Raw genomic sequence first — 121,896 nt, 5'->3', positions numbered from 1 at the left:
CAGCAATGATGTGAGAACACATGCAGTTAAAGAACGCTCATTCTTTTAATGTGGAGGTTCATTAATTACAGAACCTTGGACAATCAGGTACAGGGCTGTGTCATTTGAAAATGAGTCATTTCAGAGCTGATATAACGACTGAGTTTCAGTCCTGATGATATAATACTGAAGAGCTGGAGCGAGTATGCTAACAGTTAATTAGTCTACAATCAGAATAAAAGAACTGATCGTTTATGGTCACTCTGTAAGCAAAATAGCCAAATGGTCATTTGATCTTTAAACTAATACATTATTTTCACCATTCTTGGACTACATGGATTAAATGATGGCCCTGCTGATAAAAAACAGTTCATGATAAACATCATCGTCATCTGCAGCATACAAGCTTTTGTTACGTTCAGAGCAGTAGGAACATATTTATTCCACAAAGCCCTTTGTTTCCTTTCATAAACCCAGATTAAATTTAAAATTCTGTCAAAAGCCACAATATGGGTCTGTCAAGGAATTTATGTCAACTTTATTGACATGAGCAGTCTGTATCTGGTCCTACACAGGTTGGTATCACAAAAAAACAGGGGGTCATCACATTTAGACATGTCCATGACCAATGACTGAACATCACCCACTCCAGTGTTTGGAGACACCTTTAAATTGCCTCCCTTACTTGATAGACTCAAATCGTCCTCATTCATGGAATTACAGGGGAAAGGATCTAATGCTACATAAGCAAAGAAGCATCAAGAGGAGAGTCCCCTCTCCTGTCCCAAAGCATGCAGGCACTCTCAGGCCTGTGTCTCAGGAAACCTGGCTTCAGTGAAGGGAAGAAGGAGGTCTGAAATTGCTTAACCTCTCCCACAACCTCCAGCGCTACTTGAAAATCCTGCCCTCTGGTCAGAGATGCTCCCTGCTCAACATGAACAGCTTTAACCCAACATCAATTCAGCTGCTCAGCCTGAAGAAGCTCCGGGGATCAGACCCCCAACCCCACCCTCTCCCCCTGTTTCTCCTTCACTCTTTTACATAGGTCACTCTCTTCTACAACTTAAATAAAAAGCCCTCCACAAGTGCATACTTGTCTAGGCCCAATTCAAGTAGAGTAAAAAACGTTGCATCGCTGCCTAAATAGGCAAAGATTAAATTACAACACTGTTTTGTGGTTCTCTTAACCCTATTGTTCACATGCAATACTATTTTCATTCATAAATCTAAAAATATTCGTGGTTGGAAACATAGATGTGCGAACAAAAGTGAAAGACAGATGTATGGCAGCAGTGTCATTTCTCAACTTGGAGGTGACAGTTTATTTTAAGAAGTGTGTGCCTCTCTCTCATTCTATCACTCACACTATAACTCTCTTTCTTCCCCCTCTCTCACACAAACATTGATCTGAAAGGGCGCACCAGACAGAGACTTGGTTCCTCTCCTAAGCGTGCTGTGTGCCCACCTGATGGTCAACATAAGCGCACATCTCCCATCTGTGTTTCTGCGCACATGCCCAGTGATGCTTACAGTGAACATATTCGGATAAATGACTTACACTGCTGTTATGGCCGGACCAGTGCACCATAGCCTGGTTGTGAGATGAATCTCCGGTCAAGGCGAACATTGTGCTGTTGAGTTTTAGTTCCTCCTGTCTCGCACCGGCTGCTCTCCGTTCCTCTCCGCTCCAGCGTAAATCAGCGCGTGTCACTCTGCGTCCGGCCGTCGAGCTCGTGCCCTCTCCCGGGTCTTCACTCTGGGCTGAATCGGTTGTTCTGGCTCTGATAGCATCGCTGTTTCTCCTGGTGCGCTTTTTGTACAGGGTCACAGAAGCAAAACCTGCATCACTGCTCTTCTTCTGACCGCTTATTTTGACATTGGAAACTTTTAAATTTGCAAACTCGCCCTCAACATTTTCGCCTTTTGCGCTCGGTTTGTCTGTATTCCCTTCCAGTGTTGGCTTTGTGTATTTCGCCTGATCCGGAGCGCAGTCAGCGGACCCAGATGCGCAACGGAGCCGCCGACTTTCGGCACTTGCAGCCCCGGTGCTCTCTGCCACGTCTCCGTGCACCAAAACTTCTCCCTTTAATCCTGTTGCAGATTCAGTTGTGTCGAATCTCAGCAGTAATTCCTGAGAACGCCACTTATTTCCACGCTGACATGACTTACAAGTTATCTCAGCTTCGGTGGCTTGAAAGAAGCAGAGCATCACCAACAGCAGAAACCAAAGCGCCAAACTGTGCCACTTTGCGAGAAATCTGACCTTCCTCTCCATCGCTGGTGGCAGAGAAGGATTCTGTGAATGCAAGAAGTCCTTTTCCCTCCACTCTTCACCGGGACTGATTTCGCGCTCGGTGGTGGAAGCGGCGGAACTGCTGTGCAAGTTGTGGCGCTGCCCAAATGCAGTGTTGTAAAAAGTGCGGCTGAGTCTAAGTGGTCCAAGTTGAGGGATTTGATCAAATGAAGCCCCGCGCGCATGGGGGAGGAGCTGAGAGTGAGAGATGGAGGATAATGTTCGACTGTCTTTCTCCATATTTGTTATTTTCCACCATATGGTCTGTTATAATTAAAGCAGTCATTTTTGCTCTGCTGCTCTTTTATTTCTCCTCACAGCCACGTTTTTCTAAGATTCTCTTCATGGTAGTTTTTCCCTTTCTGTCTCTCTCCTGATGCAGATTTGATCACCAGTCTACCTTCAGGGAAAGTAAATTGCTTAATTTATCAGATAAAACTGAATTATTTTACTGATGATGAACCTGCTCCCATTCAGTCCTGTCGGGTCTCAACAGGGGTTTTGCGATAATTAGTACATATTAATATGTTTCCAATTAAGTGCAGTGTCAGGGATGGTAGCTTCCATGACTTATTAAACAGCTATAAAGAATTCAAGAGCCCACACTGAACACGAGTTCTCTACAAAACATGCTTCTTTCTGGATGTATTTTGAAACTGATCCTGCATTCCTTCAGGATGCTGTATCACCAGAGCAGCTGAAGGAGTGCAGGGAAATCACCTGTGAGCTGAAACATGCAGACTGGACTTGATCCTGATCATTTAAATGCATTGAAAAAAAAAGAAATCATGAAAAACTGTCATATCTTGTCCCTGCAAGCAGTAGAGTATCTGAGGCGACAAGGATGTAACCACTCCAAACAACAAGACAGGAAGTTCATCTCTTTGATAGCGGCCCTGCAGCTCTCCGTGTCTAATGACTGGAGGTTATGGTGATTGCTGATGAACACTTAGTAGCACAAAGGGACACACAAATGGTCACAGACTACTCCAACAGCTGGCTGCTTTCTAGTTCAGAGCAGAGGAGGCTGCCATGAGGGAGGGACTGAAACAGGCAGATTGGTGTCTGGAGAGGTGAATCATTCCACCGCGAGGAAGAATATCCAAAGGCCACAACAAATTAAGATTAAAGAGTGAAGGATTAGAGAATTAGGACTGTCACACACACTGTTCAAACCCATTTGGCCATCACAACACATGTTGCTCTAAGTGTTCTGGTGTACAAATGTTGCTTGTAACACAGCCATGTGTTGATAATGACCTAACAGTGATGATTATAGCTGAGTGCTCTCTCTCTGCCCCTTCTTCTAATTAATTTAGATCACACATTGATCCTCTGTCACGAGGGCATGTAACCATTTCAAGAGCTTTAATGTAATCTCACTTTTGTGTCTTAATTAAGAGTCATATAACCAAACAGAAACAATATGTTTTAAGAATCATGTTTGTGTATAGTAGAAACGACAGACTAAGAAAAACAGCAACTGTGGGAAGAAGAGTGTGGGGTAAATATGCATCAAAGAGTGTTGAACCTGCAGCGGATGGGTTGAGGATTGTACACTCCGTGGGGTGCCGTCTCTACTAACAGATCTGAACCAGCGCACCATAAACAGAGGCTTAGTAAAGGCTGAAGGCTAAAGTGAAGAGCTAAAAATGGTCTAAATGGAGCATACATTTACATGGTATGAGTGTTTGGGTTCAAGTTGGTTGGAGAATTGCTAAATTGCATTTTAGAGCTGACCCTGTCTGTAGTGGTTGGTCGCCTAGCCCTGGTAACAGTTCTTCTGAGTTTTGCATTTTGTCTGTTCCCATCTGGGGATGTTGAAGCTAAAAAATACCAGTGTAGGAGGGTGGATCATAGACATGAAAATGCACATCATAGAGGTAGTGAATAAACTGAAGAGTAGGTCATTTTCTGTTAGACTTCATTACATCATTCTACCTTGTTTTTGCAACTAGTGAAGCTGTCCCCTGCTGCTCATAAGTAAGAATTTAGGCTTCAAACAACTCCTGCATTGACTCAAATATTGCACAGTCTACTACATGTTCAGCACTGCACATCACGGCGCTATCCAGGGTCCTGAATCTGTTGTTTTACTGGCTAAGGAGCGTGTGGTGAAAGTAACTGTTATAATAAAGCAACATTTGAAAAGAGCCTAAAGTGAGTCACCTCAAATCCATTAGGGAACTTATTTCTAAGACAAAGATCTGATACTTAAAGCAGTACCCAGGGACTTTATGATTGGATCCCAGTTAATTATACATTATAAGGTCAGTGGATATCTCACCTGCTTCTAACTGCACTGTTACAGCTACAAACATCAACCCCAGAAGTACAGTCATGGCCAAAAGTTTTGAGAATGACACAACTATTAATTTTCACAAAGTCTGCTGTTTCAGTTTTTATAATGGCAATTTGCATATACTCCAGAATGTTATGAGGAGTGATCAGCTCAACTGCAATTAATTGCAAAGTCCCTCTTTGCCTTGAAAATGAACTTTATCACCAAAAACACATTTCCACTGCATTTCAGCCCTGCCACAAAAGGACCAGCTAACATAATTTCAATGACACACAGGTGTCACACACATTAACACAGGTGTGGGTGTTGATGAGGACAAGGCTGGCGATCAATCTGTCATGATTGAGTGACTGGACACTTTAAAAGGAAGATGGTGCATGACACCATTGTTCCTCATCTGTTAGCCATGGTTACCTGCAAGGAAACACGTGCAGCCATCATTGCATTGCACAAAAAGGGCCTAACAGGGAAGTTTATAGCAGCGAGTAAGATTGCACCTCAGTCAACCGACTATCGAATTATCAAGAACTTCAAGGAGAGAGGTTCAATTGTTGCCAAACAGGCTCCAGGGCGCCCAAGAAAGTCCAGCAAGCGCCAGGACCGTCTCCTGAAGGTGTTACAGCTGCGGGATCGGGCCACCACCAGTGCAGAGCTTGCTCAGGAATGGCAGCAGGCAGGTGTGAGTGCATCTGCACGCACAGTGAGGCGAAGACTTTTGGAGGAAGGCCTGGTGTCAAGGAGGGCAGCAAAGAAGCCACTTCTCTCCAGTAAAAACATCAGGGACAGCCTGATATTCTGCAGAAGGTACAGGGACTGGACTGCTGAGGACTGGGGTAAAGTCATTTTCTCTGATGAATCCCCTTTCCGATTGTTTGGGGCATCTGGAGGAAGGCTTGTTCGGAGAAGACGAGGTGAGCGCTACCATCAGTCCTGTCTCTTGCCAACAGTGAAGCATCCTGAGACCATTCATGTGTGGGGTTGCTTTTCGGTCAAGGGAGTGGGCTCTCTCACAATCTTGCCTAAAAACACAGCCATGAATAAAGAATGGTACCAGAACGTACTCCAAGAGCAACTTCTCCCAACCATCCAAGGGCAGTTTGGTGATGAAGAATGCCTTTTCCAGCATGATGGAGCACCTTGCCATAAAGCAAAAGTCATAACAAAATGGCTCGGGGAACAAAACATTAAGATTTTGGGCCCTTGGTCAGGAAACTCCCCAGATCTTAATCCCATTGAGAACTTGTGGTCAATCCTCAAGAGGCTGGTGGACAATCAGAAACCCACAAATTCTGACAAACTCCAAGCATTGATTATGCAAGAATGGACTGCCATCAGTCAGGATTTGGTCCAGAAGTTGATTGACAGCATGCCAGGGAGAATTGCAGAGGTCTTGAAAAAGAAGGGTCAACACTGCAAATATGGACTTATTGCATGAATTCTGTGTAATTCTCAATAAAAGCTTTTGATACTTATGAAATGCTTCTAATTGTATTTCATTATACCATAGAAACATCTGACAAAAATACCTAAAAACCCTGAAGCAGCAGACTTTGTGAAAATGTAATATTTGTGTCATTCTCAAAACTTTTGGCCATGACTGTATATGCTAGGATGGGTTAGATAGCATAGCGGTAGTAGAAACAATATGTATTTTTCTCACAGTGTGAGTGAAACAGCCCTTTATATTGTGCTCTTAAAATGCAGTCTGATTACAACCTCCTCTTTTTGAGGGTGAGCTATCCTCCCCAGCTATGTTCTACCAGAGACATTAAAGATGATAAGTGTCGCCTCTCCTCATGGCACACGGCATTAAGCAGACATATTGTGTCGGATTAATGGTGCTGCAATGGACAGGGCCACATGTCTCGCAGACACTTATCAACCCCGGTGTGTGTGTGAGTGTGTATTTGTGTGTGTGCGTCTTTCTCTGTAACACACCGCATCATCTCCTGTCCCCGCCTGGACTTACCATCCATTCACAGAGAATCAATGTCCTGCCAATAGCAGAAATGGATTTTTGAGGATGTTGCAGAGAGCAATATGCAGGCCTGAGTTGTCTGATTTGTATGTAAGTCCTCAGACTGTGAATCCACAACAAGGTGGTAAGCTTCAGAAATCAGAGGAGGACGTTTATGTATGCAAAGAGAATATGCCCCGCGGCTTTCCTGAAAGGTAACATGGTAAAGGGTGAGTTTTTTCAGAGGCAGGCGGTGCTTCACAGCTGGTCTTTATTTCTTATACATATTCATACTCCCAACGTGAGGTCTTCATGGATCCAAAATCAGGGAACCTTACTCCATTTGGATCCATTTTCCAAGACCTCGTTCTCTGACTGGGAAACTCATTTAATACAAAACTACACTGCTGTGATGCTGGTTAAAAAACTGTGGTAATGAATCTGACAGATCATCTTTGTCATTGTCATTTTAATGCTTTCTAATAGATTAAGGGACTGGATAATGAAACTAAAACCATATTTCATGATAAAACAACATAAGTAACATCATGTTAGCTTCTGTTGAAGAATAGCTGAAGTTAATGTTAAAGCATCACTGATCAATGATAAGGAAAGAAAAGTACTTATTAAAAGTATGTGTGTGTAAATATTATTTAGACCCACTATGTTGGTGTGTGTTATGGACCTGACAAACAAAGTGATTAGAAATGCTCCAAAAAATGCTTTAATACTGAACATTATGTCAAACTGGCCTGCCAAAAGTCAAGTTGACTCATACATCATAGAAGTGATTAGCTGATCAGTGCAAGGCAGGAGAAGGAACATGTGTTGTTTGTGAAAAGTACACAGAGTTTTTCTGACTGCAAAGTAAAGCACTCAATATTTCTGAATAATGCATTAACTGAGGAACTGTCCTCAAATTAACTAAATTATATGTTAGTGCTGACCCAATCTGCAGGGGTTGATTGACAACTTCTACTCAGTTTCTAAGTAAAGCGAACAAGCTGACCGTTATCACCTGTGGGTGATAACCCACAGGTGATAACGATCCCTTCAATATGTCAATCCGGCCTCACTCTCAGGCCTTCTTGTAGTAGGTGTGTAGGAGCACACACCATGTTTTTTTGAGAAACATGCACACATACAGAGACAGGCTCAGGTTTGTCCAAACTAAATTCATGCCTGAGGTGCTGCCTTTCTGTGTTCAGTAAATGTACTGTTGAAAAGCTTAACAGTTTCACAATTCTTTATTTTCCTGCTTGCGTACTTATCAATCTTTTATCTTAAGTTATTATCACCTATTATTGGCTTGTTTCTTTATTCATTTACTTAATGTGTTTCTTATGCAAAAACATCACTTCCTTGAATTGTTTGCATTGATCTTTTTTTGCAATGTGTCAAAATCTAAATAAAAGGATCTCTGAAAAAAGAAAGAAAGAAAAGCTTAACAATTGTAATTTTCATTGAGAGTCATGATCTTTGTAATAGTTTTCATATGACAAAACAATCCTGCTCCAAATGTGGCTCACATGCTGTGAAAGTTGACAAGTAAACAAGTAGAACAACTCAGCTTTTGAAACATTTAAAACTCACAGCTGATAATGAGAGACAGAGACAACAGAAAGAGGGAAAGGCAGAGCTGTATTCAGAAAGCAGAGGGGGGTTGCTGGAGGTTGGCAGGACCATCAGATCAAAGTTGTTTGTGAATTAATATTTGAAAAGCTGAAGAAAAGAGCACAATTAAATTTAAATTACTAATATCTAGCAAGAAGCAGGGTTGGGCAGACACCTATGATGCAGTGCCTCTTCCATTACTGATGTATGAACAGCACTACGTCTTATGCATGATTTGTCACTTACTTTGTTGATTTTATCATGATATGAGCTGCTGCTGTGCCTCAATTTTTCCTGACTAAGAGATCAATAACGGTCCACTACACCTAATAAACGTGTCAGGGATTACTCTCATGTTGTTTTGTAGATATCTGCTTGAAGGATGCTCAGATAAAAGAGATGCAGCAAGGCTTGACCTCCCTATACATCCATTTTCTTTTAGTTTCTTTTCCCCTCCCTTGTCACTTCTCAATGGTGTTTTTACCTCAAGTTGGCCCTTGTTACCTGATCCAAAGTCAGGCTAACCAGTTAGACCCACAAGGACCTTCTTGAGCAATACATTTAATAACATTTTGAAAAGTGTTATTCCAGCCTTAAGCTTATCTGGATTTTCAGATGAGCTCTTTATGTAAAAATTACCCTCCAGACCCTCACTCCATGACCTTCCTTTAAAGCCAGGGCTTCATATTATCTCAGTCTTTCAATCGAACCATCTGACTGACTCATAAAGTCTCTTTTCACAACTTTTTTACAACATTGTTCTCCGGCCTCGCTGAGCTCCCAAGGCTATGCTCAGCCCTGTAAAAGCTTTGGAGCACAAACAAGAGTTGTACTCAGTGGAACAAGCGGCGATGTGCTTTCTTTTTCCCGAGCCAAAACATTCCTGTTTCTAACAAGAGAGACGGACACAAAGGAAGCCTGATAAATGTAGGAGCAAAAGCCTACGTTTTAGGGTTCCTAGGTGGACAAGTAAGATTTGAAAGGAGAGGAAGTAAAAAAAAAAGAAGTCAAAGCATGAAAGAAAGAGAGAAGGGAGGGGGGATTAAGTAAATGGCTCTTTTATATTCCTTGTGTTTGACTAGAATGGAAAGTTACTCCGGATAAATAAGTTTCCTAGTAACATATACTTTATTTGTATTCATTCCTTGCAGAGAGCAGACATGAGGTCAGGAGCAATCAGTTTGCCGTAGGCTCATAGAAGAAGGTTCAACATCCGAGTTCAGCATCTTTCAATGTCCCACACTTTTTGGCATGTTTGTGTCTCAGACTGCCATTAATTGTAAACCATCCACCCACAACAATATGAGTTTGTGTGATACAGACTGAAGCTGAAATCTAGGCCAATCCTTCATGAGAAAAAAAGCAGACAGAAATAGACCATCAGATTTTAGGTTTACATTTTCAGTACATGGATTGAATTTTAAATAGTGTCCTAAACTGACTCATTTGGTCCACCACACTCCTGTATCATCATGACATTTGAACTTCAGTAATTAGATAACACGTTTTGAGGTGGAATAAAAGGAGTGTGGATGGTGCGGAATAATACTTGACACGGTCAATCTACTGTAGTCAAGAAATATCAATGCAACAGTTTCACATTTAAAATCAGTCTCTGTGGTGATCTGCTGAGGTTACAGAATATGTGCTTTTTCAGTTGCTTCCAATGAGATATGGTGGTCAAACAACAAAGATGATTTGTTATCAAACTAACTTCATGGTAAGCTTCAGGTTTTTAGCAATATAAAGGTGGTTCACATAGATCGCCATTATAACTTAAAAGCTTGTCCTGCTCCAGGACAAGCAATGTTCAGGATTAGAGATCATTTTGAAGAAAACTCCACCTACTGACCATTCATCAAACATATTAATGGAAGTTATTGATTGTGCCTTCCTGCCATCATACCCTATAGAAACTGTTAAGCTAACATCAGATATATTATACATATGTCAAAGTATATGTGCTTGTCTCTTTGAACTATGTTTTCATATTCATTTTTATTTTATCCATATCTCTGACAGGACGTCTTAACTAGTTTTATTATTAGAGTACAGGAGTTATTATAGTCAGATTTATCATGCACAAGGGATGGGAAAGTGACATATGTCTTAATTTGATCATTCACTCTGGGTGTTTTTTTTTCTTGCTCACCAATTCTTCTTTCATTTTGCAACTCCAGCTGTGTTGATTTTAGTCTGTCAGATTGTTCTACATTTTATTGGCTGGCATTAACAGTCTTTAGTATTTTTGTAACTTACATACATTAATACTTTCTTAAACTTGAACAATTCTTCCTAACCGTACAGTTGTGACTAAATCTAACCAATCTGAACTCTTTCATAACTTTATCTACGTAAGTATTTTGTTTGTAGGTGGAACCAAGCATTTACTTGCCAATATTACGATTTTAAGTCTTTAAGTTTTTTTTATCATTATTTTACCACCATAACTGGAAACTTTTTGCCAGATTTCTAACATTTTTGGCAAGACTGCAGAGCCCTTCACATGGCAAAGTGACACCAATGAGGTGTCAACATCTTCATATTTTGGGGATTTGGGACTGCTCACCAAGCTGCTGTATTTATCAAATTACATGGGAGTGAGAAAATGACAACATTCACACAGTGATAGAGAGATTTAGAGAGCTCTTCTTTCTCTGTAGAGATAACTTGCTAGCAAAGAGTGGCTCTCATTTTTCCCCCTCCCATCGGTCCTTATGTTTCAGCAGTTAATGCCCTACTGCTCAATTTCCAATGGCACTCTTGGGGCCATGTCTTAATCTTTACTGCACTCTCCTTAATTTGCTTAATGCAAATATAAAAGCCACAAATTGATGTTTTCTGGTTATAAACCTAATAGGCTAATAAAGAAACTATTGAGGCTTTTAGGAACTTTAAATGCCGGTGAACAACAGAGTCAGGAGGAGGGATCTCTCTCTCTATTGATTGCACTACACAGTGACTTCATTCATACGGTGTAGGAAATGAGCATATTTCACACACAAAGGCAGCTCTCACCAGCATCATTAGTTTCTTCTTAGATGTTTCTTCTGCCTTCCTAGAAATCCCCCTCCTCCTTTTTTTCAACATCCTGCTGGGGTAAAATTACTCTTCCATGAAGGGCTTGTGATTGGACACAATCTGATGTGCTGCTAATATTTAGAGCAGAAATGGAATACAGCTGCTTTTCATGCAGTATTCAGCCATAATTACATCATTAACTTACATTCATCAGGCTGGCCTTTTCATTCATTTTCTTAAGAAGAATAGAAGCTGAGTGGTGGGGGCACAGCTTTTTGGAGCTGTCACTGTGGTTCACTACTGACATCTTGAGCTCTTGTACCAACATGAGCCATGAGAGGGAGAAAAGTTTGGGAAAGTCAGGTAAAGAACCAGATCCACATTTGAAAAACTGAAAGAGTGACTGCTTTAAAAGCCTTCCTACCAGGGCTAAAATATTAATATATGCTGCTCAGGAACATTACCAGTATCCTCGATGTAGGGCCGTAATAATTATTAATGAACCTCTTTTTCAGACCACTGGGCTGGATGTTCGAAGTGCCTGTGACCTTCAGAGGGAGAGCAAATCTCAGTGTTGCCTTCTATCAGGAGTCTGGAAACCAGAAATGAACAATCTGTTACAATTGTCTCAATATTTGGAGCTCATCTTGATGATTTGTTTACAGCATCAGTTGTGCTCTAAATGACTTATTCATGAAAATATAGAAGCTGCGTCACTCCGGATGATACCACACCTTTATTTGAATAGTGTTCATACTTGTTTTTCTTAAATGACACTCCAGGAAAGGACTTATTTTGACGTAGCTAGTATCGCTGTCAGATGGAGTCATTGTTTGAGTCAGCATAGGGTCCTTAAAAATAAGACATAATGTTCTACAATCCATAAACTTTGGTAATGACATCAGAAAACTTTTGCTTTCTGTTTTAGATGAGTGCGCACTACATTTTAGAACAAGTACATTACATCCTGCAGTGAGACTGTGAAACTTTTGCTGAACAACAGCCACTGTGGCAAAAAGTCCTAATTAAAAGATAATGAGACACTAAAAAACGTACGATTTTCTCGAGCCAGATGCTTTATAACTTCTCAAAGTAATTTAAATCAAAGATATAAAAAAAATGGCAATGGCAGACGTGTGATTTGTCACTCATGGCAAAAAAAAAAGTATTACCCAACTCTGCAGTCCAATCCAACTCTTCAGAAACATCAGCTATCTTTCAGGTTACTGCTTTTCTCTTCTGGCAAAGTATAATTTTGTTCACTCTCAGCAATCTCATCAAGCTGCGTTTGAGCAATAGCTTGTAGGTGATTTTAGCCAAGAGCCTACTATTAGGCCATAGTTCCGGTAATGCACCAGAACTATTCACAATTTTTTTTTAAACAAACCAGAATATGTTTTATATTTTAGATTCTGTAAAGTAGCCCCCTTTTTCCTTCATGACAGCTTTGCACACTCTTGATATTCTCTCAATCTGCTTCATGAAGTGGTCTCTTGGAATGGTTTTGATTGAACATGTGTGCCTTGTCAAAAGTTCATTTGTAGAATTACTTGCCTTCTGAATGTGTTTGAGATCATCAGTTGTGTTGTTCAGATGTAGGGTTAGTACACAATGGACAGCCCTATTTGACTACTGCTGTAATCCATATTATAGCAAAAATCATATTATTGCATAGTTTTGATGTCTTCAGTATTAATATACAATGTTGAAAACAACAACAATAACAATAACAATAATAATAATAATAATAATAATAATAATAATAATAATAATAATAATAATAATAATAATATTAAAAACAATTGCACGAGAAGGTGTGTCTAAACTTTTGACTGGTATTGTATGTATGTCTGTTATTGTTGAAAAATCCAAAACCATGACAAAGGCTGTCCAGAAAATTTGCCATGATACCCTCAAAAGTCCTGCACCCTCAACTATTATGATGAAATCTTAACAAGTCCAACAAGCAACAACATATTGGCATATTTACCTGAATTTAACATTACTTCCCCATAGGATCTAAGATGAAATCATTTGTTCATACCACCAACAAATCCCATGGAGACAACCAAACCATACTTCCAGGACTAATTGATTTCCAAGCATCATATAAAGGTTGTTAGAATTAAGTTACATAAGCCATCATAATATCAGACCAATTTCAAGAGTAGCTAAGAAAGCCTTGAAGAGGATTTATTATGCTCAAAGTATGTTTTATCCTTAGGTTCCACTTGACGTTGAGAAGATTCAATGGTAAAAAAAATGAAAATTAAAAAAACCCTTGAAATGTTTATTATACCAGCCGTCAATGCAGCCTCTTAGTCAAAACTTGTTGAAAACAAGCTGTTATAGCCACTCTTCAAGCCTCCCCACTTTCCTCTGGTCTTCTACTTTCCCAACAGGGAAACAGGAGCAAAATTCAGCAAAGGTTGCTGGGGGCCAGGCATAATTCAATTTGACATAGTGTCCAAACTGACCCTTTTGAATGAAACCTGTAGTTTTTTTCCTGGGTTGAAGATAATAATTGATAATGTTATAATAATTTTCCATCTGCACTATCACCTGCTTTGATAAAGAAAGTGGGCATTTGTTGTGAAGCAAACAAATGGAGTACAGATACTTTTTTTAAAACTACTCTTCTTTGTTCAGATAACTTTTGCAGGCTGCAGAGTGATAAGGTCATGTGTTCATTTGTATCTTCGTAAAATGATTAACCAGAACATAACGACTAAAATGTGTAAACTGATTTATTATTGCTAGTTAGCTTAGTTAGCTTATAAAGGAGATCAGACGTACTGGTTTAACGTTACCCATCACAGCCCAAGTGTCTTGGTGTGTGATCTAGTGTCCCTATGAATAATGTAAATATGCACACGGTGTAACTCTTTAGCCCTCAAAGAGCAGTGTAGCATTCACATGCTGGACCCAAAATGAAATCCTGTTCATACCTATTTATCTCTTTTAAAAGTTTCTCCTTAAAACTATACTGCAACAGAACACATACGTATTTTTCCTAATCCCACTCCAGTATCAGCCATTAGTACAAAATATTATGTGAAGAGATGAAAGATAAAAAGATAAAAAACCTCCTCCAGCTTGCTAACTTACTTGTCACTGCCAAACTTTACCAGCAGACCTCTGAACATTGACATCTGGGATGAGTGCCGAATAGTGACTCAGCTTTTTTTTTCTTTTTTTTTTTTTTTTACAGAAAATCCAAACCAAAAACAGGCACTAAAATTCAGGATACAGAAATCACCGGTCTTGTGGCTAATAATCTCATTTTCCTCTGTAGGTCATGAAGATGCATCAGTGTAAGAGACTGTTTCAAAAATCAGTTAAAAACTCCTCAAAGTGCCTTAACTTTCCAGTAATACACTTGCATGGCTTTTATTAAACTAAATCAGGTCCTGACATTGTACATTCAAAGTGGCCACAGGAGGTGGGAGTCAGGGTTGAAGCACAGGTGCATTTTGGGAGATATCTGGAATATCTTGCTAATTTAGTTTAAACTTTTTTGTCTGTGTGTGCCTCTGAGTTGCTTTGTTAGGAATGAAAAAGGCCTTCCCTCAATTCTCTTCAAACATCCAAGACCATGAAGTGCTTGCAGCCTCTGGGAAGAGTGGTCTTGGGCAGGGGTGATGGGTAATATAGGCTAGGGGAGATCAAGCCTTCCCAAATCCTCTGCTGGTGAATCTGCTTAAATTTACAATTGCCTGGATCGTTATAGTAGTGGGTGTGTGTGTGTATGCATTTGTGTCATCTTTAACTCTCGTCATTTTCTTCAGCCTGTCACATCCTGACCCAGACTCAAAGCATCATATGAGTGAACAACCCACCAATCCCACCAGACTATCAAACCCTAATTAGGAAGTTACAGCAACCTAGTATTTATTGGAGCCAACTATATGGACATATGAACAATTTTCAAAGCAAAATAAATCAGCAATGGTTGAAACGTTGCATATTGCTGCATTATGGTAAGCTACTGCTTAATCATTTATTTGTATGCCTTGGGCCTTGATTTGAGCTCTTAATTTATACTTTCATCATGTGTCTTTCTTGGATTCATTTGAAAATGATTAGAATAGAGAAGAGGAGAAAGCTGTAAGATCATTCAGTGATGCCTGAGGTGTGCAAATTTCTTGTACGCCACATGAGCCATGCTGGCCTGTGGCTTTAAACTTTCTGTTGTCGTACCGTTGTCACGTATGGTTACAATAAATCCCACAGCTAAGAAAGTGGACATTTGTGCTGTGAATTGTGAAAGGAGTATGAATAATTTGGTTGTGTGGGTGTGTGTGTGTTTGTAGGTGCAGCGTGTCCGTAGTACTGAATCTGAGTGGGGAAAATGGATTTGTAAACAGCCTGATAAGCATACATCAGATGGTTCAGTTTCTCAGCCTGCTTGCTTTAAGTTGTTTATAACCTTGGGTATAGTAGTTCTATCTTAACAGAGAGAAAACGTTAAGAAAGTGAAGAGACACTCAGAGAAAGACACTCAGAGAGAGAGAGAGATTTAAAGCAATAAGTAAAACAAGTATGATCATCAAGCCTCAATCGCTGCCTCTAGTTCTGAGCAGCCAGAGACTTTTTAAAAGGACAGGAAAACGGATGGTGGAATCCCTGCACTTCAGCTTTTGTGCCTGGAGCAGATAACTGTACTGTAAGAAATCTGTGAAGATGTCAGCTCGCTGCAAAATTCAAAAAGAACCATTGGAAACCCAGTTTCCCAGAAGCCTGAGCCCTTGACCCTGAGGTGTACTTTAACACATGTGTGCATCATTATTTCAAACTAAAGATAGCATAATATCATTATTTAGATAAAAGCGGAAAAGACAGGAATTAAAGGCCCCCTCTAGGGGTAGCTTTTGACCTGAACAAGGGTGCTTATTCTCACATTCTCACTCATAAATTCAAGTTTTCCTTTTTATGCAGAAATTGTGATTCCACACTGTTTAAACTGTACATAGTTTTGCTGAACCACTGAACTCTCTTCTCTCTTTCTGCAGAAAAATGATAAAGATTTTTAAATTTTTTCATTGGAAGCCATTATTCCAGCATAGCCCACTACACCTGCCTAATAATTGATTCATTTGTTCTCGAGGTTGAGATTGCACACCACCAGCTAACATGCACCTCCATGCAAATAAGTATATTTGTAATTGACCTCACATCTGAGCAGAGCCACCAGCCTAAGAGGATAATTATGAGAGGAGCTGTGCTAATGATGTCTTTAAGTTTCAGTGCCCTTCGCCAGACAGTCAACTTTGACCCGGGGAATAGTTTGCAATGGTATGATTGTGAAAAGTTCAATTAAGCTGTAATTTGAGGCAGAGACTGCAGAATAATTGCAAGACAGTGGGTGGTCTTTCAGTTGAGTTTGAGCATGCCTAATAAGCAGTTTGTCTCACTTCTCACCAGCTATTAGCATCTGTTCCCTGATGTGAGACGAAGGGGGAGAGGAGACAGAATCTTACTGTGTTAAAGATTTATGTTTGGAGAATTCAGAGACTAGAGAAAAATAACGAAGACATGTTGTTTGTCTGTATTTTTGGTTAAAACACTTTAAAACGGGCAGTCAGATCAGAAATTTAAAACATCCGGAAAGCACAAATAACAAGGAAGGCAGAAAGCTGGAAGTTGAACATATCAAATTTTACTTTGCTTTACTTAGTTTCTTCAGGCTAAAGAGCTTCAATAAAAATGCCTGACCCTCATTCAGAGACGTGTTCTTGGAAAAGCTGCTTTTTTTCAGCTATGATATATTAGCCATAATTACTTGAAATATGCTGGACTGGATAGTAGGACACATCTGTTTTACCAAGGGGCATGTGCTCCTGGGGATTTCTATACCAATGCTTTCCTCAGTGAGCTCACTTGGAGGACTGTTAGAAAAATGAGATGAAATGACTGCAGTATATTGTTGGTGGGTAAAGCCTTTTTTGTCCCATGTTGTCCTAAAATGTAGAGCTTTTTTCCATCAACGAATTGACACAATCATTGCTTAACCAAAACTTTGTAAAAAAAAAAAAAAAAAACTCCAAAACTGTCTGTGACAGGGGCCTTTGCACCTCAGTTTCCTTCACCTGAGTCAAATAAATCATATGCTTGTTTCTGAAAGGGTGCGCCGTAATCTATGGCCACGATGGCTGTGCTTATAATACAGTGAGTAATTGAGTCTACTACGCATATTTATGACCAAATAGACAGACTGTCGGGCCCTGGATTTATAAGGGAGAGTTGTGGTTTTGGTGATGGCTCCTCTCTGCAATCTATGGCTTCATTAAAAGTCTTTAGCAAGCTAAACAGTCAATCTGTCATTCCTATTAGGATGGGATATATCAGCAGGCTGCTGCACGGTCAACAGATCATGATTCTATAGGCATAAGTTCTAAAAATTCAAAGGGGATATGGTAATCTCCATTAGTCACATACCACAGTATGACTAGAGCAGAGCAGGGGGCATCAGTGAGGGAGTTTATAATTCATGTCTTGATACATCAAATGCAGAAATGTGAGTCAATCTTTTATGAGCTTTAATATTTGTACCTTCTACAAGTAAAGCTACACTCCCTGTTTGGATGTGTGAACAGGATAAAGGTAAAGAGGGAATTTGTGATTACTTTGGTTACCAATGGCACAATACCTACTGTATGCCGATGGTATATTCCCATATACTGTAGAAAGAGTACCACTGCTTTACCCCAAACTATTCACTGTTTGAACCTTGACCTTTAATGTAGGACCTTTTGGATGTGTTGAAAACACATTTAATTTATTAACATCAGATCTGGACTGATCCTGTGGTAGTTTGTAGAGATTTAACTGATCAATAAGTGTGTCATGAGTCATTGCAAACTAATTTTCTTAATGGGAGACACATTCATCCTACTAAAACAAGAACACTTCAACCCACCCACTTTTACTCAGAATTTTAACTCATCTTGAACATCTTGAACTCAGTTGTCAAGTAACTTCAACATTACTATTAGCTCGCCAACAGCAACATAATCAACAGTGCCAGTAGAATAACGTTAGCATCTCACTCACTTTTCTTGCTTTGTCCTGGAGAGATGTCTGTTGATTATGTTGCACTTCTCTTGTCACCCCTAGCATCGTGTCAGGAACTGTTGCTGAACGCACATGCAGTGGAACACACAGCCCTTGTGCTAAACTGCTTCAAACGAGACAAACAAAAAACAATTAAAAAGTGTTTGCAAATAAATAAGTTTTCAAGTCCAAATTATGTCTGCAGTTGTCTGCTGCTGCCTGAGTCAAAGTCTGAGTCATCAGTGCTAAAATCTGTTTTGAGTCCAGATTTTCAAGACCTGTGACACGAGTCTGAGCCCTGGACTTATGTACTACAACACAATCTGCTTGTTTGTGTGCAATTTGAAAAAAAAATATAAACACTTATATACAGAACAATGTCCTTTAGCAATCTGGACACTTAATCTATCCAGGGATGGGCATCAAACAATATTGGACTTTCACAATGAACAGGCTTTAAGAGAAAAAGTCAAATTTCATTTTTATCATAACCCACACTGTGAAAGTTATACAAGAAGTTTTAGTGCTTAGCTAAGCAGACTGTTATACTGAGCAGAAGACAGAAGTCTGGTCCATAGGGGCACTGCAAACAGACATCAAATAGTTTGGTGCTTTCTATGGAGGGGATCACGAGGAAGTGTTTGTATTTGACCACTTAGTTGGAGAGTGTATTGGAAATGTGAAGAATTGCATAACTGTAACACATCATACGAACTGTAGTGTGAGGATTTGTTTGTTTTTTTGCTGGATTTTTAATCACAATTTCCAAGAAGAGATGAGAAAGGTGGAAAAAAAGACAGAGGGGATGAACTGCAGCAAAGACAAGTTGTGGAGAGGGCTAGGCCTTGGCACATAACAAACACACTCCACCAGGTGGGCTTAATCCAATCCAACTCTAGTGTTTGTTCTGGTTCTTTTTGTCTCTAGAGAAAAACATGATAATTGGTATCACGAGGCAACCTTATGCCCTTTAGAGTAAAGTGCCTATATGCATGCTGTAAGGTTACACGGCTACTCTTATTTAAAACATCAAGCTGGCTGAGAGGCCTGAGTTGAAGTTAGCATAGCATGTTACCTCTGGGTGTGAAACCCTCTTTAAAAATACAAATGTTTTACTTTTCCTGAATGTAGAAAGAGTGTAAAGGCCATAGCTCAAAGAAAATGAAACACACTGCTTAAAGGTAGCTTTTGTTTCACCTTTCATCCACTGCATGATTTAATTCCACTTCTGAACCTGGAACTGCCAAACAGATACTGCAGCTGGCCATTGGCTTATGAGCAGGTGTGTCAAGTGGAAGGCACCATGTATGAATGAGGTAAAGGGGGGTTTGATGGATTAAATAAAAAAAAAAATGCTCTTTTAAGTGCAATTTGAGAAGTAACTCAATGCAAATGCATCTGGATAGTGACTTTGAAACCCCATTGCAAATGTATGGATCATGCAGACCAGTTAGGCATTTGAGGATAGTTAATTGATTACAAATCATTAAACCCTCACTCTTGGAGCCAGCTGCTATATAAAAGGAAGCTGGATGTTCTTGGGGTTGTTGTTGGTAAAAGTTGAAGTTGAATCACTTGTTGCAGAGTGCTGCAGTTGCACAAAGAGCATACTGAGCTGCAATGGCCTGTGGTGACATTTTGTAGAGCTCTGTCCCTAACTTTGGTCAACACTTTGATCTTGCATTCTGCCTTTTTCTGGTCTCTCTCTCTAAACTAACAATGAATACATTTGGATTGGAGCTTGGATTTTTGCCTTTTAAGCCAAATCAACAAAGGCCATCCTTACATGTGGTATGAAAAGAAAAGACAGTATGCTGCCCAAACACTAGCAGTCAAGGCAGCAGCCACAGCAGCAAGCAGAGTCTCCAGGCAAACATGGCGCCACAAGGGGAGCTCCCGAGCAGGGCTATCACTCCATGGCAGATACAACCACTTCCCATGAAGCAAGTTTTTCCAACCTGGCTAGGATATTTGAAACTTTCATGTGGTTTCAGATAGGAAGGTGAAAGGTCAACAAGATTAAGATGTCAACAGAGTCCACCACCAGCGCTTCCGGGCTCTAGACGCACCTGTGGATGAGTCTCCCCAGGACCTGTAGGTTCAACTTAAAGACCTGTTTTGCAAATGGGTAAAATTTGATGCTGTCAGCAAGGAAGACATCTGGGAAAGATGTGATCTTCTAGCATTGCCTTAGAGTCCTCTATCCGGAGGTGAAGACTTAGGTGAGAGAACACAACCCTGAGTCAGCAGCAGAGGGGACTGAGCTGGTTGACACTTGTGTCTTGGCACACAAAGGCCTGGGGATTTACTCTACGCTGGGCTGCATCATGCCAGAGGTAAGTCTGAGGGTATGGTCAAGGGTGGTGGTCCAGTAATTAGCTCTGCTAGCCATTCCATTTTAGATTCCTCTACTCTAACAGTTGGTCATACCTCTCTGTATTAATGGCTTCTGTATACGTAGGCAAGTTTATCCTCAAGAAAATAAATAACAGATTTTTTTAAAACCTCCAATTCATAGGGATGGAATGAAATATCTAATTGGATCATTAAGCCAAACTTTTCAGAAGATCTTAACTATTAAATCTATTAAAAGAACAAAAGAAGAAACATAAAATAACAAGTCTTCAGAAACCCAGAGTAAGGTCAAATTGATCAGAAGTTGCATGGACTCCAAACATGAGCTTTCACAATTCAGAGAACCATTCGAGCCCCTGATAGCATGAAAGCCTACATTAAAGCAGCTTTGAAAGTGTATTTGAGTGAGCGTAAACTTATGTGACCCCATTTAAAAGTTACTCTATGTTCTGTAAGATAGTTTTCCAGAGATGCAAGCACGCATCCAAAATAGTTTAAGACCATGTTCTGTTGTCTTTTGCAACTTCTCCTCTATTTATTTTTATAACACAGAGAAGCATTCCCTGAATTATTATTACACCATACACACGCTAAAAATGTTCTTTTTTAGCTACTGTATGATGATGAATGTGTGTGAGCTGGGGGGCAAATGGAAAAGAAAGATCAAACACAACAGTTATTATTTTGAGACTTCAGGGAAAAAATAATGACCTTGGGTAAAATGAATGGGGAAAGAAAAACAGAAAAGCTTTCTTGACTTTATTTGCATTCACATACGGAGAAGATTTCCAGCAGGTGTCTCATATTGATGTTTTGAGGATAATGAGATGTGAATGTTGAGATTTTGTTGCTTTGAATATTGCATATAAGCAACTCATCCCATTTTATACGTATTACTCTTCCATTTCAGGATGTTAGCACTGACTTTGAATGAGTCTGAGGTGAAAATGATGATAGGACTACTGCATGCAACACGCATAAACACTCTTTATATTTAATAGGAAATGGTTCTATCATAAAGTTTTACGATTAGATATGCATCACATAAGAAACCTTGTTTACATTGAATGGGTCATACAAAATAATGCAGGTGTTTCTTGGCAATAAAAGCCAACTAATCTTAGTGTGCAGACGATATTTGCTTCTGAACTGTGTGGAAAATCCACTGTCTAAGCAGGTTTACTTCAGTGGTAAATTGATAAAGAGGATTCACTGCAGTTTATAGCAAAGTAATTAAAGTGATACTGTGCCTGATGCATGGTTAAACAGCTGCGATATGACACTAGAGCAGTCCGAAGCACAGGCACCAGAGATGTGACCGAGCAGTGTTTAACAAACACGCTGCATAGAGATGCTGGGGACCATCTAAACCCTGGAGGCATTGTTAATGTGATGGCATTTACAACTCCTGGCCCAGTGTGTGGATCAGAGCGAGAAGTGCAGTGTCTGCTAAGTTTTCTCACTAAACCTCTCAGTGACACGGCGATGTGAAAAACACAACATAGCTGCAGGCATGAAAAGGTCACCGTCTAATTAGATAACTCGCAATTGATATTAACCACTTGTTATACTGATTAAAGATGGTGTGGATATAATGACATGCTGTGGAGAAAGTCCTCCCTGCAGGCAGACTTTAACACTTTCAGGTGTGTTTCTTCAACCCTGCAACGGGCTTTGCTGACTGTGTGCTCTTTTTGTAAGCAGTGCTGTGCTTCACATTCAATTCTGCATAGTTACACATTTTTACATCTGCCTGCCAAGTGCCAAGTATCTCCAACTTCTGGCCACGGGGCAGTTTCACTGGAGCAATAAGTTTGCTGAGAGAAAACCTCAGCTGAACTTTGTAGCCATTTTCATTCATTCTCATTGTGGTGGTGATATAACCTTATTTTATCCCTCTTCAAAAATCAGAGGGAAAATATCCTAGTATGTGGATGTATGAGTAGAGCAAAGTCGCCCCATAAAGTCAACTCCAGAACTCATAACGTAGTTAAGTCTGTTTCATGAAGGAAATATCTTATTCTCAAAATGATAGACTTGAGAGGCAAATCTAGTGAACTTGAGCAGTAAAAGAAGAACAATGATTGAAGGTAAATGTATATGAGACAATGCTAACATACATTTTAATCCTTATAGGGATTGGGATGATAACATAATTTCAGTTGTAGTTCATCATAATTAATCTCATCCTTAATGGCATGTATACAATTTCAAAACAGTTTATTTATTGACCCACCAGCTTTCAGATTACCAGTAAGAGTCTTTATCTATCCCAGACACAAAGTCATATTTATTTAATACATGCTACCTTTCATGTAGGGCTGGTTTTGGACAGACGTGTGTGGGTTGGGATTTCATGATTGTGGTTAATCAAATAAAAGTCTAGTCTCCCAAGTGGTTCAACAGTTTAGTTCAATCTTCTGTTCTTTGCTAGGGGTTTGTATAACATGCAAGAACAACTATCTAACCCCATGCTGCTGTTTGTTGTGCTTTGACTCAGTCATGCAACATGCTGCATTTCATTTCTGGTGCAAAACGTGCTCAAATTCGCCGGAGATTAAAATCTATAATGCCATAGGTACAGTATGTTTCACTCCTCTGCCTCAAACAGAAGCTCACTCCTCATCTCGATTTAAGCATGCCCTCCAGTAACAATAAAGGAATATTGGAAACAGAGGAATATGTAATGTGAGCACTATAAATGAGCGACAAAGAAAAATGTTGCACTCGGATTTCTTTTTATCTACTTCACTATCTTCCTCCCTTCGTCTGGACCACCATCGTTATGACACTGTGCAACACATACTTCTTAACACAGCCACTTTAAATTATTCACTACCTTTGCAATTTTCATGAGCTAGGTGATTACATAGTGAAATGGTACTGCAGGCAAAACAAAAAGTATTTCTTCACAGCATTAGCAGCTCTGTGGCAAAGGCATAGGAGGTCTTCCTAACATGCTAAAAGGAAAAAAAAAAAGGTTTCTGATATTTATTTCAATTCAAGGGATCTAAAAACGTCTTCACAACAATCCTTCAGTTGCATCTTTTATTGAGGGTCTTGACCTCTGGCTGGACACATACAGCTGGACATATTTTTGTGTTGGGGCAGTGTGGGAGGAATGCATGAATAATGGAACCTCCTACTTGAAGTCATTTTTAAACAGTGCACAGAGGGTCCTCAGTTTGATGGTTCGGTCAGTGACTTCAGCTGTGCCAGCGAAGCGTTTCCTTTTGTGGATCAACGACTCCGTTGTTTTAGATTAGGAGTGACGAAATATGCTGCAGCAAAATGTGAAAAATACACACCCGCTTTGTTCCAACTTATTGATGCAGGTAAAGCTGTAACTTTGTATTTTCTGAGGATGTTTAAACTGGTCAAAGTTAGGCAGGTTAGCACCTTATTGGCTAATGTTATGTTAGCATAGTAGTTATTTTATGTAGAATGCTGAAAAAGCTGATTGGAACTTTATCTCCGCAATTTTTCTTTAACATTTTCATCATTATATGTTTTAGAGAAAACTACCCCTCTGGCAACCTCCAGTGTCTTAAGATGAAGCCAATGAACACGTGCAAAAATAAAAAAGCTGTTCCGTGTTTTCATGCTGGCTGCAAGATGCAAGGAAACTCTGTTAACATACATATTAAAAATGGCAATTTTTACTGCAAAATTAAACATGTGAACCAAAATGTTGTCTTATCCCAATACACCGTACAGAGCTTATTAATTTTAAAGTTTTTATAATATTTTTTTTATCGTTCAAACATGTGAACAGTTGAGAAACAAAAAAGGAAATACCTGAATATTTAAATTTGCAAATCTTTTCTTTCTTTTCTTGTTCAAACTTCATTTCTCCACTTCATGTGTAAACTCTGACATTAAGTTTGTTGTACCGTTTTTGAATAACCTTCTTGCATGACTCATGGCTTTCTTTTTTATGATGGCCATTTCCAGATGTCTTCCACACCCACACACTATTTTTTTGTGTGTCTGGTGTTAAGTGCTTTTATTCATACATTAGGATGAAAAACACATATGAAAACATAATAATCATAATAATCAGCACATTTCTCATTTCAGATGCCTCACTTACTGAAGAAGGTTTTACTTTTTTTTAACAGTTAAGTGTTCTGGTAAATGTGTGCCTTCTAGCACCTCTGAAACATTTGTACCATACCGTAGCCCAAAGTAAATGATTCAAATGAGTTATATATGTGATGTGCCTTGACCTTGTTGAAGTGACGGAATGAAGTGCCCTGCATTTGAACTTAAAATCCCAGGGTCAGCCATTAAAGCCTTGCTTTGCTCTCAGCAGCCAAGCATCCTTAAAATGAACTTGAGTCTACAAATGACAAATTACATCAAAGCCAACTCTGGGTGCCATTTTATTGTGGCCTTAATTTGGGAACTGAAGATGGAGCTTCATGTCCCGTCCCACACCTGCAATTACATTTGGCACTTTACGAATGACAACCAAAGACTTCTCCTAACCTGTTGGCTAAGAAAACATGTGGGCTAGGCCAGAAGTTGACTTTTTCTGATGAGTGAAAAGTCTGGAAAATTATATGGAAAATGTTCTCCCTACTCTAATGTGAAAATGTATCAGTAATTCTGTTGCTCAACCTTACCATTATCACAGCAATGACGTAGTATTTGATTTGCTAAGTGAGAAACATAGGTTAAGATGTGCTGGTTGAACTGGTTTGGATAAAGCCTGGCTTAATGGCTTTCTGTCACCTATCCGTGTGCAGAGCCAGGCTGACTGTTTTATTGTTTGTAACCTCTCCAGAACCATATAATATATCTTTATATTATACATGTCCTCAACTCAGTCTGGTGTCGCTTCCACCATGTAGGATAAGGGAGCAATTGGTGAAGATACACTGCTATGACTGGTGGGACAATGGGTGCTTTCTTCCATCTTAACTTACAATTATTTTATTCATTTCATTACCAGGAGACAAAACTTGGTTTCTTCATTGCTCCAGAAGTAAAACATCTTGTTGCTGCTACAATGTTCGTTTTGCTCCAGGGTAAGATGTATACATGCCACTGTATCCCATTTTCTTTTATAGTTCTGCAGGTATCGAGTTTCCTACAAGCTAGAGGAAGGACTTATCCTAGATTCTGAGACTGGAAAATTATATTTGCATACACAAACACAAAAAAGTTAAACAACTGGGATGCCAAATTCAAGGTATACACAGTGGTAATGGTGCCTTCAGGGCCATGGGAATCTAGAATCCAGTGGCTGTTATCTGCCAACTGATGATCAAGGCCTTTTTAACACACTAAATCGTAAACGCACTCAAGTGCAATTTTCTAGTGTTCTTTACCTCTCAAAGAGCTTTTACTCGACGCGTCACTTTCATCCATTCACATGTACAGTATGTACTCACCAGTGGCAGAGGATGCTTTGAAAGTGCCCATCAGCATTCAGTGATCCATCCATGCATTCATATAACAATGGCTAGATCACAGGAATAGTCAGTGGTTTGGTGTCATATGCATGGCATTTCATCATGCTCTGCAGGAGTTAGGATCAAACCGCCAACCTTACCATTGAGAGACGCCACCAAGGTGAAACCATATGTGCTGTAAATTATATGAAAACTTGAGTGTCCTATCAAAATTGTACCTACAACTTTTAAACACCCAGCAGTGGTAGCCAGTTTGAATGCATGGTCTTGTGAGTCGACATCCCCAAAAGTGTGCCTGTGATGTAGCAGTGGTTGGAATTTCAAAGAATTAAAGACTGTCAGTCATGCTCTGTTGGGCTTAGGAGGTCTTTAAGGCTTGCGGTTGAGGCTATCTGTCTCTGTCCACAGCCTCAACGAGAGAAAGATAGATGCATTCAATAAACGTGGTCTTGAGAAATCTGCAGGAAATGATTAAGAGTGATTAATGGGGACAGGACTTTTGCAGGACAGGATTTCATGTGACATCCATTATATCAATGACAAAAAAAAGAAAACGCCCACCACGTTACTGCAAATATCTTTAAGGGGGTGATGATACTTTCCTTTGAAGCCATGATCTATTAAAACCTTGACTGACAATAGAGAAAGAAAGACCTTTCTGATTAATGTTTAATTGTGAGCAAGAAAGTCTTTGCCAATTAGGTAACCATTTGTCACATTTTTAAAAGAAGGAAAACTCTGAAAATATTGTATCACACCCCAGACAATAAGTGAGCAAACTAGTTCAGCTTCTGCTTGATAAAAAATGCATGCGACTGTGGAAATGGACTGCCATTTTTTTTTTACCTCTGCCAGCATTTTACACATTCTCAGGTGCTAAAAAAGCAGGGGCTAGCTCTAAATGCAGCAGGGAAACCAGCAGAGTCCTCTCTGTTGTTCAAAAGCAGTCTTTGTTACTGAGGATGGATGCCTTTAGGGGCCGTGTTTGTCACATAGTCAGAGTGTTGCCTTACAGGAGATTAGACTCACTCTGAAGAGATGTAGAGGGACCAAGCCAAGCTGTCAAACCTCCAGAGAAAGTACAGAACCTGTGCAGCAGAGAAAATATGTCAAAGCAAGTGCTCTGCTTATGAAGATACAAGTTTTCTTTTAATGTACTTTCCTGCTGACATGTGAGAGGATAAAAGATAATACGCTCAAACACTGTTAAGAGTTAAAAGTAAGAACATTTATGGAGTGTCATGACATAAAGTCTGTGATAAGGTTAAGAATATCTCACATTCCTGAGGATTCTTAAAAACATTAAACCATTACAAACTGTTACTTGTTGCAGGCTGGTTAAAATGCTACTAAAAGGTGTTTGCTTTCCTGTTGTTAGATGGATTTTTTATTAATTTAAACTGCAGTAGAGTTGATCAGTGATCTGCAATGTGGTTTTAATCTGTTACTCTGAGATCAGTTGTTTATGTTTTTTCCCTGGGGAAATTGAGTTATTCTCCTCACTTCAACCAATAGAGCTCATGATTAGTTCTCTGTTTTTTAGAGTAAGTTGTTGATTTGAAATAGAGTTACATGGCTGTAATAATTAGCCAACATGTCAAGAGTGCTGAGATCATTCAGTTACACCTTTGAGAAAGTTAAAATAGCATTTAGCAGGGAATAAAGGGCACAGGGGGTAACCTGAACTGGGTTGGATACATTTCTGTATTTTCTTTCGAGAGTTTACTGTTGATGTGCACATTTTCATGTGTTAGTATAAATAGATTGAATACTGTTGGAAAAATCCACTAAACTTTGGTTTTCCTGCTTGGCCCCTTTGTAGAGGAAACAGCTACAGAACCGAAATGGGAGCAAAGCTAGAACCTGCTGTACATGGGGCCAACAGGCATAAGAGGACAAATAATGTGCGTTCCTCTGCCTGCAGAGAACCAATCAGCTGTACAGATCTGCATGCTTTGAAGGAAACAAATATGTATCCAAATTGTAAAAAAAAAAAGTGATTGAGACCGTAACGATGAAGTGTTTACCAAAGACACAAAGGACACTTTTTATGAGCCTGAGTTTACAAAGGAAGAACAAGACTCATTGTACCGAAGGAGAGAGAGACTTCTGGAGAGCAGGAGAGATACAAGTGGCTCACATATAGCTGCAGCAGTCTGCTTCACTCAACATGCGGAGTTCCCTGCCTCACTGAGTACTGCTGTTTTACTTGCTTTCTCCAATTTTCGGAGGTTAAATCAGAAACCAGAAAAGCCGAATGGAAGTGTCTTCAAAGTGAATTTCTAGCTCTCATTAGTTGTTTATTGCATAATGATAACCTATGGCTGCAGGGTATGTTTACCTTATTAAAATACAGTGTGTTAGCTGTCAAAAGGGTAGACTGAGCTGAAATAACAAACTCATCAGACATTAGTGTCAGTCATTTTCACTTAAAACAATGTGAAGTTGAGATGCACAAATAAAAAAATTCACAATATCAGTGCACAGGGTAAAAGCAAGTTGACTCAAATATTCACAAACACATTAGCTGATCAGTGCACTGATGACAAATATGTTCTCTCAGTGCAAAGTAAAGCACTGAAAAGTTTCTGAGAGGAGAGTACACCCAAGCCAACTTCCTTATTGTTTTGGTTGTAATTTCTTGAAATTAGCTAAATTAAGTGCTAGACCTGACCACATCTGTGGTAGTTGATAGCCCAGCTTCAGTTCCATTTCTCCAGCTGCTTTCTCTAAAAGGGGGCTGATCTGAGTGGCATCCCCTGTGGGTAATACATGTACTATTGACAAGTACCTCCTACAACCCCACTTCAAAAACACTGAACCCTCTCCATAAATCTCTTTCTTATCTAAAATTGTTAAAATACATTCATCTTGTTAGCCTGAGAGTAATTGTCTTCAAAAGCATGAGGTTTCAAAAAAACATATGCCCTCCTTCAGCCTTTAGGGGAAAGGCAATGCTTTCTAGGGGCCATATTAATTCCCCAGCTAGATAGCTTGGCTTGATTGATTCAAAGTCTATTCTTAGTTGGCATTTAGCTTAGTGCTAAATGATTTTCATCTGCCTCAGCCTCCCTGGCTTCTCTGGCCACTCTGTCCTCCTCTATTACCCCCCGTTGGTGTTTTTGTCATTCTCCTTTTGTGGCTTTTTTCCCTCCATCTCACCATTCTCCCCTAACTTCATCCTCTCTGTCTTGCTCACTAATTACAACGCCTCTGCTTCTCTTCCCTCTCCTCCTTGCATCACTCCTAAATCTTTGGTGCAAAAAAAACCATGGACTGACTTGGCTGAGAACAGCTGCCTCTCCAGTTTATCAGGCATGGACATATCTTGTTACATCGCTATACAAAATACTTCTTAGCCACCCTGTCATGTCCACACAACTCTTTCACTTGTCCCTCTTAGAAGTTAGCTCTCCAATTCAGCTTCACTTGATTTATCTTTTTGTGGATGAGGTGAGTATACAAGTCAAAGCTTTATGAATTCAAGAGGGCCATAGGGTTATGGCACATCTGTAAAGTTTTTCTTTAAACCTCTTCAGGAAATGAGTTGTGCTGCCAAAAACCAATGCTAGTGTAAGATGTATTGGTAGAGGCGGTGGCAGGGCGGTGCTTGGCTTGGCTATCGAAATAAGCCAACTTGTTCCATTTTCATTTACTTTTCAGTTCTACCGCTGACCTGGTCCAGCAGCACTTCCACATCCCTGCATGATGAATTGTAATGATGCAGTCTACATCTTACAATGATCCGAGCTCAATAGCAGCTCTGTAATGCAGCATCTACTTTGGCGTTCCACACATTGGTGACGCTTTATGCTCTCTCTTGCTCTGTGGCAGGAGTGAGTCTTGTGATGTACAAGGCACAAGGCGGTTGTATGCATTTACCATACATTGAAATTCTGACACTGATTTGAGCCCCACCTCTGTATAGATTAGCCCCACCAAAGTCCAACCAAAAAAGACCCTGTCGCCACCGTGTTTTGGCTACTGTGAGAGATGATGGCACTGAATCAGCAACCATATTTAGCTTAAACTACATAAAGTTGGCTTCTTACTTGTGACTGGGAGTTGTAAGACATCATCCTCTGGAGACCATGAATGTCCTCACCATGTTTCATGCATTATTGTAAAGTAAGCCAAACAAACAAACAAAATCCCCTGGCTGCTTTAAAAAGAAAAAATATATAATTTACAAGCTAAGTCCATCACACTTATAACTACATGTGTTGAATAGTAATTGGATTAAACTGTTAAGCCTTCCTAAGGGAATGACATATTTATCCACTGCTAGTTTACAAAAATGGTTTAATGATATAGGCTACTGTGTGTGTTTATACGTGGATAAGATGAGGTATTTCATGACTTTCAATGTGAGTTTGAAAAGATTTGGGGACAGATTTGGTGATTATATCAGAACGGGAGTGCCTGACGTCTATTTTTGCGTGCTCTGGATATAACTATCGGCCTCTCTGTGTATCTTTTTAATTATTTTCAGGCCAGTGGTTCCTTTGGCTCCTGAATTTCCTGCTGTGAATTTTCACAGTTGCAATTGGTGTTTCCTTTACAGTCCATTGTGTATGCTATGTTCTAAAATAATTATTCAAAACTTGATATTTACGCCAAATACTCCCTCTTGCAAGGTGAGGACCAGTCCTGACCTGATAAGACTTGGATTCAACTAGAACTGTAAAGATGTGCTGTGGTCTCTGGCACTGAACTGTTGGCAGCAGATCCTCTAAGTCCTGGAATTTGCAAAGTGGGGCGTCAGACTCGGTTGTATGGCACATCCTTGTCTGGAGTGGAGATTTGGGACCAAGTTAACGCCTTGAACTCGTCTCGTTTCTCAAGGCCTTACATCACTCTGTGGTCCAGTTCAGAGGCTCACATGTTCACTGTAGACACTTTCAATAGTGGACAGCAGCATGGGCACCCAGACCAGACTTTAATAAGCCTTGGTTTCCCTGTTGCTAGTTCACCAATTTTCCTTCCTTTGATCACGTTTGGTAGGTGCTGATCCATGCAGAGTGCATTACTCACAAGTAGGGAGTAATGCAGTTTAGACACTCTCTGACCGAGTCGTCTAAGCATCACAGTTTGGTCCATGCTGAAGTCGCTTACATTTTTACTTACACCCATCTTTCCTTCCTCCCACACATCAACTTCAGGGAAAACCTGTTTCACCTGCTGTCTAATACATACCACCCACTGCAGAGGTTATTCACTTTGCCTGACACTGGTCATAACATTATAGCTGATAGCTGTAAGTTTTTATCCTTATATTTTGTGTTTGGATTTTTGTGTGTGTGTGAGAGAGAGAGAGAGAGTAGTTAACATTTTGTAAACACTTTGAAATAAGTATTGAAAAAGTTAAGCCTTCCTGACACACTAATAACAATGAAAGCAGCAGGTCAGCAGATTACTTTCATTATTTTAATGATTCATGCAACAGACTGACAGCTCTCTCACAACATGCCAAATAAGTAAGCTTGGCCAGACTCCCCAGGTTAGAAACATGATGACCTAAGCACTCCTCTCATTTTTTCAAAGCTATCATCTCTTTCAGGATTTACATCTGCTATGAAAGTCAGATGACTCAGTATGAGGAGCACAAAGTGATGGTTGATTTGATTTTGTCTCTAACAATACTGTGAGTAACATTTCTAAGTAACACTTTACTGTAACTCCAATACTATTTGCAGTAACTAGTAGTCTACTTTGTTAGTTTTCAGGTTCAATAAAGCTGTTCAAATCAAATAACTTTAAAAAGGACTTTTTACTTTGACTACACAACCACACACGATTTATCATTCGACTTAGCAGGCAAGGTTAGTTCAACATTGGCACAATAGCATCCTGGGAGAAAGAATATCGCACACAGAAAACACACAGTGACTGAAGGTCATTTAAACGTAAGCTTTCTGTATTCTGAAAAACCAACATCATTTTTCCCTTTTGGAGGTAAGGACAATAATATAGTGGTGAGATGTAGTCTATGTGCAGAAAGAATATTTGTTCACCGTATGTTCCAATGTCCTTCATTTGTGCTTAACACCCCCCTCAAATGCCATTCATCCCATTTTGTTTTTTCGATTGATTATATTAACTTGTGACATCATACTCAGGATGGGAAGGTCAAATTTTTGACAGTAACCAGTAATCATAACTTACGGTTTTTCAGTATCTTGCCCAACACTGGTCAGTAGCAGATCTTTAGGGCAGCATCAACTGAGGTATCACCATTTCTTTATCTTTGGACACTCCAGCCAATGGGGAAGGGATTTAAAGATGCCGTGGGTCCAGCAGGGTTGCATTTCTGAATAAAAAACAAAAAACCACTAACAGCAAAAGGTTGATCTATTGGTTTTGGCCAATTGAAAGTACTGCATATCACATAGGAGAAGATTAAGGAAGGCCTTGGAGTTACTAAAAAGGATGCTTCAACCATTCTAAGCTACCCACAGTGTGCATTACTAGAGATCTATTGGTTTAAAAACTGCAGCACAGCATTTGATGGTCCCTCTTTATTTTCAGACTTGCAGTTCTAGAACACTTCAAGAAAACATACTTTAAAAAGAGCAGCCGGTGCTTAAATTAAGTAGGGTGCAGACCTTGAAGAATACAGTGTTATCTATACTGATAGCTAACTGAGCACCTCCTGTAACCGTACAATAGTTTGTTGATAAAAAGCTTCAACTGTGCAGAAATCAAAGGGTCATGGCATTTATTATAAGTAAAGAGGATATGATCTTTGATTGACTGTTAAAGAAGAGATGGTCTGAGGCACTGCTTTAGCCCAGTGGTTAAATCGTGCGCCAAATGTACAGTGGCTATAGTCATCGAAATGGGTGGCCAAGGTTCAATTTCCAACCTGCCTCACTGTACTGTATGTCATTCTTCACTTTCTCTCCTATAGTTCCCTTCTCCCCTGTTCTATTCCCTCAATGAAGACATTACAAATCCCAGAATAATGTAACAGAAAAAATGGTTGTGAAATAATTTAGAACCAAAGTACATCCCAACATTAAGCAGAAACCTAAACTGGAAAATATGTTAGCTTCTCTCATGATGAAGGGCAAGGGTATGCATTGATGCATATTAACATCTTGCTAATCCCCATGTGGGACAGAGCTGCAGGGGGCAATGCAGACAAGCATGATGCAGTATGGCTTGCTATGCACACCATAGCTCAACCACAGGGTTCCCACGCGTCCTGGAAAACCTGGAAACCTGGAAAACAGTTGACCAGTCTTCCAGTACTGGAAAACACCTGGAAAATGGGAGAAAAAGTCAAATGTCCTGGAAAATCACATATAGTCCTGGAAAATTATTACAACATGGCTGCGTTTGACCTGACTGTTACGGCTTGAGCAAAGGACCAGGACCCAAATGCAGAGTACAGAGAAAAAAATATTTATGAAGCAAAAAACCAAGGTTCAACTAAAGCGCCTTGCGGGTAAAAACAACTGAGAAAAAGTACAAAACTAGGAGTAACACAAAATCACCCAAAAAGGAGGAAAAGGTTCTATCAAAAAACTCACAAACAAAAAACTAGGAATCAATCCTCTTGAAAACACTCGAGATAAGTTCACAGAAAACGTGGCTTGAATCTCCTCAGGAGCAAGGCTACAATGGGACATGGAGCATGCGGCTAGAGGAATAATCTGGCACTGGAGGAGTGTTTGGTGGCAGCTTAAGAAGCCAGTGCTGATGAGAAAATCAGGGACAGGTGTGCCTGATGAGCCTCACTCCTGAGGAGACCGGCCCCGCCCCTACCCATGCAACCTGCAGGCAGAGAGAGAGAGGGTTAGGGCAAATAACAAAAATCAGGACCATAACACTGACCCTATTAAAAAAACACATCCCCATTCATTGAAAGTTGAGTGCACGCTGTGCTGGAAAAGACAGCGACACTGCGCAACTTTTTTCACATCTTTTCTCCTTCACTTCATAATCATGCACTCACAGAAAACGGGGGTATATTGTTTATGTTTTATGGTACACTTGGCTCAATTACCGTACTCTAGCTCAGTTGTTCTCAAAGTGGGGTCCTGGGACCCCTGGGGGTCTGCGAACCATAGCGTGGGGGTCCGTGAAATAATTTGAGTACATTACTAGTAAATCATAAAATTGTGCTGTCATTACAAAACAGCATATACACCATTGTTATGATACCATTTGGTGGCTCGAAGGGATATGTGAGTCTTGCTGCTGTTAATTTTCTGAAAGCGTTGAAATTCAATTACTTGAAAAGTATAAATGCTGTCATGTTGAGTCCACAAGGAATGAAATGACCCTCTGTTTTAAAGTATACAAGTGGTATTTACTTCATTCAAATTGAAGTGTTATCTGTTTATCACTATGGTACAGGTCTGAAGTATTTACATTGATACGCTTTACAATACAAATAGTTCCAAGGGCAACTAGGAGTGCAAATGGTAGTAAGCATGTGCTTTAGTGATGGGAAGTTGGGCTCTTTTCAGAGAGCCGGCTCTTTTGAATTGGCCCCAAAAGAAGAGCCGGCTCTTTCAACTCCCGAACGGCTCCTAATTTAGGCTTTTATGTAGCCATATATTTTACCTTAATTTTGCAAAAACTAATGGTTTGTGTGTTGAACCCTTTTACGTACGGTGATTTTATGAGAAGCCTTATAATTGCCCAATTGTGTGCATTTCTTCTGTTACAAAATCATTCTCACCCTGATCCTAGGGTTATGATTAGGGTTAGGGTTGTGATTAGGGTTAGGGTTGTGATTAGGGTTGGGGTTAGGGTTAGGGATAGGGTTAGGTTTAGGGTTACGATTAGGATTAGGGTTATGGTTAGGGTTGTGATTAGGGTTAGGGTTAGGGTTAGGGTTAGGTTTAGAACCAGAACTAAACTTAAGCCTACAGAACCAGAACCAAACTCATGCAAACAGAACCAGAATCAAACTCAACCAGAACCGAACCAGAACAGAACCAAACCAGAACCAAACCAGAACCAAACCAGTACCGAACCAGAACCGAACCAGAACCGAACCAGAACTGAACCAGAACCGAACCAGAACCGAACCGGAACCGAACCAGGACCGAACCGAACCAGAACCGTACCAGCACCAAACCAGACTTGAACCAGAACCGAACCAGAACAACACCAGAACCTAACCAGACCCGAACCAGAACCGAACCAGAACCGTACCAGAACTGAACCAGAACCGAACTCGAACCGAACCAGAACCATACCAGAACACAACCAGAACCGAACCAGAACCGTACCAGAACCGTACCAGAACCGAACCAGAACCGAACCAGGCGTGAACCAAACCAGAACCATACCAGAACAGAATCAGAACCGAACCAGAACCGAACTCAAGCAAACTGAACCAGAACCAACTCAGGTAAACAGAAACAGAACCAACTCAAGTAAACAGAACCAGAACCAAACTCAAGCAAACAGAAACAGAACCAAACTCAAGCAAACATTATTAATGTCCTCAGGTTGGAATTGAGACAAATCTGATGCCTCAGCTTGGATGGGCTGATCCGACTTCTCCTCTCAGTGAGTATTTGCCCGGTCTTTAAGAAGACTCTCTCTGAAGGAACAGATGAAGCCAGGATACACAACCTCCCCTCCATCACCTGTATCCTATATCCTCACATATGATTGGCTGCATGGCCGCCATGCTGACCAATCAAAACAAAGTTCTGCTGTGAGCAGAGCTGGGGCTGAGCACTGTGAGAGCTAAGCAGTGAAAGGAAAAAACTGGGAGCCGGCTCTCTCTCGATGCAAGCCGGCTCTTCTGATTCACTATAAAGCATCGGCTTTCAGAGCCGCAGCTTTTGATCATGACACATCACTAATGTGCTTAATCTGTGTTACAATTATGAGGGGGCCTTGGACAATTTTCTCACCTGTAAGGGGTCCCTGGCTCCAAAAAGTTTGAGAACCCTTGCTCTAGCTAGTAGGAGTGCAAACTCCCGATAATGAAAACAAACGGAACAAAAAGAGCGACACAGCTGCACAGAAACTCCACGTTGTAGACATCGCTGATCATAATAGACATCACCATGCAGGAAGACAGTTTACATTTTTTTAAATCTCTGAGAGATCTTCAAATACAGAGTGCGTCTTTACACCGGTGTGATTTTTTCAGAGTTTACGGTAACTCAAATAAAAAAATGTGACATTTGCTTTGTTTTATATCGACCACTTAGCAGGATGAATATCATGATTAAGCAGGTATATTTTGAGTCTGAGTTGAGTTGAGAAACATTTGTGGCCATTTTTGTCATTCAGTTCTATTTAGGTCATTCATGCACTGATCCTCTGATCATTATCATTATTTAATTATTTCAGTAAGGCAGCTTCCTGATTCCTTTGCTGGCTCTTTTGTTTTTTTCTTAATATTTTATATTTTTTGAGAAAAGAGAAAGCTGAGATGAGAGTTGCCCATCATTGTTACTTGGTTGCACTAATAAAGTGAAGTGCTGTACATCTGTGGTTGCATTATTCTATTATCAATTTGCCATCATTTTTAAGTATGTAAGAGATGATTTCATTGATAGCCATAGACTACTTTCAATGTAGACTTCCACTGAGAGGAACATATTAGACTATTCAGGAACTAAATTAGGAACTAAATTTAGACTGTCATACCAGCTTGATCATCACTGAAAATGTCCTGGAAATGTCCTGGAAAATGATCTCTGGAAAAGAGTGGGAACCCTGCAACCATGATATCCCAAGCAAGTTGAAATGGGCCTTAGTAGAGTCTTGTTATGATCATAGAGGACACGTGACAATGACTTGCTGGAGGTTGCATGGCCTGGACGTAGAAGCTTGATTAAACTGCTGTTAATACTCATAGCTGAAGGGGACTAGTTTCAGTCAGCTGTTCCCTTTTAATGCTGCATTTAAGGAGAAAAGTTGTTCCAAGGCTAAAAGAGGACTCTTGTAAACCGTAAAGTGCATTTTTAATGTTAATAAGAGTTGTTGGATTACTCACAACAAATGTCAAATATACATCACTGCAAATTATGGATGCTGTTCCACTGATCTTCTGTTTGATTTTGCCTATATATTGTCTCTGTGTTAAAAACTACATTAAATTGTGATGTGATCAGGATTAGGCAGCTAAATACCTTGATTAAATAAGTCTAGCATAGGCTTGTTTGATAAAAATGAATCCGTTGTCATCCACTTTTCCAAGGCAGGATTTTAATGGTAGAACGCTGAGCAAGTAAGTCCCAACGTCCCCCTCACCAGTTGTTTTTTTTTTTTTAGCTCTACCTGGATCCCCAAGTGTTCCTTCCTACAAGATGAGTTATAATATCTCTCCAGTGCAAGATCTGGGCCTATCTTTGGATATCCTTTTGCTTGTAACACTATAAATACGCAAATATCCCGCCAAAGATGGATCCTTATCAGATCTTCAAACTACCTGAGCTGGCTTCTTTCCAAGCAAAGGAGCAGGGGCTCACCTCCAGCTCCCTCTAGGTGTCTGAGCTCCTCTCCCTGTGTCCAAGACTGGGTCCAGAAACCATGTAAAGACAAGTGATTTCAATCACTTCTATCCACAATTACATTTCTCTATCTTTTGGTCACTACCTAAGGCTAATATCATTTTAGGGTTTGGAAGTAGTGCTGCTGGTAAATCAAAAGCTTTGCCTTTTAACTCAACTTCATTGTGGAAAGACGGAGATATTCTTGAACTTGAAAATAACAAGACAAAACAATTCCTTTTCTCAGAAGGTTGGTTGAATGCATTAATGTTAAATATACCAAAGTGCATTAGTCAATGTCTGTAAATAAAGAAGAGCAATACATTTCCATCTCCCTCAATGTATGAAAATGAAGAAAACATACCCTTACATGAGCGTTAGCTGTGCTGGTAACGTGCTCGGTGCAGTGTAGAGCTTTGTTAGTGGAGCCATGATATTGATGTCTCATTTTTTCACCTAATAAAAACACACATGGCAATTATATCCCTCAGGTTGTTAAAGTCTAAACTGCATAACAGCTTCTTCATTACGTTTGAAGCAGACTCTCACAGTCATGGGAAGTTAAACAACTCTTGTGTAAGTGTTTGTTGCCTTTCCTTTCGCCATTGTGCCCTGTTGTGCTAATCAGGAACTCACAACACTGCAGGATGCACATTTATCAACGGAGCTGTTGATCAAGGCTTTTATAGCATCACTAATTAATTAAAAGGGAAATTTGACCTTTAGAAGCTGATTAAAACTACCTTTTAATGACAGAAAACATGTCTAAGAAACATTAATTTGATGTGTAATTTGAGTTTAAAGTGTGACCCATGTCTCATCTGTTATGATCAGATTATTATTATTATTATATCATGATGGATTAAGGTGGGGTCAGACTGAGTCTTACCCTGTCTTGAAGTTGGGTCTCTGTTCATAATTTGACATAGAGTGGTCTAGACCTCCTATGTTTGTAAAAGCGTCCTGAGATAACGTTTGTTGTGATTTGGCGCTATACAAATAAAGATTGATAAAAGATTGATTGATTGTTAACATGGAGGTGGCAGGCTTTCAGACTTGTAATGCAGCCAGTCAGAATGGTGGCTTCAAATGCTTTGGCTTCAGTTTTGGGGAGCTGTCATGATGTCATTATTTTTATACACTCTACAGTACCAGCCAAAGAGGTCTGTCAGCTAACCAAGTGATAATTGTGTTGTTATATAAAGTCACTTATACGAGGAATTATTGAAAGCTGTAATTAAAAACCACTGATGTCAACCGTTTGCACTGAAATGGCTGCAACTAACTTGTCTAATATTGTCTTAAATGGCTTTATTTGTAAACAAACAGCCAAAATAAGTATACAGCATGCTTAAAAAAGGCTTAATTCCCACTTACCTAGTGTGACTATGTGGCCATTTCAATTTGGAATATTGCATGAATGCCCCAAAGGCAGAAAACCAGGAGGTTTCTCTGTTTTTCCTCTCTGCCTGTGTTGCATAAGTGCCACATAAGTGGTGACTTGAGGCAATTGGCAACATACAATATGAAAGCAGGGTCCACATTTATGCAATCCATCATCAACTCCTTGTTTCTGGTTGGAAACATGAGGGGCTTTGAAAGGTCATTTCCCACTTAGATTGAGGAGGTTGCTACTAATATGGCTCTCCCTGGTAAATGGCAGCAGGTTCCCAAATGGAACAGACTCTGCTGATATTTAGCTCAGATGAGGAGTCATTACCAGGTCGAGGTCGGACTCCAATGAGAGCACAAACACCCACCCACACCCCCGGACACACACAGCGTTGACTTAGTCGGAAAATAACAGCACACAGTATGAGTAATGTGTGTGATTTACTGTCTAATGGTCTACTGTTTGATGAGCATCTAAGAATTTAATTTCACTGAAAACAATTGGTTATAACAGGAGATGAAGCTCTTCATTTTAAGAGCTGATTGCCTGTGAGGTCCATGTTACTGAAATATGGAGAGGCATCAGTGAGACCATAAATCATGTATGAATTACATCTTTGTGTATGAAAACCACACGCATTTTACCAGAATATTTAAAACATGTGCTAAGGGTATGCAAGCGCTTCATGATAATTGCAATAACAGTAATACTTCCCACAGTGTCCATTTGTAATTTATGCAGCCTGTCAGTGCTGTTCACTTTTATATAGGTCATCTTGAGTGGCTGATTTATGAAAGCTCCAAGCGAAACTTCTTATCTGTCTGGTTTTATACCTCCATTAGGCCCTCTTTGGTGTTATTGATGGGTCTGCAGAGATACATCATTTATGTCACTGCTTCTGACACGAGTCCTCTAGATCAAAATCTGGGGCCAAGGCGTGGCAACTTCACTTCCCTCCAACAGCAATCTCTGTTTGTCTCCCTCCCTCTCTTTCTCTCTACCTCCTTACCCCCCCCCCCCACACCGCCACCGATCCCCCCCACTCTTTTTCCACTCCACTAGTTTATGAAGATGCAGGGAGATTAAGCGTCTAGGATAATAACAGTTTTAATGTCTGAAGGTAATGTGCAGCACTGATGTGGCTTGCCAACACGGAAACCGCTGGTGGACAAACTTAAAATCCCAAATGTGCTCTTTCACATTTGACACACCCTGTTCGGTTGTCCTACCACTTGAATGATCCACTTCAATTAGGTTAACTTAACTAGGGTTACTTAATATCACCCTGTCATAGTTGCATAATCCGATTATCAGCTGTCTAATTTTTGCTCTCAATTGTATTTAATTATTCAAAGGTACTGTGAGGAGCATTTGGTCCGTGTTTATTTCAGTGGCCCTGTGGACAAAGTGGTACATCTTGTCTCTTTGCTGATCTTGTCCTATACATGTGTGAGTTTTCTTTTCTGCTACAAAAAAATCTCACAGTGCTATCTTTTCTGGGGTTAAACTGTGTTTGAAGTGTGGTTGTTTGAGGTGCATGTAAATAGTAAGTGGGGATACTGGTCAGCTTGGCCCCTTTGTTGAGAAACCGTCAAAAAATTGACAGGGTAAGCTATCAACGGCTAGTCAGGTCAGCTTTACCACCTAATTCAGCTAACTGAACAAAAGGCCTTGCTGAATCACACAACTCTGAGTGTTGATGTCTTGGTGGACAGTTTTATTTAGCCTACAGTGTATGTTATAAGTTTTTCTATGTCTCTGAAAATGCAGGAAGGTGCTGTGGAAAATAATTTCCCCAAGGGGACAATGAAGGCTAAAATCTAAACTTAAACAAACTCTGACTCAAAGACAAACTTCAGTGTAAGTGTACGCTCTATTTAGACAACTGTCAGCAGTTTTAATTTGCTTTCACATTGAGCCCCATGTATTATCTGGTTCAAATGTAGGATGTTGGATTTGTTGTACATGTGATGAAAAAGTATTCTGAAACTATGCCTGTCTAACAGAGCTGGAATACATTTAAAAATAATAACAAAACACCTTTGCAGAGTGATGTGATAGAGATGATCTCTGTGTTTGTTTAAAAGTACATTTCTTTCCCTTTTATCACATGATTTGGTGAGATCAACGTACAAAAACGAGAGTAGAAAACATGTCAAGGTCTTGTTTAAGTAAACGACTCAACATTAAAGTTGTGTTGCATACCTCAACCGTGGAATCTGAAACGAAGGTAATGTGTCTTTAGAGGTATCCATGGCCCACAAGAACCCCAGGAAGAATACTATATACATCCTTCTTTGTGGTGTAGCCTTGAAGAGCAAAAGGGGAGAGAAACTATAACAGAACATGCTTTCTTTGAAAACTGAGTTATAGGATGTAATTTGGTGTACATATGTTTTCTTTTTTTTTTTTTTTTTTTTTTAAAGTTATATTTTTTTGGCCTTTTTGCCTTTTATTTTATAGGACAGGTGGAGAGAGACAGGAAATGTGGGGAGTAGAGAGTGGGGGAAGACATGCAGGAAATGGTCGACCGGCCGGGAATCGAACCGGCGACCCCTGCGACGAGGACTGTAGCCTCTATATGTGGGGCGCTTAGACCGCTAGGCCACCAGCGCCCCGTACATATGTTTTCTAACTTCAGTATAAATTTCCATGCTGAAGTACAGCTCACTTCAATCATTATTTTCAGTGTCTAAGCAGTGGCCTTTAAAATAACCTTGAACATTAATAGCAGTGGTTTCTGAGGATGATAACTCAGTCTATCTTATAGGAATTTTGCATATAGCCACGACAATGCAAGACACGATTTATTTTAGTCACAGTGACAGAAACAGTGTTTCTCTACAAAGAACAAACATCCAGGCACACTGGAAACACAGTCAGCCATTGGATGCCCACTTATGATGGATTTCTCCTCCAAAGAACATGGCCCATTCTTCTAGCTCTCAATGAACACATACAGTCTCTCTGCCAGATAATTGAATGTCTTGCCGGCAGTCCTTTGCAGGCCAGACTCCCAGAATTATGCAGACACTGGCTTCCAGAGAATACAATGACTCTACATCTCCAGAAGACGCTGCTGACATTATTCTCAAAGCAAAGGGAGCGAAGAATAAAGTCTCATGAACACATTCACTGCACTTTACACGTTATAATGAAACTCCTGGCCATGCAGAGAGCTTGTCTACACTGCAGAGTGGGCGAGGTATACAGTGAATAAGAGTTTAAAGCCTAACAATTTCCTCTTAGAGCTAAATTAGCTTGCATTTGAAAAACAAGCTGTTAAAGGAAACCACAGGGGCAACATGATAATTGTGCGTGTGCCATCTCCATCAAACTCTCTCTGGAGCCTTTTCAGGGTCTCCACCCTCTTACTCAGCTGGCGAAGGAAATATTAACTCACCGTTGCTGCAGCACACTTACTTAAACAGCAAATTGCTAATTGTCAGATTTGTTCACATGTCAGCGTATTCTAAATAGGGCTCATGAAGGGGAAAAAGCTGCTAGCACAGCCGAGAGCAGTAGCAGAGGTGGGGCTGCAGTGGCTGTGGGACCGCTGGTAGCTGCGAGCTGAGTGGGGGTGGCACATGTTGTATCGTCCTCTTCACTCTCAGCACAGCTCTGAACAATGCGAAGAAGTTGAGAGAAACACTGAGCAGTCAAAAGAAGAGAGAACACTTTTTTTTTTTTTTAGATGTATCTTTGTTTCCTCCCTTGGGGGATTAAGTCCTTGAGCATTGAACAGCACAGACTTGTTAAACTAACGCGCTTTACTGAACCAGAAGAGGCTGCAGAGAGGAGCTGTGAATCTGCCAACCCTGTCTTTGTCCAGTCACATCACAAAACACTGCTGCATTATGAGCCTTCAAGGCTGAGCTTGAATGACAAGGGGAGTTTTATGAAAGGCAGAGGTCCTTGCAAATTTGAATTTTGCAGTTCTAGTAGAGCACAAAACTTAAATCTTTTGACCCAAGTTGAGCGACAACATAACAAGCATGCTCAAAATTAAATTCTATTCTGTCATTGTCATCATGCCATTCACTTAAACATCCTGAATTTACTCCATCTAATCCTCGTAACGGCATGTATCCACTCTTCATTATTTATTTTAAGGCCTAAATCCACAATAGACTTTACTTTATTTATGGAAGGGTTTTATGTTCATGAAAGTTAGCATGGTGAGTTATTAAAATGTAGTTTCACTCCTGATTCAAAATATTGCCATTCTATTCTTAGTATGTGTAAAAGCCCCTTTTGTATTAAGCTTAAATTCTGGTGTGAGTAAACTCAGATAGTTATAATAAATAACTAAATTCACTCAGCTCATTAAGTATTGGAATGGTAATACAACAACTATCTACACCCAATGAACAGCATCTGCAAATGATTATGGGGAACCAGTGTTGGGTAATGTTGCTGTGTTAGAGTACTTTTGTGTTACCAAAAATGAAAACCCCTTAAAACCTCTGACTAGATGCACATATTGGTAAGGTTGTCCAGGCTGTGTGAAAGATGGGGTCTGGTCCACAGAGGATTTCCTGTTAACCTCCTGAGACCCAGAAGAAAAAAGTTTTGATATTATTATTTTTTTCTAGATAATAGAAGTCTAGATAAAGTATTGGGGTTGAAAGAAACATATTATAGGAAAAAAAAATGCAATAATGTGGTTTATTACATTTTTATCACATGTCCCTTGTAGCGGACATCAGGACTTGATAAGTCACAAAATGTAATCATATTATTTCATGGATTTGTGTATTTCTGTTAAGATTTCATGTCATTTCATGAGCATTAAAAACTTATATAGTGGGAACACACCAGAACATTGACATATAATTTTAAAATGCATACACAACCCTTTCACCTAAATCAAATGTTTTACTGATTTGATGTGTCAGTGTGTGCCTGTGTGTGCATGTATGGGCATGCGTGTGTGTGTGTGCATATGTGAGTGTGTGTGAGTGTTTGCATGCATGTATGTTTGGTGTGTGTGTGTTGGCATGTGTGAGTGTGTGTGTGCGTGCATGTAAAATCTTCTCAGCCTGCTTCCTGGAGTATTTAGTCCTGCTGTCCACTATAAAGGACACTGAATAAAAGTTTTGTTTTTAAAGGGTTCAAATTACTGTACATTTGTGAAATCTTACTAAATTGAGGTTAAGACTCTTATATTGAAGAATCAACTTGATTATTTGCAAGAGAAACATATTTGCAAAAAAAAAATAAAAATCCCTCACCTCCTTTGGTGCCATAAAATGTGTAAGTTGAGAGTGCAGCCATTTTGAAAAGAAAGTTCATGTGCTCTGTTGGCCACACCCCCACAAGTGAGACATCATTAGAAGGCCTAGGATTTCCTCTTCACAGGATAATGGGGTTTTTACAGACTGCATATATGGTGCTTAACTTAGATGGCTAAAATGCATTTCCTCCACAGAGGACACAAATGAATTGCTGGTTCTCAGGAGGTTCACCAGCTGTTAATGCCCTTATTTACAGTTACAAAACACTGCTCCTGCCACCTTGTAAGAGTTAGCTAGAAAAGCTAACATCACACTATATTTTGGAGCCAATTTGAAGTTTCAAAGCTCCTCTTTTTATCATTTGTACTTCTAGCTACTTGTTGAGCTAAGCCAAATATTTATATATTTCAACAGCCACTTTTTACACCATGTCTTAACAACATGAGTGAGGGTCAGCAACAAAATCAGCTGGATTACATTTTTTATTTGTCCCAACTGCCTCTGTGTGAAGTGTCGAAAAACAACACAAAGCGATGTGGCAGTTTGACTCCCAACACTCTTTTTCCGTTTTCACTCCTGTCTCTCACCAGACACGGATTAGGAGTAGTCAATACATGAAGTTTACATACAGAGTTACCAGTTTACCTCCTCATTACATTCAAACACACAAATGAAGTGGTAGATCCCTTGAGGGAGAATGCTATGACACTGAGTTCTAGTAAGAAGTAAGAATGTGTGTATTGACTTTTGAGCTCTTCACTTAGTTCGAGCAGTGGAGATAATGGTGTTTTTATAATTGCCCTATTCCTGATTAGTGTTGTGACTTAACTTGTGTTAACACTTAGGGCTGTGTTTATTTTTGTACTGTTTATGAAGAGCAAATGTAGGAAGGTGGAGAATACTCTTCCATTCCAGACATCTGTAGCTGGTTTCGTAAGCACAGTTGATAGCAGTGTGGTTTGCTTACAAGATGTTACAGAAGTATACAGTATATTTGATGAATGCTGTGTGGACAGCAAGTGTCCCTTGCTACAAGATATAACACGTTTTTGAACACTTGCATGCTGTTAGGATGCAATGTAAGCTTCTTGAAAGTCTGCCATCTCATTTGAAGTGGTGTGCAATGCATCTCCAGATACAGGATCTATCTGGTGCAGGTATATAACCTGCATTCAGTTTTCTTTCTTCTTCATTTCTTAATTTGACTCAACTTTGACATCATACATGCATTAATGCAAAACAGACAGATTTCCAGAGGCATCAAACTAAATCATTTTCACCTTTGCTCCTTTCGCAGGTTCCCTTTTTTATTTTTCATTTATAGGGTTTAGTTAATTTTGATTTGCTGCTGGAGAACAAAAGACTGTGATGAGTAATGCTGTTAGTTGTCTGTAAGTGGTGTGCTGTTTACACCCATTTCTAATAAAGGCCAAGACATAGCTTAGGGGATCCATCCCAGTGCTTTCCCCTTTAATAAGACAAGAAGGATGCCAATTATGGGTCCTCTGCTGCACACTCAACTCCCAAACGTCCCCTTTAAATTGGACGCTTGAGCTGTCGATGTGTAAGGAATGCCCACACTGTCCAGCTCTTGCATTCAAGTTTCACAGAGAAGGAGAGGAGAGAGGGGGGGGGGGGGGGGGGGGGGGGGGGGGGGGGGGGGACAGGAAACAGGTCGTGTAGGCATACAACAAGCTGCTTGTATTTGGAAGGTTACAGTGAAATGTGTGGTTGATTCATCATCAGCCGTCAGTGTCAGGGGGCCTTGAGAGGAATGTGGGATGTTGCTAGAGGAGTGGAGGTAATGGATCCTTATAAACAGGATTAGGAGGACACCGACAGAGTGGAGGAGGGGGGAGGTGGTGGGGTCATCATTCATCACAGAGGAAGTGATTTACTCATGATCAATGGGTGGATTTTTGAAGTGCTTGATAGGCTGAATGCACCGAAGTTAACATGGGGATGAAGTTAGTTGAACAAAATGAGTCTACGACGGTAAAAGCCTTCAGGAAACTGGTTTGAACTAGTGGAAATGTATATGATATCAAGGCTGAGAGAGTGTTATGTCCTCTAAAATCTGAATGAAAATATGCATTCATAACTTTTGCAAACCCTGTCAGTTTATTTTTCAGCTCAGACTTTATGGGTCTGGCTCTTCAGGTTGTATTGAAATATGGCTGGCAAATTTGACATGGGTAGAGTGCAGCCCTGAACAGCAAGTTAGAGTTGTCTGAATTTGAGGACACAGAGAGAACTTATTGTAACTTATTTGGTCGAATCAGTCATTTATTAGGGAGTTAGTGAGTCCACCCAAACACATTTTTTTTTAGAGACCCCAATAAAGCTCAGATTATAAATCAAACCCTGCTAATGCCTCTATCACAATAGCGGTCTGTGGTACTGAACTGGCTCTTGTGTTTGACCAATCAATGTACACTCACTTATGGACCAATCAAGTACACTTACAGACGACCTGAACTAAACTTCTGCAACAAAAACTAATGCTGGACGTAAACAGCTGAATTACAGCCGCTTTCCTTTTCTGTGGATTGGGTTGGGGAATTATGTAATAACTCTCTAAACTGCACCATGCCCAGCTTAAGCACAACACCAGGATAACTTACTTAAATCTAAAAAAAGGGAACTCCCGGAATTTCAACTGAATCTCATTTAGTTTAATCTAAGAGGCCGGAATTCTGGAAGATGTGTTCCTCTGCCGTCAGACGAGCCTCTTCAGCTCATAAACTTGAGTTCTTCAGTTCAGAGCTGATGAAGCCTGCAGGATAAGAAGAAAACATCTTTAGGAACTTCAGCCAAATCTGCACCTTTGCATTCCTCTGACCTGTGTGTTCAGACGCTTCCTATTATGTGCATAAGATACTCTGATATGGCAAAGTGAGAAGGTTACTGTAGTTTCCTGTGGCTTGAGTTTTGTAAGTAATTGTGAAGAGCAATTTCATGACATTGGAAACTGTGTAAAGGTTATGTAAGGACTGCATGCAGCTGCATATAAATCCTCCTTCTTTCTCTCTATGCCCTGTCTTCAAAGGATCAGAGTTTTCTTATGTTGGGATGTTTGCAGTGTTACACTGTGCTGATTTTCCTCTCAGTTATCAGACTTTAGATTTCGATTGAAATTTGGAAACTTGTTTTTTTTTTTACTTCTATCATTGGTGGATGACCTTCAGTGCAGTCCCAGAGGATCCACTGGAAATGAATTCATTGCACCTGTGTTTACCAGGACATACAATCAGTAACACGTGCTGCTTAGTGCGTGCTTAACTCAGCCTGAAGAGATGTGAGAAAAGGCATCTGGAAATTCTTCTACATTAAGAAAATGAAATGTCAAATATCTAATAGATCTCAGGTATCCTCTTTAAGCCTCCAGTCGTTTACCAATATTCTTGTTGTTAAAGTGGAAAAACTGTTGTTAATCATTAAATTAGTGGTAGTTTAATGAATTTCAATCATTAAAAACAAACTAGGCCTGTAGAGTCTTATTTGTAAGCAGTTTAATTTAAAAGTATATGACAGATAAATCATTTATTGTTGACGTGGTGTATGCTATTCACAACCGTAGCAGGGCTTTACACTCTTGAGCTCTGTTTTCAAAATGCATTACAAATGACAGATCAATTAAACTGTTTCAAATCCGATCACAAAACAATGAAACCGTTGGTTCATGTGCACGACAAATGTATATATTAGGGATCAAATGGGGCAAATAAGTTAATTACAGGAATGACAGGATACTGCTATACAGCCTGTGTCTCTTTAATAAAGAAGACACTTAAATGTCATTATCAGATATGCCTATTTAGTCTGCAAGCATTAGGGCTGATTATGACATTAGCAGTACGAACAGCCTCACTGGCCGCTTTTAGACCTCAGGTCTGATCATACTTAAACTCAGACACCTTCATTTGCTGACTTGATTGCAGATGGATTCCACAAAGCATCAAAAGAGACATGATGGAAACTTCCCAAAAAAGAAAAATCTGGTCTGTGAACAGAGCCAGGAGTCTCGTTAAACAGTCTAACTGATGCACAGTGGGCAGGTTTGTAACACTTACAGTACATGTTTATATGAATATGGCCATCTGCAGACCTAAGAAGATCACTCAACACAAATTAAATATCTGACATTGAAATATTTTTCTGGCACCCTTTTTTCCATAACACTTTGTAACTAGTTGGCAGTAGTTATTTTTTTAAAATAAACATATGTTTGGGATGATGTGTAGTGAAGGGTTGGTTTATTTGAATTGGAAAACTGACAGGGTGAGGACAGCAGATGTACATTAATTTGAATAACCGCCTGCTTTGGTGCATTATCCTACTTATTACCTGGTTACCAACTGATTTAAACAAGTTGACACAAAAAATTGATTTAAGGATGATCTTATTGAAAACAGTTGCCTTGCCTAAACTGAAGGTTTCCATTAAAAGGTACGAATCAGATAAGGTTAATAAGACTTCTGCTGGTTTGTCAGCTGCAGGACCTTTGTAGTTGACACACATTTATAAACATAAATGAGGCTAAAGGCTCAACTTTGTTAAGCCTTCCTTTTTAGAATGCAACTAGGATGGCAACTGGTGTTTTTGCCACAGTGTCAACAGGCAGAGGTTAAATTTGCTGGACTTCTTTTCGCAGATTGCTTTGGTATGATGTGTGTGATCAGGTTGTCCCCGGTGTCACTTTTGTTGTTGAGAATGAATCACATTATGGGGTTTTGACCAATCAGAATCAAGTGGTGTCACAGCTGGGTAATAAATATTGATTTTGAAGGCAAACTGTAATTTAGATGCTCTACCTCAAGTTTATGTTAATGAGACTACAGGGAAATTAAACATCCCATTATTTACAGAAACTGAATTGTTAAGGTTGAAGGTGACATGAATCAAAATAATGAGATGTAGGAGTTAGTGGCAGCTAAATCCACAAGCAAACACATTTCTGGGTTGGGTGTAGCTCTCATCTTTTTACATGTTTTCAGACAAATTAAATTTTTTGATGCACTGTTTTACAGAACTAGTGTTACAAACGTTTTCCGATTATTACTAAGATTCATTCACTGAATCAATTCATGATGTGTGCAGTTTTAAATGTTTAATGAAAGTAAAAATTGGATAATGGCCCACATGATTTTTAGCCCTTTTTAGAGGATAAGTGTTCCGCAGGTCAGGTGGAAAGGTAACCATTAGGGAGAACCAAGTGGATACAAATGGTTTATTCAAAAAAAGTCAACTGGTATCTGTGAGTTGTTGTGTGGAGCTGGTCAGCCAGGATTTTTGCAGAATGAAGTGGACTAATAATTATATTGTAATGTTTATGGTTCAAGGTTGAAATGTGTTCCATGTTCCAAAAGCTGATAAAAGTGGGAGTGTACCAAACCCATTAAGAGACAAAAAATAATAGGTGCATACATAAAAAAACAACACAATAGCTCAATAAATCTTAATCTTAACATATGATAAATGAAGCGTTTGGTTATTATTTCAGAATGATGAATCAAATATAGTGTGTACCACTGCATACAAATAGTTTAATTCTTCTTTTAATAAATCTTGTGTTTCCTAACTTTGGGAAGTAAACAGCTCTCTGGATAGGTGTCAGTATAGATCCTCATTGTCCAGTTATTGATATTTGTCCTAAATATAAAAAAGGAAATATACATTTCCTAAAATAATGGAAAGTTGAAAAGTTTCAAACAACTCTGAAAAATTATTTTCTTTACCTTTTAAAATGTAATTTTTTTGCTCCTGTTATATTCTTTTTTTTATTACAAATTGCACCAGTGGGTCTATCTCTCTTATAGGTCATTCTTAGATACCATAACAAACATGACTATGCATTAGTACTTTTAAATAATGTGGTCTCAATTAGAGATGATGTACAGAGAATGGGAAGTTATTCAAATTGGAATCCTGACAGAATGAGAAAAGACCCCTCCATTTCACACCGTGGTCCTGCTCACTCTGATTGGTGATTGGAGCAGGGAGTTAAAACATAAATGAGTTACAACTTTTTAACCTTAGTGCTATCATCACTACAACTTATGGTTTAAGTTACTTTGTAGAGATCAGCAGCTTAGATATGCGCTCAGCTGCTCTGCTGCTGTTTCCTTGAATACAGGACAGGATGTTGCTCCACTTTTCCCTATCAGAGATGGTTGGGGTCCAGCAGCTCCTCAGGCTGTTCTCACATCTGTGTCCACTAACTGTCATTATTTCCTCACTCTTGAGTCAGCTTGAGACAAACACTCACGGTTTTGCCACAGTGTGAGCAGGCAGGGGTGAAAGGTGCCGGACTTGGGGTGGCTAGTCCATAGGGACTTGGCCTTGGAACAGGAGGGTCACTGGTTCGAGTCCCAGTATGGATGAAGTTTGGCAAATGGACTGGTGGCTGGAGAGGTGCTGGTTCACTTGCCTGGGCACTGCCGAGGTGTCCTTGAGCAATTACTGTAAAAACTGCTGCTTAGATTCAACTCAAAAAAATTATTCTAATTTTTCATTTGATTTTCCAATCAAATTTTGGTAGTTTAGTGCACTTCTTTGTATTTTAAGTTGGTAAAACTCTATTATACTTAGTTTACTCAATGCTAAATAAATTAGTAGATGCTACTAGGAAAAGCCAAAACAATAACTTTAGCCAAGTTAGAAATGTCAGCACATTAGCCACAGCAGATTTATTTATATTTAGTATCATTCCAATGAAAAATATAAAAAAAACATTTGAATTAATCCATGTAATCAAATATGTTAATTTCAAACTATTCTTCCTTTCCTTTTTTACACTACTTACAATAATTAGCTAGCACTGCTATAAACAAAATGAAAGAGATATGAGAGATATACATTTCCAACATTTATTTAACTGTGTAAACATATACAGTGACACTGAGTTGGATCCATGTGAACTTTGATTCCCTTGGTGACGATGCCTACTGTGTCTGGCTCACAACAAGCATAGATCTTCATGCTGTGCATCTTGAGGTCCTCGTGCACATTTGACTGTGCTACACCCTGCATGCCAAACAAAGAGAAATAAATTAATAAGAAATTCAGTCCCATGTGTTGATGAAAGATTCAAATACATTTAATAGAATAGTAGGGGTGTAATATATTTGTAACGACATATTCGGTATGCACCTCTCTCTTTGAGAGATACAAATCTCACAGACCTCACGACTGAATGTGTAAAATAATGATGATTTCATCCTGAAAAGGATTTATGACCACATCAAAAGCCTGCATTTATGTGAGATTGTGACTGTGAAGTTGACACTGATTGAGGATTAACTTCAATGCTGCACGTCTTGCATGCCTCACGTCATTTCAGACTACTGGTTTGAGACTAAATGATAATTTCTCCGAAAATAAGCATCAACAACCTAGAAATACCTGCTTACTACTTCTGTGCAAATATTTTCGGTCTTGCTAAATTAGCAACAAATTAGCAATGCTGATGAGAGTCCAGCCACAAGAATAATGGGCAATTTATTTGAAATGCCCGCCATTGTTATGGGGGATCAACCAGAATTGGGTATTTCACACAGCCGAGTAATAACTAATTTGAATCCTTTTCTTTGTTCAACATGTGTTGCACATGTAAATGCTATGAAGGGCTAACAATCACCACATAATCTCATGAACCCATGAACAGAAATCTCAGCAGCAGCAAATCTAGTTGGTTGACATAATCAAAGCTCCTCTGTGCAATTTTCATCTGGTAAAGAAACAGACTGAAATCAATACTGATGCTTATTTGTGACCTACAGAAGTAAACAGGACCACCAGCAGAATTTTATTTTTAATTATTATTTGTATTATTTTTAATTTTTGTTGAATGTTTTATCTGACTGTGACAAGAAAGCAGGTGTAGATTTTTCACGGGGGCGCCAAAATGAACCCAAACTGAAAGTTCCTCTCAGGAGCTCTAAAGTGAATGAATTACTTGATTTTCATTGATACATAAAGCAGCGATTGTTACAACTTGTAAGTCAGCTATATAGGGAGGTTAACTTCAGAGAAGAAGTTAGAAAAGCATGTTTTTTGTCGAAATAATGATCCACATCTTAGCATACTGAATATTTTATTCATCAGCAGTTTGTCTGAACTCTACAAGTCAAACACTGCTCTTGATACTGTGCTGCAATTACCCTTGAGTTGCCTCAGTTGTCCACACGTTGCCTCTTTGCTCCACAAAACTCAATTTCACAAAAGTATGAGATATTGATTCCATACAGATGCAGTCATGTCTGAGCTGTTACATTAAGACTTGGTTAATCGCAGGTCTAGAGAGAGTACTGAATGTGGAGAGTATGAGCCATAAATCTACACCTCCCCTGCACCTGCAAAAAAAATCCTCCACTAGCTCCACTCTGCTGATGTATTAAAAGCAACCAGGCGTAAACATCTCTTGATGGACTTGGGGGAGTGCAAATCAAACTTCCCTCTCGTTCAGTATGTAAAAGCACAGAGCTGCTGCAGCTTGTGACGCATATACTAACCTTTGTCACTGAAACAGAAACAGCTGAAACACTTTAATTCCGCACAGGAGGAGTCTCAGCCCTCTGTGACCTCTGAAAAGTGAAGTTTACCCTGCACAGCAACACATTACATGTGTTCAGACTCCTCCACCTGTGTCGGTTCAGGAGCAGCACGGCACTGGCAGGGTAAAGGTGTGACATTTTGCTCTTGCCACAAATGTAAGACTCGTGAAGGGTTAATAAACTATTGTGCTCTGTTATATATGTTGCTGCTGGATTAGAAAATAGAAGAGGAAGAGCTCGTCTTACTTATTGCACTTCCAGATACCTCTTTCAGACTTGCAAGTTTTGGTGGACGTGTGAGTCTAGGTCTATGGAGGCAGGACATGAAATCAAAATCCAACTGTGAACTCCGCAGGGTAATGTTTATGAAATGACGACAGATGAAGAAATAGAGACTTATACTGGCAGTTTCTGCATTTATATCAATGCTATGTATAAACTGACAACTGTGTAGACATCTCCACTGTTCTCGTCTTAAAATGATTCTCCTTCAGAGTACTTATTCACCCTGTAACATGCCTGTTGCATGGTTTCACATTGGTTGCATGATGTAAACATGATTAAATACAACCTGCTACTATAACTCGCAGTGATTTTCGGAATATTTCTTGCTGCCGTCTTTCATTGGCACCATGACTTCACAGAATTTTACAAGGAGAGAAGCTGGCAGGAAGAAGTCTGGGTGATGATTTCAGCTGTTTGCTTTCACATGCAGAATTGTTTGTTATGTTTCAAAGAGTTGGTGCAGATGTGAATACAGATTGCAGACCTGCATGTTCAATCAACAATCCTAAAGTGTTTTCAACATTATGAGACAGAAAGAGCCATGCAAACTTATAAATGAGAAAGCTGTCCGTGCTGATCAGTAGCATTTAAAGGCAAGTTGTTATGACAAAGCAACAGGGATCAGCATTCATCCATTTAATAGGGTATTGTGGGTTGTTATTCAACAGCATTCTTTTGTGTTTTGAGGTTTTGTTAAAGTAGAGAATGCAGGTGTTGTGGCTTACATTCAGACATCTAGCACAGTTAGAGTGGACCTTACAGACTGTGGTAGTTGTTGGTAAGAGGAAAAAAGTCAGCTCAAGGACTTATATTCAAAGTAATCTTGAAATCACACAAAACCACAGGAATAAACCTAGATAGCTGACTTTTGGGAAAAACAGATGAGAGTAAACTCCATTTCTAGGTGTGCAGCCAAAAAAAAGTGAAAACCAGTTTCCCTCAACACACATGAATGTCGGTGCTTTATTGTGTTCAAGTGAACATGACTACCTGTCTGTGAAACTGTTATGCTTCTCCTAGTTAGCTTTGGTAGCTAATAATGACGTTCAGGTTAGAACAAAAATTTACTGAATGCAATAACTGGATATTTTGGGCCTTCAACACCAAATATATTAGATTTTTATTTTCTTTGATATTTTTGTCATGTTGGTCATTAAGATGCAAAGATAATTTCAATAATTATAACATAATATTTTACTTAATGCACAGTCCACTAGAGCTTTGTGTATCAGGGTCCTAAAAAACACCTTAAGGTGCTCAACTATGCAAGAAGTAGGCAAAGAACGTTGGGCAAAGTAGCGTCCAAAAGGAATTCTAGTGTACTGACTTTTTAACCAGTCCTTATAATGTGCAGCAGGGTTGTTGGGATGGAAAAGGATACATCCCCAAGTAAACTCTTGTTTTGAAAAAAAAACAATCCCCTTCATAGGGCCAGTCTAAACTCCAAAATAACGTTTTCAATTGCCCTACTCCTCTTCTGTTCACATGAACTTTTCAACTAGTACCACTGAAAATAATCAAATTATGTATTGCAAAGATAGTACAAGAAAACATAGTCCAAGGTGTTTACTGTGGATCAACTCTTTGCAGCAAGAAGTGCTCATTAGGTTTATGAGAAACTGCCTTGACCCTAACATTGTTGACAGGTTGCATGTAACTATTCTTTCAGCGTAGCCACACCCTTATAAACGATCCGCTTGATCATCTATTTTACTCTAATCAGACCAGAATTAAGAAAATGAACATTGTGTGCTGAGTTTGAAAGATCTGGGAACATTTTTAAACATTCAGGAAATGTTTACTGAGGAGGAAGGACCATTGTCTCGTATACTTACAGACAGTATATATCTTCTTGTTCAAGGAACTTCCACTTTTGCTCCTCTTTTAAAACCAGAAGCCTTGCCTTTTGTACACAGTCTTTGAGAGACTGTAGGTCGAGGTAATTCCAGCCTTGTTCATATTCTAGATTTACTGCAGAGATGAGGTGTGTCAAGTCAGGGATAACTTGTAGTGAGCAAGTTTATACAGCACATTGGAACACCTATTAGGTTTCTCCTACCTTCCCATGATACATTATCCAGCTGATTGCAAAGCTCCTTACTCAGTGAATCAATCATTTTACATCAAATGTTGCTCAGGGGGGAATTATATAGCTTAACAATGATCAGATTTCATTTAAATTTTTCATTTCATACTAACCGTTAACTCTGTAGCCTTCTTAAGATGAGATAATTTAACTATTGTTACTCACATTAAGACTAGCATTTCCAATGATGGTGGAGTAAAACAAGGAGTCTGGCACATTTTCTTTTCCGTCTATGAGTCCTTCAACACAACTTTACCCCATGCCAAGTTCTGTTCAGTGTTAACTTCATCTTCCATTTTCACTTGTCTTTGTTGTATCCTAGTTTTTGTCCTTAACCTCTCCTACCTTTTATCACTGTTTCATTTTCTCCTTCTATTACCGTAAATAAACTTAAGTCCAATTAACCAGACTTTGTTGAGAGGATTGATACAGTATGAGTACCAAAGTCTGCGTTTACAGCTGTATCCACAACAGTATCTTCGCAACAGCCTGTTATCAAGATCAAATAGACTGTTGCGAAGCAGTACTGTTGGTGCTGATTATCATCCACATGCTCTACACAGACAATGTCTTTAATTACATTTTGCTTTTGCATCAATCTGGATCAGAGATTCATACCTGGCCTGTAAAAAATGGGCCTGTAAGGTTAAGCTTGATCAGCACAAGTTAAGTCGGATAAAAAAAAAAAGGGCATTGATTTTATGGAGAGTTCATAATGAACAAGTAATAGAATAACAACTGTGTGCCCTGTTGAGCTTGATGCATAATAATAGACCTGGATGTTCCATATTCAGGAAGCAGCAATAATTGCATTACCAATCTGCTCATTAGCTGGCTCACAGACTACCCTAGGTCTCACTTTTTAAGAGTAAAAGTGTATTCAAATTAGAGCTACCACTCCAGACAGCAAGAAGCCTTTATCTAGTGCTGTGGCATCCCTACCATGCTGTGCATGCCTTTCAAGGGGGGAGATGATAGAGCCTGTAATCTATCACAGAGAATATTAACCACTTTCCCCCAGCAGAGTTGAAGAGGTGAACTACTTCCCCCAAAGGGATCTTTTCAGCAGGCTTTGATATGGATGAAAACATTAATCTTTTTTTGTTGCATGAGGATATCGAGGATATCGATTAGGGCGGACTGAATGGACAGTCATACGAAGGATGTCCTCTAAAGCTGCAGATGGTTTCTGTCCGTTTTAGCGTTAGCATTAACAGGGATTATTCTTTAGAATACTGAGTGTGTCTGTTTCTCCACAAAGCAGGGTTAATTAAGCCCCATATTGATGATTGGTTTTATTAATGAGGGTGTAGATAAGTGGGACCCCCTCAGCATTCTTTAATTGTAATAGGTGTGGGGGGTGGTATGAAATGACTTATCCTGCCTCTGTGTTCATTTCCAAAGTCAAAAACCCTGATTAGCCCCCCTGATTTTAATTACTCAGGTTTCTCTGTGTTGGAAAAAGTCTTCTAAATGGCTTTGAGTCGATGCAGCTTTGAACTGTTTCACATATGCATGTTTGAGAGAATGCTTCTGCTGGAGAGGGGCAGCAAGAAGAGAGAAAGTAAGAGTGCAAGCTCAGCCCTGGCCCACGCTGGAGTCAGATGGAATCCATGCAGCTCATTAGTAGTATTTCTGTTCCTGAACAAAAGCAGGGGCTAAGAAATATTGTAATTGATTTCCACACTGGCTCACCCAGTCTTCTTTTAATGAATAATTACTTCAAATGAGCAATGAGCAAAGAACTGAGGCCAGGGTGGTTATTTTTATACAAAGAATTAATTTATTTCATTATTTCATTGCTTTTTTTTTCTTCGTGAGTGCTGAAAACGTTTCTAAACAAGTGACACAGATCCATCTATCACTGCAGCGCTGACAAATGAAGCAGAGGAACGAAGAGGACGTGCTGCAGCTAAATGTCAGAGGGAGACATCAGAAAATACAAGCCAATTAGCTGCTCTTCATTGATCTCATTGCTCCGAGACAGACAAAGCTCAGACACTTGTTCATGAAAGTGATACTTCACTGGGGAAAGTTTGCATGGAAAATAACCAAACTTCTTTGACATTGCTTGGCAGTGTCAACACTATTGCTTATCTGGCTGTGCTAAATACTTGATTCTGATTGGTTAAAACCCCACAACAACTGTAATTCGTGTTCAATAGCAAAAGTGAAGCCAGACAAAAAGCAGCAATATGACACGTCAAATCAAATCAATCTGCAAAAATAAGTCCAGCGCATTTCACCTCTGCCTGTTAACACTGTGGCAAAAAAATCCCCTCCTAACATTTGAGTCCTGCCTCATCTTGTTTCATCAGAATTGTTTCATTAGAATTACTCATTTGTAGCTCATTATCGTCTCGTCTTCATCATAGAAAAGAAAGTTGTTGATGAACATTTGTTTTTTGTACAGAGCAAGACCATGTGTGACTCAAAAATACCCAAAACTTCACCATCCCTTCTGGATTCATACTAACAAAGAGGCAATTCATACATATTAAGTCACTCTCACCTGTGTCTCTGAGATTTTCATTCTTTTAGAATGATGAATGTGGGAAGGCACTTTCTTGGTCTTGAGCCACCAGAAAAACTTTTAGAGCCTTTGCCTTACTTCCAGAGCGAGGCTATTGGGCTACTTGAATGGCTGTCACATTATCAATCATGTAAGGACATCATGAATCATTCAGTCCATCTTGATTGAATTTAAGAAATGTCTGCTAGGGTTATATTGAGTGCCACTCAGGGACATTTCCAGGGTTTTAATCTCGCTGGCACGGAGCCCCCTTCACCCGCCAAGGAGGAGGGATTGGATGGAAAAAAATGATAACTTTAAGAGTTCCAGGAGCTGAGCCTTTCACGTGGAGAGATTTCTTCCATGTAATACATGCCAGTTCAAACTGAGGTTTGATCTGAAGAAACTCCAGACAAGAGTAAAAGTTTAAAAGGAAAACAATGCTTTTTAAATAGCATGTCAAAATCTTTCAGACATTTAAAGGGGACTTTTTATTGATGGGAAATTTCAAAGGCTAACGTTTATTATCCATGTGTGTTATGATGCCAGCCAAAAAATATGTCCCCAGGTTTTCACCTGTTTATCTACAATCTATGATGCTCAAACCCTTTAATAGTAGTCCCTAGTTTAGTAAGGTGTATTGCAGCTCTTCTGGATAATCCACAAGCACAACTGTTGATCACTTTCAGAGGGACTACGTCATCAACAGAGAGAAGTTCCACTGAACCTTTTCTGTTCATCTGTGATGAATGCAAACACATCATAGCATTCATTTTGGTTCATATTTAAATGTAGTGTATATATGTAACAACTGCAATAAAGAGTTCATACAGCTTCTGTGCAGCCCAACCCAAGTTCCAAAAATAGGCTATATGAGAAGTGCATGTAGCTCTAGTTACGTCACACACAGATTAAAACCTCACATTTGGCTTTTTGGTAATTCTTAACTTTAACTTTAACAGCTGTGTCAAAGCCTGAATTTATGCCAGTTTGGTGCTATGTTAAAGAGTATATTAAATGAGACATTTCACAGTTTTGATTGTCAAAGATGACAATGTAGCTGAAAGCGCAGTGACCTGAATGACCGTTCTTGCCTGTCACTACATTCACAGTTAGGGACCACTGTAAAAGTGCGTCCCAGCCCTTTACGTTATGAACACAAGTGTTCATAGCACATTTATTTGAAGTCAATGTAATTCAATTAAGCCAAGAAAGACTGTCCGGTTCTTGTATGGGACAAAGGATCTTTCCTCCATATTACTACTTTTGTCTGAGTTTAATGAGCTTTCCTTACCTTTGTAAATCAGCAGGGACAGAACAGCAGCATTGCATTGTGGGATAGTGCAGGCTAAATTATCCAGCTAAGGTTAGGAATCGAGATATCGCAAGTAAAAGTGTTCCGAGCATATTAACCTGTATTATTTTGAAGGGAGAAAACTTTTTGACTTAAAGTATTGACTAAAATGTGTATTTTTATTGACTAAAAATAGACTGTTTTAAGTTGTTGTCATCACAGGCATTTCTGGAAATAATGTGATTGGACTTTGAAAAATAAATAATAAATACAGTTAGTTGATAACTTTTAATTACATGAAAGTTAAATCACAGTGAAGACAGTTCCTCCTGCAGGCCTGGTCCTCGGGCAGCAGTGTTGTTTGCTGTAAACTGTTCTGTCCTCAGATACCTGCAGTGAACCAGACCTCAGCCCATTTTTATGTGTGAAGCAGCGTTGCCGTTTGACCTTTCTGAGACCTGTATGAAAGCGTGCATGGACTAACCTTATTAGCAGCCCTTTTTTCTGGGTAAACTTTTCAATCCTGAGGAATCTGGACGGATGTGGTGGTGCCTTTGCAGCACAGCTCCACATGCAGAGTAATGGAGGAGGATTGGTAATCGGGTTGCCGAACTGACAGTGGGCAAGTGGCAATCAAATGTAATAGAACGAACCTGAGGATCAATACAAGTCAGTGATCGCAGACAGACAAAGGTTGTTTAGTAGCAGGCAGCACTAATTGAAATCAATGGCTAATCTGATGACAGTTCTTAACCTTTACACCTCTGAGGATTCATAAACGGATGGGAATCACGGCGGAGCAGCAGGCAGGCTGCTGTCTCTTTACAATTACTTTCCCTGCAGCACCATTGTTTTTTCTGCTGATTCACTCTTTCTGAGGTGCCTAACTAGCCATTCAATGAGGTTACATCGCAGAGGATCAATACAGTACAGTACTAACACTTTGGTTTAATGGTGGCTCTGCTGCATGTGGTGGACCATCAATAAAACCCATAGAGGTAAATAAATATGCATGCAGACATCTCATTGTGAGAAGTCTATACTTCACATGGAAGGTCATTCGGCTGATGATTGATTCATTCACTGAGGATGTAGAAGTCTCAAATAGACCATTGCATTTGAATTTCATTCATATAGATATACATGGTTCAAGGGAATGGAGTGTCCATCAAACAGGATTGAACCCAATCTACGTGCAATTATGCGCAATGCCCTTAAGAGCGATGGTTAATTGATCAAGGAAGCCGGGGTCTGCTTTGTATGGAGGATGGAGCCACTATTCAACCGGCGTGACAGCCTGAGAAAAGAAGACGAGACTCAGACCGGACGTTTTAATCACCAGATGTCAATAACCAATCAGGCGGCAGGGCACAGACAGATATCACAGTGAGTTGTCACAAACAAATTGTCAAGAAGAATCATAAGAAAACGTTGGAAGATGAGTGGTCGCTGAGTGCAGTGTCACTTTCAATTGAGGGATCCTTTTACTAAGCAATATTTCATGTTTAAGGATCACAGCAGTTTAAAGCACAAATACCTCTCTGGAGTGGGATTATATTTTCTATGATTGCAGCATTAATTAGCTGCTCTCTGCTTTATTTTTAATATTCAGTCCAATGTTCACTCAAGAGCTCCTCTCAGCTTGAATTGTAGGTGAGTAGGAGTTCACTTCAAGAGTGGTGTGGTGAGATAATCACCACAGAGGGTTTAATGTAGCTTAAAAGAAACAGTACACATAACCAAAAAGACGCTATATACCTTAATGATTGAACTTCCTCATGCTTTGTTGAATGATTCGTAGTTGACCCTCGTGATTGTGCTCCATTTAAATGCAGGCGTGGTATTCCAATCTGTGGGAGTAAGAGCATGCTTGACGTGTACGACGGTTAAACACAGGCTCAGAATAATGTGTTGGATGGAACTTTATTGATCGCCCTGTGGGGAAATTAGGTATGCAGGCAATGCAGGCCGGTGTTCTGTCGTGCCTTCCTGGTGTCTGAATCAAAGAGATTTTGTATTTAGACAAAGCAGAATCTTTCATTTCTTCATCACCTCTGAAGTCATATTTTCAAACAAGACAAGATATTTCATTTGCGCAAGCTGTTGCTTGGTGATGGCCAGCTCTCGACAAGGTCTTAGAAAACTACAAAAGAGATGTGCATTATACTATCAAAGTAGTTGGTGCTTTCTTGTCTCATTTGAAATCAGAACAGTGTGTCTGTATTTGAACAAGGCTTTGATTCATGCACAGACACACTCCCTGATCCCCCTGCTTAATCCTTCTATTGGTTGGGACAAGGACACGTTGACAATTTAAGACCTCTTCACTCAAACTCTCTTAAACAGTCCTGTTGACCGATCACAACATAGTCTGTAGGATTTAGAAACATGTTTTTAATTAATCAGCTTGTAACAGGCATCCCAACTGGGTAAATATATCCTCAACAGGCTGACATTCACTCAGAGCAGCAAGCAGATCTGTCAGGTGATATTCTTGAAAGTTTCAGCAAGTTTGTCTAACAATGTTTGTGTAGAGGGAAGTGTTAACAGCCCCAAGTGGGATTATCTTTTTAGTTTTATACACCCTTGCAATTTTACTCTGGGATGAATGCAATTTGGCAGTGATTATAAGGAAAATATGAATGTCCTTGAATGAAAAGCTTTATCTAAATTTAATTTCCAGTCCTCATTTGTGCGGTATTAGGAAGTTAGTTTATGTATTATAAGCTTTTCGTAAGATTCTCCTTTCAATTAACTGACACTCAAAGACTATCTTCATTCAGCTTGTGATTATTCACAAATCATCAGGGGGATGTGTAGCCATCTAACAGGTTTTGTTGTTCTTGTAATGTGCATCAAATAACATTTTTTATCCAGGAAAATCCCTGGAAATCATTTAGATACTGTGATACCTTGAAGCACATTTAATAATGAACCTCTGATTAATTATGATTTATACAGTCTTTACAGAACAAAAGTATTACACAAAACATTTTCCAAACTTATAAGGACATTTCAATTAAGCTTGTGTGCTCAGTCATACAATAAAACACTGAAAAAGCAATTCACCGTCGTACTTCCCAAGGTACCAATTTTCAAAATGATGGTTACCAACAGAGCGCAACAGGAAAATGACCAAAATGGGAATGAATACTTTAAAAGTCAAATTACCTGTCTTTTTAAAAGTGTCCTTGGTCATTTGAGTGTGTGCTTAAACTCTACAACCTGCCCTGTTACTGATCGTTTTCAATGATAAAACATTGGTGAACTTTGATGGATGTGGATTTTAGGAGTTATTCTTTTCCTTTCAAGTGGGGTTGTATGACATTCTCGTCAAGAGTAAGTCTATCACACATAGTAGTGGTCGATCAGCCCAGCCTCTTTGTTGAGAAACTTGCTGTTGAGCTGGCACTGATGCTAGGCTATCAACTGCTGCAGACAAGATTAGCCAAACTACACAGTTCTGCTAATTTCAAAAATTAGAACCTAAACATGAAAGTCTCTCAGTTAACAATCCCTTTGGGAAATTTCCAGAGCTTTACTTTGCTGTCAGAAAACCAATCCGCAGACACAACACATACAGTCATGGCCAAAAGTTTTGAGAATGACACAACTATTAATTTTCACAAAGTCTGCTTTTTCAGTTTTTAGAATGGCAATTTGCATAAACTCCAGAATGTTATGAGGAGTGATCAGCTCAACTGCAATTAATTACAAAGTCCCTCTTTGCCTTGAAAATGAACTTATCACCAAAACACATTTCCACTGCATTTCAGCCCTGCCACAAAAGGACCAGCTAACATAATGTCAATGACACACAGGTGTCACACACATTAACACAGGTGTGGGTGTTGATGAGGACAAGGCTGGCGATCAATCTGTCATGATTGAGTGACTGGACACTTTAAAAGGAAGATGGTGCATGACACCATTGTGGTGCATATGTTAGCCTGCAAAACTCGGCCAACATATGCTTTTTGATGTGGGAGAATGACATTTTAGTAACTGATGTAGCTGTAATAGTCTGTCTGACATTGATGAGCCATTGAAAGTGTGTGTTAAACTGAGAAATGAGTGCTAAAGGCCTGAAATCTGAGCAGAGAAATAGTTGAGTCACTGGCATTGAACAGAAAATGTATCAACCACCCACAAATGAAACACCGTCATGACAAACATGAGGCAGTTAAACGCTTACATATTTCCTCGTAACCTTTTCTCATTGAAAGAAAGTCCACTGACGTTTTCTGCTTGTGCACAGCTTCACATTCACACCTTCATGCAATTAACACCCACATGCTGTCTGATGCAATCAAAGCTCCATGCTATCCTGCTGAGTGCGGGATGCCTTGCTCAAAGGCCTCTTTGTAGCAGTGGATTCACTTCTGCTTCCCTGCGTTCAGCTTGGTTTAATTATCTTTAATGCTATAAAATCCAGAAACCAGATATTTTTTCTGCTCTGAAACTGAAAGACTTAATCCTTGGTGTGAGCTAACTGTAGGATTTTTAATTTAATGTCACCACTCAAGAGGAAACAGTGTGGTTCAAATAGTTCTTTTTAGGTTTGTTTTTATTAGTAACATATTGTGTCTGTATTAGATATTACAGCTCAAGAGAAACAAACAATATGGAGTTGAACAGAATGAGATTGGGTGCAGCAAAGGGCCAAGGATTGAAATGAACCATGGCACTCCACCAACTGCTTACTTTCACAGTTATTGTAATGCCTGCTCTAATTAAAAGGTTCCTCTAAAAAGCCAAACATGCTGTTTTTTTAACTTTCTCCTCATTGAATCAAAGTTGGACAGAAGACTTAAAATGTGAAGAGTGAGCTACCACATATATTCACATTTTCAACAGGTTTAAAGTTTTACCCTCTTCATGTGGTTAAATAATCCTGTGATGTAACTTCTTAAGTCAAAGCCGACATCAGGAGGTGGTTAAAAATGAATAACTCGGCTCATCATTGAAGTTATTCTGCAAGAGCTTCCAGTTTGGATATGTGAAATACTTCCATGTCCCTCGTGCCTGCAGCTCAGTGCTTCGTGTGTTCTGCTACAATATTCGTTGTCTACGTTTATAATGTTCTGCATGGTGAGCATGGGTAGGGTGTGTACAGTGTAGGATGCACACACATTTAGCTTGTTTGCCCACGCTAATTGTTTGTTGGTTCATACATGTGTCTGGACACAATCCATGATCCTTAATTTTCCTCTCAATTTCACAGCTTAGAGCGGTTTCCACTTCAAGTTAAAGATGTGCTAATTAGCAGTGATGGGGAGGCTTAGGAGGAGTTTTCCTTTCAAAATAGTAATACAATTCCACAACAAACTGGTGCAGAAAAATACACCATGTTCCAAGAAATAAAGTGTTTTGATGCTGAGTTTCATCATGGAAACCATGACCTATAGTAGATAGTATAAATAGTCCCTTTTTGCGATTGGGACAAGCAAATATAAAGTCGACACCATAAAGGAAAGCCATGTAACTCGCCATGTTGTCAATTGGAAATACTGTGCGGCTAGTAACTTCGGAAACCCACTAGCCACAGTGAGCAAAATAGCTGATGTCAAGCCGTGGCTTCCAGATTGTATATGTCTGATGTCTTTTCAGTTGCTGATCCATTGGGGGGCGATCAACTTAACCCACCTGTTATGTTCGTTTCTTAGGGACAGCAATAATGTTCGTGGGTTAACTTGACCCCGGGCATGTTTAATTATCCAGAAGTGTCACAACTAAAAAAATCCCAATAAACATTTTTAATCTCATTATTAACTCCATTACTAACCATTTAAATCAAGATTTAGTGGAATGGTGTTCTTTAATCCTCACAGATCATGGTTCAATGAGGATAACTCACTCGTTTTTTATGAAAATTCATGTTAAAGCTTTTTTGAATGTACATTTGAAAGACCTAAATATAAATACAATAGTTTTACATGACATAGATTTTTGTTTATTTCATTTTGATTTTTGATTTTTTTTTTTTTTATGAAGTGATGTTGATAAATTAACAGGAGACACCTCTTCTGTCACATGCTGCCCATATTTTGATGCTGTATTTAGCTGGCTGGAAATGGAAGGAACCTCTGAATGCCTCTAGCCTTTCATCCACTGCGACATTAGGGCATGGGTTATAGAGTAGTGGAAGTTGCTCTACCCACTTGTCCCTCACTGTTCTAATGGCTGACAGCTTGTCTCTATTCGATCTCAGCTCCTGCAGTCAAATGCCGAAGTGTCGTTGGGCAAGACACTGAACCCCAAACTGCTCCCTCAGTTGTTCAGCGGTGTATGAATGTCTAGAATAAGATTAGCTAATACTGATGGTCCCGTACTATAGCAGCCTCTACCATCATTGGGTGAGCGAGTAATGTAAAAGAGCTTCAAGTGGTCAGAAGGCTGGAAAAGAGATATATTAGTACAAGTCCATTTACCATTTACTATTTATCATGACCTGCTCAAAAGCTGACTTGATGTCTATTACACGAGTCACTGCTATCCTAGTGGCTCTGTCTTTATAATGTTTTCTGTAGACAGTTTTGCCTGACGTATATTTGGGATGAAGATCGCTGTATTTCCCCATTTTTGATGTGAATGTCTGCTTGGAGGAATATAAATATCGGTTTCCTTATTTGGTTCATAATCAGAATCATCAGACTCAGAATTGACCACAAGATGGTCTTCATCTTCAGACACACCCTCCCCTCTTTCACTGTCATGATCAAAGAGGAGTGCAAGGGTTATCACCTGTTTACTTCTGCTGCTCATTTTTTAAAGCTCTGACTTTCGACTCCCTAACAGCTCTTAATTTAGGATCTTTTGAAGCCGTATGTTTTACCTTAACTTTGCAAAAAATGATGGTTTGTGTTGAAAACCCTTTTACGTACACTGTTTTTATGAGAAGCCTTATAATTGCCCAATTTTAAGCATTTATTCTGTTGCAAAACCATTCTTATCTTTGTTTTGTATTTTAATCAAACTTTTTTTTTGTACAAATGAACAAAGAACTGCAAACATTTCCACAGAACAGAACCAGAACCAAACTCAAGCAAACAGAACCAGAACCAAACTCAAGCAAACAGAACCACAACCAACTCAAGCAAACAGAACCAGAACCAAACTCAAGCAAACAGAACCAGAACATAACTCAAGCAAACAGAACCAGAACATAACTCAAGCAAACAGAAACAGAACAGAACTCAAGCAAACAGACCCAGAACCAACTCAAGCAAGCAGAACCAGAACCAACTCAAGCAAACGGAACCAGAACGAACTCAAGCAAACAGAACCAGAACCAAATTCAAGCAAACAGAACCAGAACCAACTCAAGCAAACGGAACCAGAACCAAACTCAAGCAAAAAGAACCAGAACCAAACTATAGCAAACAGAACCAGAACCAACTCAAGCAAACAGAACCAGAACCAAACTCAAGCAAACAGAAGCAGAACAAACTCAAGCAAACAGAACCAGAACCAAACTCAAGAAAACAGAACCAGAAACAAACTCATGCAAACAGAACCAGAACCAAACTCAAGCAAACAGAACCACAACCAACTCAAGCAAACAGAACCAGACCCATCTCAAGCAAACAGAACCAGAACATAACTCAAGCAAACAGAACCAGAACCGAACTCAAGCAAACAGACCCAGAACCAACTCAAGCAAGCAGAACCAGCACCAACTCAAGCAAACAGAACCAGAACCAACTCAAGCAAACAGAGCAAGAACCAAATTCAAGCAAACAGAACCAGAACCAACTAAAGCAAACAGAACCAGAACACAACTCAAGAAAAATAACCAGAACCAACTCAAGTAAACAGAACCAGAACCAACTCAAGCAAACAGAACCAGACCCAACTAAAGCAAACAGAACCAGAACCCACTCAAGCAAACAGAACCAGAACCAACTCAAGAAAAAGAACCAGAACCAACCCAAGCAACCAGAACCAGAACCAAACTCAAGCAAACATAACCAGAACCAACTCAAGCAAACAGAACCAGAACCAACTCAAGCAAACAGAACCAGAACCAACTCAAGCAAACATTATTAATGTCCTCAATGCAGTTTGGCATTGAGAAAAACCAGATGCCTCAGCTTGGATGGGATACACAGCCTCCCCTCCATCACCTATATCCTATATCCTCACATGTGATTGGCCGCATGGCCGCCATGCTGACCAATCAAAACAAAGTTCGCTGTGAGCAGAGCTGGGGCTGAGCACTGTGAGAGCTAAGCAGCGAAAGGAAAAAACTGGGAGCCGGCTTACTCTCGATGGAAGCCGGCTCTTCTGATTCACTATAAAGCATCGGCTCTCAGAGCTGCAGCTTTTGATCATGACACATCACTACCCTGCTGAGAGTCCCCTCAATGTGGGTGGAGTTTGCCCACAGGAACAGAGAAGGTTCCCGTCAAAAGTCATGCCAACACCTCTATTCTCGCACTTTACAGATGAGGTCAAGAGATAGGGAGAGGGTGTGCGTGTGTGTGCGTGTGTGTGCGTGTGTGCATGTGTGTGTGTGTGTGTGTTTGTGTACGTGTACATTAGTATTTGACACTTCTGACTCCTTTTAGCCTCCACTTTGACTGCCGGGTCAAATTGACCCACGAACAGTATCTATGCAATATAAACATGCAGGGGGGGTTGCAAATATGTGAAAGGAACCATTTTTATTTTATATGTTGATTACGCTAATTAAGGCAAGTAGAAGAAGTTTCTTCCGACACAACACTTTTAACAATTTTTGGGGGATTTTTGAACTTTGAAATGGGTCAATAAGACCCTGAACATAACAGGAGGGTTAAAACAATCAATCAGTTCCTCCATTATTAAGATTTTACAGTTTTTGATAACAGTGGTTGGGCTTCCTCCTCTGAGCATGACATCTGAGGAAAACGGCTGCGGTGTGAATGCCTGCATTCCCAGCATGTTTGTTTTTTTAAAATTGTTTGACTGCAGGCTCACCCTGATGTGGCAGATGCTGATGCTTATACTCCCACGAGCCCTGTAAATTATATGTCTGCTCTGTTGATTTGTCATGGTTGCAGGGAGATAGGCATCCATTTTGCATCTAGTAGCAGAGATATGCTCAGTTTCATCTCAAGGAGATACAAGGAATTGTCTTAGTAAATGTCAGACAGACACAGGCCTATTTGAAGCAGGAGCGGCCCTTGTATTTTAGCAGACAAACAGGTTGAGATAATGATGACTTCTCCCATTGGGCAGAGATAAAGGGTAGCAGCACTGGTCTTTTGAAAAGAACACAGTGTGAAGCACCAGAAGTCATCAACTGGAATTACACTTCAACTTGTATTTCTCACTCCTTTTAGGTTGTGCCAGGCAATCAACCAAGTGAAGGGACAAAGCACAATCGCAGCACAGACCTGCACTTCTTTACAATCAAGGGTCCAACTCTTGGGCTCTTCAGCAGTGTCAGGCTAGGTAGCTGAGAAAAGTTGCTTGATTCTGGGCACAAAACAATAAAGAGTTGAAATTGGGTGGTAGTGGCTGTGCCCTAAAGGTATAAATCTGTTGCAAATTGTCTCTTCTGCTGCATTTCATTACTGGTGGGAGACTGTCGGATGATGTTCACGAAAGACAGAGAAATAGGTCATGATACGACATTGTGAGCATGAGAGCAAACAGTTACTGCAACGGAGACATGATTTGTCCTGCCAGACAATTACTGAACAATGATGAACACAGATGGATGAATATATCAGTCATCATTTCCTTGACATATTCCACTAGCGGATTATCAGTCACCTTTTCACTTGATTTCTCCGTAAATTTAGAGGCTCTGAGTGCATGTGTTTTGGGTGTGTGTGGGAACAATGCTTCTGGGCATGAAGGTTTGTGTGGGTGGTTGTTTGTTGCGACTGTCTCCGTGCCTGTCACTGTTTCAGTGTAAGATGTAGATATCTTTCCAGTTTACTGAGAAATAAAGCACATTGAAACTTTATTTTACCACATGGATTTGTGAGGTTGAAAGTTGTTTCCTGAGAGGGTGGGATGATGAGGTCTCCCGTCGCGGGAAAACACACAGAGCCTTACAAGCCTGAGATGAATCATATCATCGTATCAGATTCAATAAAGGAATCCAAAACAAAGAGGCATTGAAAACAGATGACTCACTCTTATTGAAGGAATTTGGTATTGTTTATTCTAAATATAGCAACCCGTGACAAGAAACACAAAACTCTGAAGGGAATGTTGTGATTATAAACTGAAAGCAGATGATAAAGCAGTTTACCATTTCAATGACAACATAAAGAGTTGTTCAGAGTGTGCTTAATCAGATACAACTAAGAAGATACCAATCCACTATCAGTGTGATAGTCTTAAAATAAATTGCAGCATATTGCTAACAATCAACGTTATCCTCATTATCATTGATGTGTGTTCTGGTTTTGGTTAAACTTTTCGGTAAAGGAGTGTGAATGCAACAAATGTCTTTGTGATCCAGTTTGACAGTCAGCCATAGGGCTGTCAGTAGAACACCTTCATTTTAATTCATTTATCACAGAAAGAAATAATGCATCCAAAATATAACACCGATTAATTGCGCTCTAATCATTTGTAATTGTCTAGCAGCTTCTTAAACGTGATTTAAAGAACATCTTTTTGATTTAACGTGCATTAAGTTTGTTATTTTATTCAAAAATGTCATTTGTGATTGAATAAGAAGTCTGCTCTAGGTCTCAATCCCTCTTTTAGCTGTCATGGTTGCACACACACTTTACTGAAAAACACACTCCTACACATGTCTTAACTCTAAAGTCATCAACTGAGTTGAGACTTTTTTTTTTGCAAGATAACATGACACCTATCACTGTTTCAACAGCTTCTAAAAAGTCTGATGTGATTCAGAAACACCATATTTTCAATTGCTTTGATGCGTCATCAACAACAAGACCTCAGGAGAACTGTTGTTGATGTAGTATCACAGGAATTAGTGAGACCTGTGTTTGTGCAGTGGGGAAGGGACTTGTAAGGAAGACAAGATGATCAGATTAAAGCAGTTTGTGACTTATAACATAACCGGAGAAGCAAACAGTTCGATTTGAGAGAAGAACTCAGAAATAACCATCCTGAAACAGGGTAATGTAGTAAGTCTACCTGTCACACAACACTTCTCACATCATTGATACATGTGATTAAGTGTGATACATTAATCACAAAGCCAGTAATTAATCCCTTCACAGCGCTATGAAAATACAGATTTGGATACAATTATTAGCATGCCAAAAATCTGATGTTAAGGTGTTATGTCTCAGTGAAATTTCAGTATTCATTTTCATCATTGCTAATTATCAAACAGGGAGGGTGAAGTTGAGGTAGTTTGTCAGATTCTGACATCTATCCAATTTACAACTTGGAATTAAGCACCAGCAGCCTGTTTCACCAGCTGTGCGTAAGTTCAAACGTAGCCTAGTTTGAACGTAATTTCTCATTTAGGATGGAGTTTACGCTCTACTAACGTTTTGGGCGTTGCACCAGCTGAGATAGTTCCAACGTGAGCCTAAGTTGCAACTTAATTCTTACACTTGGCTCCTAGTAGGTGTAAAGTCCTCCGTACAGTATATCGGCTGCCATGGCGCGTCGTTCTGAAAAGTGGGAGGATGAGGAGATACAGAGGGTTCTCCCAGCTATATGACGTCTGCAACACGATATCTGCGAGAGATTAAATCCTTTGGAAAAATATGATGACCGAGATTTGCCCTACTGAGTAACATATGTTGTAGTTGATCATTTTACCACTCAATGTCACTTTTATTATACACACCGTAGATTAAGGCTTTAGGCTATAGTTATCATTACTTTTGTTTGTTTCAGCTGTCGGTCAGTTCTGAGACGATTAGGCACGAAAGATAACAATCGATAACAATGCATCAAAATTGGTGCATTCCTCTGATTGGCTGCTGGAAGTGTTTACATCATATCTGCGACAATGATTTGGTTAGTTTGGACGCTACTGTCTACTAGTTAAGATAAACCTTACGTCTCTGTGGTGCAACCAAACAATGACACAACTTAAGTTACAAACTAACTAGTTTCAACGTTTGGTTTAGTGTGGACTTTACACCCTAATTTAGGACACAACTTATGCACAGCTGGTGCAACAGGCTGCAGGAGATTATAGGGATCGAGCCTCTCATCCTGAGTATGACATCACGGGAACATGGCCACCTTGGGGATACTCATTATTTTGCTCTTAATATCCCTGATTTCTATTTCTATTTTTTTTTTTTTTACTAGTTTCAGTAACAAGGCCGGTTTGTGTGGGAGAAGAAAAGACCTCTTCTGTGAAAAACTTTGCAAAACAGGTAAGCAGTGCAATAATCCCAAAAGTATCACTCTGCTTTCTTTTAGCAGCAAAATGTATCACACTCTGTGAATATCTGCCGTGGAAAAAAGGCTGTTCCTTCAGGGTACTGTAAACTCTCTTGTGTGACACCTACCCTCTTCAGTGGTAAGAGGCATTAAAAGTTGCGTAGGCAAAATGTCAGTCTTGTTGTTGATGGTCTTGCTTGCTCCTGTAGGTCATAAAGAGGACTTGACTATTGATTTGAGTCTGTTTCATGACCAGTCAACAAATCCTCATAGGAGCTTTAAGATTAAATGAGTGTCTCAAAACAGGCCCAGCTAACGCTAGCTGCTCAGGTAACCGCCTCTCTGGGCGTGCTGTGTCAGCCAAAGTGAACAAAGAACACTGTTTGTTGGTTTTTAACATGAAAGAGATTCTTTTTTATTCTTGGATCACTTTACCAGAAATCAGCTGTTCTCCATTACTCTCTGAAACTCCCATGTGAAGTAAGCAATCTGTCGACTCCTTGGCTGCAAAAAGAAAAAGAGAGGGCAATATCTTATTTATTTTTGTTTGTGAGTGCATAATTCATCTTTTTCTGCTCGTTGTCTGCGGAACTAATGAGTTCCTGGCAAAGCCTTTATACATCTGAAGTTGAAACAAAGATCTGAAACAGCTCTGTTAGCGATTCTGTTTGTTTTGTTTTTAAACTCCATTTCAAGAGTGACAAGTTTATTTCTGAAGAGGGGGAAACATTACGCTATCCAATACTTCATCCCTCGTACAAAGCTTTATTGGGATTTCTGATATAGTATTGAAATCTGAACATTTATTTTATTATTCTCAAGTGTTACCTTTAGCTCAGTGCACAAAGTATTAACATGTCACTTCATCTTCATGACTACCAGCAACTTTTTCGTTAAAGTCCCTCCATATGTTGTCACTCGTTCCCTCAAAGACAGCGATACTAAATCAGCCAGTCGTCAACTAATCTCAAGAGTGGATCAGAATGTATAATTCATGTCCGAGTCTGGAGTTTTGGATGTTTTCGTCCACTGCCAGTCCAGCTGGATGAGCAGTGGCACGCGGCAGTGGAATCTGACAGTGAGTGCTTTTTGCTTTAAAATGGCAGCTCTGCAAGAGAAGAAACGAACCACCCTCGGGGAGCTGATACTCTCATGTGAAGTAAGCAATCTGTCGGCTCCTCGGCTCTAAAAATAAACACCAAAGAAAGGGGCAATATCTTATTCATCTCTGTTTGTGAGTGCATAATCCCTCTGTTTCTGCTTGTTGTCTGCAGAAGTGAGGAGATCGTCATAACCTGCAGAACAGAGCATCGATTCTGAGAAATATTGCATTACTCACCCCGAGTGAGCCAAACGTCTAAATGCATCAGATTCAGAGAGGGGGGCTGAATATTTGAAGGACTTTCATACCACTTCACTCAAATCCACAGGATGGAAGAAATTTCACATTACGATGATTGAAGATGATGGCTGAGGCAACCTTCCAAATTCTAGGGCAGTGTTTTGTGAGGGTCGACTTTGTGACTGACAGCTGCTAAAATGACTGTGTTTCAGGAGAGAGATGAAACTCATATCATGTTATAAAGTCCAGGTATTAAGACACATTTATTAAATATCACACTTTAAAATCCTTATTTACTGTATGGATTGTGAAAAAAAGTTGTTAGACGCAGATAAAAGTGTGTAGTGTTTTATGTATATGACTTAAAGTCCAGCTCCATCTTCAAATCACTTTTTTAAACTACCGGTGTGGAATCAAAGTGCTTCACAATTCATATAAAAACAGATTGAAAAAATGTAGGTATCACATTGACATGCACAAGAAATGAAAACAAGAACATAAAAGAGGGCAGGGGAATGCCAGTTTCGCTCAGTGGGTAAATTGCACGCCCCACTTACAGAGGCTACAATCCTGGAAGTGGCGGCCTGTAGTGTAAATCCAACTCTCACTCTTTTGCTGCAAGTCATTCCCCACTCTCGGTTTTCTGTTCCCGACTCAATCCACTCTCTTATCTTCTCAATAAAAATGCAAGCATGAAAAAGCTAAATCATCTTGAAGAAGGTAACACAGGAAGGTGTCCACATGAGCAGCTTTCCTTCAGTCAGATTAAAATCATTCAGATTAGAGATCCAGATGTCACTGTAATCACATTAAGTAAAGTGATCTGATTAAGATGTGCATGTACATACATCAAGCATTTAATCTGAATAAAACCATTTTGACATGCAGGGTTGTTTGGCTGGTCTAATGTGCTGAAATAAGCAAAGGAAGTTATTCCTCCCATCTGTTCTTCTTGTTAACAAACACTGCTGTTGCTGCGTCATTGTGCAAAATGTGTTACAAGTTGCTGCATGCCTCTACATATTGCTCCTCCACTCGCCCTTGCACTACATCCTCCTCCCTTGCCTTGTCTCTGACTTTGGATCTCTGTGTGTTATTGGAATTTGTTTTTATTTGCTTGTTTGTTTTATCATTGTGACATTTGACAATTCCAAGTTCTTTTGAAGTCTGCAGTAAAAGAGTTGTGTTAAGTCAAGTAGAGTGGACACGCTTAGTAATAACAGTTCCACCCATAGCGACTGCATTGGGTGGTTAGATGGCTAAAGATGTGAATATCAAATGGCATAAACCAGCCCTCTCAATAGTGATGAAATCATAGACTGTTTAAATAATGGGCGTAGTATCTGTGACATCTCCCATTTGTGCCTGAGCAATGTTTTGAAGGGGTTTAAGTCTCCAAGCCAACAGCTATGTGTTCCCGCCTTTCAGTCAAGTCAGTCATGTCCTTATTTGGGCAAAACTCGTAATCTTAATATCTTCTGAACAATCGTGTATGAACCCCCACCCCCACACACACACACACACAGTGTGTGCCATTTTTTGATTCACCAACATGTTTATTTCTGCTGCAAAGATCATCCTTTTTTGAATTGGTGTGTATGTGATTTCCGGTGTTTCTGTAGCCAGCCTCAAGCAGATGCTCGATGAATTGCAGTTTATAACACTTCCGCATGGGCTTCATATTTTGAGACCGGAGGTTGCTGCTCAGATGAAATATCTTTCTGAAAGGTTAAGTGTCCCGTGTCAACTCAGCTTTCAAAATCGAAGTCTAACAGTTCATCAAGGTTGTACTTTGCTGAGCTTACAGAGATTTCACACGATAGGTTAAAGTTTTACCCATAAATTAGATTATTGTCCCCTGATAATCCCATTAATGGAAGTTTCATTATCACTGCAAGCACCGTCAAACGAACCAGGTTGGTGAAACTAGAAGATGGAAAAAAAAAAATTGCAAATATTATAATAATATATATTTGAATATATATATTAGATGTTAATGAGCCAATTACAATTAATACAATTGAGACTGTTAATATACCTGTATGGCGTTAAGGTCAAGTGTCAAACAGTGGGACACTCAGGTGGGAATAATTTGTAGCTGCTAATAGCACCAAGCAATATGCGTCATTTGCCCTCGCAATCTGCTCTGACTCTGGGTCTAATTCACACAGCAAACAGCACTAATGATAGTCGAGCACAAAACATGCCCACAAAGTCCTGCAGATTCTGCAGTTTACTTTTATTGTGATTTAGATGAGTTGGAAGCATATCCATGTTATGTGCTCTCATCTTGACAGTTCTAAATTATTTACACATTCAGTATATGATGATTGATAATTAGAGAGAAAGTCCTCATCAGTGGAGTCAACTCATGACATATGTGACAGTTTTCACCGTTTATCTTCAGCCTACTTCCTGGATATTGCACCACAGACAGCCATAAACTGATTGAATCCCTCAAACTTGTAAAAATAGTCTTGTTTAAGCAATATTAATGGACTTTGTGCACAGGTTTGTTGTGTTTTGGCAATCCCAAGGTGGAATTCATGTTTTGATCACTGAAAAGTTTGAGCGTTAACAACACTTATAAATACTCCAGCGTTGATTACCACCAGCTCTCAGCAGATGGTAAATATTTCAGCTGTGCAGGGCTTTTGCCGGTGGCAGGGAGGCTTATTGGCATAGAAAGGGGCATATTTTGCTCCAAATGAATGCACAATGTCTCATTTTAATGTATTCAAACAACACTGGTGCACAGTGATGCGATTTGCTTTGCAGTGCAGTGCAGCTTGTGGAGTACCTAACTCTGCGCGTGTATATTAGATGTCTTTTTGTCTTATTTGCACAGGTTTAGCTGACGCCAAAGCCTAATAACCCTTTTGTGAATCAGACCCTGGATATTCATTACCTTCATCATATTTATCATGTAGCGGACTCCAGCCTGGTGAGTTGGCAGGCTCTTGCAACCACTTGTGAAAACACAAGTGCCCTCGTAGCTGATGAGGTCTTATGCTCGTGTTCGGTGTACACGGGAGGTGAAACAACTGCAGAACCTCCTCTCACTTTTCTTTTCATCACAAGTACTCTGTTTGCCAGAACAGCATATGTATTTTCCAGTTGAATGCAATATGTCTGTGTGTGAATGTCAGTGCAAAAAGGAAATACGGAGCACAGAGAGAGAGAGAGAGAAAGCAAACAGAGCAAGAGAAGCAAGAACCGGGTGAGAAAGTGTCAAGGCAGACTTTTTTTGCTCTCATTCCCTGTAGTGGAATCCATTAAGGGGTTCAGAGAACTAACAACATAATGTAATATGTTATCAAACACACTTTCTCGCAATTCTCTTTAATTTAACAATTCTTTAGGTGAAAACAATACCCTTGTGTGATTTTTTTTTTTATAGATAGTTCAGTTTCTGTTCGTTCATTCTCCACCCAGCGATAGATCGTCCATTTACTTCCTCTGCTTCAGAGGGTTATGTTTCGGTTTGACATAAAGATTGTTGTGGGCTGGGCTCCAAGGCTTTTTTTTATTTATTTTTTTTAAGTTTATTTCTAAGCTTTTATGCCTTTATTGAGAGGATGGAGCAGGAGACTGGGAGAGAGAGAGGGGAATGACATGTGGTAAAGGGCCATGGGTTAAAATCAAACCTGGGCAACTCGCTTCAAGGACTACAGCCTCTGCACAAAGTCTTGCTTGCTGCCACAAGCGTAAACAAACAAGATGGTGAATAGAAAGAGGAATGATGAAGTTGATGATGCACTTCAGCAGAGAGGTGAATAACAGCAGAGTATTTCCAGGTGTCGTCTAGAGGCTCCTTCCAACGTCATCATGTCAGTTGTGATGATTGGTCGGGCATTACCATGTAGTCTTTCAGGTCTTTTGGTCGAGTCACGGCACACATTTAAGGCTCTGTGATCACCTCATCTGACACCATGAACATCATAACAGACAAAAATATTTTGTAGTTTGACCTCAACAGTAATCCTAACTGTGGGATCGTGGACAGGCTCTGTAGTATTGCTAGGTTTTCAGAGGGGTCATGGTTTTCTATCTGGTCACCATGTGTTCAGTGGACTTGCGTAATGCTTATGATGGGTCTCCAGGGTACTTCAAGCATTTTTCTTAAAGGTCTCAGGGTGTTTTTAGTATTTGTGAGCTCATTGGTTGCTGAGTTTTCTGAACAACACTCCAGATGGTTCAAAAACTGTATCCCCTCTCTGCACTACAAGGTCAGTCAAGCTGTACTGTATTCTCTGAGGAAGTTTTCCTTCCAGTGTAGCGTTCTTAATACTAATGATGAGTAGTAAAGAGAGGGAGACAAGATGAAACTCGGCTCTGTAAATCCTTGTCACCATGATTGGTTTTCTCTGACAAGACGAGAGGGGAAAAAAAACAGTTCAAAATCATCCCTGTGCCAAAAACACAAATAAAAGTAATTAAACACAGCAACATCATCAATCTCCCCAACAGAGCGCCTGCCAGGCCGGTCTCTGCGCTGAATTAACACCGGGTAGGCCTTTGCCGGCAAGGGTGGCGGCTGTCTGGCAGTCGGGCTACTATCTTACCTGGCAGTGAGCCAGAGCGAGATGCCTTGATTGGGCATGAGAGATAGGAGCGCATCGTTCACTCTGGGGGCCGAGCAGCTGAGGCTGTTTTATGATGAGATTATTCTGCTAACCGGTTGATTTAAGTGGACGCACACATATATCTGTCTGGGGACTGGAGGGATTACACGAGGTGGATTGAGACGTAGAGCAATTTCTATGCATAACATTGATGTGAAAGTGAGTCAAGGAAATTTTCATACCATAATCCTCTTGATTAACCATTGGCTTCTGCTACGGTGCAATATATCACACTGAACAAATTTTGTGAATGAGTTTTCTGACGTTCCCAGTCTGTAATACAACACAATCCCCTCAGTGCCATGTGATCATAATTATATACATCTTTATATCAGTGTAGCAGTGCAATCAGCTAATCCATGCACAAAATCCTGTTGTACAAAACACTTCTCCAGAGCGTGATTAGTAATTTAATAGCGGTAAACATTGGCATAAGCTTATCCTCTCAATGCATTCACACATAACGGGAGGAGAAGAGCGACCACCTCGTCACCATTTTGTCTCAAATAACAGAAAGGAGAACAGTGAGCGTCTAAATGATAAATGTGATCATTTGATGTCACTCAGGTTAATTAAAAGGCTGTCGCTCGCTGTGATGGAGAGGATGTGATGAAATGGGCCTGAATAACCAATTCTTTATCCTGCGTGTTATGAAAATGAGCAGATTTGAGTGCCGGCTGCTTCTTTGCTAATGTAAAGGCTATTATTTTTGTCCTGACCTTCACTGTGCAGTGTCAAAGGAACTTAAAATAAAAAACCTGCAGATTTTTAATGTAATTATGTCTCTTAAACTTGTCAGATGGCATTGATTTATTAGTGAAAGTTGATGCAGTCTATGCGTAGCTTGCCACTGAATAACCTCTGAGTTGTTGTCTGCCCCATTGATAAATTTACATGGCTTTATTTAGAAATCTTTGTCCTGATGTTCTTTAATTAGACATTTAAATGTAGGGAGCAGCTGAATAAATACGCTCTAAATGTAAACTGCTGCTCGCATATTACCAGTACACCGTGTGCACCTCATCTGCATTGTGAACCTTACAGAGGCATTATGGTGGGGTGAAGTCATTCCACTTCTGTGATAACGTCTGAGTTACCAGGGCTGAACAGGCCGGCGACATGTAATAAAAAAAGATTTCTGAAACAAACAACCGTGGTAAAAGAGGTGAAGTTGACGGCATCATCAAAAGAAGAGTCGGCAAGCAATAGTAACCTCAGCAAATCGGAGAGGCGTCTGAGTTGGTGAGCTCATGGTGCTTTGTGTGGAGGACAATTAACACATAGCCAGGGAAGTTAGAGACGCTCTCACGCTGTAAACAGCGGTGAACCAGCTTCAGGAGTGTGGGTTTTTACAGGACAAGGTGCAGTTAGGTCTTATCGTGCTGGTTTATAGTCCTCATTTTTCTGTGAAATGTAGTTTTCCATAACTTTGAGTTTCCACTTCAAAACAACACTGGAATCTGCTCTGCTGTGGACTACTGACTTAATGGATCTAGATGCTTTATCGCAGGTCAAATGTGTGATTTGTTTAGCGATTGATGTCAGTCTCTCAGCTCCACTAGCCAGCATGGTTCTGCACATGTCTTGCACAGTATGTCAGGAACTCACTATTTTCGCTTTACATCTAACAGAGGGAAGAGATAGAGGCACAGTGTACAGTCAATGCTCAGCTGAAATACCAATAGACGAATCATCACAATGGCAGGGGTGGTAGAGGGCAGCTAGAGTGGATCTAAACTGTAAAACTTCTTGGGAGAAAGGCGCTCCACAAGCCCTGCTGCTCCTCTGAGCAACACGTTGGATCCAGCTCCCAGCAAGCCTCTCGCCTCGTGGTTAGAACTCCAACCCGAGCTGCCCTCACTGCTCATGGATGAATGAACAATTTCATTTGTGGTACATGGTTTTGCTTATTTAAGCGGTGTGTGTAATTTGCCTAGTGCTCGTTTACAAATGACTCAGTAATTCTTTTTTAGTGACATTGATTTCAAAGGCTTTGGAAGATTTTATTGTATGTCATATACGACAAGTTGAGGAGTACACTTGTTTATCTTGGTATTTAATTGGTAATGCAAACACTTAGAAGACAAAACAAGGATAAAAACTGACAATACTTTGCACCAAACAAGGGATGCACAGTGTACACCACATAGAGATGTACATGGCCATGGTATTTTCTTGGTTCCAAATGTAGAGAACATTTTCCATGACATCACATCATGAAACCCTTCAGGTGTGGAGTTAAGTTTACATCTTCAGGTTGAATTAGAAATGGTCTACATGAATAGAAAGCACCTGTGAGGGGTTGTTACTGATTACAAAACGGACTGACATTACTATTGATGCATTTACATGGCTTAAAAGCAAACACTATTAGCCTAATTTTTTATTCATTTTATATAGTTATTTTTTATGCCTACAGCTAATGCCATATTGTCAGTGTCAGGCTAGGTGATGAAATGCGTGCTGCCAAAAAAGCTTCCTGTTTTACATTTTCTGTTTCAAAGATTCTCAATGAGTGATTCTTTGGGCTGTTAAAAGTAAGCAGAATGAGATGTCTATCAGAAACATGACATGTTAGCATGTAAAACAAAATCTCTACACCTACAGGAAAAAAGATAAGCAAAGATGTAAGAGACACCACATTGTCCACAGGGGGCGCCAGAATCAACACTAACCAAATGTTCCTCACAGGAGCTTTCAAGAGTCTTGTCATCTCACAGGCAAATATATCAAAGCATAAATACTGGCTGATTACAACTCAGCATCATAATATTATTTTGCCATTTTTTAATCCATTTACTGAATAAAGTGACAGCAAAACTTACACCTTTGGTAAGCCAGGTGTCAGTTCAAGACTCTGTGAAACTGCAACTGCCCAAAGACACATGAACAGGTGCTCAACAGCAGAAACAGAGGGATATAGTTGGACTGCACTTAATACATGCTGGTGCAAAGCTTAGTCTACCTGAGCATGACCTAGCTAACAATCGTTTAAAATGGATGCAAGTAAACCTTAAGAAGATGCAGATCAATTTAAACTTTTCAGGAGATACAAAATCCAGTTTTCTGATTTGGACACAAGACAGAATAAACTTTTGATACTGAAAGATATTGGCACACAACAGGTATGAATCTTCAAGTAAGTATGTGATAAACTGTGCACAAGTCCAACACAGCATCAGAATTACATCATTCAAAGTATGATGTTTAAAAAAAAAAAACTGTTTATACCAGTGATAAATTATATCAACAATAGTAAGGAAGTACAAATAAACTTTCAGAACAGCAATAAAGCAAACAACAACAGTGATTTAACATTTTGTTTACACCACTTTCTCCCAACCCTACTGGTAGTAATTGGTTTAACTGACTGATGTCATTTTTGCATAAAAATCACACGCTGCTCAAAATGTGTGTTCTCATAGGACTCCATCAAGAGATTGCTGCTCATCGCAAACCCGAGAGTCAGGACAAATAAAACTCAACTCTTTGTATTTACCATATTGAAATAAATGTCATCAACTCTCATTCTTTTCCATGGATGAGACACAATGTGTAGGCCAACAGACTGCAAATTAAATTAAATTAAAGCCTGAATTAGGTTGAACTTTTTCTTGATTGCAGTTTCTAACAGTTTGCCTTCAGCTTTGCTCAGAGGAAAGCGGTTAATCAAACTCATGGCTGCTGCTGACATTTAGCTTTCCACAACAGCTCTCCTTTGGGTGACACAGTCATCATAAATTTCCTTGTCTCCGTGATTTTATCTCATACATTTTAACTCTCTTCCTGCATACGCCAGCCGTCGTCAGACAAACCCCGAGGTGTTGGGTTGTGCCAAAACCTCCCCTCCCTCTTTCTGCCCGTCTCCACCTTATTTTTCCTGAGCGTGAGGTAATTACCTCCCTCTGAATTCACTCACAACCAGATCTGTGGCAGATATGATAAAAATAGCTGACAGGGATTTTGACATAATAGTCACATTGTCTCATAGAGAAAGGGGCGTCTAATGAATTCCGACGAGGCCCACCTCGATAATTATCTCCATGTCATTCAGATGAGGCCAGGATAAGACGTTTTGTTTGCTTAGGCTGGCACTGGTTGTTGAGCAGAAGTGAGTGGATGCTGACTTTAGAACAACCTTGGTTTGGAGTTTATGACGACTTTGTCTGGACTGAAAATGCTGTTCTGCAAAGATATCCTTGAATGATAATCGAGAGTCTGGTCCAGTGGGTTGGCCGTCGTTGTGCACGAACATCTTTATTTGCAGCTTGAAAGCAGCTGTTAGTTCAATCAAATTCCCAGAAGTGTGCTTTAAGACTTTATATGCAAGAATAAAAATCTAAGATTCATGAATAAAAGGCTCCCCTAATCCTCTGAAGCTTTTTGAGGGTGGCAAGAGATGGGAATAATACTGGGAAAAAAATCGACCCGCCACTGTTCAATAGTTATTTTCTTTCCTCCCCAAAAACACATTAACAGTCCCCCAGAGTGGATTAAATGGACAGCCACGTTGAATCACACTTAAAGTCTCTCATCTTTTCTCTATCAGGTCAATGTTTCTGCCAAGGTCACTCCCACAGGTACCACATTAATACATTAATTGCTACAATAACTGCACTCAAATACTAAACCGAGCTGACCTGTGAAAGCTAAAACAACGCTAAGAGAGGAGGGCCTGGGGCTTTGTGCTGTTCAGGTGAACAGATCAAAATGAAGCCTTTGCTTGCAGGAGTGTTTACAATCAAGCAGACACAGGGGGTTTGTCCTCTGTGCACTGCAGTGTGAATCTTATCAGAGGCTACAGGGATCGCACAGGGATCTGCTATGTCAGCCTTTTCTGGTCCTTGTGTGAGAGCCTGGATAGCATGCCGTCCCTCCAGAATTTAATTTGTAGAACAAACCTGTAATTATCTACTCAGGTTTTTGCGACAAAGAGGGCTGTGTTTTGGTAGTTTGCTTGGAAGAGCATTTATTGCAGCAGAGAAAAGGAGCGTGTGTTGGGATGTTTGTCATGAACCGAAATCTGACTTTGACATGAAGGGGGAATAGGACAAGATGTGCGTGGTTCAATAACAGCGATGGTATACTACACCTCATGCATTCCAATGGTGAAAAACTTTTTTTTTATCATTCAGAAATCATTTTTTTCTTGTGAGAGTGCAAATAAATTCCAGTCATTGTTCTTGAATACATTTTTTCCAATAGAAACGTGCAATAAATGAAAATGGATAATCTTCATTTGCAGAATGGGGCACTACTTCTGCCCAATGTTATCATGCATAGATGACCTTGCTCACCCAGAAATGCTGAACCCAGGGCAGGAATTTGCTTCTAAGAAATGTTCTGAGGTCTTCTAATTATCTGCTTATTCTAATTATTTCAAAAACATATAAATACAACCTGTAGGTTGAAATTGTTTTAGCCTGGTTACAGCATTTCTATTATTGTTTGTCAGTATTTATATTGATGTCAGGTCAACTTAGAGGACACTGTGACCCACTTTTGTTGTGACTAAGGCAGCACTCCTCATTCTATTCTACCTCTGTATTTATGTTAAAGGTTCAGGTGACCCTTTATTACTTGTAGGGATCCACAAAATTGATTCTTTTTGAACCAACATGAATAATTGACAATAATCTACCCCTGAAGGCTGGTGCTGATAAGATTACCAATATTTTTTTTGTATTTGTGTATTTCAAAATTTGTAGTTTATGCACACCTGAGTGTAAGCTCTTATAGCCTGCAGCCCTTATAGTCATGAAATCACAGATACAAGCTTCCAAAAATAAGATTCTTCCGTAGCATACCAGGGTCTAGCCTGAGATGATATACGGCATAGCATGGTGGGGAGCTCAGACATCCAGAGAGAGGGCTCTGAGTACAGCCGCCGCTGCTTTACAATGAGAAGACTTAGAGGAGGTGGTTCCGGCATCTGATTAGGTTGCCTTAGGTGCCTCCCTTTCGAAGTTTCAGACACATCCCTCGAGTATAAAGCTGTGTGGTAGACCCAGAGAATGCTGGAGGGATTATGTGTGTCACATGGCCTCAGTAGGCTTCTCTATTCCCCTGGGAAGGGATATGAGTACTTGCATAGACTTCTGCCATCTAATGGAACCCCAGATAGGCTAGAGAAGATGAGGGATGGTTGTAATATGTCTGATATGTATTTTCATTGTAATGTCATTGACATGCAGTAAGGCTTGGTGATTAATCCTCTGGACACAATACCTTAATTATGCAGTAGTTTTGCTAAATATGCCACTCTGACAGCCTTGGGTGACCTGACCAACCCATCCCACGCTGCTATCCCTACTGCTCCGTGCCAGTATTTAAAAAAAAAAAGGCATTCAGGAATATATCTCCCTCTGGGAAAATATGAAAAGTAGCGTATCCACAGAAATACTAATTTAAAGTGGCATTTTAAGTTCTGCAAAAGAGGTACGACTCCCTGCATCACTAGCTTCCATAAAACAGGCGTCAGTTTTGTGACCTCCCACTCTCTTTAGGGCTTTTGTTTCTGCAAAGTGGAGAGATGAAGCCAAGATAGCCTGAGGCTAGTAATCTGGTTATGTCTCTTCCAGGTGATAAGGGAGCCTGGATCTCAAGGCCTCGGGACACAGGTATGATATGACACAATTTGCCCTGGGGGTCATTTTCTGTGCGACATAATTAATCTAACATGTCACGTTCAGCTTGTTAACGCTGGTGTTCAAAGTAAAACAAACGAGCGCCGCCACACATCGTCCGGTTCTGCATTGTCAACATGAGTGCACTGAAGGATCCTTGGAGATGTAATGGATAAAAAGGGGCAGGAATGATGAATTATTTATCACGGTGTATTAATTTCATGGTCTGGTAGTATCCCGGACAATGGCTCCATGTGTTATGCAATGCTCCCTCTCAGAAAAAGACTTACTGTGAGTTAAATAAAGAGCTGTTGAAACGTATGTCTTCCTTTTTCCCCTGATATCTCGTTGAATGACTACAAGACTTTAACAGCGTGGCATTACTAATCATTTTAATTCAACACCTTGTTAATAAGAAGTTCAGCTGTGGTTAGTATTATTGATCACATTAATCTAGCAATACATTTATGCTTGAATCAACAAGGTAGCAAACTCACACAAGCTTGTTTCCCAGCAGGACAAATATTCAGATCAATTTGTGACAGAGCTAAGAGCTCATTCTCTAATGTAAATATTTGGTTTACCAAAATGCAAACTAGACAAACTCCTCACAGACACATTCTTCTTTTTCTGTCACATCACAGCATTTTATTTGGTGTTCGGCCGTTGATCTGTCATTACAATGACAATTTATGTCAAACAATTTTGCAGGAGTATAACAAATGCAAGAAGTTTATCTGAACAAAATGAAAAGCACAAATCAGACTTTGCAGTGTTGTGTCAATAATGGTGGAATAATTTGAAAGGCGGTTTTCCAGGAAAGCACAAATCATTGTAACTTTGAGTTATGCCAACCAAACATCCAAATTAGACTGACGCCTGACCTGGGCTTCACACAGGGAGCGTGTTGGCTGCGTGATGACTGCTGGACAACTTGATAGACAGATAACCGATAAGATGAGAGCTGTGTTGGCTCTGTATCAGCTTTGTGAATGTCACAGGCACAGCCTTTTTTTTTTCTCCATCATTTCAGGAATGCTTTTCAAAGTAAAAGCCATTTTTTTCATTGGAGAGACTGCCCTTCTTTTCATGCATTGCTTTTACTCTGAAGTTTTGTCTAAAATAGTTATGAAACAAAAAAAATCTCTTGCAAAAGTTTCCATTCAAGTCTCTGCTGAACTTTCTTTAAGACATGTTGTCAATCATGTAAGCTGCAGATAAGCAATGTTAAATATTAAACATCATTGAGTTAAAGGAACTGTTTTTTCTTCTGCAGTCTCCCTCTCTCTGCTCATACAATTGTTGTCGATAAAGTCTTACAAACACCAGAAACATTTGTTATGATGTGTCAATTGTAGTCATTAAATCTCCCATTCAAATATTGTATTTTATGTCCATACTAGTGTTATATGGTGTGATACTTGTAATGATCTGCACAAATAAACAACACAGTGGTGTGTGTTTTTATATCAGTGATGTAGTAGAGTCACTAAACCTTGAGTCCAAGTTTAGTCGAGTCCTTAGTGTTCAAGTCTAAGTCACTAAAGAAGAATATGAGCCCAGTCTCCATTACCTGAGTCCAAGTCTGAATCAAGTTCTTATTATCAATACTATCATTTATTACAAGTAGGACCCATTTCCCTGAGTTACACACTCTATGAAGCTTTATCTTACTGTGTGGTACCTTCTGGATGTGCTGAAAACACATTCCATATCTTAATATGAGATTCTGACAGATCATGTCAAGAGATTAAAATGATTAATGAAGTTACAGCACTGTGCCCTGCATAAATGCACACCCCGCCTCTCTTAATGGGGTATCGCACTCATCAATTATACTGTGGTGGTGTCACTGCAGGTGTCTAATAATCTCAGAAATACCTGCAACCGACCCTCTATTCATCAGAATTTTAACTAACCAAAAATCTTGGACCCAGTGGTTGAGTCACTTTAGTCCCCAACAGTAAAGGTAGGCTTACTTTAGCACCTCACTCACTTTTCTGGACATCCTGGACTGATGTCTGTAAGTTTGAGATTGTCTCTGTCTCTTCCTCTATGGTTCTTTTCCATATCAAAGACACGATGCACCGCTCTTGCTTACATATAAGGCGAAATCTTTAAAAGCAAACTCACAATCTCCTAATCTCCTAGCATTCAGCCGGAACTGTTGTTGAATAAGATGCCATGTGAATACATATACATGCATGAATCAGCCCCTGATCCAATCTGAATAAATGATATCAGCAAAAACAATGAAACAATCTTTGTCAATTAATAAATCAGGCTCCGCCTTACAATCCTTGAGTCTGAATGCGGCCAATCCCCAAATCGGGGTCCAAGTCCAAAACATCAGTGCTAGAGTCCTTGAGTTGGTATGTACAACATTGGTTTGTATATTTTTTATTGATGAACAAGAAAATTTTAAAATAGCTGCTTTCACCGCACTTTGTCATTGACATATACCATATAAACTGTTATTGGAATTAACGCCATTATATAGCCCCATGTGTTAAACTGTTATATTTTTCCAGATCAGCACAGTGAGAATAACATGAATAAAATTACCAATGTGAAAATTAGTCATTTGTCAAAATGCCACACATCTACACCAGTCACATCACAGCTGGTGAAAAGACTTCCTCATCCTGTATCCTCACTCCTCTCTCCTCCAGAAGCCTCCTCTCTCCTCCATCCTTGTCAGTGGTGCATTCACAAAATTGGTAGATCCTTCATCATGGCAGCAGGGGAGCAATATCCGGGTCAGTCAAAGAGAGAGGGCGTGAGGATGCACAAATTAATATAATGAAAAGCAGCCATTGTTTTACTTTTAACAAAACTCCAACAGAACAATTTGCCTGGTGTTCTTAATGCCCAGAAGGGATTAGAGAAACATATTTTAGAGAATCTTTGCCAATATGGTACAAGACAGCTCTTTTGGAGGTCTGCAACCCTTCTTATTAATGCTACAGTTGATATGCACAGATGTTTTGTAGTAAAAGATGATTCTGCACTGGGTAACTCTCTCTAATGGTGGAGTTGGTGCACAGAATGACTCGCACTGACTCCAACATGACCTTTAGGAAACAGATGATGAAGCAAATTTAGATGCTGCTGTCCTCTCTTGTCCCGAGGCTTCCAGTTACATTTCTTCTATCCTCCACCCTCTCCCGCTACTTTGTTTTTTGGTTTGTCCTGAGTTCTCCCCTGAAACTCATACACACACACACAAGCATGCACACGCAGGCAGACACACACATGAAATAATCAAATTCAGAGCAGGAAGCCTGCAAGCTGCGAGTGTTTTCCTTTATCTGCCCACCGACTGAGTCCGATCTAAATCTTTCTACTGTTATCTCTGATTGCTCCAGTCTAATGTTTATCTTATGGATGAATAATGGCCACCAGGGAAGTCTTCAACAATTATAATATATAGGGGAAAATAGATGTAGATTTCACTGCAGCACGTTCTTGCCTGCATACACATGCAGTAATTAGATAATGTCCATGATACATTAGTTTTGCCTCTTTGCATTTGTAAGTGGTGTGAAGGGAGATGAACATCAGCACACAAATACTATATGGAAACAAATATGAGCCAGGTTTTTTTCCCATGATATACATGTGTAAAAAGTGGGATTGTCTTATATTCCAGGTTGAAGTATCTAAATGTCAATTTTCATCACAACAGGTGGTGCAACTGATCCATAAAGCGAGTGCACCCCTCATGACAGAGGCCTGCCGGCACTCACCCCGATAGCGCCAAGGGCATAGAAGATCAAGGGGTCAAAGTGGCACAAAAGTAGGTTCAAGTTAAAGGTGCAGTGTGTAGCATTTATCACCATTTAGCAGAACAGACTTGGTAGAGATGGAATTTAAAAGTATTTCTAAATTGGTGTAGGCAGCCATGTTTCTGTAGTAGCACAGAACGGACAACCAAGTAACAAATGTGTTGTAGTTAGTGGCTGTCGAAAATGCACTGTTGTGTGGATGTGTGCAGAGAAAAAAATAGTATTGATAGTTTTTGCCTTTATTTTACAGGACAGCTAAAGAGAGACAGGAAACGTCGGGAGCAGAGAGCGGGGGAAGACATGCAGGAAATGGTTGACCGGCCTGGAATTGAACCGGCGACCCTTGCGACGAGAACCTTAGCTTCTGTACATGGGGAGCTTAGACCGCTTGGCCACCAGCGCCCCGATCGTCATTTTTTAATGGTAAAATCTTGACAATTAGAGAATCATACTCATCATCACAGGAGCTTCTTGTCCTTGAGGGGCGCTGCCGCCTCTCTGTTTGGAGGGGTGAGCAAGAGTGCAGTCTAATTTAGAAACTGACTCCTGGATATCACTAAATATTTCTTTTTCTACACGCTGTACCTTCAACCAAAAACTGAGGCAGCGTAAAGATGCCAACTGTCAAACAGCCAAATGATGATGTCACGGAACATAATGTACAAAGATGACAACCAAAATGCACCTGTGAGTTTGTTTACTGAAAAGGTAGAAAAATATGATTATATTACATTTAAGATAAAGTTGAATTTGCTCGTTTCAGCACTATTGTCCACTAAAATGACTTATTTACAAAAACAGTTAATAATCTTGAAAAAGTATTTTTAGTCCTGAAAAGAGAGGATCATCTTAATATCAAGGTAGTCTCATATTCTGGCCAATACAATAGTTACAGCAGTCTTTATAACGGCAGCATTTTTTTCCAATGTTCCTAAACTGAGACACATTTCCCTTAACAGAACGCCAAGACTTTGACCCCTGCCACAGATCCATTAATACAACTCATGATTAATTCCTTACGGTCATGAAGAAATGAGCCCCCTGCCTTATGGAAATGCATTTAATTACAATAATACAATGCAGGTCTAGTTGAAAATTCTCAACTGCCCCTAGCTAGTTAATTTAGCATGGTCATAACTTAATGAAAAGATGAATGCTAATATTGAATTCATGCCATTTAGGGTTCATTATACTAATAAATCTCATTTGCTGTTAAATGGCATGAAACTGTTTGGTCGCGTTTCCACAGCAACCTTTTCCATTATTAACTGTGGAATCATTAAGATGACAAGTCATGAATATTAGAGCTGTAACCCAGCCAAAAACGACACAGGTGACACGACATATTCAGGATTCATAAAAGGAAACTTTTTATGGAAGAGCTGTCGTAATATTCACTGGCCTGCCCCGGGGCTTTTGCATACTTTATGTGGAGAATCAATGTTTGGGGGCTTTGTGACCTTTCTACTGATCTGCCCATAGCAGTGAATGACAAGTGCATTGATTCCCGCAGCACATGCTTTGTTCCTGCATTAAAGGTAAAAGTACTTCTCTGATAGGAAACACGAGACAGAGCAATACATTTGATAACATGAGCAACAGATTTCCTTAAACTCGTACAAAACATCCTCCAATGAGGTTTTCAGCACAAATTCAGAAGCTTATAATTGTGCCTTTTAGACCACTTTCCACACATGCATTTCCTTTTGATTTGAAACTTCCTTTTAATGGCGAATTCAAGACGAAAATTAATCATCCTTATCTCGGCAAGCAAATGCCTGTCATGTGCAAACGGTTCTTGCTTCAGGGATTCAAATATCAGCGGGCTAGAGCGGCTCCGATTGTCCCCGTGAAGAGGAAACATGGGACATAAATAACCTTGAGCTCTCATTGACAGCTTGTTACTCAGTCTTTATTAGCAAAAGGGGCCTATAAATCATGGCCCTGGAAATGATTAGCTCAACATGTGAGCTATGGTGTGTGTCAGCAAATAAGTGAGTCGAAGTGCAGGAGGGATTTAGTGACTATGAAGGGTACTGAACAGAATACCTGTAAGAGTGAGGTTTTAGTCTATAGCCTTGTCTTACAATGAACTAATTTGGATTAGGTATTAGATATATTCTCCATTGCTAAGTCTGCCTATAGAGTGTATGCACTTACATCATTTTTAAACAAAGACACGCCCCTCAGTCAGAGTGAGTGGAAACACATACTGCTGCATGGTCTCTTTCTGTAGGGGAAACAATAACAGGTGATTGATAAAGTTGGGGAGGTGCACAAAGCAGTGCCTGAAGGCATGCAAAAGCCTGAGTCAACCAGTGGTAGAGGTGAAACTTAATAAACCTGGCATGGAGTCGGAGTGGGGGCACCCAGGGGTTGTGAGCTGGTTGATTTCACCAAATTGTTGTGATCCATTTTCAAAAACCTTCTCTGCTTCAGGCTCTGAGAGCACTCACAGAAAAGGTGATGTTTGATGGTCATTTGCTGCTCCAAATAGCAAAGATGGCTACGGCTGAGGTGCAAAACTCAAGGCTTCTAAAAAGTAGTCCACAAACCATTGGGTGACGTCATGAACACCAAGTCCACTTTTTAAACTCAGTCAATGCTCCAAACCCAGCACAATCACTTCACACTTGTTGCAGCAGATAATGAAAGCCCTGTGCTACACCTTGCCTGACTCTCCATAGATGAATTTCAGGGACCTTAACAGTCTAGTTCTCCACAATTTTCGACCTTTCAAAAAGCTTCCTACCTCTGCCTGGCTCCCCTGGGGTTCTTGACAGCACTATAGCCCTGGGCATCATCAAAACCCTTCTGTGAAATCTCTGACATCGAAGCACCCCGTGCCGCATTCTGCAGGCTATGCACCTTGGCAATGATCGCTCAGGAAATGTCTGCCCGTTTAGCACGGCAGGTAGTAATGGGAGTTCCATTTCGCTTCCCAAATGACCTGCCTTTACTCTAAAGGCCATTTCCTGTATACCATTCTCTTGGTTCCCGTCTGAGGTAAGCTGACAGTAATGCAGCTAACTAACAGCACCCCATGAGGACTGTGGGACTGCAATACAGTTAGTAGTGGACATGGAGTCTGGCAGCTACTCATTTTTTCTTTTAGTTATGTGGTGAGCTGAGCAGGAGGAGAGTCATTTATCATCTCACTTTATGGGATTCTTTTTCTTTCGCTGACTTGTATGTGAGGCTCACATGACCTTTTTTTATCCTCTTTGTCGTCCTGGTCTTAGCTTTTATGTCTCTGCTGCACAGACACAAAAACAGTAATTTCCATTGCCAATACATTGTGAAGCTCGAACAGAGGATTAACGTAGATATCTACAGTAAGTATGGGTTCTATGAAATGTATTAAACGTATAATTCAACCTCCAATATCTCAAAAGAATTGGGTGCAACAGTATCCTTTATGAATCCATGCTAATACTGAATGAGAAACAAATATTCTTGACATCATGCCGTGTGACAGGCTGGTTAATTTAACCTCCATTCCACTTTCTCCTCCCACCAACCATATTCACCTACCAATTTTTCAAGACTGAAGAATTTATCTCATGACAGGCTGCACAAAAGTAGTCAAGGTATAGTTCATTTATGACCTGACTGGAATTTTGTTTTGTGCAAAAGAGCTCCAGGAGAGTTTCTTTGGAAAACGCTGCCTTCCTTTTTCACCATGGCAGCTAGCTTTCCTGATGTTACGCAGCAGGTCCTGTCAGGGTGATAATCCAGGCTCTCTAAGCAACAGTTTCACACTGACATTGATTGACATATCTAGAGAAAAATCTGCACTGAACTTTGACTCGTGGCACATAAGGGATGCTTTTATATTTGGTAAAACGGCAACAGCCCTGGCAACAACATGGATTGACATGGATAGACAAATCAGTGTTGCAAGCATGACACATTGTTTCAGTTTCAATTGGATAAAGATAAAAAAAGAGAAAACGATTTATTGTCTTGTTTGTCAACAAAAGATTCACAGTGGCCAACAAGGGCAAACAAGCTCCAACAACCCCAAGGTGAAATGTGTTGTTAATTGATCAAGACAGTGACTTTCAAATCCCAAAATAAAAAGAAAAGTTCAACAACCAAAACCTACAACAACAAAATATACATGTATACATACATATTTCATGCAAAAGTTTGGAAAATATTCAACTTTTCAAAGTCATTAAAGGCCTCACCAACCCCGACCAACACTGCTATCCCCAGAGCTATGGCACAAAAGTAGCAAAAGAAAGTCATTCAGGATTGAACAGGTAGACCCAGACCCAGTGTGCTGGGGGGGATTATTTATCCCTGGGAATGGTGTAAGGCCTTTCATTCCCCTAGGAGGATGGCCGTTTGAGTTAACTTCCATAGCCTGTTGCAACTGCTTCCCAACCCTGGATAGTGGATGGAAATAGATGGATGGCTGTGTGTGATTGACTTTTGGTTGTTTGCCTTGTCATCATCAAAACAAAATTGCATCTTTGGATTGACTTCGACCAATAAAGCAGTATAAAACACTGACATCAATTTTTTATTAAATCTTGTGGCATGCTAGTGCGATTGATGAGATTCCTCAATTTGAACACATGAACAGGGGAGGCGGATGATATGAGTCTTGACAAACTGACCACGAGCAGTTGGACTATCCCATTGACGGTGCTTGTGTGGCGTGTGCATGCCACAAATTATTCTGGAAAGAGCTTCACAGCTGCATAAAAACTGCAGGTTGTGGACTTTGTTGAAAGAGGTCAGAAGCCTTCACATAGGAAGACAGTTCAAACCCAACACGATGTGGCAGCAACTTCAACTGCTGAGTGAAGTTACTGTTTATAAAATATATGGCTAAACGAAATGGCTAACAATGGTTAATTGATTTTCTGTGAAGCACTGGTTACTGAGCAATAAACATTTATCCTTTCAATGGGTGAACTTGAGGTTGATGACTGCACTGTAGCCACTGACGCTCGATAACACTGTGATGTTTTCCCCCAACCTTTCCAAATGTTAAATATAAATTATGAATAAGCTCTGATGACTGTCTCTCTGACGTATATATGAGAGCAGATGTCAGCCTGTTAGAGATACTTTTCTTCTTGTATCTGAGTCAAACAGCGAGTTAATTATCAAAACACATGTTCATTTCTGTTGGTAAATAAAAGTCCAGAGCCTGACAGAGAGGGAGATAACTGTGAGCAGCGAGTGTTCTCCTGTAGTGCTAGTGAGCTCTGTCAGCGGTGCTGATTTATTTATATGTACAAAGTGATTCATTAAAGGAAGCTCCAAGTGTTTGTTTAACAGTTTGGTGGACTGTAGCAGGACGTGTGTAGTCTAATCACAATGGATTGAGAAACATGTGCATGCATGAATAAAGTCAAATTAGCATGTGAACAATAAACAGTCAAGATGCTTAATTTCACACATAAGTAGAGCAGCTTTGGAACTTATGATGCTGAACAGTTATTATATAGGCACATTAAAGTGTTCCTCTCATAGCGGAAAACAACAGATAGAAGAGAACATGGTTTTATTTTAAATATCAATGGAGGTCGGGTTGAATCGGTGCTTTTCTATTTCTAACTTCACTTTTTTTTAATGATTATTGTCTTGAAATGTATTGATCTTGACTCTCAGACAATGAAGACTTAGGAGACTCTGATGACTTATGTTTAAAAAACAGCTCATGTAGAACTTGCTTAAGTAGAAATGACATCATCATTCTTTCTTTCCAGACCCAACACAGTCAAGGCATGATGGCTGTCTAACATGAGTCTAGTTCTGCCTGAGGTTTCTGCCTGTTAAAAGGAAGCTTTTCCTTGCCACTGTAACTAGCTAAATACTGTGATGTGCAATGCTCATGATGGATTAAGGTGAGGTCAGACTGAGTCTTACCCTGTCTTGAAGTTGGGTCTCTGTTCATAATTTGACACAGAGTGGTCTAGACCTCCTATGTTTGTAAAAGCGTCCTGAGAGAACGTTTGTTGTGATTTGGCGCTATACAAATGAAGATTGATTGATTGATTGATTGATTGATCAACAGTGCACAGGAGAGTACACTATAATGATGAGTCAGATCTGTCAGATCGTCTCTCTGGTGGTATTTTTCCCTTAAGAGCATTAAATTAAGCAGTAAAATAATTGGACTGCACCTGGAGCCTCAAAGCAGCATGTGCAGCAGAAGGACTGAAAAGAAAGGACTACAAACAGCCTCTGACACCTCACACATACTCCATAACTACCACAACCACTTACCTCCAGGATGCAGATACATATCCCTCTCATTTAAGACAAAACGTGCCATGTCTAGCTTTGTGCAAACTTCCATCAGACTCATTAACGCCTGAGCGTCTGGTGCTTTTCCCACTTTGAGTGCTTTTATTCATCGACTCGAGTGTTTATTCATGATTATATTTAGTCTAACTTATTCTCCCTGGTTTGAACTAATTTATTTTCAAACTGTACATGTATGTTGTTAACATCTGTCATATGTTTGTCTAGCTTTATGTTGTGTTTGCACTGATACTTCCACAAAAATAAAGTTCTTAATTGAAAGCTAAAGTTCTTTGAAGTTAAAAAGATAATGCTAAAGTTAAGGGAAGGTTACTTTACCACACACAGCTATTCTGTAGACGCACATTTTATGTATCTTTAACTAAAAATGATGATTGATACCACAGATGTGTGCCTGTGAATTGAGTCTGAGTCCAAGTGGCCACACGCTGTCTGCTACTGAAAGCCAGATATGGGGAAGAATCAGTGCAATAACCTTGGTTGTCCTGGTAAAAGCTAGCTGCTCTGCATAGACAGAGAGTTAATTTCAGTGAACGGCAGAAAAAGTTACTGTACTCTTGGAGAGGCCTGTAACCCTAAGCTTGAACTTGCAGGCCTCAGTGTCATCTTACATGAGGAAGCACTCTGATGGAGATGTCTGTGCTGACACAGATATCTATAAAGATACAAAATGCTTTCACAGTTACAGCTATTTAATGGTAATACGAAATATGACCAACATGAACTAAACCAACTTAAAGACCTGCTATAAAACTTAAACTGACTGTATCATCTTGTTGTTGTACAGTGTCTGGCCAGGTTGTTTACATTTTGGTCGTGTTGTCCACCAAGTTTCCTGTTTTTAATTTGTTTGACAAAGACCATTACAACCTCTATTTATTTAAAGGTGCCAGAAATAGACTGTATGTAAAGAGCGATGACACAGCAGCTCCTCGAAACTGAGGCCTAAACATTTAGAGATCTTCCTACTGGCTGGCTGCACTATAGGGCTTAAAGCCTGCCTCTTCCATATTAACAGATGGAACATGGGTAAAGATACAACATTTAAATACACAACAAAAATATTTTCATCAAAATACTAATTTCTGTTATTATAGTTATCATCAGATAATAACAGTTATCGGATGCCAGAACAGGAAGTTGGTGTTACTGGCTTCACTTTTGTACAACCTATTTATATATACAGTCAATGATGCTATATAAAAAAAAAGTTATTATCTTTATTATAAATAAATACTGTCATATATCTACTTGTTTATGCTAACACTACTCATACAACACATTTTAGAATCTGATCAATGTTATTCTGCTGAAATATGGCTATACATTATATACATTCAGTTTTTGTCTATGTGTTTCATATGAAATATATACAGATTTATCAGGTATCAGACAAAATTAGCCTCTCCCCCATGGCTATAGGTAGTTACTATCAGGTTTCTATCTATCAATGAAAAACATGTATTTCCTTACATTGAAAATCAGAGATATCATCTATGTTTAGGGATCTACAAACACCATACATAGGTGGAAACGTAGCATTAATCAATGCTTGACATGGGGTAACATCTGCCTGGCTCCATCCATTTCAGAGGCTGAATCCAAAACATTTAAAAGACACAAAGCCCTCTCCACTGAAGATTTCTGACTGCCCGACACACAAAGAATTTCTTGTTGTTTCTCAGCTTATTTCCTCTGCACTCTCAAATTTTGCGTGAAGCATGAGGAGTTTTCTTGTTGGGAGTTTTTTGTAAACAGAGAAATTGCCTCTTTATGAGAGGAACATGAACAGGGTTCCCACGCGTCCTGGAAAACCTGGAAAACCTGGAAAACAGTTGACCAGTATTTTCAGTACTGGAAAACACCTGGAAAATGGGAGAAAAAGTCAAATGTCCTGGAAAATCACATCCATCCATCCATCTTCTTCCGCTTATCCGGGTCGCGGGGGCAGCAGCCTCAGCAGGGAAGCCCAGACACTCCTCTCCCCGGCCACTTCCACCAGCTCTCCTGGGAGGATACCGAGGCGCTCCCAGGCAAGCTGAGAGACATAGTCTCGCCAGCGTGTCCTGGGCCTTCCCCGTGGCCTCCTCCCAGTCGCCCGAACCACCTCATTTGGCTCCTCTCGACCCGCAGGAGCAGCGGCTCTACACTGAGCCACTCCCGGATGTCCGAGCTCCTGACCCTATCTCTAAGGCTGAGCCCAGACACCCTGCGGAGAAAGCTCATTTTGGCCGTTTGTATTCGCGATCTCGTTCTTTCGGTCACTACCCACAGCTCGTGACCATAGGTGAGGGCCGGAACGTAGATTGACCGGTAAATTGAGAGCTTTGCCTTCTGGCTCAGCTCTCTCTTCACCACGACAGACCGGTACAGCACCCGCATCACTGCAGACGCCGCCCCGATCCGTCTGTCAATCTCCCGCTCCCTTTTCCCCTCACTCGTGAACAAGACCCCGAGATACTTAAACTCCTCCGCCTGGGGCAAAGACTCCCCTCCGACCCGGAGAGGGCAAGCCACCCTTTTCCGACTGAGCACCACGGCCTCAGACTTGGAGGTGCTGATCCCCATCCCCGCTGCTTCACACTCAGCTGCAAACTGTCCCAGTGCGAGCTGGAGGTCACCGTTAGATGAAGCCAATAGGACCACATCATCTGCAAAGAGCAGAGTTCGGTGGCCTTGGGAAAATCACATATAGTCCTGGAAAATTATTCCAACATGGCTGCATGCGACCTGACCCTATTAACAAAACACATCCCCATTCATTGAAAGTTGAGTGCACGCTGTGCTGGAAAAGACAGCGACACTGCGCAACTTTTTTCACATCTTTTCTCCTTCACTTGGTCATAATCATGCATTCACAGAAAACGGGGGTATATTGTTTATGTTTTATGGTACATTAACCTTGTAGAGTGCTCTTTTGATTCAAAGAGTCTTATATTTAAGTTATAGTGTGACCAGTGGAGTCGGGCAGAGAGCTTGAGGGTCTGTGCCTCACAACTTTCTCTGCAGGCTGACTCGGGGAATCCACAGGATGCGTGTGCGCCGCGTTACGGCTGCGACACGGCTCTGCTCCGTCCCGGGGCTTTCGCCCTGGTCCATAGGATGCGTGTTTGGAGCGGCGCGCACTCCGGAGCAGGAAACTCAAGATCCCTCGAGAACTCCAAAACGCGCGAGAACAACACAGTATAAACTTTTCCTCGTCCATGGTGTCGGATATCTTTTGAGACTGACGTCTGGCCCGATGCCACAGGTTATGACGTAATGTTGAAGAAGTGGTGAAATTTACGATCTTGTGTTTGCACATGGTGTTTATTTTGAAAGTGAGCGGATGTTGCATACGATCCTCGTGCCTGACTTCCGGGATAGTTCGATCATTTCTGTGTCGATTGACGCGTGCTGGGCGCGGGGAGCGGCGAAAATAGACTCCCCGCGTATCTCTGGCAGAGCGGCGCGGCGGAACGCTCCAGAGACGGAGCTGAGACGCGCCGCAGCGCGCCCTGTGGACTCTAGAGCATTGACTTGAATGGGAACCTATTTGCTGCGACGTGCGCGGCGCAGCCGTAACGTAACGCGACGCATCCTGTGGATCTTGGGCTTGAGAGCTCAATTACCGTACTCTAGCTCATTTGTTCTCAAAGTGGGGTCCTGGGACCCCTGGGGGTCTGCAAACCATAGCGTGGGGGTCAGTGAAATAATTTGAATACATTTCTAATAAATTATAAAATTGTGCTGTCATTACAAAACAGCATATACACCATTGTTATGATACAATTTGGTGGCTCGAAGGGATATGTGGGTCTTGCTACTGTTAATTTTCTGAAAGCGTTTAAGATCAATTACTTGAAAAGTATAAATGCTGTCATGCTGAGTCCACAAGGAATGAAATGACCCTCAGTTTTAAAGTATACAAGTGGTACTTACTTGATTCAAATTGAAGTGTTATCTGTTTATCACTATGGTACAGGTCTGAAGTATTTACATTGATACGTTTTACAATGCAAATAGTTCAAAGGGCAACTAAGAGTGCAAATGGTAGTAAGCATGTGCTTTAGTGATGGGAAGTTCGGCTCTTTTCAGAGAGCCGGCTCTTTAGACTCGGATCCTAAAGAAGAGCCGGCTTTTCCGACTCCCGAACGGCTCCTAATTTAGGATCTTTTGTAGCCGTATGTTTTACCTTAACTTTGCAAAAACTAATGGTTTGTGTTGAAAACCCTTTTACATACAGTGTTTTTATGAGCAGACTTATAATTGCCCAATTTTGTGCATTTATTCTGTTACAAAACCATTCTTACCCTAATCCTAGGGTTAGGGTTAGGATTAGGGTTAGGATTAGGGTTAGGATTAGGGTTAAGATTAGGGTTAGGGTTAGGATTAGGGTTAAGATTAGGGTTAGGGTTAAAGTTAGGATTACTGTTATGATTAGGATTAGGGTTAGGATTCGGGTAGGGATTAGGGTTAGGGTTATGATTATGGTTAGGGTTAGGGTTATGATTAAGGTTAGGGTAAGGATTAGGGTTAGGAATAGGATTAGGGTTATGAATAGGGTTAGGTTAAGGGTTGTGATCAGGGTTAGGGTTAGGGTTAGGATAAGGGTTAGAGTTATGATTAGTGTAGGGTTAAAGTTAGGATAAGGGTTAGGGTTATGATAAGGGTTAGGTTAAGGGTTGTGATTAGGGTTAGGGTTAGGGTTAGGGTTAGAACCAGAACCGAATTCAAGCAAACCCAACCAGAACCAAACCAGACCTGAACCAGAACCGAACCAGCACTGAACCAGAACCAAACCAGAACCGAACCAGAACCATACCAGAACCGTACCGGAACCGTATCAGAACCGAACTAGAACAGAACCGAACTAGAACAGAACCGAACTAGAACAGAACCGTAACAGAACCGCACCAGAACCGCACCGAACCAGAACCAAATTCAAGCAAACAGAAACAGAACCAAACCCAAGCAAACCAAACCAGAACCGAATCATACCTGAACCAGAACCGTATCAGAACCGCACCAGAACCGCACCGAACCAGAACCGAATTCAAGCAAACAGAAACAGAACCAAACCCAAGCAAACCGATCCAGAACCGAACCAGACCCGAACCAGAACCGAACCAGACTTGAACCAGAACCGAACCGAAACAGAACGTACAGAACCGAACTAGAACAGAACGTACAGAACCGTACCAGAACCGTACTAGAACTGAACTAGAACCGTACCAAATTAGAACAGAACCGTACCAGAACCATACCAGAACCATACCTAACCAGAACCCAATTCAAGCAAACAGAAACAGAACCAAACCCAAGCAAACCCAACCAGAACCGTACCAGACCCGAACCAGAACCGAACCAGAACCGAACCACAACCATACCAGAACCGTACCAGAACCATACCAGAACCGAACTAGAACAGAACCAAACTAGAACAGAACCGTACCAGAACCGAACCAGAACCGAATTCAAGCAAACCCAACCAGAACCGAACCAGACCCGTACCAGAACCGTACCAGCACCAAACTAGAACAGAACCAAACTAGAACAGAACCTTACCAGAACAGTACCAGAACCGAACCGAACCAGAACAGAACCAAACTAGAACAGAACCGTACCAGAACCATACCAGAACCGAACTAGAACAGAACCAAACCAGATCTGAATTCAAGCAAACAGAAACAGAACCAAACCCAAGCAAACCCAACCAGAACCGAACCAGAACTGAGCAAGAACCGAACCAGAACCATACCAGAACCGTACCAGAACCAAACTAGAACAGAACGTACAGAACCGAACTAGAACAGAACCTACAGAATCGTACCAAAACCGTACCAGAACCGAACTCAAGCAAACAGAAACAGAACCAGAACCAGAACCAAACTCAAGCAAACAGAACCAGAACTAAACTCAAGCAAACAGAACCAGATCCAAACTCAAGCAAACAGAACTAGAACCAGAACCAAACTCGAGCAAACATTATTAATGTCCTCAGGTTGGCATTGAGAAAATCAGATGCCTCAGCCATGCGGACCAATCAAAACAAAGTTCTGCTGTGAGCAGAGCTGGGGCTGAGCACTGTGAGAGCTAAGCAGCAAAAGGAAAAAACTGGGAGCCGGCTCTCTCTCGATGCGAGCTGGCTCTTCTGATTCACTATAGCACTCAGAACCGCAGCTTTTGATCATGACACATCATTAATGTGCTTAATCTGTGTTACAATTATGAGGGGGCCTTGGACAATTTTCTCACCTGTAAGGGGTCCCTGGCTCCAAAAAGTTTGAGAACCCCTGCTCTAGCTAGTAGGAGTGCAAACTCCCTATAGTGAAAACAAACGGAACAAAAAGAGCGACACAGCTGCACAGAAACTCCTAGACTCCTAGACTACACGTCTTTCAATGTAGACTTCCACTGAGAGGAACATATTAGACTATTTAGGAACTACATTTAGACTGTCATACCAGCTTGATCATCAATGAAAATGTCCTGGAAATGTCCTGGAAAATGTCCTGGAAAATGATCTCTGGAAAAGAGTGGGAACCCTGATGTATCAAACGGAGCATCCCAACATGAACACAGTTGACAAACAGCCCTGTGTTCTTGGCCTTTTCCTGCAGATTAGAGAAGTGCTAAATAAACTAAATGAGCCAAAGAAGATCTACTTCCAGACTTTTTTTTTAATGCATATTCATTACACTGAGCCCGGATAGTGTAGTGTAGAGATCATGCTGGGCTCTCACACTGAAACTTGGATAACTGCACTGATACGCAGGTCTGCCTCCCATATGCTCCCACTAATGAGGTCAGACCTAGTCTCACACTTTAGCGAGTGGTCCAGCTGCCTTATAATAAGGCTCCATGTTTGTGTATGCTAATGATCTTGCTGCTAATAATCTCATTTAGAAACCTGCCAACATTTCACCCTCACGGGTAGTGGATTATTTCTATATGAATATGCATTTTAAATATGACACATGACCTGGGAAACACAACAGGGTAAGGGTTGAACTAATGTCGGTTTCTGAGTGACAGTAATAGTGAAAGTACCAACAAAGACAGCTGAACAGCCAGTTGTGAAGGCAACACATGGAACAATGCTGGAGTTTAAGGCTAATGTACAAGAAAATCTAATTCAGCCTCTGCTGCACATTAAACCTAGAATTATGAAATTTGGTATCTGAGACCCTAAAAAAAGTTGGATCATGAGATAAACTGATGTCTGTGGTGGCTTGTCAAATTTGACGTAAGGAACCAGTGGATTTTTTAGCCATTACCAGTGGTCACACTTAGATTAAACCCCCCTACAGGGTTTACGGAATCCACTTCAAGTTATAGGTTACACCAGAAGAGACCTTAAGGAGGACAAGTTCTTAACTTTAGATACAAAACTCAAACAGCATGGCTGTAGTGACGAGTTGCACTTTGATGTCTTGCTATATCACAATAAGATACTGTAGCTCAAATGTACGAACTCCAATATGACTCAGACTTGACATGGTGTGTTTTGCTTCTACAGCACATGGCAATACTGCATTTTCGCCATGCCCCACCCACTAAGATACCAAAAGACTTCAGTGACATGATTCAGTAGAATAATGTTGAATTTTCACTGTGGGCTCTCATTTCATGTTTGTGTCCAAAACACTTAAAAATGCAGAGGTGTTTTGAACGTCCTTTCTCTGATACAGACACCTCAGCTGGAATAAACTCCACAGCTGCACCACACCCTAACCTGCTCTACGCTGCAAGGGCCCGTTCAGTGCTGCCTGCAGACAGAATTATTTTGAATGTTTGCTTTGTATTTCTGATGTTTTGTGCTCAGATTTAGAGGATGTTCAGGATCAGATGCAGAAAAGTGACTCATGGGGGACATAAAGACCCTCAATAATAAAGCATCCTCAGCTGTCCTGACTACAAAGCTGTTTGTACCTCTTCAGCTGATGCAGGGGATAATCTCATAGTTAGGACATGGAAACCATTGACAGGATCTACTGATTTATGTGAACTCATTTTGAAAAATCCATATCTTGTCATTAAAAACACTTGGACACTCCTGCCCTGTCAGTACTAATCTGATCACTGCTACGGGGATGGAGCAGTGGAGTCAACAACTCGTGATTTTATTTTATTTATTCATTTATTTTCTGACAGTAACTTGAATTACCTCAGCCTCTCAGCTGAGAATGCAGTGCAAAATGTAATAGAATGTAATATAATGGTAAACATGTCTTTTCAAGAAGACAGGTTTCTTTTCAGCATTATGAAGGGCTTATGAATCCCTGTTTTTATTTTCTAGCATTCTGAAGTTCAAACATTTTAATATCTGTCTTTTGGTGGATTTGTGTTCAGGAATCTGTGATTGAATTTTCTATTTACTTATATGTTCTTTCTAACAAAACACCAAGGTCTCTTTCTTCAGTAAGTTCCAGTTTAGCAGAATTGTTTCATTAATACATTTAGTTTATTCCTTAATAAGTGTAATATTGCTTATTCACAAATTAAAATAAATGAGAAATCTGTTCACTATTTTCCTTTTTTCCTGAATGAAAAAATATGAATTACCCAACAACAAATTACAATTTTCATCACTGTTTTAAAACCCTACAGTGTACATCAAATAAATGCACACAATAGTTAGTTGTTGACTGATCTTAAAACACTTTTATGACAGCTTTAACATGTTTTTTTTTTTTCTAATATGACAATATTATGATAACATAATAACTAGGTTTGTGCAATTCAGGTTGTTTTTAGATGATACCTGTGTTTTCTCAACTCCCTAATCATAAGCATTAAGCACTTAAACACTTTCTAGTTAACATTTACATTTAAAACTAATTGTTTGCTGAAACAAAATTATTACTTTATCAATGACTACTTTGGAAGTGGCAATGTTTATGTTGATGCATATTTTAATTCACTTTACCTAGCCAACAACACAATGGGCTATCAAATGTTTCTTCAAACTAAGAATATGGCTTGTTGTCTTAGTGGCTGTTTATCAATCTGGTTGTTGTGAAATGACCACCATTTGTCAGATTAACAAGGTTAATATGACTTACGATCTGATACACAGCAGACAGACACAGTAATATTATATAAGCTTGTGACATAACAGGAAGATGGGCACAGTGGGATTAAGGTTTATTGCCTTAGCCTGTGACTTGCCATTTTGTTGGCGTTAATGCTGTGGCTGCTACTGCTTTGTTTTTCTTCAATACATCTTGGTTACAGTGATAACTTTTCAGGCAACTTAAAAGATTATTGGTGTTAAAACTTGAGCCTTCTTAATAAGTAAAGCAGATAAAGAGTGATGGGAGGAGATAAACTGTGCTGATGAGATGGAAGAAAGAAGCCCGATAATTGTAATATAGAGTTGCCAATGATCAGGCAGATGTTAAACAAATTTAGAAGGTTATTTTTTTGTTTTTACAGATGCAATAATTAAGACAGAGATTCATGATTGACAAATATTTAATTGATTTGGATTTAATCAACTCAGGACATGCATGCATTTATACGTACATGGCCAGGACTGCTATACGGCTTTTGAAATAATTTTTAAATAACTGATACAACACTATTCTTGTCCTCTTGATGTAGGAGTTAGTCAGTAAGCTTTTTTTCGCCTGCAGCTGGTTCAAACTCCTCACAGGTCCAAGATAGACATTGTATCTCACCTGTGCTGGCCTCTTTTCACAGGTTACCTGCTGAGAACAGGATTATTTTTATGGTTCTTATTTTATGATTTTTTTTCTTGAAAATGATCATCTCATGTTTTACCTGCCGACCACTCACTGACCAATCAGAGCTCCACATTCCTTGCTCAGTTGAAAAGAAAAGGTTATCAGGCATTATTGCCCAACTATGTTAGGTAAAATTTAATGACTAGTCAAAACATTCATGCAACAGTGATTCATTCTTGAAAGTACATGCAATGACGGGGACAACTTGATCACACACATCATATCAAATCAATCCACAGAAAGGCACATTTCACCTCTGCCTGTTGACGCTGTGGTAAAAATGTCACTTTCTGTTTGCATTCTAAATTTGTTGACTAAAATGTGGAGGATATTTTTAATGCAAATACTAACTAATGTAACTTGAACCATAAGTGTTAGTGATAATGGCAACAATTTGCTTTTCATTTGCCTTATTTGTGTTTAAAGGTGTCAACTGTAAAGCCTTGAGAAGTAAAAGAGCTGAATGAGGACATACATATCAAAATAAATATTGCTGCAAGAGTCCTGTTCACCTTGTTTAAAGCAACTTTCACTGGAAATGTTCAGTTGAATGTTATATATAAAAAGAAATAAGGCTGTTTTGACTTGACCATGATTTAAAATTGTAAGTTCAATGTAAATTAATCATGCAAGGATGCTGATGAGAATCTGTTTCGATGGGAGCAAATGTCATTGCTTGTTTCTGTATTCATAAATTATTCTCAAATCAACAAAAAAAAAATCCTCTTTAAATCAATATTTTGTATCAAAATATGTATAGCTTTAATTTGAGCCCAGTAATTAGCAGGATCATGTACAGTGAACTGATAATTATGCAAATTAGAAAAATTGGTGCCAGTGTTCTCTGCTCAGGGTTGTGATTTTGCATAACAACCTACTCGATACACATTATCCTTTATGGACCAATTGTTATTGGATCTTCCCTTTAACCCACACTCTTTCTTTGGCCATGTTGTCCTCCTTATGGCGAGATGACTCCAAAAAAAAGGGCTTATTATCTCTCTCATTTTCTGTAAAAAGTTATATTTACCGTTTATTTTAAGATTTTATACATCTACTCTCCATTTATCAAAAATAAAACAATGAGTTGAAAAATGTGCTCAAATCCACAGACTCCCATCTCTATTATTGATCATTTCTGGGTTTTCGTTGTTTAGTTCTGAAAAGCACTGCTGCCACCACTTCCTTTTTTCGAGATGCACTATATAAATAGACTGCATAAATGTCAGGCTGTTTTCTGACCATGGAAATGAAGGCTGTAGTTTATTGACCCCTACCTGTGTGTTTGCCTCTATCCCTCTCTCTTCCACAGACTGCTTTAGTGATGGTATTTGTAACAATGTTTCACCTCGAGTTTTGATCATAAATAAGCAGACATAAATGGTATGCAATACTTCTGATAAAGTGATGCTTCTTGAGGATGATTGGAGCTTTTCTGGCACACACTTAGAAGCTGAGGTGTTTCAGGGAGTTTAGGGATTTTCTTTCAAGTGTCGAGATATAAAAAAGACATGAAGACTGACAGTTAATGTAATGAGCACAAATTAGCCTTGTTCCTACACAACTACGGGGAAAGAGGGATAGATATGGAGGGAATGGTCTTACATATGGACCATAGTATGGATGAGAAACGCAAATTGGTCATTTAATCATGATATCTGATGGAACAGGGTTTTACTCTTGAGTTAAAGCAGCCTGGAGTGTATGTTATTACTGACTGAGTGACAGTGCCTAACATGAACAAGACAGCTCAAGTCGCATTTTTAACCAGCTTTTCAGCATTCAAACTTCTCATCTGAGTATTTTTAAGGATATATCACAACAGATGAACTACAATATGAATCAATACAACAAGATATGGTACATTTCAATACGATATGGTACGGTACAACACGAGATGTTGAGATAAAACACAAATTAAATCGTATGTTATGATTCAATACTATATGATATGTTATGGTGTGATTTGGCATGAGGTTAAAATGTTTAGTTTTACTAATGAGCGGCATAATTTACCTCCAAGTGGTTCAACTTATCCTCTCGCTTGGCTCAACTTAACCCATATAATGGACAGGTTGATCCAAAAGACAAATGCTTTTGAAGAGTTATAAACCAATTTTGAATCGATTTCAGAACCACCGCACAGTCTCCACTCTGATGCAGTTTGGCTCTCTGATCTCTCGTCCATCGACACTCACCGGCTGCGTTTTCAGAGCACAGCAGGGAGCAGCACCGCTAAACCACTAGAGTCTCGAGACCGAGGATTTCCCGCAGTAATTATCGAACAAATGGTTTTCTACCCTCATGATGAGCTTCTACTCATCCTTGTCATTGGCCTCTGAAAACCTCTGATCTGTTGACTCCAAGCCTCCCTCTGCTTAATATAACGTCAACACTTTTCATTGCAGGACAGGATGTTGTTACACTTTTCCGTATCAGAGATGGTTGAGGTCCAGTAGCTCCTCAGGCTGCTCACAGTGGTTTTACCAATTTAGAATGATGAAACCTGACATTTTTGCCGCATTGTCAACAGGCAGAGGCCGACTAATACGATATGACATGTGTAATCAGGTTGTCCCTGGAGGTGATTTTGTTGTTGAGAATCAACTACTAATGTTATGGTGTACTAACCAATGAGAATCAACAATGTAACACAGCTAATACGCTATCTACAGGTGTGAGAAAGAGTGAATTCATAGAATCAAGGCCAGGAATGGCATAATCCCCTCTTAAAATGTGATTGGTCACCTCAAGGGGTTACTCCAAAATCCTTAGGTATGATTGGCTAGTTTCCTTGTAGGAAGTGGGACTCATGTAAAAATGCTAACAACATTTTTCAGATTGAGTCCTTAAAGTTTTCAGCTTTAAATATTTAATGTTGCCACTCTGTTCTGTGACTTTGTAAAAATAAAATACAAAGTGCAGAATGCTGCATTTTCATACTATGTGATATATTAAGGGGACATGATTTATAAAGATAGAAAAGGTAAATAGATGCTGTTAATTCTTGTATTTATGTGCACACATACTTCAAACCGCACCCCTTCATAAGTCAGGGCCCATCCTAATCAAAAAAGTCTGGATCCGCCTCTGATCAATAGCTTTTTTCACTTACCATAAGAACAAAAAGGGCATGAATAACCGGTCATATATCAAATCTTCATGATCCATTACAACCATAAAATTAATTTATCTGCAGACAAATTGGTGTTTATTTGGTCATAATGGCTTTACCACACCGTCAAATTTGATTGCAGGATTTCCCAAAGACATGGATGTCATTTTCAACATATAATGGCTGACTGCTGATCCAGAAAGAAGAGCAGTAATTCAAAGATTAATTTGATTGATTTTTCATTTATATTAATATTTAATCATATAAGAGTGGATATAAATACCTCCAATAATTGTAGGTATCAAATTCTTGAACTGTTCTTATTGCATTGACCTTGATATGGCAGCAGCTTAATGTGTAGAATAAAGTGATGGTGGACCGAAGCTCACCTCTTGATATCACACTGCTGAGCAGCAGCAGCAGCAGCAGCAGCAGACTAGTCTATGTTGCTTTGTTCTCACTTGTTTCCAAGCCAGAAAGCATGTAACAACATTACCTTGACAACAATTGTATTGGCATTTCTCAAAGTAGGGTACGATAAAGTGATTTAAAAGCGGTGTGTAAGCATGTTTGGCTCTTCAATCTGATTGGTGAAAAAAAGGCAAATACAGCAGGTCATTGAGCTGTTGAAACCAAAATGCTGATTCAGTAAGAAAACGTAGTGAAAGCAAAAACATCTTTGATTTTAAAGGAGAGGCTGGAAAAACACAGCTTCGAGGAACAGAGATGAACTGGAGTATACTCTCAGTCTTGTGTCTTTAGTATACATTGCTGAATTATTGCCTTTATTGTAACCCTTACTTCTATACTTTCTCTTAAGGTTTCATGACATGTTAAGACAAGAAAAAAAAAGGAAAGAATAAGCTGAAATAGATCAAATGCCCCTCATTTGAGTTTGTGGGTGAGAGGGAAAGTTAGCATTTATATGTTTATGTACATCACAGATAGTTGATTATCTGGTTGTGTTTACAAGTTTCCTTTTAATGGGTATATATTAGGACCTGTTAAAACACCCACTGTCCTAAATATGAGGCTCTTGCCAAAGTGTGCATTTGTTACAGAAGCAAATTAATTGAATACAGATCTTCTTATTAATATGACTTGTCTTGGTTAAAGATAACTTTTTGCAGGATGCAGAGCAAAATGTCATGCGTTGTCTAGTTACGTCAAATAACTAACTGTAACGTAACAACTAAACTATGAAAACTCTGATTTATTGTTATTAAAATCCTCCTCCTTGCTAACTTACCCCTCTGCCAAACTTTACCAGCATACTTCTGAACATAGACACTTCAGGGTGAGTGTCAAAATTGACTTGGCTTTGTACGTTGTAATTCTGACTCAAACACAGTAGACTTCAGGAGAGGCCCCCCTCCACTGATTCTGAACAAAGGTACTAAAATGTATTATAAAGAAATAACCAATCATGTTGCTGATTATCTCATCTTACTCAGGTCATGAAGAGGCATCAGTATGAGTGAGACTATTTCAGAATGAGTTAACAGCTCCTCAAAGAGCCTTTGATTTACAAAACTGGACAATTTTCATGCCAGTGGTTGAGAGAAAACCTACTTCAGATGTGACATTTTTAACGACTTGCTTTTCTGTCCTTTATTTGCCCATAGTCACTTATACCCTCTTATACCCACTCTTGAGTAGATTTTATGATGTCAATGATAGGTTATTTTCCATTTCATGTGCCCTGAACCATCACATATATTCAGCTCCTCATTGCACTGCATCATTTTACCATCCTCTCAAAGCACTCTCTGATCACCTCATGTTTCACTGGACCTCATGGAAGCTCTTCCTGACGATTACTCACAGCCTCCTTGCAGAGGATTCTGCAACGCTGTGCGATAAGATCTGAAACCTCAACATCAGGGGCTGAGAGCAGACTGCTTCGTCTGCAGGGAAGAGGAGGCTCACATGTGGGTGGAGATGATATGATTGTGTTTTGTCCCCTCCATATTATAGCCAGTAAGTGATGCCTAAGCATATGAGTGGAGGGTTTACAACAGGTAGGTCCAAGCACCAACAGCCAGAGCAATTTAACCAAGTACAAATTTGTTACAGTGCTTAACGCTCCTGTGAGGAGTTTTTAACTGGTAATGAAAAAGACTGATTCCTCTCAAAAACCAGACCATCAGCAAGGAGAAAGATTTATTCTATGGAGTTCATTTTAATTGCCTTTTGAGGCTGCCTCCCAGTAGCCGGGCGAGCCAATCACAGCACCCTGCCAAAACCGTTTATTTTGTTTATGTATTCATTAATTTTTCTTCTTACATTTTAACATTATTGACCTTGAGTGACACATTTCACTGTTTAAAGAAAGTGGGATGAGATTTTACATCAGAAGCCAGTTCAGCAAAGGGATAGACAGTAGGTTTGTCCACAGGGGTCACCAAAATTGTCACAAATGGAAGATACCTTACAGCAGCATCAATTAGGATTATTGTAAATATATACTTTATATCAGTATACTAAATTCAGACAACTTTTAAGTTTTACTACCTATACTTTAACACAATTATCTGTAATTTTTTTTTTAACCGGGGGGCATTAGCCTCAGGCTAGTGAACGTGCTTTTAGTAGAGAATGCGTGAAGTGATTAGCGCACTAATGCTAGCTGCGGTTGAGCTTATTTAAGCGCACAGTTTAAAAGCCAGCATCCATAATGGCACATAAGTGCCCACACATCTGAGAAGGCGCCATTAATGCTGAACAATGTAGTTTTTGGAGTAAAGTATGCAGCCATCAAAAAAATGATTTTTTCAGGGAAGACCTTACATATCTCAGCAAGACAATGCCAAACCACGTTTTGCACAAAATCACGTCTCTGTAGTAGAGGAGTCCAGGTGTCAAACTGGTCTGACTGCAGTCCCAACTTGAGACACCTTGGAAACATTTGCTTCATAATGAACACTATAATACGATAAAAGAGCCCCAGAACTGTATAGCAGCTGAAATATCAGGTCATTTTCAAAACTCCAGAAACTGGTCTCCTCAGTTTCCAAATGATTACAACGTGTTGTTAAAAGAAGAGGTGATACAATACAATGGTAAACATGCCCCTGCCCCACCTGTTTCAAAAAAGTGAATATGTAGAGGGTTGAAAATAAATTCCTTGGCAGATTTGTCATACACAGTGGACAGCATGATTTAAAATGACTTTGAAATGGATCCAACTGATCCAACTGATTTGCACAATAAAAAAAAAGTTAATGTTCAATATTTTTAATCTTTATTTTTATCTTTTTGCTAGTTTGAATGGTTGAAATTTAACAGTTCCCAATTATGATGTGAGGTTCAGTATGATAGCGCAGAAACGGTCTGTAGAAATGTCCTACAAAGGAACTTTGTACTTTTGTACAGTGAGTACAATCCAGAGCATGTACTTTTCAGATTTGACTTTGGTAAAAAAATGTCTTATCTCTTCTTCCTCTACAAGACATTTCCTACACAGCTATCTGAACTTCCAGAGAATGCATTGACTTTTGCCTCCTCTGTTTGTTCCTACCATATTGTCGGCAGCAATGTCTGTTCTTATGATTGGACATTTCCCAACATCCAGGTCAGAGCGCTAACAGCCTCCTCACTGTCAGCTTCATTCATCCTTCAGACATTAGCAGCTTCATTAAATGGGAACTGTATCTGCTGCTCGGCCATTTACACCCGCTTTTGTATGTAGCATAATGCCGACTACAGCAGTTGTGCTTCACGCAAACATGTGGGGCTGTAAGGTTGTGAATTATACATGATTTAATTAAACAGATTCAGAAAGCACAAAGGAAATGAGATAGCTAACACGACATGGCCTGCTGCGCTTCTTCACTCTGAGATTAGCATTGTGTGGTCTCTTTCTTTTGTTACCGCCAGCCTTTTGAATGGGACAATAATAGCTACAATTTCTTTGTCATTAAATAATGAGTGGTGAGAAGAGAAATGTGCTGATTTCAAACTTTTATTGGGAATAGCCTGGCCCCTGAAAAGTGAGAGTATGAAATGTAGAACTGCCTTTTATTTCTTGCTGTAACTGTTACAGATTAATGGCGATTCTCATAAAGTATTTAGAGCTGGTAGTTTAGTTTCTTGCTATAAAGAGCACACTTGACACCAGGAACACACAATAAACAGAATAAATTACAGTTGATTACAAATGATGAATATTAATCAGGGAATTTAAAGGCAGTAATTGATATTCTCCATACTGTGCCACACTTGTTTCCCACCTTTGCCTAAAATAATTTCCCAACTGATTGGCTGGTCGTGGGAGCGCAGCTGATGAGCTGAAATCATGATCTGACCTTTGGTTGTCTGAATAGATGAATCAGAGACAAAGAGGGGAGTCTCGGTGACCCTCATTTCCCCTGGCGGCGTCTCGAACGCGACAGCTGATGCTCAGGTATCTGCCGGATAATGTGATTCCAGTTCATCGCAGGCATTATTGCCATGCAGACAATGGCGCAGGAAAATGAGGCCGTTTTCAAAATTGCCATGTAGGATGCCAGAGCTGTCCTCCTCTAGTCAGCAGCATTTGTCAAACTCAGATTGAATCAGCGCTGTTGTGCTCACACAGGCGATTAGGGGAAATAGGCTGCGGTTCAGCATCTCGCAGTCTATACAGCTACTGTCTCGTATTTCACTCATAAGCCTTAAAGGTTATGTGACTCTTCAAATTAATGGCAAATCTGTTACAAAGTATGGCAACTATCAGAGTGCCCCTGCCTCCATAAGAGTGAAACGCTCTCATTTAGTATGCTTCGGGTATTTCCAGCCTCTTGATATATTGTAAAACAAACAGAGCAGCAAGAGAACCTCTGGAAGAACTTAATCCCTGGAACTGAAACTCCTGCTGCTATTGTTCCTGCTGCTATCTCTGCCACTGTATATGCTCTCTCCCTCCATCCAAAATAATGAGAAGCTCCTGCATAATGTACATTCCGAGCTCTTTCTACATTTGAGTGCCAAGATATTCATTTTTTCCACACCATGGTTGATGCACAGTCTAAATTTGGATTCCTACTCTGTTTTTTTTTCATGGGGCTATGCTAATATGGCCCCCAGTCATCCAATGGTTGCCCTGGCCCATTAGAGGCAATTACACTGTTTGTGTGACTAGTGACAAAAACTTGGAACCTGCCTGTGAAAACGGTTATTTTCCCATTAACCGTTCCAGCGCTTTATCAACCCAGAGCTGGCTGTGCTGTGGAACGGCGCCATAAAACATCTGCAGAAGAAACAATGCAATTATAGAAGCCATCTGGAACAATAACGGAGGAGAATAGATATGATTAACACTAACACAAACAGATGGCAAAGTGTTAGATTGCTGTTCGACAAGCACATAATAGGAGAGAACCTTAGGTCCAATTATCAATGGCAGCAGTGGACCGAGTCTTTGCACCAACACAGAGCTCTTAGAGTCGCTGGTGTTATCATGGCTGACTTGACACGGGCCGACTTTAAGCAGCGTCGGGGTACACATTAAGAGTTCATCAAGTGGTCTGGGTCAGGATGGGTTTATTTAGATGAGCTGTCAGAGCGGAGGCCTCTCATGGGGCAGACAGCATGTGTTCAGTAATAGCGTCCGGAGCTGCATGCCAGAGTCCTTCCTTTGTTTCATTCCACCTAATGAGCACACAATCAATTATCAATTAGAAGGTTTGCCTTCATTTGAATTCACTCCATTAGCAAAAGCGACACCGGCCATTAAGTAATCCTAATGATCTTTGTTAGAGATTCCTCTGAGGATGAGGATGATACAATGTCAGGGTTTGATACGTTAGTGTTGGATCACCCTTGTTGATTAAGTTTGTTTTTTTTGACTTGGCAATTCATTTAATTATTGTGCCTGCATTTTTTAAGCAACAAATAAGTCTAAAAAAAAGTATTTTTTAAAGAAGGAGCTGTGAAATTTTTTTGTGTCACTGAAATAAGTATCCCTATTTTCACATTGAGAACATTGTGATACAACAAAATAACAAAATTCAACCTTCTCTACACCGTCTACACTTTTACATCAATTCCTAAAATATCAAATCATTGGTGTTCCAATGCATGATGTTATGTTGTGTTACTGCATTGCATAAGCATTAGAGGTATGATGTGTGAACCATAGAGTCTGCAATGTCACCCATTGGTTTCTGAAGAGGCGTCATAATCCTTATGATAGTCATATTGGAGGTCTCCCTTAGCAAGTAATACAGCATTCATCTGAGTTTTTAGATAGATTCAGTCGTTAATAAAACCACTTCATATACACACTTTCCACACACATCACCAAATCTAATATTATTAGGCCCTCAAATAACTACACAACCCGTTAAGAACCCGTTAAGATCTGTGCTTTGCTGCAGTACGCAATCCACTCAGCACACACATGACACACAAAACTTTTGCATGTGCGGTACATTGCTGTACAAATTTTCATCTCAAGTACAGTAGCTGTATCACAGTTCAGTCAGAGCAATAATAGGCTTCAGATCAAAACATCTTCTCTAACCTGAAACAAGATTGGACCACAGAGACCACTGCTCGGTTTCTTTTCATTGCTGTCCTGTGACTCGAGGTGGAGAGACAATGTCCTGCTTTAATCCGGTATCTCACTAAAAGTGCAGCATCAAATGTGTCCACAGTGGGTTAGTTAGGTCCACAAACCGAAGTGAGGACAGGCGATTTACACCCAACCTGGCTAATTGTATCATTACAGCGGTAAATCATATTTTGCCCTAAGCAGATATGGGAAAGAAAGTGTGACTTCCTATGCATAGTCTTTACAATGTTTATCCTTGTGATGTAACCTGTAGTTTCCAGTATCTAACCTACTCCACAGTTTCCCTGTTCTGTTCATGTAGCTATTTAGACAGACTGCGTACTTCTTCCTCACCTTACAATGTCAAGGTGTCCTGCTCTCCTCACCAAAATCTCTTGTTAAGAGCCTTAGGCACCTCCAGGTATATGCCTGGTTCTTTTTGGAGAGTAGCAAGCTCTCTTTTTGACAAATTCAGCAACTTTCCAGTCTTGACTTCTGGCCAACCATTGCATTCTTTCCAATCATCCACCTACTCTTGGTCTTTGTCTTCCTGAGCAGAGCACTCATCCTCAACCCGACCAGGCTCTGGAGTGTGGTAGGGCAGGAGTGGGTTGCTGATTTTTGAGAACATGCTCATGTTTTTTTCAGATTTTCTGTAGGGTAGAAAAACAATGTGTGGTCTCATATTACGTTCAGCTATCAGGGTTGTGTTTTAAGTTTAAAGCATGTTGTGCCCGTTGGAGATACTCAGTCTGGGGCTCCAGCTGTGCCCCATGTCCCACCATGACTCTTCTTTTTGGGGAGCAAAACACAAGAGCTCCTACCAACAACTCTGCTGATGACATGGACACAGAAGTTGGGAACTTTTTACAGGACATTACCCCATCTTTTCATAAAAGGTGACAACTCGGTGAAAAGTCAATGAAGAGAGATTTCCCAGACTTGCAAAAGGGTTAGAGGTGTAACAGTCCCCTCTTTATCATGCAGTGGAAAAAAGGCTTATAAAGAAGACACATGCTTTGAAACGCTTTGGGTCAAAAGAGATCTGAGAAAAGGGGACTGGGGTGGATATGCATCAACCATTGCACTGCAAAAACTCAGATCTTACCATACATTTGAAAAGTCCAGATATAAATCTTTACAAAAGACATTACAAGAAAATGACTTACTTGATTGTAATGAGTAAACATTGCTGCCAATTCAACAAGCAACATTTCTTTGACAGGTTTCCAGAGACAGGATGTAACACTTAAACCAGGAAACTATTATTATTAAAAAATGTTGCCTGCTGCAATGGCAGCCACTTTGCTGTCAATTTAGTCTGCATATCTGGTTTGTTATATCTTAAAATCAGATTTTTATCTGTGCTTGTCAGGTCAATGAGACTCATGTGAAATGTAATTGGATATTTTGACTATAAGTAGAGTACACTGGGCAAGATTTTAGTTTTTTTGCAGTGTCCTTCAGAAAACCTACTCGGAAAGTTTACATTTAATTGTATTCAGCAAAACTAACCTCTTAAACTAAACTGAGTTCAGCATCTGTTCACTGTGCTATGCATCACTCTGATAGGCTGTAATGAAAATAAGATATGCTCCCCCTCCACCAACGCCACCACCTCTTTCCCTAAAGCATTGTCCAAGCCTCCAAATCTGCCAGTAGTGAAACTTCTGCAGGAATGCATCCAGGAAAATCTACACCCATGGGATTTTGCACAATGCAGTTGGCATGAACTCCAACTGAACAAAATAGCTCAGTGATGCCCTCTTACACCACAGGTCACAGCGTATACTAGAGCAAATGATACAAAACGGTTCAACAGCAGGGTTTTGTCATCACAATAACATCTCTTTCCTTTTTTGTATTCTTCTGAATTCCAGTTGTCACTGAAGAGAATTGAACTTTTAGAATTGTAAAGCATATAACCAAAATCATTATTTTTCATTAAGAAAAAAAATCAGTTATTCTTTTTTTTCCTCCAGTATTTTAATTTAGATTTTAGCAACCTGACAGATAGCTTTTTACATTCAGGTAACACATGACAAGTACGGACATAAACTTGTTGGAGTGAAAAACAAAAAATATATATACATGGAACTAAACAAAACCAGTCAACAACAACAACAACAACAACAACAACAACAAAGCGCTTCTCCTGTCTTAGATTAAAGTGGTTATCCATGTAAAATAGAGTCTAATATTACATTATTAGATGATATTTTGAGGAAAAATAAGAGTTTCACATACTCTGTAACTACATAGTCCACATAATCTATTAGATATTAGTCATCCTCTCTGAGGAAAAGCTTGATATTCCCCATCTTATTCATTGAGTGGTGTTCAGTCTGTAAACAGGTCAATAAATGCTTGACCATTTTTGTTGAAATGCTGACTGCTCCTTGGGATAAACCCAACATAAAACTGGCAAAGCTTTTGCCAGTAGAAAGTGAGTAAAGATAATTTCTTCTTGTCAAACACAAAAATCCTCTTGAAGGAAGAAACATATTATGATGATATTTTTGAGGTGGTGATTGGTCACTCAAGCTCTCGACCCAGGAAACTGGAGTCAAGCTACGTGTACAAGTACGTCTGTATTTTTTTGTATTCTCACATTTTTATCTCAAAAATGTCTTCTGTATTTCTATGAGATCAAGCCCCCCCCCCCCCCCCCCCAAAAAAAAAAATCTGATTAATTTACCTATTATCAGCACAAAAATGAAGACAGACAGACATTTGGTCCCTAAAAAGACACCCCACCATAAACTGGGGGAGACCAAAAAGAGAGCTCAAAGAAGAGACGCTTGACTTCAATTCATTAGGGAGCCAAATAGAGCTATAAATCATTTTTAACTTTGCTTTGTATTCAAGATGTTTGACTCCTTTGTGACTGAGCCCTGGTTATTCGTTGGAACAAGATAACCTTTCATCCCAGGTGAATCTGCCTGTGTAATTATAGCATGAAGCCAGATTTGTGTTTGTTCATTTCCTCACCTGAGCCTAGAAAAACGGTGCTGGAACCCTCAGGTCCATGATTTGTTAATGAATGTGAGAATATGCCTTTGTTGTTCAGGTTTTAGCACGGTGCTCTCATCCAACCATGTAGAACGAAACAAATTAATGTGCCAGACTTTAACCTCCTGCCCACACTGCTGTCATCTGCTTGTATTATTCTGTGAAGACAAGGATTAGAGCTGCTGGAAGGTACGATATCGCTGACGCACACATACTGTAGATGAGTTTGACATTTCAACCAGACATGCAATTCATTGAAGCTGACAGCTGTGGTGAAAAATCAAATTAATTTGTTTTACTGAGATGGATCGCACCACTGCCAAGTTTGATGCCTTTATATGTTATCAAAGAGGAATTAAACACAGATTCTGCATGAACACTTTAATTTGTTATGTGCCGGAAATTATAGCTTATCTAACTTCTAAGTTATCATTGACATTTTTGATAAAATTTAAACTTAAAGAACAAGAGACAAGCAAAGCAATACAAAGAAAATTGGATATGATATTATCTGGTCTCAAAGCTGGGAATTTTTTTTTGCAACCATAGTTACATGTATCACCATATTTCAGCAGTGCAAAAAAAGGGCTTATGTTTATTCCTCTGCTCTCAGCAAAAGCATCCAAAGCTGCTATTTTAGCTATTTAGAGAAAGAAATAAAAAGCAAAAACAGCCCAGTTTGGGTGCGAGTTATGCAAAACAGTTTTTTTTCCCCACAATATTTGTGAAAGAATTTTCTTTTCCTTTTTTCTTATCACACATCTTTACACACACACACAAACACACTCACACACATGCACACACAGACAGGAGGAAGAGGGATCAGAACCTGCTAAATGTACCCTTAGCATCTATTATTAATCACTGTGTGTACCGCAATGTCTGACAGCCAAAGTACCGGTGTTGCACACATCAAAAATTAAGCTCTCTTCATCTGCAGCCATGAAATTTAATGGGAATCGAGGAGTGAGGCATGGCAAACAACATTTTACCTGCACAACTGCATGTTTTATCTGACAGCTACACAAGTTAACATGAACACTGTTAAAAACAGGCCAAAATGTGGCAGCTGTGTGAGTCTGATCTGTTTGATTATATGAATACGTTGCTAATTCAAAGTAAGTTGGGATACTGTTTCACTTCAGCACAGGTTTCACTAATAGTGTTTATCCTTAAATGACAGGCATGTGTTATAATTGGTCACATTTTTGCATGGCTGTTGCTCCGTGGTGTCCCGTGTTACTCTCTGAGGGAAAATGTTTTATTAAATCCACAAGTCACAGACTGAGATCTCGCAGACTGCTGGAGGATGCTTTTTACTCTGTGAGGTTCACTCAAGTGCTCAGCGGGAATATGAAGGTATGCTGGGACACACTGCATAAGATAGTATCTATCCCCTGAGGACTTTTTTTTTATCAGCTTGGGGCAGTCAACTGTAAGGAATCTTGCTGGTACTAAATTTTTTTTTCACTTCTTGGTTCAACATTTGTGAGTTTTGAACTTGTGTACTGCACTGAAGAGCACTCACTAAAAAATGGCTACAGAGTTTTTTAACTGACTGAAACAAACTGGTAATTGCTATTTACACTGCATTCATTTTCAATGTTTTGAATTTAATTTAATACAAAAAAACATGACAGCTGATATAACTTACAACATCTAATTTAAATGCAACTAGACTGAATGCTATTTTATGACACAATGTTGCTTGATTTTATGATAAGTTAACACTTAAAAATAGTATTTTTCCACACTAAGGAGGAATTCACTTAGAATAAATTGTGGCCGCACCAGTGCTAGTGAATTAGGTGTTTGTTTGTTTTTTGCTATGAGGCTCATTTGCATAGAATTGGGCCTGTTATGTGCCAAATGAATGTCTAACAGATTTTTTGCACAGGTTTAGTGGGCTCAAAGGCCTAGACCAGTGATTTTCAACCACTGTGCCGTGGACCACTAGTGTGCCGTGACAGATCGTCAGGTGTGCCGTGGGACATTTTCCAATTTCACAGTTAGTCCAAAACCAAAATTATTTATATACTCCAAACAATTTCCCATGTAGTGCGTCTGTGCCTGCAGTGTAGTGACTGGCGGAGTAATTCAGTACTCGTCCATGTACTAACCTTGGCTACTCACCCACCGGGTGGCAATAAAGCGCACTAATGACCTGGTTAATTTAAGACAATAGAATTAATGATGCGCGCGAGAGGTGCATGTGATAAGACGTAGGTGTACAACAGCGATGGATAAATATTCAAAAATGAAAACTCCAAACTGGGCCCTGGACAGAATTCTAACCTGGATGAAAAGCGTAATATGGGTGGTGGAAAAGGCAACTTTTATGAGGAAAAACTACAACGGTGTCTGCGAGAGCTCTCAAAGCTAGCAACTTAGTAGCTGAACTCGTAGCCAAATCCAAAAAGCAACACAGTGTGGCAGAGACATTAATACTACCTGCAAAAGCCATTGTAAATTATGATTTGCCCTGACGCAGTTAAAGTAGTAGCCAAAGTCCCTCTCTCAGATAAATAGATTCATAAATTGAGAGACTAAATGTGTCATTGTGTAACACTTCTGGTTGGTGGTGTGACTCCGGATTTTTTTATGTAAGAAATGTGCCTTGGCTCAAAAAAGGTTGAAAAACACTGGCCTAGACTATACATCTGCTGGATGATACCATCTCAGAAAGCTTTGTAAGGTTCGGTCAGAATTAATTTGGTTGAGCCTGAACAGTGCATTATCTTCACTCTCCCAGGTCTGCCAAGTTTTAAGTTGGGAAATCAACATAAAATGAAAGTTCTTCACTGCTGCTTTTGTACAAAACTTAACACAACCTAACCATCATAAATACAAATCATTGTTTTCTCCCTGGTGAGTAGTCTGGGCCTTGGAGACTAATGTTCCCATCACTTGTACAATTAACAAATTAGATTAAATTTAACACAACACTCAAATTGTCCTCTTAACAAATTTGTGGAAGGAGAGAAATAAGATTTGAGACACTTCAGTAGCTGTGCGTGTGTGTGGGTGTGTGTGTGTGTGTGTGTGTGTGTGCGCGCGTGTGCGTAGTTTTAACTTCTGGGTTGGATTGATAAATACATATAAACAGTGACACGCTTTGAAAGAACAGTGAGCAGTGTTGCAGCTCTACTCTCTTGTGTTTAAGTGCCATTCCATATTATGCAGACAAATATTTGAAGAGTTTTGATTGCTGTGCAGAAAGACTCTCATATCCTGCCCTTTGTTTTTGTGAGCAGAGCTCATAATTAAGTAGTTGTGTCAACACTTTGTTGAATATATGTTTCTCATTTCTTCTTATCTTAATTGACAAAGGGAAGATCCTCTGGGAGTAGGTCTGTTCAGATGAGCTTTACTCACTTTCGGCAGAGGACATATTAAGTCTAATCTGCCAAACAAAAACAGGCCTGTTAGACAGAAGTCAGAGTTACATCCATCATTAAGAATGCCCTTTATTTAGTCAGTGCAGAAACATGTGCCTTTGTTGAGGAATATAGCCGATAAGATGTTGTGCTGTAGGATGAATTCTTTAGATGGACATTTTACCTGGAATCTAGCGTCGGAGGGATAGGGACATGAATGGTTATTCAAGAAATATGTAACATTACTGGATGCCATGAAATTTGGCACACATTACAGGTCCCCAGAAGAAGACTACTCATGACTTAGTTGATTCTCTGATTTATGTGAAACATTTACAGCAACTCAAAGGGTTAAAATATTGAAATAGCTACAGTGCCATTTTTGCTTCAAAGCAGAAGGAGCTGACAGAATGTTGGCAAAGATGGTTGTGTAATTTCCACATTGTGTTCAGTAGTACATTCATGTTCATCCTCTGGAGTGCAACTACTGCAGCCAAGTGACCATACTGCATGGTGATGTAACAACCATGGACGAGTCGCATTCTTTAATTGCATCGTCTTGTTTTGCCCTTAAAAGAATTTAAATAACAATTTGTCACACTATTTTATTCCACAATGAGTAAAATACTGTACGAGAAGGGCTCAGTGTGTCCTGCCAGAAGCAGAGAGGATGAATGAGGTGAACTGGGGGACGGTAGTCCCTGACTTTCCAAAGGCAGTGATGGCTGTATATAACAGTCAGAGCTGTTCTCTGTTTCTGTCACTAGATTCTTTACACATTCAAAAACATATCAATAGTAATTTCTCAAGTTACATCTCATACATATTTTAGAAAAAATCTCTACAAAAGGGCACGAAACATACTAAAATTGAATAGCAAGAGAATAAATTACTAGCTGCGTTGGAGCTACATCCATTCAGTGTATACTGTATGTCCATTCTTTCCTCAGATCTCCACAGTATCTCAGTATCCACATAATGTTTAAGCTTATGCTGATATGAAACAGCTGGCAAATATGAGCTTATGTCAAAAAGTACTCTATATCATTGCTGAATTAACTGTTACCTTACAGCCAGTACAAACTTCATAAAATGAAAGAAGTTTTACTGTGACAGTCCAACTCATGTAACAAGGTTGAAATACAGGCAGGATATGTAATTTCAGGTTTTGATGCCTTCAGCCACAAGATGAGGAAGTTGATATAGTTTGCTGAAAGCAGAATGAAAGCCTAGGATTTAGCAAAACTATCTTTTAATGCATCATAAATCAACTGTGTACATGATCCACAAATTTGTACACAGATTCCTAAGGTGCGAAAAAATTCACAAATGTGTAGAATTATCCCCAAATCTGTAGAATTATCTCCAAATGTGCACTATCACAAATGTGTACTCAGATCCAATGGTATGTACAATAATCCACAAATGTGTAGCACCCGATTGGGCTGGTCTTGCTTATTCAACCAGACTTATATTTGAAACCAATAAAGAGGCCTCCTACTGCCCATCAGGAATAATGCAGGTGTTAAGGCACTTCCTCATTGGCTAAACTTTAAATACTAAGAAGCCATGTCCACCTTATATTAAGTAAATCTAAAGAAACAACTAACTTATAAAAGATGGAATGTTGATAATTGGTAAGCTAAACAATGATGACCACAGACTCTTTTATTTGCTCTACTCATGTCAACACAGGACCTCTCACGCATCAAAACTGATAACAGACAACTTCCACAAAACTTAACAAAAGTGAGGCCAGAGGCCAGAGTCTGTGCATGCAGTGGCACTCCCAGGTGACACTGAGTGGAGATGGCTATTATTGATGTGGAACACAAGTGTCTGAGTTTTCTTAGGCTTCAAGATTCATGCTGGGTTGCTCTGCTCATGTGAAGTGACTGCCTGGCATAAGTGCATAAATAAAGGGGCCATTCAGGCTTGTGAATTACTGCCGAGTGTGATTTATTGTCCACTCCTGGCAGATTTCTATGCAGCAAATTTGAATTATGATGTTAAAATTGTGCTAGAATATTAAGCAGTTTATGAATTCTGAGGATGGGCTGAATGAGCGGCGAATTCAAAGAGGTTACTCTGAAAAGTATTAGAGGGTGGAATGTCTAACAACCAGTAAATTCACTGTGACTTTACAGATAATATTCCACAATAAATCAAAAAGTCTTACAGTTGGGATTACACAGTGTTCATGGTGCATCTGCAGCCTGCAGCAAGGAGGAGCACTTTGCTTTGCTTTGTTATGCTCTCTCTTTAAATTACCTTCATTTTTTTCTACATCCCAGCTT

The 121,896-nt window shown here is 39.8% G+C and overlaps 2 long non-coding RNA genes across 2 annotated transcripts; one reads left to right on the top strand and one right to left on the bottom strand.

Moving 5' to 3' along the window:
• Nucleotides 1–9,249: 9,249 nt before the first annotated feature.
• LOC117815957 lies at nucleotides 9,250–18,330 on the bottom strand. The gene is made up of 5 exons (XR_004631880.1): nucleotides 18,220–18,330; nucleotides 11,631–11,758; nucleotides 11,372–11,481; nucleotides 11,164–11,239; nucleotides 9,250–9,491 (listed from the first exon to the last, which is right to left on the bottom strand). It is a non-coding gene; the product is annotated as an uncharacterized LOC117815957 (long non-coding RNA).
• A 1,510-nt stretch (nucleotides 18,331–19,840) lies between these two features.
• Nucleotides 19,841–73,334, top strand: LOC117815958. Its single transcript, XR_004631881.1, has 4 exons — nucleotides 19,841–20,555; nucleotides 71,086–71,153; nucleotides 72,267–72,319; nucleotides 72,435–73,334. It is a non-coding gene; the product is annotated as an uncharacterized LOC117815958 (long non-coding RNA).
• The last annotated feature ends 48,562 nt before the right edge of the window (nucleotides 73,335–121,896 follow it).

The sequence above is a fragment of the Notolabrus celidotus genome, chromosome 7, assembly GCF_009762535.1.
Source record: "Notolabrus celidotus isolate fNotCel1 chromosome 7, fNotCel1.pri, whole genome shotgun sequence".
NCBI lineage: Eukaryota > Metazoa > Chordata > Actinopteri > Labriformes > Labridae > Notolabrus > Notolabrus celidotus.
The sequence above is the reverse complement of the archived record's forward strand: the minus strand, read 5'-3'. Positions and strand labels throughout refer to the sequence as shown.